Source organism: Coregonus lavaretus, assembly GCF_964263955.1.
Source record: "Coregonus lavaretus genome assembly, chromosome: 25".
Classification (NCBI taxonomy): Eukaryota; Metazoa; Chordata; class Actinopteri; order Salmoniformes; family Salmonidae; genus Coregonus; species Coregonus lavaretus.
In genome coordinates, this window is record NC_140012.1 from 40,399,707 (window position 1) to 40,534,975 (window position 135,269).

The following is a 135,269-nucleotide window of genomic DNA, read 5'->3' on the forward strand; positions in this document are numbered from 1 at the left end:
CAAGAAGGCTCAAGGTCATTGGCCACAGATAAAATGACATAAAATGACGTTATATCTACCATAGCTTTGATTGGACTGATCATGTAAACGTCATACTTTCACAATCTTAGCTACAAGCTAGACAAGCAGTCATCATCGTGAATCACGTCGACAATCTACTGGCAAATCCTTTTCAACCTTGTCATATGAAGATAAATTATAGATAAAACGTATCGGTGCTCATCAGCCATTGGACATAAACATTACACAACAAGTTGGAAATCGCAAATTCAACAATGAGTGGTTTGGAAGGAATCAATGGCTAACTGCAGGCGTAGCAAAGCAATCACTATTTTGCTTCCCCTGCCTGCTATTCAGTGGAGAGTGTGTATGGTCCAAGTCTGGGTTTAAGGATTTAAAACATCTGTCTGAAAGGGTCTCTTTTCCAAGCTTAAAAGGATAAACATTCACACGCAAGAAAAGGTTGAATACATTGGCCATGCTGTCAATCCAGCATGACTTCTGTCTGGTTCAAAACAACTGGAAACTTGGAACTGAGAAATCTCAGATTTCAGTGCATTCAACAACTGGGAACTCGGGGAAAAAACTAGCTCTGACTGGGAAAATACGTTTTGAATTGTCATCCAACTCGCAATTCCAAGTCTGGAACTCGGGCCTCTTTCTAAAGCTCTGACCTGAAGATCACCGACATTATGATTCGACCTTGTTTTTTTTCCAGAGTTCCCAGTTGTCTTGAAAGCACCATAAATGCAGAGAATGACAGACTTTGATGACAAAGTTTGCCCACTAGAAGGACCGCCTCACCAACTTCAAATGAGCACAGCACAACAACGGTGCGTCCAAAAATATGTATTGTACGCTGCTGCATAAATGATGTAATATTCCAGGGAGATATGTATTCAGTAGCTAAGAAAAAATGACTAAGTGTATGTTGTGTAGTAAGCTGTTAGTAGCCCATGTGTCTCACCCTATGAATTTGGTCCCTCTCCCACTCAGAATTTAGCCTACTGTTCTGACTTGGTGGTGCACATGTAGCCTATAGCCTGTTTTAGAGAAATGTCATCATCGAATATTGTAAGAGCTTTCATTGTCTGTTACTATGCCCCGGTTATTTATCCTACGGTTCTGACTTGGTGTACAGGGAGAATACTGTAAGAACGGTCCATGTTCTGAATTGTGTCGCTGTACATTTCAAATAGTTATATCAACTACTAGCTCATTAGCGACTTAATCGAAATTACGGTTAGCCTCTTATCCGCTCATCGTTCCCTTATGCCATAGTTTGTACATCTCAATTGTTATATTGCTTATCATTAGTATCTTATTCATCATTTTGGGCAATGTTGGAATGGTTTTATTGTTTTGATTACTTTGTGTATTATATAATGAGCTCATGTGCTTTTCTTCACGAGGAGGAGATACTATATAATGTTGTTGGGTCTTGTAACCATGGTTACCAGTGACAGTCTCTTCCCTTTCAAATATTTATTTTCAACAAAAAGTTCAGTAATAGACCCATGTAATTCCAGTTGATAATGTGATGGTTGTTTTGTTTGCGCAATGCGCTGTCTGTGCGTCGGTATATTGTCTATAAAAGTGGATCCTCGTGATTGTATTTTCCTTCCTTTTTAGACCACATAGCCCTAATAAAATAATAAAATGGTGTGTAGTGGCTTTGCTGGCATGCATCTAAAAAAATTGGTTGAGTTTGCCACACCAAAGATTGACATGCTAAAATCGCCACTGATCACCAGCAGTAGAACAATCCACAAGTCAAACAACTGTTAAGACATGTTGCTAGACTATTTTACACCAAAACGTTTTCATCATGGAGTTACTTTTAGGCTTCTAAATTGATACATTGTTGCAGACAGAGGTTACACGCAATTGTGTAAAGCCCAGCGATTACAGGCCGATTTGAATATAATTGTTCCACCCCTCCTTGCTTGTCGCCTGGTTTGTGAATATATTTCTTGCGGGTCTCAACAGCGCATGCTCCATGGTGAAGCGTTGTATTTCGTCCCGTCGGCAAATATAAAAAATTGAACATCATTTCCGATTTTGATAGTTGACTTTTGATGGTAGCTAAACTGTTACGGCAACATTGCTAGATTGTATTTACTTGCTCAAAATACACTGGCGTTGCAGATGAACATTTTTACGAATGAATGCGACAAACCAGGAAGTGATTTATATAATGCCCAGCGTGCATTTCGTTTGTGTGAAGAATGAATGAAATTACAAAAGCATCGACACTTGTCAAACTTCTCTATTTATTTGCATTGGTGAACTGTAATATCTGCGTTTGTTTTGTCAGCGGTATAGAGTTTAGCTTTATTTTATTTATTTAACCATGACTGTGAATAGTAATGCCGAGAACTGGGTAGGAACGGTGTCCATCATTCTGTAGTACACTCTGGTTTCTCTTCAGATCGCATAAATCTTTCGCCTTTTACTAAAGATTTCCGTGGGGAGGAACATTATGAGTATCAACCAATTTTTTGATGCCCGGCCTCACGGCTGGGCTTCCTACAATTGTTGAAAGTAAAATTCAAATTGTGTAGAGTTGTGTTATATTGGGTGGCGTATTCATTTGGAGACCTTCTAAACCTTGGCAGCATTTATATGTTGGGAGGAAAATAAGAGGGAGCGGTCAAATAGTTTTGTTTGGTGTTGTCAGTTGAAATCAGGGGCAACTTCATCCAATGTGGTTTGAAAAATGTGTTGTAGGTGGTGAATTATATCTCATTGTGTAGGCTATGAATAGTTACCTTTTTTGCGTGCGGCACTGGTAGTAGGCTACACTCGTTAGAAGCAATAGTGGACAGTGTGTCAATACGTGTTCTGTGATTCGGCTGAAGTTGGTTATGTAGTTAGCAGTGTGTATGTATCCTACCGGCATGTGTACGTTGTGCATGTGTAACATTAGCTTACCTGTGAGCAGGGTGAAGTGTGTGGGGCTGGTGATGGTGAGGTAGGGGTGTGTGACGTATGAGTATCAACTAATTTTTTGATGCCCGGCCTCACGGCTGGGCTTCCTACACGTGTTAGAAGTGAAATTCATATTGTAGGGAATTGTGACATCGGGTGGCCTATCTATGTAGATACCTTGCAGACCTTTGCAGCATTTACATGTTGCGAGAAAGTAGGCTGCCTTGACCCCGTCCCGGAACATTGTGTCCAGGTGAGTGGTGTCCCGGCCCATTGTGTCCAGGTGAGTGGTGTCCACGTCCCTGTCATAGTCCCAACGGAACCAATCGAACGATATTAGCAGCAGTTTGTTGATCCTGGAACGTCTGGAGGGGGGCCCACTGTGGGGAGAATTCACCCCAAGGAGGAGGCTTGAGCGGTATACCGTGGTATTTGGAAATAGCCGCTTGATGGTTTATTTTTTATTTTTTTATTTAAAATGTTTCAATGAATTCATATTTAAGCTATTTTTTTTAGTAAATACCTGCAGTCAACTTGTGCAATACGTCAGGAGATAAAGCAGATGGCGTTCTTCATTTCACCTGTCACATTATTTTACATTATGAAGCTTACCATAGTTCCCCAGAACAGTTGAGCCAGTCACATGTATGTTTGTAAATAGTGTAACGGTGTAATTAAGATGTTAAATTCCTGGATAAAATTGGTCTTTTGCCACCTCCTGGTAGATTAGTGTGTTTACATTGTCTAATACACTCAGTGATAAAGGTTCTGGGTAGTCCACAGCAGATTTATGGAGAATTGCTGTGGTTGAGTTGAGCATTTAATGGTCCCGGGATAGAAATGTATAAAGTTGACATTACATAATAAAATCCGCCTTTTACATAGTACATTAGCAATTTATGTTATTAGTAACTACTGTTGCTGGTTTGGCATCAAATAAGCCACTCTTTAAATGTTATTTGCCGAATCTCAGTTTTCCATGTGGGTTTAATGCTAGCTAAAGTTCCCTCTTTGAAGTTGGTAGCTAACTCGAAAATGCATCTTCTTTAGGAGTGCTATTTACATCCCGTCACTACTGATCATTCATCCATACTTTGTGTGTCCCATCATTTGCAGGTAATTTATGACAAATGTATAAAGTATATGTTTTATAAACTCATGCGTACCAGCCAGCGTGTTAGCCTGGTTTTGTTAGTTTAGGAAAATATGTGCTACATTCTAGGTGTATTATACTTCTTCGCCACAAGAGGGTGACATTGAGTAATTTTTCAGGTTAATTTAATATATTTTGATATACTGTACTAAAATGGATGATAGGTTATTCTGATGTTGTAAATATGAGATTACACATGGAAACAATGTATTTATTTTTATTATAATAAATTAGGAATGATTAGAAATGGTTAAATCCACTATACTATCACAATGACTTTGATAGACATTTAGATCGTTTTTTTTTGTTAGTATGTTATACAGCAGATTTATGGAGAATTGCTGTGGGAGTGCTACTGATCATTCATTCATCCATCCATTGCTCCTTCCTGTGTTGACTCACGGACTGGACCAGGAAGGTCTCAATAGCACAATGGGAGAAGGTCAGTCCAGCTGTGCATTGACAGGGGTGTCGTTTAATATTGAAAACCAACAGTTTTCTTCAATAGAGTGACCAGGGACGTGCAACTACAGTTTTCCATAACAGAAAATACATTAGTGCAACACATTTGGCAGGAAATATCTTTAACTTGCTAGTTATCAAAGTAAGTGGCTGAATGACAGTACAGAATGTCTTTACTTGAAGGTGTTTTTATACATCTGTTTTACCATTTAGAAATCAGTGCACTTTTCACTAAAATGAATATGTATGAAAATACCCTAAAATAAAAAGTGACATTCTCAACATTTGATCTCAAACCCAAAATGCTGGAGTATGGAGACAAATGAAAAGTTTTAGCTTCACTGTCCAAATAAATACATAGACTAGACGTAAAACGTAAATCCGGGACACTCAAATTAGTATATGTTAAGTTTGGTATGGTTACTTAAGAGAGAAGGTAACTTGAGGCAAAAATGAAAGGTGGGCGTATAATGCGAAGCTCTAGCAACCTGAAGGTTGAATGTTCGAATCCCATCACGGACATCTTTAGCATTTTAGCTAATTAACAACTTTGCAACTACTTAGCTACTACTTTTGAGCTATTTTGCAACTACTTAGCATGTTAGCTAACCCTTCCCCTAACCCTAACCCTTTAACCTAACTCCTAGCCACCTAGCTAACTTTAGGAATTTGTAACATATAAGTTTAGCAAATTCATAACTTATTGTACGTTTTGGAAATTCGTAAAATGTTGCACGAATTGCAATTTGTAACATATTGTACGAATGGTAGACATCCGCAAATTAATACATTCCATACGAAACGTAACATATCATACTAAATGGAGTGTCTCCCCAGAGATTGGAAAGCTGCCGCGGTCATCCCCCTCTTCAAAGGGGGTGACACTCTAGATCCAAACTGTTACAGACCCATATCCATCCTGCCCTGCCTTTCAAAAGTTTTTGAAAGCCAAGTCAACAAACAGATCACCGACCATTTCGAATCCCACCGTACCTTCTCCGCTATGCAATCCGGTTTCCGAGCTGGTCATGGGTGCACTTCAGCCATGCTCAAGATCCTAAACGATATTATAACCGCGATCGATAATAGACAGTACTGTGCAGCCGTTTTCATTGACCTGGCCAAGGCTTTCATTTACATTTACATTTTAGTCATTTAGCAGACGCTCTTATCCAGAGCGACTTACAGTTAGTGAATACATCTTTTTTTTATACTGCCCCCCCCTGGGAATCAAACCCACAACCCTGGCGTTGCAAACGCCATGCTCTATCAACTGAGCTACATCCCTGCCGGCCATTCCCTCCCCTACCCTGGACGACGCTGGGCCAATTGTGCGCCGCCCATGAGTCTCCCGGTCGCGGCCGGCTGCGACAGAGCCTGGATTCGAACCAGGATCTCTAGTGGCACAGTTAACACTGCGATGCAGTGCCTTAGACCACTGCGCCACTTTCGACTCTGTCAACCACCGCATTCTTATTGGCAGACTAAATAGCCTTGGTTTCTCAAATGACTGCCTCGTCTGGTTCACCAACTACTTCTCAGATAGAGTTCAATGTGTCAAATCGGAGGGCCTGTTGTCTGGACCTATGGCAGTCTCTATGGGGGTGCCACAGGGTTCAATTCTTGGGCTGACTCTTTTCTCTGTGTATATCAATGACGTCGCTCTTGCTGCTGGTGACTCTCAGATCCACCTCTACGCAGACAACACCATTTTGTATACATCTGGCCCTTCATTGGACACTGTATTAACAAACCTCCAAACGAGCTTCAATGCCATACAACACTCCTTCAGTAGCCTCCAACTGCTCTTAAACACTAGTAAAACTAAATGCATGCTCTTCAACCGAACGCTGCTTGCACCCGCCCACCCGACTAGAATCACTACTCTCAACGGGTCTGACCTAGAGTATGTGCACAACTACAAATATCTAGGTGTCTGGTTAGACTGTAAACTCTCCTTCCAGACTCACATTAAGAATCTCCAATCCAAAGTTAAATCTAGAATCGGTTTCCTATTTCGCAACAAAGCCTCCTTCACTCATGCTGCCAAACATGCCCTCGTAAAACTGACTATCCTACCGATCCTTGACTTCGGCGATGTCATTTACAAAATAGCCTCCAACACTCTACTCAGCAAATTGGATGTAGTCTATCACAGTGCCATCCGTTTTGTCTCCAAAGCCCCATATACTACCCACCACTGTGACCTGTACGCTCTTGTTGGCTGGTCCTCACTACATATTCGTCGCCAAACCCACTGGCTCCAGGCCATCTATAAATCACTGCTAGGCAAATCCCCGCCTTATCTTAGCTCATTGGTCACCATAGCAACACCCACCCGTAGTCTGCGCTCCAGCAGGTATATCTCACTGGTCATCCCCAAAGCCAACACCTCCTTTGGCCGCCATTCCTTCCAGTTCTCTGCTGCCAATGACTGGAACAAATTGCAAAAATCTCTGAAGCTGGAGACACTTATCTCCCTCACTAACTTTAAGCATCAGTTGTCAGAGCACCTTACCGATCACTGCACCTGTACACAGCCCATCTGAAATTAGCCCGCCCAACTACCTCGTCCCTATATTGTTATTTATTTTTGCTCATTTGTACCCCAGTATCTCTATTTGCACATCATCTCTTGCACATCTATCATTCCAGTGTTAATACTAATTGTAATTATTTTGCACTATAGCCTATTTATTGCCTTACCTCCATAACTTGCTACATTTGCACACACTGTATATATATGTATTTCTGTTGTATTTTTGACTTTGTTTTGTTTTACCCCATATGTAACTCTGTGTTGTTGTTTTTATCGCACTGCTTTGCTTTATCTTGGCCAGGTCGCAGTTGTAAATGAGAACTTGTTCTCAACTGGTTTACCTGGTTAAATAAAGGTTAAATAAAAATTTTAAAAAATGTACAGAATAATACGAAATGCGCTGAGACCAGGTTGGCACCCCTGGAGAGAGCGAGAGAGAATAAGTTAAATATGATTTACATGATAATTTTATCATTTAAATCTGTCATAACCGGTTTATAAGTGGAAACCAGTGTGATCTAAAGTTCATTTCAGGATTTAAAAGTTGAGATGCTTGAAATGTATGGTTTGCTGTGTCAACTGTGTATTCAAATGCCTTTTTGTGGTTGTGTATGTGTGTGTGTCATACAGGTTGGAAGGGATTGGCTAAATACTTCTAGTTTAGTAGCTGGTAATCTGTTTTTTGTTACATTGTAAAATGGGAGAGTGTTGATGCAAGTTATTTTCCTAAAGTAAATTTAGATTTTCGCTTTTGCATTCCTAAAATTCCTGTCTTTTTAATATTTTATATTCACCACCAACTGTGGTGCTTTACAGTTGGACTTGAAACACATTTACATCGCTATTGTGTTTTCAGATCTGTGAAGGAGAGGAGATGAATGAAGGAGAGGAGATGAATGAATAATAATAATATGCCATTTAGCAGACGCTTTTATCCAAAGCGACTTACAGTCATGCGTGCATACATTTGTGTATGGGTGGTTCCGGGGATCGAACCCACTACCTTGGCATTACAAGCGCCGTGCTCTACCAGCTGAGCTACAGAGGACCACAATAAGGAGAGGAGATGAATGAAGGAGAGGAGATGAATGAAGGAGAGGAGATGAATGAAGGAGAGGAGATGAATGAAGGAGAGGAGATGAATGAAGGAGAGGAGATGAATGAAGGAGAGGAGACGAATGAAGGAGAGGAGATGAATGAAGGAGAGGAGATGAATGAAGGAGAGGAGATGAAAGGCAGGGGATTGAGAGTAAGAGGTCTAAGGTGTTTCCAAATAGACATGCAGGTACAGCCACACCAGACGGAACAGAGTGAGACAGTAATCAATACATTAGCTGGATCTATCTCACTAGACCGGCCAGGACAGGAACTGTAGTTGAGCTGTAAAACTGAGTGTGACTAGAGTTCTGTAGCGCCCTCTGCTGTTTATGCGCTGTAACATCAACACAGTCACATCTAACTATATACACATGTATCTATTCTACACAGATATGATGGTATCTCCTATTTATTTCCTCCACTAATTGGGTGAAGTGTGTGTGTGCGTGTTTATGTGTGTACTTGTGTCTGTGTGTGACAGAGAAAGTGTGTGTGTGAGAAGACTTGTATATAAGGGAATATACATTTAGGTGACAGTTTATTATGTACACCACCCCATTCACAAAAATTGATTGCTCCTACAGACAGTGAGTCACGTGACCGTGGCTTGCTATATCAAGCAGGCAGACCGGTATCGAGAATGAATGGGCAAAACAAGTGACCTAAGCGACATTGAGCGTGGTATGATCGTCGGTGCCAGGCGCCGGTTCCAGTATCTGAGAAACGGCCGGCCTCCTGGGCTTTCCACGCACAACAGCGTCTAGGGGGAAAAACACATTCTGATTGGCTGGGCCTGGCTCCCCAGTGGGTGGGCCTGGCTACCAAGTGGATGGGCCTATGGCTGCACCACTGCCCAGTCAAGTGAAATCCATAGATTAGGGCCTATTGCATTTATTTCAATTGACTGATTTCCTTATATGAACTGTAACTCAGTAAAATCTTTGAAATTGTTGCATGTTGCGTTTATATTTTTGTTCAGTATAGTTTCAGCAGAGAGGAAGAGGCGAAGCAAGAGGGCTCACTCTCGCCAAAATTTGTCCAGTATATGCCCAATGCGTTTCAATGGGAATAATATGTAGACCTGCCTTCCCGCCTTTGCGACAGACTCCCATTGTTAGGGCGGAGACATGAGCATCTCGTCATTATATACAGATCTCTGGTTTCAGCCTCTTGCGAATTGGAAAGGAAAGTTGGCAGGTGCACAGTGCACTGGTAGGATGCTGTATTGCCCTAAAGTAAATTGATGTTTCGCCGAAATTATATAATTACCGTGTCTAAATAAAATACTTAAAATACTTCACCAGGGAGCATGACTAAAACACACAGGATTATTAGCTCTTTAAAAATGTTTTTCTGTGGATTGTTTCAAATCACAAGTGTGTTTGGAAAGCCCGCAATTTGGGTGGTGTGTGTGGCAATAGGTCTAGCTGATTGAGTTGCGGCTGTCAGTGAAAAGCGTCTAAAATAAGTGTGAAGTTAATGTTGCATCAAGAAGAAGGGGAGGGGGGTGTGGCGAAGATATGGTGCATCTTAGTGGTTAAGAGCGTTGTGCCAGTAACCGAAAGGTCGCTGGTTCTAATCCCCAAGCCGACTAGGTGAAAAATCTGTCGATGTGCCCTTGAGCAAGGCACTTAACCCTAATTGCTCCTGTAAGTCGCTCTGGATAAGAGCGTCTGCTAAATGACTAAACTGTAAAATCTCCAGAATGCATGGATATGTGGGTAAGTGCCCATTTGGCAATGTCTTATTTCTGATTGGCTTAACTCACCACGTACACCACTCTTCACCTCACACAAGTCAACCAAGTCTCTGTTTTTTTAACATCCATTGCGAATGATAGTTCCTCAGTATTTGGAAAATCTTTCCAACACTGCTGGTCTCGATAATCACAAGCCTCAGTGTGAAAGAGCAAAATATAATGATATGCAGAGGAAACATCATAAAAAACAGCTTTCCGTCCAGAGCTCACTGGTCAGGAAACTGACGGCCCGGAATAGGCTAGTTGATACAAGTTTGTTAGCGACATGGACAGGACCTTAATGTGCTTCTTCTTGAGCCACTCCTTTGTTGCCTTGGCCGTGTGTTTTGGGTCATTGTCATGCTGGAATACCCATCCACGACCCATTTTCAATGCCCTGGCTGAGGGAAGGAGGTTCTCACCCAAGAAGTGTGTTACCAATTGTTTTCTTGGTGACTATGGTCCCAGCTGCCTTGAGATCATTGACAAGATCCTCCCGTGTAGTTCTGGGCTGATTCCTCACCGTTCTCATGATCATTGCAACTCCACGAGGTGAGATCTTGCTGATCTTTCTGATTGAGAGGGGGTCAAATACTTATTTCCCTCATTAAAATGCAAATCAATTTATAAAATTTTTGACATGCGTTTCTTTCTGGATTTTTTTGTTGTTATTCTGTCTCCCACTGTTCAAATAAACCTACCATTAAAATTATAGACTGATCATGTCTTTGTCAGTGGGCAAACGTACAAAATCAGCAGAGGATCAAATACTTTTTTCCCTCACTGTATATACAGAGAGTACCAGTACCAGATCAATGTGGAGCTATATACAGAGAGTACCAGTACCAGATCAATGTGGAGCTATATACAGGGAGTACCAGTACCAGATCAATGTGGAGCTATATACAGGGAGGACCAGTACCAGATAAATGTGGAGCTATATACAGAGAGTACCAGTACCAGATCAATGTGGAGCTATATACAGAGAGTACCAGTACCAGATCAATGTGGAGCTATATACAGGGAGTACCAGTACCAGATCAATGTGGAGCTATATACAGGGAGTACCAGTACCAGATCAATGTGGAGCTATATACAGAGAGTACCAGTACCAGATCAATGTGGAGCTATATACAGAGAGTACCAGTACCAGATCAATGTGGAGCTATATACAGAGAATACCAGTACCAGATCAATGTGGAGCTCTATACAGAGAGTACCAGTACCAGATCAATGTGGAGCTATATACAGGGAGTACCAGTACCAGATCAATGTGGAGCTATATACAGAGAGTACCAGTACCAGATCAATGTGGAGCTATATACAGGGAGTACCAGTACCAGATCAATGTGGAGCTATATACAGAGAGTACCATACAGCCTCGGCCTGATTCTGCAACCATTTGGATCAGTAATGGTTCTATCCTCGACAGGTCCAGAAAGGTACAATAATCGGAAATGCAACCAAAACAAACAGCAAATGCATCAAACAATGTATTTTTGTCCCAAGCTTGATGTAGTCATTGCGTGCTGCGAATATGGGACCAAATACCTAACTTGTTACTACTTTGATACACATAGAAGTGAATTTGTCCCAATACCTTTGGTCCCCTAAAATGTGTGGACTATGTACAAAATGTGCTGTAATTTCTAAACAGTTCAACTGCTATGGATGAAAATACCCTCAAATTAAAGCTGACAGTCTGTATTTTAACCGCATAGTTGTTGTATCATTTAAAATCCAAAGTACTGGAGTACAGAGCCAAAACAAAACATTTGTCACTGTCCCAATACTTTAGGAGCTCACTCTATGTTGCCAAACGTTTTTTAAAAGCAATAATGCCCTCGAACCCGGGATTATCATGTGATAACTCCCGACTAAGGGCTGTTCTTAGGCCCAAGGCGAAACCGAGTTGTCACACGATAATCCCCAGGTTCTCATACCTTATTGCTTAAATAATCAATTAGAGGCATAAATATATTGGAAAGAAAGGGACTTCCATCTGTATATTAGAAGATGATACTGACTAATAGTGATTTGTAATGGAAAGGATGGAAGGGTGATGGAAAAAGTATCTCCATTTTGAAATCGATATAAAAAAAAGTTTTTTCCTATTTATATATTGCGGATGAATTTCAGCCTGGCTTCATCACTTTCAGAGCGATAAATTACGAAGGGGCTGCCATGGTCATCTGCTCTGAGATCAAAACAATAGGCTGCAACACTGAACATGTGAGTCAAAGTGTGTGTGTGTGTGCGTGCGTGCGTGCGTGTGTTTTTCTTATATATTGTGTGTGTCTTATGTCCTTCTCATTTGTGTCCTGTGTGTTTTTCATATTGTGTGTGTGTGTGTGTGTGTGTGTGTGTGTGTGTATTGGAGGAGGTGGACATTTCCCACAGTTAGCTCCTATACAGTGTGGAGACTTCTCTTCCTTTGACTGGGACGACCATGGATCCGACACAGGCTGGAGCTCATTAAAGGACATTACCGAGGCAGCTATTGCTCTTCTATCGTTAAAATAATTCTGGATTTTTGTTTATATAAAGGATATAATGGAACTCTAAATGCGGAATTGAAGATTACATTTTCAAGTTGAATATAATCTATGACCTATAGTAATCACCCAGGTTGGACAACTGATATACAACACATTTCACACAATCGTTTGTCTGCACTAAAATGGTGTGGTGTCTAGTCTATATCAATTCTGCTGTTTATTGGAAATACAAAAATAAACTAGACAATTAATTGATCATTTTAATTTCCGGATAAAACAGTAGATCAAGTCATAACATTTAAATAAAGCATTTCCTGATCTGTGACATAACATGAAATACTGAACTGCATAGATTTGATAAGAGTACAAAGAAATAATTATTGTGAGCTCAAACTGATTACAGTGGCAGTTTCATATTGGAATCCAGTCAGAATAAATAAACAATTAGATGAGATAAGCTTTGTGTTTTTCAGTTTGCAGACAGCATTAGACCAGACATTGCTGTTACATATTGGCAGGAGTGTTTAACTCACCATAATCTCTCGTGGACAAATTCTGCACATAAACCAAATAATCTGTGGTGACGGAATGAGATGCATAGGATAACGAGAATCAATAGTTACAATGTTTGGGTTTTCCTCAATGATAATTTGGACGTATCAGGATTGGGCGAAGGCGGTGCTTAAATTTCAGTGCTTTGGCTGAGAGTTTCCTTTTGCGATGGGTGGAGACTTCGCAAACCCGAACTCTCAATTTCTAACACATATGGACCCAGAACTAAATCACGCAGCTGACCAAATTACGCAAGATTTTAGTTCTGGATTAACCAAGATTAAACTCACCAAAATACTCTATAGCAACAATATATAAAGTGCAATGGTACTTACTTCAAACTGAGGATATCTAGATCCTATTGCCAGAGGTTTACATAAAGGTGCCTCCTCAGCGTCACCAGCCTTGACTGAGAGACAGTGGGAGAGAGAGGAGAGACAAGAAGAGCAGGAAGAGGGATGATTGGGCCAGAGTTGCCTCACTGGCAGGAGTAACGACAGCGGCAGTTGCGCTGACAGTTGTGCCGTTGGCAGTGTTGGTGCCGTTGACAGTGTTGGGGCCATTGGTGGGGGTCCTGGCTGTGACGGGTGAAGGGAATGTGTCCACAGTGGTCTGAAGAAAGCTCTGGAAGCGGGCGGTTTTGGTGAAGACCTGGATGTTGGAGGAGCGAGGACTCCGGCTCCATCGTGTTTTGCTGGAGCTGGTCTTGTTGCTGCTGTCGACAGTCAACACAGCAGCCTGGTACCACGCGTCACCCTGCTTACACATCAGAGGACCACCCCTTTCACCCTGTGGGGAAAGAGAAGAATGAATGAACACATGGGGGGGGAAGGTCAGCATTGTCATGTCAGATAGATAACCAGACTGGTTGCCTACCAAGCTACTTAACTGGAAGATCATTATGAAGCTTGGACTTTCCTCACTCGGTGGATGTAAATGTCATACCATCAGGTATGCTCTGCTGAGGCCAATTCTGGAGATGCCAAAGTCAAATAGATCACATCCCAACAGTTGCAGAGCTATCCGCAATAACTAGGACAGACAGAATGAAACCATCCTTGCTGTACACCAGTTGGCACCTCTGAGTCTACTTTTGAAACCCATTATTGTGCGTTTGCGTTGTTTGTCGGACCCATCTGTACCTGTTGAAGGTCCAAGGCAGCAGTGCAGATGTTATCAGAGGAGCCGGAGCTCTCACAATTCACCACAGTGGTCTGGGACTGCTGCAAGTTCTGTTCGGCTAAGGAACGAGACAGAAAAGAGAAAGAGAGAGGATGAAAATCACAAATTGACCAAACAGAAAGAACACATTTATTTATGTAACCAGGCAAGTTGACTGAGAAGACATTCTCATCTACAGCAATGACCAGGGGAATAGTTACAGGAGAGAGGATGAATGAGCCTATCGGAAGCTGGGGATGATTAGGTGGCCATGATGATCAGATTGGGAATTTAGCCAGGACACCAGGGTTAACACCCCTACGATAAGTGCCATGGGATCTTTAGTGACCACAGAGAGTCAGGACACTTTTTTAACGTCCCATCCGAAAGACCGCACCCTACACAGGGCAATGTCCCCAATCACTGCCCTGGGGCATTGGGATATTTTTTTTTACCAGAGGAAAGAGTGCCTCCTACTGGCCCTCCAACACCAATTCCAGCAGCATCTGGTCTCCCATCCGGGGACCAACCAGGACCAACCCTGCTTAGCTTTAGAGTCAAGGCAGCAGTGGGATGCAGGGTGGTATGCTGCTGGCAAATGCTGGACTTTGTCACAGAAGTCAACCTCCAGTTGTGTTAGTCTGTTCCAGTATTACACACTGACTCACCTCCACCCTGGCCCGTGCCCCAGCCAGCCACCCAGCACTGACTCACCTCCACCCTGGCCCGTGCCCCAGCCAGCCACCCAGCACTGACTCACCTCCACCCTGGCCCGTGCCCCAGCCAGCCACCCAGCACTGACTCACCTCCACCCTGGCCCGTGCCCCAGCCAGCCACCCAGCACCGAGTCCCTATGCTGACTCACCTCCACCCTGGCCCGTGCCCCAGCCAGCCACCCAGCACCGAGTCCCTATGCTGACTCACCTCCACCCTGGCCCGTGCCCCAGCCAGCCACCCAGCACCGAGTCCCTATGCTGAAGGTGTTGGTTCCCTGGTCCACACAGATAGGCTGGATGTAGTCAGACAACGTGGGTTGGCTGGCCAGTCGGAGGATTGCCACGTTGTTGGCCGTCAAGTTGCTCATGGTGATGTTGATGACGTTAAGGGTTACCTCGTTCGGGTTGGAGCCGCTCTGCTTCAGACGACCCATGATCACGGTCCACTGAGAGGCGTTGGACTGACTGGGAAGGGGGAATAGCGAAGATGGGGAACTTTAGCTTGGCATTACCGATACCTTCTATGTAATAGGTCCTTGGTTCAACTTGAGCGCCAAGGCACCAAGTGATGGAGATCTGACCATATTGCATGTGACCAACTCTCCCGTTTACATACAAGTGGAGTGTGTTACCTGGAGAAGCACCCAGCATCGCTCATGACATAGTGCTCTGCCACCAATGTGCCCCCGCATACGTGTGTTCCGTTTGTCTGTAGACTGGCTATCCAGGGCCAGGAGCCCGCTGAGGCCAAGCCCCCACCAGCAAGGGAGTTCAAAGAGGCACTGCCACACACCACCGCTGCAGAAACAGGGAGAGAAGAGCTACAGAGGTCAGGACTGTAACACTGTCTGAGGGAGACTGTTGTCTGAGTGTAGATTTAAAGAGAGGGATAAACACTAAAGTTTGGATGTGGTCAAATGGAGAGTCACAGATAAGTAGCCTATACGGTGGGGAAAAAAGTATTTAGTCAGCCACCAATGGTGCAAGTTCTCCCACTTAAAAAGATGAGAGAGGCCTGTAATATTCATCATAGGTACACGTCAACTATGACAGACGAATTGAGAGAAAAAAAATCCAGAAAATCACATTGTAGGATTTTTAATGAATTTATTTGCAAATTATGGTGGAAAATAAGTATTTGGTCACCTACAAACAAGCAAGATTTCTGGCTCTCACAGACCTGTAACTTCTTCTTTAAGAGGCTCCTCTGTCCTCCACTCGTTACCTGTATTAAATGGCACCTGTTTGAACTTGTTATCAGTATAAAAAGACACCTGTCCACAACCTCAAACAGTCACACTCCAAACTCCACTATGGCCAAGACCAAAGAGCTGTCAAAGGACACCAGAAACAAAATTGTAGACCTGCACCAGGCTGGGAAGACTGAATCTGCAATAGGTAAGCAGCTAGGTTTGAAGAAATCAACTGTGGGAGCAATTATTAGGAAATGGAAGACATACAAGACCACTGATAATCTCCCTCGATCTGGGGCTCCACGCAAGTTCTCACCCCGTGGGGTCAAAATGATCACAAGAACGGTGAGCAAAAATCCCAGAACCACACGGGGGGACCTAGTGAATGACCTGCAGAGAGCTGGGACCAAAGTAACAAAGCCTACCATCAGTAACACACTACGCCGCCAGGGACTCAAATCCTGCAGTGCGAGACGTGTCCCCCTGCTTAAGCCAGTACATGTCCAGGCCCATCTGAAGTTTGCTAGAGTGCATTTGGATGATCCAGAAGAGGATTGGGAGAATGTCATATGGTCAGATGAAACCAAAATATAACTTTTTGGTAAAAACTCAACTCGTCGTGTTTGGAGGACAAAGAATGCTGAGTTGCATCCAAAGAACACCATACCTACTGTGAAGCATGGGGGTGGAAACATCATGCTTTGGGGCTGTTTTTCTGCAAAGGGACCAGGACGACTGATCCGTGTAAAGGAAAGAATGAATGGCGCCATGTATCGTGAGATTTTGAGTGAAAACCTCCTTCCATCAGCAAGGGCATTGAAGATGAAACGTGGCTGGGTCTTTCAGCATGACAATGATCCCAAACACACCGTCCGGGCAACGAAGGAGTGGCTTCGTAAGAAGCATTTCAAGGTCCTGGAGTGGCCTAGCCAGTCTCCAGATCTCAACCCCATAGAAAATCTTTGGAGGGAGTTGAAAGTCCGTGTTGCCCAGCGACAGCCCCAAAACATCACTGCTCTAGAGGAGATCTGCATGAAGGAATGGGCCAAAATACCAGCAACAGTGTGTGAAAACCTTGTGAAGACTTACAGAAAATGTTTGACCTGTGTCATTGCCAATAAAGGGTATATAACAAAGTATTGAGAAACTTTTGTTATTGACCAAATACTTATTTTCCACCATAATTTGCAAATAAATTCATTAAAAACCCTACAATGTGATGTTCTGGATTTTTTTTTCTCATTTTGTCTGTCATAGTTGACGTGTACCTATGATGAAAATTACAGGCCTCTCATCTTTTTAAGTGGGAGAACTTGCACAATTGGTGGCTGACTAAATACTTTTTTTTCCCCACTGTAGCTATAACAGGAGTAACAGACGGCTGTGCCTCTAAGAGGAGGGACCAATTTGTTTGTGTCATAGACGGAAGTAAATCCACTTACGTTTAAGAGTGGTTTTAGGGGCAGTTGTGGTGGTAGTGGTGGTCGTAGGGGCAGTTGTGGTGGTAGTTGGGGCTGGTAGACCAGTACACGAGACACTGAGGTCAGAATCAGTCCCACTGGAGGTGAAGGTGACATAGCCTGGCTGGTCACTGGTGATCTGGGTGTTGATCCAGGTCTGGTACTGAGACACTCTAGCATACACTCCTGGGGCATTTGCCTGGGCACAGCCGTTGCCGAAACTCACAACGCCAGACTGGATCCAGCGAGTACCCTGTTTGCTCACCATCGGACCTCCTGAGTCCCCCTATGCATTGACAGATTTACACTCACTGAGATTAGATTTTCTTATGAAACATAATGGGTCCGTTTTTTCAGACACCGATTAAGACTAGTCTTGGACTAAAAAGCACTTTTAATGGAGAATCTCTATTGAAAGTGCTTTTCAATCTAGGACAAGGCTAGCTATAATCTGGATCTGAGCAACCAGACACAGATTACGAATGTGTCATTAGCCCACATTTTAATAAACAAACAAGATAACCAAGAGATTTTACCTGACAGGAATCCTTTCCTCCTGCTGATAGACCAGCACAGATCATGTTGTCAGTGATGGAGCCAACTCCATAGTTACAGTTACACTGCCTGTTCCCCACTACTGGCACACCCACCTCCTGTAGGGTCTGTGGTGAGGGCAGGGACACTGAGGAGAGACATCCACAAGACAAGATCAATCATATAATTCTGATCCATCATCAGCGGTACTTAAAGCAAGCTACAGCGCTCACCTCCACTGCTGATGTCGCCCCAGCCGGTGACCCAGCTAGTAGCTCCAGCATGGAAAGAGCTGTTTGGTGCAGCTAGGCAGACTGGCCGAATGAAGTTTGTAAAATCCACGGGGGAGGAGAGCTTCAGCAGACACACGTCGTTGCCACTGGAACTACTGATGTAGTTGGGGTGGCGGATGATCTGAGTGACCGTCCGGTTCACCTCGTTGGGGTTGGAGCCCTCCTGGCTCTGACGACCCACGTAGACCATCACATCTGATGAACTGGTACTGAGGGAATAAATATATAAAAAGGTAACAGTATTGTTGTAAAAGACTGGCTCAGTTGAATTTCGATTAGGTTTGGTGTTAGGGTTAAAGGTTTTCCCGCAATCCTGCAAATCCTTACCTGGGGAAGCAGTGAGCAGCAGTCAGCACCCACTCTTTGTTGATGAGGGATCCCCCACAAAAATGCTTGCCTAATCTCTGAAGACTGGCCTGCCATGGCCAACTCCCTGCAGGAGCATCCTGACCCCCCACGATCCTGGTGTTGAGAGGAGGTGTTCCGCACACTAACAGTGACAGAGAAGGATGGGTTGTTTGTTAAGGTCATTGTTGAATAGGTCACATTAATGTAACAGTAGATTATAAAGGTTTTAATCGTGTTTAGAGAACATCTGTAAGTGGTGAAAAGGACTTACCACTCAGCTGGGAATGACAGCCTGAAATACAAGACAGAAAGAAAACAAAATCCTCTTAATCCTTAACAAAGGTGTAATCTCTTACTCTCTGTATCCAAACCCTGGCATTTTCACTGGGTACACTTGGTTCTATCTTGAACCTAAAAGGGTTTCTTGGCCTGTCCCCATGGCAGAATCCTTTGAAGAACCCTTTTCGGTTGCAGGTAGAACCCTTTCCACAGAGGGTTCTACGTGGAACATGAGGGTTCTCTCTGGAACCTAAAAGTGTTCTTCAAAGGGTCTGCCATGGGGACAGCCAAAGAGCCCTTTTGGAGAAAAAAATAATCTAAGCATATATACTGTCCCATACTGATCAAAGAGTGAACATACTGACTGACGTCAGCATTCGTACCAATTGTCATAACACACCGATTGTCTTAAGCTTACCGTGTGCTTCCTAGCCAAAACAGTTTGTGCATATATTATGACATTTTGGTCTTTGGCAGTTTTTGTTTTGTCTTTTCGTGCACACAATTTTTTGTTGTTGAGGCAAGTTGAAGTTCGGTAGTTTGGATTTACTTTGGTAGAGTTGTCAACTAACGTGAATACAATGTAAAATCAAAAACATTTCACCAAGTCATTGGATTTTGGTTCAAAAAAAGAAATGAAATTCCCTTAATGTTGATGACTTTTTTTTTACATTGATCAATGTCATCACTTTGGATTTTGGGGTTGAAATGACGTGAAAACAATGTTGATTCAACCAGTTTTTGCCCAGTGGGAAGTGTTTGTTGTCATTCAATGAGAGACGACTAGTTTTCATGCACATTTTTTCACTTGAGAAATACCGTACCAAAAATGTCAAAATTAATGACCGATTTCTTGATTTATCTTAGGTTAATTCTGACTATTTTGAGGAAGTGTTTCTGGCTATGTTGTTGCAACGGTGGCTCAAGAGGAACAAACAACAGTAATATTGCAGGTTTTTTCTCGTTTTTCATGCGAAGGTTTTTAGGGAGTATGTGAGCACAGACGGTCGCTTCGCCTAGCCAAGTTCTGCTAGGAGCAAACCGAACGCCTTTAAGCCCACTTGCTAAGTTTAACATGTTTCCTTGTATGTGTATGGCATGTGCCCTTTAACCAAGACATACTTGTTAGATGAGGGTTTGTGCTTGAAAATGTATCATCACTGCCCCGTTGTTCAAAATATGTCATCACTGCCCATATTCCAGAATAATTGTCACTACTCGTTCACAGCAAGAGAGCAGAAGGTTTTTGAAAGATTTTGGAATGCTGGAAGAATGCTCGGACAGTAGTAGGACAAAAGACATCAGTCACAGGTTATTAAATAATAGGATACACTGTCTCTCACAAGGTCTCCCCCTCAGGAGACTAAAAAGATTTGGCATGGGTCCTCAGATCCTCAAAAAATTCTACAGCTGCACCATCGAGAGCATCCTGACTGGTTGCATCACCGCCTGGTATGGCAACTGCTTGGCCTCTGACCGCAAGGCACTACAGAGGGTAGTGCGTACGGCCCAGTACATCACTGGGGCAAAGCTCCCTGCCATCCAGGACCTCTATACCAGGCGGTGTCAGAGGAAGGCCCTCAAAATTGTCAAAGACTCCAGCCACCCTAGTCATAGACTGTTCTCTCTGCTACCGCACGGCAAGCGGTACCGGAGTGCCAAGTCTAGGTCCAAAAGACTTCTCAACAGCTTCTACCCCCAAGCCATAAGACTCCTGAACAGCTAATCATGGCTACCCGGACTATTTGCACTGCCCCCCCACCCCATCCTTTTTACGCTGCTGCTACTCTGTTAAGTAAGTATTTATGCATAGTCACTTTAACTCTACCCACATGTACATATTACCTCAACTACCTCAACTAGCCGGTGCCCCCGCACATTGACTCTGCAACGGTACCCCCCTGTATATATAGCCTCCCTACTGTCACTTTATTTTACTGTATATATAGCCTCCCTACTGTCACTTTATTTTACTTCTGCTCTTTTTTTCTCAACACTTTTTTTGTTGTTGTTTTATTCTTACTTTTTTGTTTAAAATAAATGCACTGTTGGTTAAGGGCTGTAAGTAAGCATTTCACTGTAATGTCTGCACCTGTTGTATTCGGCGCATGTGACCAATAAAATTTGATTTGATTTGATTTGATTTGACACGGCTCTGGATGCCACCTTAAGTGAAATAGGTAATGCAGCAAAGACAATGACGCCTATAACTGGCTTGCTTTTTTCTTCAATGTCATCAATGAGTATTTCTGCTTCACTCAATACTTTTGAAAACACAAAGCTGTACACCTTTAATAATAATAATAATAATAATAATAATAATAAATACATATTGTAGTTTTAAAATCGATAGAGTTCAGTTTATTGATTCAGTCCAAATGTCTTTATATACAAACTGAAAGAAACTTAGTAGCCAACTTCTTAAAACCCAGGTGAGTATAAATGAACAACGCTGTAGGATAAAGACAGAGATACATTGAGAATTGTACAACTTACCTTTTGACAGGAATGTGACCATCATGGTCACCACACAACGAGTCCTGAGGAAGGCCATGCTTTCTGATTGGTAACCTTGACTCAATCTTCCTTCTTAAGTACCCCTCTCTTCTGTTTTATTTTCTCAGCTCCTCCCTTCCAACACACCACATTACCTGTTAGACACACACGCGATGCGTCCCTTGCATACCTTTCCGTCTCAGTTTTTTTTTATCTCTGTCCAACTAATGCTGTAATCTATGGTTAGCCCAAGCCTAGCTCTTTGGTTTCATTATAGAGTTATGATGTCGGCACTATTTTTATCACACCATTGCAATTTAGAATAATTTTACAACTGTAATTTAGATGTAATTTTACAACGGTAATTTAGTTGTAATTTTACATCTGTAATTTAGTTGTAATTTTACAACTGTATCTGATAAATGTTATATGTAGATGTTAACAGTGCATACCAAGCTCTCTCTTCATTACCCGACAACAAAGCAGTGCATGAGATTGCGAAAGAGAGAAAACCGGTTCCTGTGCCTGGAATTCTTTATGATTATGAGACTAAAATCTGCACACCAAATACTTACTGTGAGTTTTCCATGCCTAGGAGCATTGACTAAGCTCACATATGTTGCACTTTATTAATGTATGGGATGAATGCGATAGGATGAATTTACTCATTGCCATGAAATGACTTATGTATCATTAACAGAGTATCTAAAGGGTGTTAATATGTTATTAATATGTTAATTATCTCAGGTAAAACATTTGATTAACAAATGTTTTTTCCACGAGGCCCAAGACAATGGTAGATGCTAAGTGGGATCCTTGGATCCTTGGGATGACCCTACCCTAAACCCTAATCCTAATCATAACCCTTACCTTAAAAAACCCTAAAGTCGATTAGCATAAAAACCTGTCAGTTTAAACTAGATATCTTTTTGCATTGGATGTGTCTCAATCCACCACAGCCACCTATGTCGCACTTCTGCATCTGCGGTGAAAGGTGACTAGAGCCTGAGCTAGATCGGTGTTTGTCAGACATTGAGACATCCTGAAAATCAGTCTTCTCACAAAATGATCTGTAGCGTCAGAACGGTTTGCACTATGACCCCCACAAGCATCTGGGACTAGTCTGAAGTCGGTACAGCCGATCTGCCACCTTCTGTCTGTAGCGTCTGAACAGTTTGGGCTACACACTAATATGACCCCTCTGTGGAAAGGAACACGTACAGGGCTTAGACTGTTATGGGTTAACCGTTTTAAATGTCAACTTCAATTGGGTGATGTCAGAGTTGGGTTGTCCCAAGCATACCACTTAACAAAAACCCGAAAGACAATAGGGTGTGAAACAGCAGTCAGTAAGAAGGATTTCTTTGTGTGGGTATTTTTCCACTGAAGATTTCCTGTAGCTCAGTTGGTAGAGCATGGCGCTTGCAACGCCAGGGTTGTGGGTTCGATTCCCACGGGGGGCCAGTATGAAAAATTTATGCACTAACTAACTGTAAGTCGCTCTGGATAAGAGCGTCTGCTAAATGACTAAAATGTAAATGTATCAAACACATCAAAGACATGGTGTTTCATACCGTTCCATTGACTCCATTCCATAATGTGATTTCTCTTCCTCTTGGGTTCTTCTGAAGGAAAAGGTGTGGCTGTTCTAAATAAATAAAGCTCTGTATCCTTATTCCTCCTTTTCACACCCCAGAGTTAATGATACTTGGCGGAAGCAGCTTTGGCAGCAATTACAGCTGTAAATCATTTTGAATAAGATTCTACCAATTCTGCAAAACACACATGAAGGTACCCATAAGCAATACTTTCTGATGAAAAAAACAAATGTGAAAAATTGGTGGATATAGTATTTTGGAAATAAACTCTTCAATTGTTCTCCTTTGAAGGTCAGTGGAGTGTCATCAGTGGACTGTCTACAAAAGCCCAGGTGGACAGCTGAGCAACTAAAAGCATGTCAGGGGTAACTTAATTTAACATGCAACATGGATCTTGGAGGTGGAATAAATATGGGCCATGTCCAGAATCCCTATTAGCCTACTGTTTAGTAGGCTTTTTGGGTAGAATAGAATATAACGTTTTATAGTATGTGAAGTATCGGAAATGTAGCTATAAATTCCAGAATGTCACACGCCTGACATTTCATCTAGTACGAATTCGCTGCACAAAGAACGCTGCAGCTGCAGCCCACCTGGTGTTCAAACTTCCCCTGTTCCTCTGCCCTCTGTACCGGCTCCCAGTCGAAGCGCGCATCCATTTCAAGACCCTGGTTCTTGCCCAAGGAGCAGCAAGGGGAACCACCCCTCCCTACCTTCAGGCTCTGCTCAAACCCTAAACCCTAAACCCCAACCCGAGCACTCCTCTCTGCTCATTCCAGTCAAAGCTTTTCTCTGTCCAGGCACCCCAATAGTGGAACAAGCTTCTCCCTAACGTCAGGACAGCTGATCCCTTCCCATCTTCCGAAAACCTACTTCTTCAAAGAGTACCTTGATTACCCCCACCCCACCCAGAATTGTCTTTTACACCTAAGAAATTCCATATTTGTCTGGGCTCAAGAATATCCTCACTGATATATTTTCATTGATGATACTGTACAGATAGCAAGAAAGCAGTTTATACTCTACATCTCTTAGGGGGGAATTCCTACCCGAGTTAAGCATGGCGTAAATGGAACGTACTTCCCTTTTTCTGCACTTTTCTCCCTACACGTATTCTGACCTTGAATTTAAGCATTTGAATAGAATGGTATTAAACCACTGTTCATTGGGGGTGGAGATCAAATAAATGAAGGTGTAGCAGAGGTGTGTCTACAGATACACCGTATTCTGACCTTGACTTCATTTCCTCATAATTCCACCATCTTTACACATGATGAAATGATGAATGAGGTAGAGCAGCCGGTGTTGTAGAACTCTCGTTCTTGTCTCTGTGTCTGATACATTTGTTTCTTCCCGAGACCAGCCGAGACTCATAATTATCAGCTTCCATTCAGTCAGAGCATAAAACCGCTTCGCCAGCCCAAATATATACACTCCTTTTTTGAAACATTAATACCTTAACAGCCTTTATATCTATTATAGACATGTTTGCGCAGGGGCAAGCCTACATGTATAGGCCTTCAGTGTGTGACAGGTTCGTGATTCTGAAAGGACAGCAACCGTATTACCAGCGCAGTCATGTAGAAGAGTCAGGCCCGGCGGCAGGATTAACTCGGCAAGGGGGCATCAGAAATGACTAAGGGGGCACAACTATTTTTGCTTGCTGATAACACAGGATGGATAATAATCAATAGTACAATTACACACAATGTATTTGCAGCCACGCATGGCTGTCTTGCCTCAAGAATACAGGCCACTGCACAGCTTTACAAACATGGAGAATTCATAACCTGGCTTGAGAAATTGCAAGTTATGACAACGCTACATGCACACTACCCATCAAAGAAATGCAAAACAGTTGCTAATTACTCTGGAGGAGGGGTAAACCTGTGTTTCTACATACCTGCCATTGCTCCCGTTGGTGTTTTTAGTGTTATGATTATGTGTGTGTCATTATGGCGTGTGTGTATTCAAATACATTTTTATCTAATTATATTTGTCACATGCGCCGAATACAACAGGTGTAGGTAGACCTTACAGTGAAATGCTCACTTACAAGCCCTCAACCAACAATGCAGTTTCAAGAAAAATAAGTGTTAAGTAAAAAATAACAATGCAAATAGTCCGGATAGCAATTTGATTAGCTGTTCAGGAGTCTTATGGCTTGGGGGTAGAAGCTGTTAAGAAGCCTTTTGGACCTAGACTTGGCGCTCCGATACTGCTTGCCGTGCGGTAGCAGAGAGAACAGTCTATGACTAGGGTGGCTGGAGTCTGACAATTTTTAGGGCCTTCCTCTGACACTGCCTGGTATAGAGGTCCTGGATGGCAGGAAGCTTGGCCCCGGTGATATACTGGGCCGTACGCACTACCCTCTGTAGTGCCTTGCGGTCGGAGGCTGAGCAGTTGCCATACCAGGCAGTGTACCAGGCCCCGTGTAGCTCAGTTGGTAGAGCATGGCGTTTGCAATGCCAGGGTTGTGGGTTCGATTCCCACGGGGGGCCAGTATGAAAAAAAAAATGGATGAACTCAGTCGTTCTGGATAAGAGCGTCTGCTAAAATGACCAAAAAAATGATGCAACCAGTCAGGATACTCTCGATGGTGCAGCTGTAGAACATTTTGAGGATCTGAGGACCCATGCCTAATCTTTTCAGTCTCCTGAGGGGGAAGAGGCTTTGTCGTGTCCTCTTCACAACTGTCTTGGTGTGTTTGGACTGTTAGAAATTGCGTAATTCAAATCTGGTATTGGAATAAGAATCAAGAGATCTTCAATCCAAGCTTAATTTATTATATGCAAAATGTATGTATGATAAGTATGAAGGTTCGTATATACGGGTCCACTGAAAAACCACGCAGGGCCGACAGAGAACTAGAATTATTGTTTACAAATTCTTTCTCAAATACTCTGACAGAAAGCCTCCACCTCTTCTGTTGGCCAACCAGAGCAAAGGACTGAGTGTGGTCCAGACTCCATTTCAGCCAATCCGTTCCATTTGTTGCCAGGCATAGTTGCTATGATAATAACCTGCGGAGTCAGCACCGAAAATACACAAATCCACTGTAGCCATGTTCAAGGACAGTTTCACAGACAACAAAGAGAGAGTGTTCTTATCAGCCTGTTATGTGAAACAATCGATATCAGTACAGTGCTCCTCATTAATGCATTCCTTCCAAGCTATTCATCACATACAGATCCAATTAAAAAATAAAACCCAACAATTCCCCCTTTTGACGCCCTCTAGGGTGTCACTCATTAAAATACAATACAAACAAAAATAAACACTTTTATTAATAGACAATTTGATAATAAAAGTCCTTCAGTCCTTCCATCGACACCCAACTTCGCAAACGGTTGGCCACAAGTCACCCAGGCACTTCAAACCTTCACATAAGGAAAGACAAACATTCTCAATGGTTAACTTGATTAATAAAGCATAAAACACAGGATTAATAGAACACAAAACATAAGATTATTAAAACATAAAACACCAACAGGGAAGTACATTTTGGCCCCCTTTAGACACCCTCTAGAGTGTCACTCCACCAAGCCTGGTAGGTCATATCCTTCATTCCTTAGGTCGGAGTCCGGGATTGGGCCGTATCTCACCATCTGTTTGTAAACCACCTTCTCCATCTCCTTTTCTCACCAACCCTCAGACACAGGAAATAAGACAACATCCACAAAGAACAAGTATACCCATAGAAGCTATAACTTCACCCAGAATAGTCACAACAATAGTTTTCCATTTACCAAATATGTTATCAAACCAACCGTTTATGGAGCTATCAATACCAGAGTTCTCAGCCAGTTCGTTCGCCAGCGTGGTGATGGTCACTCAAGCGCTTTGGTCACGGGCCCGTCCGGTGCTATATTGTTGGAGATGAAAGTACAGCACATATATCCAAACAGAACACAAACCCCGTCCCGCTCAGCCAAAAGCATATCTAAAGCTATTCTATTCTGCCATGTCATTAAGCTAGTTACCGCTGTCTGCTCAGCTAATCCCTTTATTGCATCACGAGTGTGGTTTATAAATCTTTTGCTGGTTATATTAAATATAATTGATCCAATCTACATTTTTATTAATTGTTGACCACCAGAAAATACTTGATTCAAACCCAGCTGCGATCTGATTCCTAGCTTTGAATTGTTCTGGAACCCCTCGGGGTACTCCTATCCCATCAATATATATATCCTTTCATCAAAGGATTCCTGGAGGAGGTCCTACTTTCTACGTGACAACTCACCAGTCTCTGACACGTTTGATTGTTTACATATGTAGTTGAGTTCACAATCAGTTATCACCACACATCCATCAGATGTCAGCACGGGTCTGGTTTTGGGTCCTAAAATCCTCTGGCTGCAACAAAGAGGAGAGATTAGTCATGGTCTCTTTAGTTGTGACATTCTCTGTGTGGGAGCAGGAGCTAAGAGGCCCTACCCTGTATCCTATCTTATTAGTCCTAGAAAAACAATAAGAATCCCCTGTGACTTCAAACTGAGGCAACCCAGGTCGGGATGACTTTGTTTATCGGGGGAAACAGATAGTGCAAGTTACCATAAGACTCTTTCACCACATTCCCAGGTGGCTTGCATGGAGGATAAACCTGACAGAGAGTCAAAGCCTGTCAAGGGGAACGGAGTAGTTGTTAACCTTGGTTTGGCTGTCCTACAGGCATAACAGTCCTCTTTAGACCGTATACTGAATCCATTCCAACCACAGGTTAAAATCTATTTACTCCATCTCCATCTGTACTACTTCCTTCAGGTCTATAGTTTGCACTGTCTCACTACCTCCCTCAGAGAGGTTTACTCTATAGGGTGCCCCAGTTGAAGAAGATATCTCACTTGTCAGGTCTGTAATCTGTTTTAGCATAATTCAGACTTTCAGACAGTACCTACCCTCATATGGGTCGCACTGCCATTTCTGATAATTCCCTACTTTCACAATACTCCACCTGTCCCTAAACTGTGTATGGAGATTGGTGATGTCCTTCCCTAAAGTCCCTAGTATTTCCCTTTTTCTACGTCTAGCTGTCTCCTATGCCTTTTCAACTTGTGTTAGGTTAACTACCACTTCTGGCTGAAACAGGAGGGTCCGTGTGTGTTAGGAATATGGCCCCCACAATCAGACAGCTACCTACCGTCGGGAGACCTGTGAATCCCCACCCTCGCCCTGAGAACATGTCAGACGCCAGAGGCCAACCCATTGCTTCACCTTCTACCGAACTCACACAGGGATGATCAGACAGGGTAAGGGAATCTTCGTTAAGGAGCCAACCCCCGAGCCCTAGTGGTGATCGGATCTTTCTCCTAACTCTGTGTTTGTTCGTCAGGTGTAGCTGGGTTTACCTTTTTGCAGTGAGTGACATGCACCCAAATGGATCTCTCAGCTATTCTGCTGGCAAAGGCAGTACTTGGTAGGGCCCTTCCCGCCAGGCCTGCTTCAGTCTCCTGGTTAGATAGAGTGGGTCACCTTGTCCTTTAGTTCACCTGTGGGGCACAAAACCTCTGACATACAGGTGTGGTTAATAAACTATCATACATGTTTTTTGTTTGTTTTTTTTAAGTATTTTGTCCTCTCCTTCGTATATATTTAATATTTTTAAAGTATTTTGTCCTCTCCTTCGTATATATTTAATATTTAATCCAACCATCCTCTCCTTCGTATATATTTAATATTTAATCCAACCATCCCCCTTTTGACACATGATTTGGCCATGTGTCAATATTACCACCTACCTAAACAATCACTTTAGTTAATATTGGTAATTCATTATCCAATTGCCATTCCTCCACTCTCTCTTCTGTTATTTTATGGTTCAAATCAAATATATTATTACCAAATTATAATCTTCTTCACAATTCTCACAGTACTATAAATTACCCTTAATTTAGTAAAATAAACTATCTTAAAGTCCTCCTCTCATGCCTTTAGAATTTACTAGTGTGGATGATTAATTAACACCAGAATGTTAAAACAGAGTTCAGAGGCAAGTGAAATCATTTAACGAACTGTTTAATCCCATAGTATACTAAACATTACCATTATTCTAAATATTTCATAAATGTTAGTTATTCATTAAGTGTTCATTAAGTCCTCATGACATTCATTCTCATAAGAAATCATATATACCCCAAACTCAGCCAAAACCTAAAAAACTCCAGAAAATTCACTGTGTGCTCCTCTAAGACCTATCACCCTTGACCTGCTGAAACCCCCCCAAAATTGAAACAACAAGGCTTTATAAACATCATACTAGGTGTGTTGTTTTTTGTTTGAAAAACCAATTTGAAAAACAACCACAAATAGCCAGGCCTTAATTTGGTAGCTCACTTTTATGACCTAAATACTGCCTAACTTCACTACTGCTCCCCTAGCCCTTGGCAACATTCCAACGAGATGAGCTAATCTCTTTCTCCTGGTTATCCCCAGTCTTAACCCATCAATAATTGTTTGTATCAATCTAATTCCTCATTTCCCGCTAAACCATTTCAGTTCGCTATTCAATTTATTTAATTGTTCTCTCTGATTATGCCCTAATTAATAAAACTACTACTTGCTATCGTTGATTAGCATACATTTAATGATGTTTCTACCATCTGAACTGTACTGTCTCTCACCCTCCCCTTGCTCCTACGGGGAGAGCGCATGGTAACCTTATAACATATTTCATAGACTTTTCTAGAATACTTCTATTTAAGCTATCTAATTCAACCTTTCACATTTCTCAATCCACATAGTAATGTAGGTATATAGCCCCACTGCGAAAGCTTTGTCTACTGTCCCTACCTGTGTTCGAACCAGGGACATCGCCAGTCACTCCACACCATCTACGATTCTCTCAAAGTAAATACTTTCACGTCGCACATCCAGCCACGTCATCACCCCCCGTCTAGCCAGCCCTTCCGTCTCAAACACCCTAGTAGCAAAAATAAAACACACTCTCTAACAGCGTTCTGCATTTACCTCAATCATCAGGTTTAAGAACTAACGTAACAACATTAACTATTCTCTATTGCTGTAGTAACGTCTTGTTTGGTTCAGTTTATTTATTACGGAGTGTCCATATTACTATAATAATATATAATCGAATTCCCCTCATGCATACAGATTTCACCTTATGCCATTGAAATGCCAAATAAACCATACTAGTTCAATGGAGCCCCCTATTGGCTCTCCCCTACCTATACATTACTTCTACAACCACTTTAGTTATGGTCCGATTACAAATTAAACCTTATCACATGATCAAACAACGCCACAACCTTAAACTCATATGGGGCGGCAGGCAGCTTAGTGATCAATAGTGCCGCGCCAACAACCGAGAGGTCGCCGGTTCCAATCCCCGAGCCGACCAGGCGAAAAATCTGCTGATGTGCCCTCGAGCAAGGCACTCAACCCCAATCGCTCCTGCAAGTCGCTCTGGACAAGAGCATCTGCCAAATCACCCAAAATGCAAATATTCTCTACTTTCTCACCCATCTCATCCCTCGTCAGAAACCCACAGGCACCTCTCAAATAATCACCCCGTGGTGTTCCCAGCCAACTCCCAGTCTTTCCTCGCTCCAAAAGCCACAGTTTCGCTCTCTCCAGCCCCTCCCCTCGCAACTCTCTCTCCGCCCGGTGGGAGCAGGCTCTTTCGAGGAGCTGTGTTAGTGTTTCCAATATTCTGTGGTTATTTAAAGTATTTTAGTCTATTTATTTAAATCAAATCATTCCCACCTAATTAGTTAAAGTTGGTGCATGTTTATATTGAAACGATAAACCAAATTATTTCAGTCTAATTGTTTAACCAATATTTTGCAGGGTCAAACATCAAACGCTACATCAAATAATCAACAAAAAAGCCTCAACCCAAGCACCTAAAACCAGTATTATGCTATGTCTAACACCAAACGGCACAGTTCAAACATATCAGCTCAACCGTTTCAGTTCAGTCACACAATTCATCACTTTAGCTTTATGTTCCCATTTAACATTTACATTTACATTTTAGTCATTTAGCAGACGCTCTTATCCAGAGCGACTTACAGGAGCAATTAGGGTTAAGTGCCTTGCTCAAGGGCACATTAACGTCATTTAGCAGACGCTCTTAGCCAGAGCGACTCACAAATTGGTGCGTTCACCCTATAGCCAGTGGGATAACCACTTTACAATTGGGGGGGGGGGGGGGGGGGGTAGAAGGATTCCTTTATCCTATCCCAGGTATTCCTTAAAGAGGTGGGGTTTCAAATGTCTCCGGAAGGTGGTGAGTGACTCCGCTGTCCTGGCGTCGTGAGGGAGCTTGTTCCACCATTGGGGTGCCAGAGCAGCGAACAGTTTTGACTGGGCTGAGCGGGAACTATGCTTCCGCAGAGGAAGGGGAGCCAGCAGGCCAGAGGTGGATGAGCGCAATGCCCTCGTTTGGGTGTAGGGACTGATCAGAGCCTGAAGGTACAGAGGTGCCGTTCCCCTCACTGCTCCATAGGCAAGCACCATGGTCTTGTAGCGGATGCGAGCTTCAACTGGAAGCCAGTGGAGTGTGCGGAGGAGGGGGGTGACGTGAGAGAACTTGGGAAGGTTGAACACCAGACGGGCTGCGGCATTCTGGATGAGTTGTAGGGGTTTAATGGCACAGGCAGGGAGGCCAGCCAACAGCGAGTTGCAGTAGTCCAGACGGGAGATGACAAGTGCCTGGATTAGGACCTGTGCCGCTTCCTGTGTAAGGCAGGGTCGTACTCTCCGAATGTTGTAGAGCATGAACCTGCAGGAGCGGGTCACCGCCTTGATGTTGGCGGAGAACGACAGGGTGTTGTCCAGGGTCACGCCTAGGCTCTTCGCACTCTGGGAGGAGGACACAGCGGAGTTGTCAACCGTGATGGCGAGATCATGGAACGGGCAGTCCTTCCCCGGGAGGAAGAGCAGCTCCGTCTTGCCAGGGTTCAGCTTGAGGTGGTGATCCGTCATCCATACTGATATGTCTGCCAGACATGCAGAGATGCGATTCGCCACCTGGTTATCAGAAGGGGGAAAGGAGAAGATTAGTTGTGTATCGTCAGCCACAAAATTAATTTTTTTCCCCAATTGTTTTAACGGGTTATATGGTTTAAGCAACCACAAACCCAACAGTTATCCCCAAATTATACAGTTTGGACAGCCACAGACGTTTTAATTCCCAATTAGTTTTCTATCAGGGTATACAGGTTAGTCATTCACACTCTCATGCATACGACAACACTCGCACTGTCTAACTTTTAAAGTACCTCCTATGAGCCTTAGTCATAGCGTCGCACTCCCATGGGTTTAACCATCACAATCATCAAACATTTGCATAGTATATTATGAAATCGAAATAGTATACTGTAATTGTTATTTATAGTACAATAGGGTTCACTTACATCAAACAGGTGCTTCACAAAATTAATTTGGATAAAGCCAATGTGCAAAACTTCAGTTATATTACAATAGGTGTTTTGCTTACCTTTATAGAAGCCCGGGCAATTTGTGAAACACGGTTCGATGACAGTGATGTCCAATAGGCTGGGTGAATTCCAGCGAAGTTCCGCCACCAGATCACAGTCGGAGGTCACCAATTGTTAGAAATTGCGTAATTCAAATCTGGTATTGGAATAAGAATCAAGAGATCTTTAATCCAAGCTTAATTTATTATATGCAAAATGTATGTATGATAAGTATGAAGGTTCGTATATACGGGTCCACTGAAAAACCACGCAGGGCCGACAGAGAACTAGAATTATTGTTTACAAATTCTTTCTCAAATACTCTGACAGAAAGCCTCCACCTCTTCTGTTGGCCAACCAGAGCAAAGGACTGAGTGTGGTCCAGACTCCATTTCAGCCAATCCGTTCCATTTGTTGCCAGGCATAGTTGCTATGATAATAACCTGCGGAGTCAGCACCGAAAATACACAAATCCACTGTAGCCATGTTCAAGGACAGTTTCACAGACAACAAAGAGAGTGTTCTTATCAACCTGTTATGTGAAACAATCCATATCAGTACAGTGATCCTCATTAATGCATTCCTTCCAAGCTATTCATCACATACAGATCCAATTAAAAAATAAAACCCAACAGGACCATGATAGTTTGTTGGTGATGTGGACACCAAGGAACTTGAAGCTCTCAACTTGCTCCACTACAGCCCCGTCGATGAGAATGGGGGCTTGCTCGGTCCTCTTCTTTTTCCTGTAGTCCACAATCATCTCCTTTGTCTTGAATTTATGAACACTTAGATATGGTAATTTTCAAGTTGCCGCTTGTCAGAAAATGTAAAAAAAAAAAAAAGTGTAATTGTTCCTGGGGGTGTATATTAACCGATTTTAATAAGATTTAATGTTGCTAAAATGCTGTCAGTTCCTCTTTAAATACAACAATGTTTCACACACAAGTTATTTTCAAAGAGATGGCTAACAACAGCAAGCGCGCTGCAATATAAAACACAGTTCCACTCATTTGAAACTTAACTTCTTGTTGAAAGTTATTCTTGAAAAGAGAGAAGCTAACAAATTAGCAACAACATCCTCTTTGATAACACCTGCTGCAGCCACTGCAAACTAGCCGACAACAAAGCTAGCTAGCTAGACTGTGGGAAAACTAATGCTCGCTATTGCACAGTGACCTGTTAATTTTCAAGAAGGCAGAAGTTTCCATACGTTTTTGTAAAAACAGTCCCTCTCATTAAGTCAAAATGTGATTGGTTGATTCCACTGTCACTCCACAATTTTGCCCTAATACAGCCAGATGCCTTTTTCCTAGCTTCTAATGGCCTATCCAATGGCTGACTTAGTTAACAAGATTTATCTCCCCAGAGACCAGCAAAGAAAAATCCTGATTGGATATTTATTTCTCTTCAGTGTTAACCCTTTCCTTTCCAACAAAAACTGAAGAGATTAAATCAGAACATAATTGAAAATAATAATATATAATTATAAATATTATATTACTATTTTATAAATCCTTAGCCCTTCCCTGAAGGAGTAGAAGGCCCATTGTTCCCCACTGTGTTTGGGTTAGTAATACTTTGTAGAGTGGCTCTATTTTCCCCCAGCATGCATTTTTTCACTATTCTGAATGTCTAAAGAATCCATATGTTGTTCTGAAATATGAACACAGAAATACTACTGGACATTTTGAACTCTTATTATGGTGGTGATTTGACAAAATAACAATCACGGTCTTGAATTGGACTCACATTTTTCTGGTCTCGGTCTTGACTCAGTCTCGGACCCCTTGTCCCCCTCCCAGTATCGGTCTTGACTCGATCTCGCCCCCCCCTCCGGTCTTGGTCTTGACTCAGACTCGATTTGCTCCAGTCTTGGTCTTGAATCAGTCTCGCTTTAGGTGGTCTGAAACACAACACTGTGAACAACATCTAATTATTCGTTCCCTTATTAGAATAATACCATTCTCCATGCACTGTAATTTACAAATTGATAAGAGCTATTCATAAGAGCTAGGTAAATGAGTAAACAGTTTGGATAAGGGAATTAGATCTATTTTACCTTATGATGGCCGGAAACAAATGTGAAACCAGTCATATGGCAGCAAACTGAAGCATATCAACATATCATCGTGGAATGCTCTGCCACCAGAGGTTAATTGTACTATATATAAGAATATGAGTACAGTGCCTTGACACCCCTTGATTTTTTCCACATTTTGTTGTGTTAAAAAGTGGGATTAAAATGGATTTAATTGTAATTTTTGGTCAACGATCTACACAAAATACTCTGTCAAAGTGGAAGAAAAATTACAACATTTGTAAAATAAAATATTCCATAAGTATTCAACACCCTGAGCTAATAATACATGTTAGAATCACCTTTGGTAGTGATTACAGCTGTGAGTTTTTCTGGGTAAGTCTCTAAGAGCTTTGCACACCTGGATTGTACAATATTTATACTTTAAAAAATATATATATTCTTCAAGTGCTGCCAAGTCGGTTGTTGATCATTGTTAGACAGCCATTTAAGTCTTGCCATACATTTTCAAGCCGATTTCAGTCAAAACTGTAACTAGGCCATTCAGGAACACTCAATGTCGTCTTGGTAAGCAACTCCAGGTAAGCCCCTGCATTAAACCGGCCCTGATTGAAGTAGGCCTTAATAAGCTACTGTAAGTGAAAAAAACATGTTTTTTGCCTGCCTTAGACAATGTTTCAGAATTCGCGGGCAGTCAATCATATTTAGGTTGGGGAAAAAAGTTGATGCAAAACATTGTTGAATTCAAATGTTCTGCTGACAGGTCCACAACAATAGCCATAGTTGTCTCTTTCAGAAACTAACAGTCCTTTTCCAGATACAGCATAAATTACTGCTAAAGATTGAAACATCCTGCCAACACAGTAAATAGACCGGTAGTTTATGTAAAACATTTGACAGTATGCTTAGGCTACAGTACCCTATTGCTGTGCTATAGGAGTGCGGCATCATTGCCTATTTAATCTCAGAGCCTATTGCAAGGCAGAATAGAAACCCAATAATTGATTGATAAACTAAATATTGAACAACAAGACAATCATTAGATCACTTGTTTTGGTACTGTAGCTTGTTTGTGGTCGCAGGTTAAGGAATGGCTGAAAAATTGCAACATTTACTTGGAGCTAACTCTGCAAATAGCACTGCTGGGTGATTTGAAAAGTCATAGTCAATTGACCAATAATATAATAATACTCTTAGCAAAAATGTTTATTTTTAATTTAGAAACTATGAGAATAGACAGGTTCAGAGCCTTTGTGAAACAGCACAGTAGAAAAATATGGCAAATTGAAATCCAAACTGGATGTTCTTCAGCTATAGATGAGAGGGTCTCTGAAGTATGTGACTAAAAACAAGTGTATATACAGTGAGGGAAAAAAGTATTTGATCCCCTGCTGATTTTGTACGTTTGCCGACTGACAAAGACATGATCAGTCTATAATTTTAATGGTAGGTTTATTTGAACAGTGAGAGACAGAATAACAACAAAAAAATCAAGAAAAACACATGTCAAAAATGTTATGAATTGATTTGGATTTTAATGAGGGAAATAAGTATTTGACCCCTCTGCAAAACATGACTTAGTACTTGGTGGCAAAACCCTTGTTGGCAATCACAGAGGTCAGACGTTTCTTGTAGTTGGCCACCAGGTTTGCACACATCTCAGGAGGGATTTTGTTCCACTCCTCTTTGCAGATCTTTTCCAAGTCATTAAGGTTTCGAGGCTGACGTTTGGCAACTTGAACCTTCAGCTCCCTCCACAGATTTGCTATGGGATTAAGGTCTGGAGACTGGTTAGGCCACTCCAGGACCTTAATGTGCTTCTTCTTGAGCCACTCCTTTGTTGCCTTGGCCGTGTGTTTTGGGTCATTGTCATGCTGGAATACTCATCCACGACCCATTTTCAATGCCCTGGCTGAGGGAAGGAGGTTCTCACCCAAGATTTGACTGTACATGGCCCCGTCCATCGTCCCTTTGATGCGGTGAATTTGTCCTGTCCCCTTAGCAGAAAAACACCCCCAAAGCATAATGTTTCCACCTCCATGTTTGACGGTGGGGATGGTGTTCTTGGGGTCATAGGCAGCATTCCTCCTCCTCCAAACACGGCGAGTTGAGTTAATGCCAAAGAGCTCGATTTTGGTCTCATCTGACCACAACACTTTCACCCTGAATCATTTAGGGTCACAACACTGAATCATTTAGATGTTCATTGGCAAACTTCAGATGGCCCTGTATATGTGCTTTCTTGAGCAGGGGGACCTTGCGGGCGCTGCAGGATTTCGGTCCTTCACGGCGTAGTGTGTTACCAATTGTTTTCTTGGTGACTATGGTCCCAGCTGCCTTGAGATCATTGACAAGATCCTCCCGTGTAGTTCTGGGCTGATTCCTCACCGTTCTCATGATCATTGCAACTCCACGAGGTGAGATCTTGCATGGAGGCCCAGGCCGAGAGAGATTGACAGTTATTTTGTGTTTCTTCCATTTGCGAATAATCGCACCAACTGTTGTCACCTTCTCACCAAGCTGCTTGGCGATGGTCTTGTAGCCCATTCCAGCCTTGTGTAGGTCTACAATCTTGTCCCTGACATCCTTGGAGAGCTCTTTGGTCTTGGCTATGGTGGAGAGTTTGGAATCTGATTGATTGATTGCTTCTGTGGACAGGTGTCTTTTATACAGGTAACAAGCTGAGATTAGGAGCACTCCCTTTAAGAGTACCTGTATAAAAGACACCTGGGAGCCAGAAATCTTTCTGATTGAGAGGGGGTCAAATACTTATTTCCCTCATTAAAATGCAAATCAATTTATAACATTTTTGACATGCGTTTTTCTGGATTTTTTTGTTGTTATTCTGTCTCTCACTGTTCAAATAAACCTACCATTAAAATTAAAGACTGATCATTTCTTTGTCAGTGGGCAAACGTACAAAATCCCTCACTGTAGTATGTATAAGCTGGAAGTAGAGCCTAAGTATTGTTGTCCATTAGTTTACTCCAATTAGGGGAGGAGTGATAGGGTTAGGGGAAAATGATAAAGGAAAATATATAAAAACACATACACATATACATATATATATATATATATATATATATATATATATATATATATATATATATTTTAAAATAATATACACACACAAAAAAAACTATATGGGGGATTGGAAATTATGCAGACAATTACATTGATATAAACCACAATCCATCTGCAATATTAAAGCTGATCTACCCCCCTAAATGTTTATATATAGATATACAGTACCAGTCAAAAGTTTGGACACACCTACTCATTCAAGGGTTTTTCTTTATTTTTTTTACTATTTTCTACATTGTAGAATAATAGTGAAGACATCAAAACTATGAAATAACACATATGGAATCATGTAGCGACCAAAAAAGTGTTAAACAAATCAAAATATATTTTATATTTGAGATTCTTCAAATAGCCACCCTTTGCCTTGACAGCTTTGCACACTCTTGGCATTCTCTCAACCAGCTTCACCTGGAATGCTTTTCCAACAGTCTTGAAGGAGTTCCCACATATGCTGAGCACTTGTTGGCTGCTTTTCCTTCACTCTGCCGTCCGACTCATCCCAAACCATCTCAATTGGTTTGAGGTCGGGGGATTGTGGAGGCCAGATCATCTGATTCAGCACTCCATCACTCTCCTTCTTGGTAAAATAGCCCTTACACAGCCTGGAGGTGTGTTGGGTCATTGTCCTGTTGAAAAACAAATGATAGTCCCACTAAGCCCAAAACAGATGGGATGGCGTATCGCTGCAGAATGCTGTGGTAGCCATGCTGTTTAAGTGTGCCTTGAATTCTAAATAAATCACAGACAGTGTCACCAGCAACACCTCCTCCTCCATGCTTTACGGTGGGAACCACACATGCGGAGATAATCCATTCACCCACACCTCGTCTCACAAAGACACAGCGGTTGGAACCAAAAATCTCCAATTTGGACTCCAGACCAAAGGACATCCTTTTAAGATACAACTATACAAAATATATTCACGTCACCAAATAATTTATTAAAACACTGTTTTGCAATGATGGTCGACAGTAGCCTCAACAGCACTCTGTAGGGTAGCACCATGGTGTAGCCAGAGGACAGCTAGCTTCTGTCCTCCTCTGGGTACATTAACTTCAATACATAACCTAGGAGGCTCATGGTTCTCACCCCCTTCCATAGACTTTTACAACTTCCGGAGAGATATCCTCCAACCTATCAGAGCTCTTGCAGCATGAACTGACATGTTGTCCACCCAATCAAAGGATCAGAGAATGAATCTAGTACTGAACAAATTCATTTATTCAAAATGGAGGTGAGCTATATTTCGTCATTTTTTTTCACTTTCATTTACTTAGCTAGCAAATGCAGCTAGCTAGTTTAAACTACTCAAACACCCGGCTCAAACAGAGGGATGCTATGTTAGCTAGCTGGCTATGACTATCCAACACTGGAACTCTTCCAACTGAAGGGTAAGCTTTTGGTTTTACTAATATATTGCCACCGGGGCCCGACGGTGTAACTGCTAAACTGTTTACTGGCTGTACACTGTCATCGTGGAAGCACTCTATACGTTTTACTGGGAGGTCTGGCCTATGGTCCTGGGACATTACAAGGTTATAGTAACCCAGCCACCCTGAGTGGCTTTTAGTAGACCAGGCAATTACACAAATGGTTTGTTACATCAATGTTTTTACCATACATTACACTATTGTAACACGCCCCCATTCACATCGACGGGGCTGTAGTGGAGCGGGTCGAGAGTTTGAAGCTCCTTGGTGTCCACATCACCAACAAACTATCATGGTCATGGTCAACATATGGCGCCAGAGAAGATGGCTGCCGTTTTACAGCGCTCTAACCAATTGTACTATTATGTGTGTTTTTTCACGTTATTTGTAATTTATTCTGTACATAATGTTTCTGCCACCGTCTCTTATGACCAAAAAGAGCTTCTGGATATCAGGACAGCGATTACTCACCTCGTATTGGACGAAGATTTTTTCTTCAACGAGTCGGATGCGAAGGATATTCTACAGACATCCGACAAGGCCCAAATCCCTGTCATTCGCATGAGAAAGAGACGGATATATCGTGAACGTAGGTCGGGGTGCCTTGTAAGGATCTGATGGCGAGCGAGTAAACTGCCTCTTCCATCAATCCTATTAGCCAATGTTCAATCATTTGAAAATAAATTGGACGACCTAAGATTATCCTACCAACGGGACATTAAAAACAGTAATATCTTATGTTTCACCAAGTCGTGACTGAATGACGACATGGATAACATACAGCTGGCGGGATATATGCTACATCGGCAGGATAGAACGGCTGACTCCGGTAAGACAAGGGGTGGCAGTCTGTGTATATTTGTAAACAACAGCTGGTGCAAAAAATCTAATACTAAGGAAGTCTCGAGGTTTTGCTTGCCTGAGGTAGAGTATATCATGATAAGATGTAGACTACACTATTTACCAAGAGAGTTTTCATCTATATTTTTCGTAGCTGTCTATTTACCACTACAAACCGATGCTGGCACTAAGATTGCACTCAATGAGCTGTATAAGACCTTAAGTAAACAGGAAAATGCTCATCCAGAGGCAGCGCCCTTGTGGCTGGGGACTTTAATGCAGGGAAACTTAAATCCGTTCTACCTAATTTCTACCAGCATGTTAAATGTGCAACCAGAGGAAAGAAAAATCTAGACCACCTTTACTCCAAATAGAGACGTGTACAAAGCTCTCCCTCGCCCTCCATTTGGCAAATCTGACCATAACTCTATCCTCCTGATTCCTGCTTATAAGCAAAAACTAATGCAGGAAGCACCAGTGACTCGGTTAATAAGGAAGTGGTCAGATGACGCAGATGCTAAGCTACAGGACTGTTTTGCTAGCACACACTGGAATATGTTCCGGGATTCTTCCGATAGCATTGAGGAGTACACCAGAGCTTAGGGAATTATTATGAAAGAGACAGAACAGAAGTAAAGAGAGGATATTGTAGCTGAAGTTAGTAGAGAGGAAGACTGAGTAGAGGGCCATGTCTCAGGGCTCCCTCCCTCCCTCCCTGGTTACCTCTACCAGGAGGCTGAAACTTGGCCGCAAGTGGATCTTCCAGCAAGACAATAATCCCAAGCACACATCAAAATCCACAAAGAAATTGTTAATTGATCACAAAATCAACATTTTGCAATGGCCATCTCGGTCTCCAGACTTGAACCCCATTTTGGTTTGAATTGAAGAGGGCAGTCCATAAGTGCAGACGAAGGATATTAAGGATCTGGAAAGATTCTGAGAAATGGTCCTCCCAATGTGATCCCTCCCAATGTGTTCTCCAATCTCAAAACATTTTAGAAAAAGGCTTAGTGCCGTTATCCTCGCAAGGGGAGGGTGCCGGAGTATTGAAAACAGGGGTGCCAATAATTTTGAAATATTAATAATAATTACTTGTTAAACAAAATCTCTTTCTCTGAGCAATTGTGTTAGTATAAAGCTATATACTTTTTTATTACTGGTATTTATTTAGTACAGCCATCTTTATCAAGGGTGCCAATAATTTTGGTCGTGACTGTCGTGTAAAAAATAAAAGCACAGCGCTCAGGGAATGGGCACCAGAAAAGAACAGAAGGAAAGTGATGTTATTAGTTGGCTACATTTTACTACAAGTGACAAGTCCACAGAATAAATAATACATCGACATTGCAGTTAGCCATGATAGCCTTTATAATAGAACGCTTGTGACCATACACGCACATCTAAATATTGCACTTGGGAAAAACCTCTTAAAGTGGCTAAGAATTCAATAAATGTAGTCCATCTCACTCCACACAAAACTCATAGAGTGAAACATAACAGTGCCGACGATAGTCCCCACTAGGGTTGCAAAATAAATTCCCAGAAATCCTGGTTGGAGGAATCCAATAAATTCCCAGAAATCCTGGTTGGAGGATTCTGGATTTCCCGATTATTCCCTCCCGATTCCAGGTTTCCGCTAACCGGGATTTCAGGAAAACCAGGGAATTTGAAAGTTCCTGGAATTTTGCAACCCTTGTCACCACTATAGTAGGCATTGATCAAGTGCACAAGGCTACATGTGTACAAGAATAATGTTCCCTCACTCACACAAAAGTGTTACAGTATGGTCAACACAACAAAGCACCATCTTTAAGCATGTAGTCAGTGGGGTATTCCAGAAAGCAGGATTATTAAATTAACCAATTTACTTGGATAAACAGGCACATATAACTTTTGTTTTTTTTGGTTGATTGAAAGCTTAATTTGTAAATTGGTTGTTGTTGTCAAGTCAATTATACCTGGTCAATTTCAAGTCAATATTTCTTAAAAGATGGAGTTATTTCCAGAGATTCTAGAACGTTAGCTGGCTAATTCATTGATCAAAGATAGCTGGCTAACACATTGAGACAGATTTCAGGAACAGCCCCCTGGTTCTTAACTGCCCAACATTGGTCTCTTGGAGTGTTCATCTCCCACAGACAATCAGACAAAAAATGCTGCCTGTGAACGTGGTGAGGTTTTACCATATTATCATAGTAATACCAGGAAGCACAGCACACTGATTTGACCAAAAATGCTCAGTAGCAAATGCCCTTCTTGAGAAAGCGAGGCAGGAAAGTAGAAAAAATGCTTTACAAATAAAACTATAGTTAAGGAATTTCAGAGGGAAACTTAACATAAACCCAGAGGGAAACTTAACATAAACCCAGAGGGAAACTTAACATAAACCCAGAGGGAAACTTAACATAAACCCAGAGAGAAACTTAACATAAACCCAGAGGGAAACTTAACATAAACCCAGCTGAGCTTTCCTATACCCACATACGTTTTCAGAACACTTTCTATGAAAAAATATTAACAGAAAAAATACATTCCATCAAATGAAGGTAAATGTTGGCAATCCAGGCCTCTGAGATGCTACTGTGACCTAGTTCTTTAAAGACATTCTATCAGTTTATACAGTGGGGGAAAAAAGTATTTAGTCAGCCACCAATTGTGCAAGTTCTCCCACTTAAAAAGATGAGAGAGGCCTGTAATTTTCATCATAGGTACACATCAACTATGACAGACAAATTGAGAAAAGAAAAACCAGAAAGTCACATTGTAGGATTTTTAATAAATTTATTTGCAAATTATGGTGGAAAATAAGTATTTGGTCACCTACAAACAAGCAATATTTCTGGCTCTCACAGACCTGTAACTTATTCTTTAAGAGGCTCCTCTGTCCTCCACTCGTTACCTGTATTAATGGCACCTGTTTGAACTTGTTATCAGTATAAAAGACACCTGTCCACAACCTCAAACAGTCACACTCCAAACTGCACTATGGCCAAGACCAAAGAGCTGTCAAAGGACACCAGAAACAAAATTGTAGACCTGCACCAGGCTGGGAAGACTGAATCTGCAATAGGTAAGCAGCTTGGTTTGAATAAATCAACTGTGGAAGCAATTATTAGGAAATGGAAGACATACAAGACCACTGATAATCTCCCTCGATCTGGGGCTCCACGCAAGATCTCACCCCGTGGGGTCAAAATGATCACAAGAACCACACGGGGGTACCTAGTGAATGACCTGCAGAGAGCTGGGACCAAAGTAACAAAGCCTACCATCAGTAACACACTACGCCGCCAGGGACTCAAATCCTGCAGTGCCAGACGTGTCCCCCAGTACATGTCCAGGCCCGTCTGAAGTTTGCTAGAGTGCATTTGGATGATCCAGAAAAGGATTGGGAGAATGTCATATGGTCAGATGAAACCAAAATATAACTTTTTGGTAAAAACTCAACTCGTCGTGTTTGGAGGACAAAGAATGCTGAGTTGCATCCAAAGAACACCATACCTACTGTGAAGCATGGGGGTGGAAACATCATGCTTTGGGGCTGTTTTTCTGCAAAGGGACCAGGACGACTGATCCGTGTAAAGGAAAGAATGAATGGGGCCATGTATCGTGAGATTTTGAGTGAAAACCTCCTTCCATCAGCAAGGGCATTGAAGATGAAACGTGGCTGGGTCTTTCAGCATGACAATGATCCCAAACACACTGCCCGGGCAACGAAGGAGTGGCTTCGTAAGAAGCATTTCAAGGTCCTGGAGTGGCCTAGCCAGTCTCCAGATCTCAACCCCATAAAAAATATTTGGAGGGAGTTGAAAGTCTGTGTTGCCCAGCGACAGCCCCAAAACATCACTGCTCTAGAGGAGATCTGCATGGAGGAATGGGCCAAAATACCAGCAACAGTGTGTGAAAACCTTGTGAAGACTTACAGAAAACGTTTGACCTGTGTCATTGCCAACAAAGGGTATATAACAAAGTATTGAGAAACTTTTGTTATTGACCAAATACTTATTTTCCACCATAATTTGCAAATAAATTCATTAAAAATCCTACAATGTGATTTTCTGGAATTTTTTTTCTCATTTTGTCTGTCATAGTTGACGTGTACCTATGATGAAAATTACAGGCCTCTCTCATCTTTTTATGTGGGAGAACTTGCACAATTGGTGGCTGACTAAATACTTTTTTTCCCCACTGTATGACAACACAAAAAGCATAATGATAACCTTAACACACACATGACATGATGCAAGAGACAAAGGAAGCTTTGAACAACCAGTTCAAGTAACTTGCTCCAATATTAATATCCAACAACCAAAACACCACATAACAAATGAAGGGAGGGGAGGGGGTTTAATATTTAGTTGAGAGAGTAGGGGTGGATTTAATATCTAGTTGGGAGGGAGGTGGGTTTACTATCTAGTTGAGAGGGAGGGAGGGGAGGTGGGTTTAATATCTAGTTGGGAGGGAGGGGAGGTGGGTTTAATATCTAGTTGGGAGGGAGGGAGGGGAGGTGGGTTTAATATCTAGTTGAGAGGGAGGGAGGGGAGGTGGGTTTAATATCTAGTTGGGAGGGAGGGGAGGTGGGTTTAATATCTAGTTGGGAGGGAGGGGAGGTGGGTTTAATATCTAGTGGGGAGGGAGGGGAGGTGGGTTTACTATCTAGTTGAGAGGGAGGGAGGGGAGGTGGGTTTAACATCTAGTTGGGAGGGAGGGAGGGGAGGTGGGTTTAATATCTAGTTGAGAGAGAGGGAGGGGAGGTGGATTTACTATCTAGTTGGGAGGGAGGGAGGGGAGGTGGATTTAATATCTAGTTGAGAGGGAGGGAGGGGAGGTGGATTTAATATCTAGTTGGGAGGGAGGGGAGGTGGGTTTAATATCTAGTTGAGAGGGAGGGAGGGGAGGTGGGTTTAACATCTAGTTGGGAGGGAGGGGAGGTGGGTTTAATATCTAGTTGGGAGGGAGGGAGGGGAGGTGGGTTTAATATCTAGTTGGGAGGGAGGGGAGGTGGGTTTACTATCTAGTTGAGAGGGAGGGAGGGGAGGTGGGTTTAACATCTAGTTGGGATTTTGTTGCCTTACAACCTGGAATTAAAATGGATTTTTGGGGGGTTTGTATAATTTGCTTTACACAACATGCCTACCACTTTGAAGATGCAAACAAACAAGAAATAAGACAAAAAAACAGAAAACAGAATATAGTGCACTACCTTTGACCAGGACCCTATGGGTGAATATAGTGCACTACTTTGACCAGGACCCTATGGGTGAATATAGTGCCCTTCCAGATGCAGCCAGAGACAAACAGAGTAACAGCAGCAGACCCTCAGTGAGGCGTGATCTTCTTCACACCCACCAGAGGGCGATGCATGGGAGGGCTGAAGCTCCAGCTCTGCTGGGTCGCTCCTTCTGCTACACAACAGCAATGGAAAAAGGCCTCTCCATCTCTCCGTACAGCTGTCTGTTGATCAGTCAGTAGTGTGTGTCTGTATTCAGGCGTCCACTTGTCCCACCACGGAACAAGCAACCTACACAACTTCAATCGCAAATATAGTCCACATCATGCTACAGATGCTAAAAGCACCTCAGTGTCGACGTGTTAGGTTAGGTGTGTGTGTGTGTGTGTGTGTGGTGCTTTGGTACTAATGGATCTAGATCCAGAACTGGACTGGTGTTATAAAACACAGTGGACCAAGTACTGTACTGACTCTCCCATGGATAACCTTGTGTACCAGACCCTTTCACTTAGGTTACCCCAGGGAGGGACAAGGTTACCCCCGGGGAGGGACAAGGTTACCCCGGGGAGGGACAAGGTTACCCCGGGGAGGGACAAGGTTACCCCGGGGAGGGACAAGGTTACCCCGGGGAGGGACAAGGTTACCCCGGGGAGGGACAAGGTTACCCCGGGGAGGGACAAGGTTACTCCGGGGAGGGACAAGGTTACCCCGGGGAGGGACAAGGTTACCCCAGGGAGGGACAAGGTTACCCCAGGGAGGGACAAGGTTACCCCAGGGAGGGATAAGGTTACCCCGGGGAGGGAAATGGATGGAAAGGATAAGGAATCAATAAATACTATATATCCATATATACCAACAACAAAAACAAATCTATCCTATTACAAAACAGGAGTAGGTATAAGTGGTATCAGCGAGGCATCAGAGAAGGAGAAGGAGGAAGAGTCAGGAACACACAACTCACACACCTCAGCCTCAAAGAGAGAAAAAAACCCAAAAAACATCCCACACACACATTTCCAGTGTGTGTGTAAGGCTTCTAGCCCTCCAGGGCAATGCCCATATGGGCGTCTGTCCGTCCTGTGACAACCATCTCATTAGTTTGGGTGGGTGGGTGTGTGTGTGAGCTGGTGAGGCGACGGGTAAGTGCACTACCAGGGTTGGCATAGACTGTGCCATAATAAAATGTTTCCAGCCACTTTAGCCTGGGGACGAGGTTAGTGCCATGTAGTCAGGGTGCCCCCCACCCAGTGGAGCTCAGAGCTGGTGCACAATGCTGTCTGCTTGGTTGACAGGCACAGGGCCGTCCTGGCGGAGGCGCTGCCACTGAAACGTGGTGCTGAGGGAACCCACTTCCTCTTCCTCTTTCTCCTGCTCCTTAGCAAACTCCATGAACACCTGAGAGAGGGGGAGGAAGAACGAAAGAAAGACAAGTACTCGCTCTGGATAAGAGCGTCTGCTAAATGACTACAATGTAAAATTATGTAAGATCACATGACATTCAAGGTAAGGTTCACAAGGGAGATCTTACCTGCTCTAAGGTAGATTGTGAAAAGTTGTACTCTTCAAAGTTGAAAGCTTGCTTAGCTGAAGGCAGAGGAGTAGAGGACATTAGAATACATTATTATGTATTTTTAATACATTGTAACTGATCAATGAAACACGAGGCAGGTGATCAGAGAGTGATCACACACATTTAACATTTTAGTCATTTAGCAGACGCTCTAATCCAGAGCGATTTACAGTAGGGAGTGCATACATGTTTTTACTTTTTCATACTGGTCCCCCGTGGGAATCGAACCCACAACCCTGACGTTGCAGGCGCCATGCCCTACCAACTGAGACACACACACGACTCACCACTCTCTAGCTGAGAGAAGGACTTGGCCAGAGACTTGACGTCCTCCATGGGGATCTTGTAAACCATCAGGATGGCAAAGCTGCAAGACAGAGACAGCTTTAGCATGTCATTACACACACACACACACACACCTCTGCTCTGACTCACCTCTCCTGTCTTGCAGCATGAGGGAAGATTCGTCGTATCTCCTTGTGGAGCAGCGCCACCTGCTGGAGCCCCGTCAGCTCCTCTCTCAGCTTCACCTCCAGGCTGTAGCCACGGCCATACTTCCCCTTCAGGTGCTGGATAGAACCAATACACCTGAGAGACAGAGGACACATCGTCATCACCACCAACATCATCGATCACAAATCAACTCCCCAATTAACCACCAGATCTCAGCACCACACAGAAAACACAAGCACATGAATTAAATCATCAACATGTATTGATCACATCTTTGGCAATGCTGCAGAAATCTCCTCTAAAGCAGTATCCACATCCATCGGATGTAGTGATCATAATTTAGTGGCCATATCTAGCAAAACCAAAGTTCCAAAGTCTGGGCCTAATATAGTGTATAAGAGGTCATACAAGAGGTTTTGTAGTGATTCCTATGTTGTTGATGTAAATAATATTTGCTGGTCTGTTATGTGTAATGAGGAGCAACCAGACGCTGCACTTGACACATTTATGAAATTGCTTATTCCAGTTACTAATAAGCATGCACCCATAAAGACAAATGACCGTAAAAACTGTTAAATTCCCGTGGATTGATGAGGAATTAAAAACATTTCTGGTTGAGAGGGACAAATCAAAAGGAATGGCAAATAAATCGTCAAACGTACTGTAAATTGAGAAATCATGTGACTAAATTAAACAAAAAGAAGAAGAAACTACTATGAAACAAAGACAGTAAAAAAGCTTTGCTGGTAGAGCACGGCGCTTGTAGCGCTAAGGTAGTGGGTTCGATCCCCGGGACCACCCATACACAAAAAAATGTTTATGCACGCATGACTGTAAGTCGCTTTGGATAAAAGCGTCTGCTAAATGGCATATTATTATTATAAATGACATTTTGGGCAAAAACGCAAACTCAGCTCCATCCTTCATTGAATCAGGTGACTCATTCATCACAAAACCCACTGATATTGCCAACTACTTTAATGATTTTGTTCATTGGCAAGATTAGCAAACTTAGGCACGACATGAAAACAACAAACTCTGAACCTACTCATCCATTAATAATTGACCAAATTATGAAAGACAAGCATTGTAATTTAGAATTCCGTAAAGTGTGTGGAAGAGGTGAAAAAATTATTGTTGTCTATCAACAATGACAAGCCACCTGGGTCTGACAACTTGGATGGAAAATTATTGAGGATGATAGCGGACTATATTGCCACTCCTATTTGTCATCTCTTCAATCTAAGCCTACAGGAAAGTGTGTGCCCTCAGGCCTGGAGGGAAGCAAAAGTCATTCCGCTACCCAACAATAGCAAAGCACCCTTTACTGGCTCAAACAGCCGACCAATCAGCCTGCTACCAACCCTTAGTAAACCTTTTGAAAAATGGTGTTTGACCAGATACAATGCTATTTCACAGTAAACAAATTAACAACTTACTTTCAGCATGCTTATAGGGAGGGGCACTCAACATGTAAAGTACTTACACAAATGACCAATGATTGGCTGAAAGAAATTGATAATTTCTGGTTCGAGAGTTAACTGTCTACCAGAACACAGAGGGTGTTCTTTAATGGAAGCCTCTCCAACATTTTCCAGGTAGAATCGGGCATTCCACAGGGCAGTTGTCTAGGCCCCTTACTTTTTTCAATCTTTACTAATGACCTGCCACTGGCACTGATTAAAGCCTATATCTATATATGCTGATGACTGAACATTATACACGTCAGCTACCACAGCGTGTGAAATCACTGCAACATTTAACAAAGAATTGCAGTCAATTTCAGAATAGGTGGCAAGTAATAAGCTAGTACTAAATATTTCAAAAACGAAAAGTATTTTATTTGGGACAAACCATTAACTAAACCCTAAACCTCAACTAAATATTGTAATGAATAATGTGAAAATTGAGCAAGTTGAGGAGACTAAACTGCTTGGCGTAACCCTGGATTGTAAACTGTCATGGTCAAAACATATTGACGCAATGGTAGCTAAGATGGGGAGAGGTCTGTCCGTAATAATGCAATGCTCTGCTCTTGACAAGAGTATCAACAAAACAAGTCCTACAGTATGTAGTGGTGTGGTGATGTTATGTGATGTACTGTTTTTATTTTGCTTTTTGTTTGTTTATTTTGTGATGTTACTTAATGTGACTGGGCCCCAGGAAGAATAGCTGCTGCCTTGGAAGAAGCTAATGGGATCTTTAATAAAGACAAAAAAATACAAATATCTAAACACTAAAATATACCTCAATACAGTATGACTAAAATACATACTTGTAACAGTTCTTACAACATACAGTGAGGGAAAAAAGTATTTGATCCCCTGCTGATTTTGTACGTTTGCCCACTAACAAAGACATGATCAGACTATAGTGAACAGTGTTTGTTCAGTCTGTCTCTCACTGTTTATTTGAACAGTGAGAGACAGAATAACAACAACAAAAATCCAGAAAAACGCATGTCAAAACTGTTATAAATTGATTTGCATTTTAATGAGGGAAATAAGTATTTGACCCCTCTGCAAAATATGAATTAGTACTTGGTGGCAAAACCCTTGTTGGCAATCACAGAGGTCAGACGTTTCTTGTAGTTGGCCACCAGGTTTTCACACATCTCAGGAGGGATTTTGTCCCACTCCTCTTTGCAGATCTTCTCCAAGTCATTAAGGTTTCGAGCATGACGTTTGGCAACTCAAACCTTCAGCTCCCTCCACAGATTTTCTATGGGATTAAGGTCTAGAGACTGGCTAGGCTCCTCCAGGACCTTAATGTGCTTCTTCTTGAGCCACTCCTTTGTTGCCTTGGCCGTGTGTTTTGGGTCATTGTCATGCTGGAATACCCATCCACGACCCATGTTCAATTCCCTGGCTGAGGGAAGGAGGTTCTCACCCAAGATTTGACGGTACATGGCCCCGTCCTTCGTCCCTTTGATGCGGTGAAGTTGTCCTGTCCCCTTAGCAGAAAAACATAGGGTCATAGGCAGCATTCCTCCTCCTCCAAACACAGCGAGTTGAGGTGATGCCAAAGAGCTCCAATTTGGTCTCATCTGACCACAACACTTTCACCCAGTTCTCCTCTGAATCATTCAGATGTTAATTGGCAAACTTCAGACGGGCCTGTATATGTGCTTTCTTGAGCAGGGGGACCTTGCGGGCGCTGCAGGATTTCAGTCCTTCACGGCGTAGTGTGTTACCAATTGTTTTCTTGGTGACTATGGTCCCAGCTGCCTTGAGATCATTGACAAGATCCTCCCGTGTAGTTCTGGGCTGATTCCTCACCTTTCTCATGATCATTGCAACTCCACGAGGTGAGATCTTGCATGGAGCCCCAGGCCGAGGGAGATTGACAGTTATTTTGTGTTTCTTCCATTTGCGAATAATCGCACCAACTGTTGTCACCTTCTCACCAAGCTGCTTGGCAATGGTCTTGTAGCCCATTCCAGCCTTGTGTAGGTCTACAATCTTGTCCCTGACATCCTTGGAGAGCTCTTTGGTCTTGGCCATGGTGGAGAGTTTGGAATCTGATTGATTGATTGCTTCTGTGGACAGGTGTCTTTTATACAGGTAACAAAATGAGATTAGGAGCATTCCCTTTAAGAGTGTGCTCCTAATCTCAGCTCGTTACCTGTATAAAAGACACCTGGGAGCCAGAAATCTTTCTGATTGAGAGGGGGTCAAATACTTATTTCCCTCATTAAAATGCAAATCAATTTATCACATTTTTGACATGCGTTTGTATGGATTTTTTTGTTGTTATTCTGTCTCTCACTGTTCAAATAAACCTACCATTAAAATTATAGACTGATAATTTCTTTGTCAGTGGGAAAACGTACAAAATCAGCAGGGGATCAAATACTTTTTTCCCTCACTGTAAGAATATATAAATAAGTTATTGCGACATAGATTATTAGCCAAAGCAATGTAATTACAACATAACACCTTTGCCCCAATGTCAGAGTTTCTGGACATCCCCCCCCCCCCATAGAATTGGATAGAGGGCACAACAAAAACAGTGTTGTGCACCCTCTATCCAACTCTATGTTCCCCCCATCTTCACCCCTACTCTGATACCCCAACACTCACCTGAGCTGCCCTGCCACCATGATGGCCACGCGGTCACACACCGCCTCAGCCTCCTCCATGTAGTGAGTGGTCAGGATGGCTCCGCGCTTGTGGTTCTTAAACGCTGCCCGGATAGCCCTCCTGGAGACAGGACACAACAGAGGAACAGAAGGACCATAGCCTTAGCACTTTACTGGTTACTTAACAGAGTAGAACAATAAAACCTAAAACTAAAAGAAAAACTGAAAACATTTTAGGCTGAAGTTGATATACATATACAGTGGCTTGCGAAAGTATTCACCCCCCCCCCTTGGCATTTTTCCTATTTTGCTGCCTTACAACCTGGAATTAAAATTGATTTTGGGGGGGTTTGTATCATTTGATTTACACAACATGCCTACCACTTTGAAGATGCATTTTTATTTATTTATTGTGAAACAAACAAGAAATAAGACAAAAAAACTGAAAACTTGAGCGTGCATAACTATTCACCCCCTCAAAGTCAATACTTTGTAGTGCCAGCTTTTGCAGCAATTACAACTGCAAGTCTCTTGTGGTATGTCTCTATAAGCTTGGCACATCTAGCCACTGGGATTTTTGACCATTCTTCAAGGCAAAACTGCCCCAGCTCCTTCAAGTTGGATGGGTTCTGCTGGTGTACAGCAATCTTTAAGTCATACCACAGATTCTCAATTGGATTGAGGTCTGGGCTTTGACTAGGCCATTCCAAGACATTTCAATATTTCCCTTTAAACCACTTGAGTCTTGCTTTAGCAGTATACTTAGGGTCATTGTCCTGCTGGAAGGTGAACCTCCGTCCCAGTCTCAAATCTCTGGAAGACTGAAAATGGTTTCCCTCAAGAATTTCCCTGTATTTAGCGCCATCCATCATTCCTTCAATTCTGACCAGTTTCCCAGTCCCTGCTGATGAAAAACATCCCCACAGCATGATCCTGCCACCATCATGCTTCCACCATGGAAGGGGTTCTCGGGGTGATGAGAGGTGTTGGGTTTGCGCCAGACATAGCGTTTTCCTTGATGGCCAAAAAGCTCAATTTTAGTCTCATCTGACCAGAGTACCTTCTTCCATATGTTTGGGGAGTCCCCCACATGCCTTTTGGCAAACACCAAACGTGTTTGCTTCTTTTTTTCTTTAAGCAATGGCTTTTTTCTGACCACTCTTCCGTAAAGCCCAGCTCTGTGGAGTGTACGGCTTAAAGTGGTCCTATGGACAGATACTCCAATCTCCGCTGTGGAGCTTTGCAGCTCCTTCAGGGTTATCTTTGGTCTCTTTGTTGCCTCTCTGATTAATGCCCTCCTTGCCTGGTCCGTGAGTTTTGGTGGGCGGCCCTCTCTTGGCAGGTTTGTTGTGGTGCCATATTCTTTCAATTTTTTAAATAATGGATTTAATAGTGCTCTGTGGGATGTTCAAAGTTTCTGATATTTTTTTATAACCCAACCCTGATCTGTACTTCTCCACAAGTTTGTCCCTGACCTGTTTGGAGAGCTCCTTGGTCTTCATGGTGCCGCTTGCTATGTGGTGCCCCTTGCTTAGTGGTGTTGCAGACTCTGGGACCTTTCAGAACAGGTGTATATATACACTGAGATCATGTGACAGATTGCACACAGGTGGACTTTATTTAACTAATTATGTGACTTCTGAAGGTAATTGGTTGCACCAGATCTTATTTAGGGGCTTCATAGCAAAGGGGGTGAATACATATGCACGCACCACTTTTCTGTTATTTATTTTGTATAATTTTCTGAAACAAGTTATTTTTTAAATTTCACTTCACCAATTTGGACTATTTTGTGTATGTCCATTACATGAAATCCAAATAAAAATCCATTTAAATTACAGGTGGTAATGCAACAATATAGGAAAAACGCCAAGGGGGATGAATACTTTTGCAAGGCACTGTACAAAGTACACAATACATTCTAGTTTCTGTTGATTGCAGTGTGATTTTGTTGTCAACATTTTTTTAGCCTTGTCCCACAAGACAACATTGTTTTGGTCCGATTGTCCCAGAGAGAGGAGCGGGTCTCACCACATGCGTTGTTTGGACTTGGGGTCCATCCCTGTAGAAGGCTCATCCAGCAGAACTATCTGCGGGTTCCCCAACATGCTGAGAGCAAAGCACAACTGAAACACACAAACAGGAAATACAGAAAAATACAGTCAACAAAGTGGGGCACATATATTATTAGGCTTCCAATTAAACAGGTAAGTGGGAATTAGTGAAAGCAAAGGGATTGAACAGTTGGGCTAGGCTGAAACACAGAACAATCGAGTCAACATCCGGTGCCACAGATGTACAAATGAAACAAGTGAGCAAAGTACAGAGTTAGGATTTGGTGAATGTTTAGGGCTAAGCTTGGTGGTTATTTTACTCTGCTAACACTCTATGACTGTTTGAGCTGACAGAGGACATTAAATGATGGATGGCACTGCTAGGCCCTAACTGAATCCCTGGACCAACCCCATTTAATCTCTCCAAATGTCTCTTAGACAGGCAGTTTAGAACTAAAAGTCTCCCTCCTCTCCACAGTGTTAGTTCAGGCGTGTAGAGTGCTGTGAGGTGTGTCTCTCTCTCTCTCACCTTCCTCTTGATCCCAGCTGACAGTTTCTTGGCCTGCTTGTGGAGGTGGTCCTTCAGCTCTAGAGCGTTCACCACACTGAGAGAAACACAGAGAGAGTTCACATTCCACAGGAGGCCACAACATATGGTAGTCTGGGTACCAGTCTCTTTAGCTAACATTCCACATCTGTCATTTGCCAATCTCATCTATATAAATAAAATACGTTATATTTCTGTGATCTCAAAGATTAATATGCAGCTGGATTTCCAGCAGAGTTGCTATTTGGCTGTTGGAAATTACTTATGTCACGTACGTTAAGAGACGGGTCGGACCAAGGTGCAGCGTGAAAGGCGTACATGTTTATTAACTAATAAACACACGACACAATAACCAAAATAACAAACTTAACCGTGACGGTCCAAAGGGCTAACACACAAGCCTAAACAGGAACACAACAAGATCCCACAACACAGGCAGGAAAACTGGCTGCCTAAGTATGATCCCCAATCAGAGACAACGAGCGACAGCTGCCTCTGATTGGGAACCACACCCGGCCAAACATAGAAATACATCCCTAGAATATTCACACCCTGACCAAACTAGCTAGAGTTCTATAGGCCAGGGCGTGACAGTACCCCCCCCCCCCCCCCCCTCCTAAAGGTGCGGACTCCAGCCACACAAACCTGACTGAATAGGGGAGGGTCCGGGTGGGCTTCCAGCCTCGGTGGCGGCTCCGGCTCCGGAGTGGAGCCGCTGACCGGAGCTGGCTTGGGCACCGGTGGGGCTGACTGCTCTGGCTCCGGAGTGGAGCTGCTGACCAGAGCTGGACTGGGCACCGGTGGAGCAGACCGCTCTGGCTCCGGAGTGGAGCAACCGACCGGAGCTGGATCAGGCACCAGTGGAGCGGACTGCTCTGGCTCCAGAGTGGAGCCGCTGACCGGAGCTGGATCAGGCACCGGTGGAGCGGACTGGGCCGTGCCATACTGGCGACACGCACCACTGGCTTGGTGCGAGGAGCAGGAACAGGCCGGGCCGGACTGGCGACGCGCACCCCTGTCTTGGTGCGAGGAGCAGGAACAGGCCGGGCCGGACTGGCGATGCGCACCACCATCTTGGTGCGAGGAGCAGGAACAGGCCGGGCCGGACTGGCGACGCGCACCACTGGCTTGGTGCGAGGAGCAGGAACAAGCCGGGCCGGACTGGGAACACGCACCACTGGCTTGGTGCGAGGAGCAGGAACAGTCCGGACCGGACTGGGAAAACGCACCACTGGCTTGGTGCAGGGAGCAGGACCAAGCCGGGCCGGACTGGGAACACGCACCACTGGCTTGGTGCGAGGAGCAGGAACAGTCCGGACCGGACTGGGAACACGCACCACTGGCTTGGTGCGAGGAGCAGGAACAGGCCGGGCCGGAAACACGCACCACTGGCTTGGTGCGAGGAGCAGGAACAGGCCGGGCCGGACTGGGAACACGCACCACTGGCTTGGTGCGGGGAGCAGGCACGGGGCGTACCGGACTGGGAACCGGCACTGGAGGTCTATGACTGTCTCTGTCCTTTACACTCCGCGCCCCGTCCTCCTCCAGTGAGGACTCCTCCTTGAGCCCCCACGAGTGCAGTGGTCGGGGCTCCTCTCTGTCGCTCCCCGACCACCCTTTTAGCCCCCCCAAATTTTTTTATTGGGGCTGTCTCTCCTTCTCCACCCTGATCCCTTTCAGGGCCTCCATCTTTCTTGCCAGATCCTCTCTTATCTCCCACCAAGTCCATCCTCTCTGCTCCTCCTGGGCACGCTGCTTGGTCCATTGGTGGTGGGATCTTCTGTCACGTACGTTAAGAGACGGGTTGGACCAAGGTGCAGCGTGAAAGGCGTACATATTTATTCACTAATAAACACACGACACAATAACCAAAATAACAACCTTAACCGTGACGGTCCAAAGGGCTAACACACAAGCCTAAACAGGAACACAACAAGATCCCACAACACAGGCAGGAAAACTGGCTGCCTAAGTATGATCCCCAATCAGAGACAACAAGCGACAGCTGCCTCTGATTGGGAACCACACCCGGCCAAACATAGAAATACAAACCTAGAATATTCACACCCTGACCAAACTAGCTAGAGTTCTATAGGCCAAGGCCTGACTACATAAATATTTTCCATGACAACATGTGGAGCCTCGAAAATAGAATTAGATTGATAATAAAGTAAAAAACAAACAACATTTAGCTGTTAGCTAGACACGCTGTTGCATCAAAGCTAAGACGTTTTGTGGTTGGAATTGCAGTAAGTATTTCATTTGAGAATTTAGACGTGAGCTTGCAACTTTTGACTAGTGGTGTAGAGTCTACTCCTTGCCCATCGACTCCCATTTCTGGGTGTCAAGTTTCGATTCCGCTAGAAATCTGCTTCTCGACTCCTAAGTTTCAGTATTTTTGCAACGGAGGAGACCGAGTTGGCTAGTTGCCATAGGCTACTTCCAAGAACACAAACTTTCGCTTCTTTCACAGCAAAGAAAGAGCGAGCTAGCGAGGGAGTACTTTGTTGAAGGACCTTTGGCAGCGATTACAGCCTCGAGTCTTCTTGGGTATGACGCTACAAGCTTGGCACACCTTTATTATTTGGGGAGTTTCTCCAATTCTTCTCTGCAGATCCTCTCAAGCTCTGTCAGGTTGGATGGGGAGCGTTGCTGCACAGCTATTTTCAGGTCTCTTCAGAGATGTTCGATTGGGTTCAAGTCCGGGCTCTGGCTGGGCCACTCAAGGACATTCAGAGACTTGTCCTGAAGCCACTCCTGCATTATCTCATTGTCCTGTTTGAAGGTGAACCTTTGCCCCAGTCTGGAGGTCCTGAGCGCTCTGGAGCAGGTTTCATCAAGGATATCTCTGTACTTTGCTCCGTTCATATTTGCCTTGATCCTGACTAGTTTCCCAGTCCCTGCCACTGAAAAACGTCCCCACAGCATGATGCTGCCACCACCATGCTTCACTGTAGGGATGGTGCCAGGTTTCCTCCAGACGTGACGCTTGGCATTCAGGCCAGAGTTCAATCTTGGTTTCATCAGACCAGAGGATCTTGTTTCTCATGGTCTGAGAGTCTTTAGGTGCCTTTTGGCAAACTCCAAGCGGGCTGTCATGTGCCTTTTACTGAGGAGTGGCTTCCATCTGGCCACTCTACCATAAAGGCCTGATTGGTGGAGTGTTGCAGAGATGATTGTCCTTCCGGAAGGTTCTCCCATCTCCATAGAGCAACTCTAGAGGTCTTTCAGAGTGACCATCGGGTTCTTGGTCACCTCCCTGACCAAGGCCCTTCTACCCCGACTGCTCAGTTTGGCCGGGCGGCCAGCTCTAGGAAGAGTCTTGGTGGTTCCAAACTTCTTCCATTTAAGAATGATTGAGGCCACTGTGTTCTTGGGGACCTTCAATGCTGCAGACATTTTTGGTACCCTTCCCCAGATCTGTGCCTCGACACAATCCTGTCTCGGAGCTCTACGGACAATTCCTTCGACCTCATGGCTTGGTTTTTGCTCTGACATGCACTGTCAGCTGTGGGACCTTATATAGACAGGTGAGTGCCTTTCCAAATCATGTCCAAACAATTGAATTTACCACAGGTGGACTCCAATCAAGTTGTAGAAACATCTCAAGGATGATCAATGGAAACAGGATGCACCAGAGCTCAATTTCGAGTCTCATAGCAAAGGGTTTTTTATTTTTAATACATTTTCATAAATGTATAGAAACCTGTTTTTGCTTTGTCATTATGGTGTATTGTGTGTAGATTGGTGTGTGTGTGTGTGTGTGCGGAGTCGTTTCAGTGTGTTTTGTGAGTCGAGGAAGAGTCAGAGTCTGAGTCAACACCAAAAATACTGGAGTTGTTTACCCCTACTTTTGAAAGACTGGTTTTCGTCTGGACAAAAAAAAAAACGGTTGCTTAGCAACCGGACACCAACGTGATGTGTGGAGAAAAAAAGTTCCAATATTTTCCTAACCTTTGATTGGAGGATACCTATGAGGTTATCGAATCAGGATCAAATCCTCTGATCTCCTAGAGCTCATTAATGATAGAATGTTAATATTTGACAAATGACAGGAGTAGCAAGGAGTGGAATGTTACCTAAAAGGACTGGTACCCAGGCTAAACATAAGGTACATAACAGAAAAATCAAAAGGGCCAAGTCTCAAAATGCTGATTAGATAGATAAGATAAACGTTAGATACATTTGTCATTTTGGGGATTAATCAATGCTTGGTTGTCGCCAGCACATCTCTGACTACAACATGTCACTACTAGGGGTGTAAAGGTACAGGTATTCCTAACGAACTGTTCGGTACGTGGACCTCGGTTCGGCCCAAACTGTGAACCCGAATGCATACATAAAAATAAAAAATATGTACAAAATAAATCTCTGCCTAAAGGCTATGCCTAAGTTGCGTTGTTGGCCTATGCCTCTTGAGTAAATCGGAGCTGAAAAAACATTTCAGGCCATTCTGTTAAAACAACTAGAGCCTAAACGCACGTTGTAATACAAATTCAAATCTTAATTGGTGCATTTCAGACTATCATTTTGTGAGGCGCAGCCGGGAACTAGTTCTGTATGAGTGTTGGGGTCGATAAACCAGAATTGGAGGATACTCCATCATCGTTTAAATCTCCAGTTTGGGAACATTTTTGGTAGATTACAACATCGATGGACAGAGAGTTGTGGATAAAACGTTAACAGTATGTCGCCACGTTCAACGAGAATAGCCTATGCAGCTGCCAACACCTCAAATATGTTGACACATTTACGTCGGCATCACCCCAGTACACCGGAGCAAGACGGAAACGCAAAGAAACAACACAACATTGCCTCCCTTCTGCATTCAAGCAGCCCTTGGCAGCTGATTCTGACCGGGCCAAAGAAATTACAAGAGTGATCGGTAGGCTGTTTATATCTTGGTCTTTGGTTTATAGCCGTGGATATGGCCCATTCCCGGTGGTTGAGAATAGGCGGTTTCAGCACCTTGTGAAAGTGCTCGAGCCCGTTACGAACTTCCCTCTTGCACCCAAGTTTTCAATGAATTGGCCAATGTACCCTGTGTTGCACTTACTTAACAGTGACATCCCATCACATTACCCAGGTGTGGGAGATGTACCGTGCTACAGACTCCCCCTTTATGAGAGTTACAGGTGCGCATCTGGCACTGAAGGAGGCAGTGTCATGCTGCGTTCGTAACCAAGATGGAAGTGGGAATTTACCACATACGACTGGGAAAAATCCACTTGAACGGCCCTCCAACTGGTAATTACTAGTGGTAAACTGACTATCATCCTGAGCTCTGACTTCTCCCACATGGTGACCTCTAACATCACCTACTAAGGAAATGGCCTCTATAACAGCATTTCCGGCAGTTAAATGCAACAAAACATTATTTGCTTTTTATCATCTATTATTGTGTTTTTTAAACTATAATTTGTTTACAAGCACGATAGCTGTACTTTTAGTTTATGGTTGACGCAGCTTGTTGGCCATTAACCAATCAGTGTTTCTCAACGAGTTCAAATCACCTGAATGCATCCAACTGGTATTTATGACTTCACAACTGGTAAATGCCCACCTCCCACATGGTTACAAACACAGCATCAGAGTGGAACCTTGAGAGGCCGAACATAACAATCCGGCAAGGAACACTGTGAATGTTGAACATTGTGAATGGCATTTCATTTCCCCGCTGTACCGAAACATGTCCCCAAAACTGCAATAGATACCGAACTGTTGGTTTGGTGAACTAACACCCCTCCCCTAGGCACTACCAGTTACTACCATAAGACCTTTCTCATAAGGGTACAGTAGGAGAGCGTTTTCTTTTCTATATATTAATTTTCCCCCCATTCTATATATCTTATGTTTTAAATCTATTTTAATGCATTAGTCTCTCATGTCCACTGTTATTTTATTATTGTTTTACTATTTTAAATTTGTCTCATTTAGAAAATATATTGTGTTTATCTTTCTCACTTTGTATTATTTGATTTATTAATCACCTGGAAATTCATCCTCCATAAGAAATGTGCTCTATAAATAAAGTTTGATTTGATTGTTGGGATAGCTACCGTTTGATGATGCCAGGGACATCCTGTCCGCGGAGGCCCTTGATGGCAGCGTAGATCTCCAGGTGTTCTTCTAGGGTGATGCGGGGCCAAAGGGGGCTGACCTGGGGACAGTACCCTATATGCTCTAGGGGGTTGTCCACTGGACGGAAATCTGTACTGTAGTCCCCCATTAACACCTGGGGAGACGAGCGCAACAGAGTTTCAGACTGAATCATATAGGGGAGACGAGAGCAACCGAGTTTCAGACTGAATCATATAGGGGAGACGAGAGCAACCGAGTTTCAGACTGAATCATATAGGGGAGACGAGAGCAACCGAGTTTCAGACTGAATCATATAGGGGAGACGAGAGCAACCGAGTTTCAGACTGAATCATATAGGGGAGACGAGAGCAACCGAGTTTCAAACTGAATAATATGACAGTGCTGAATAACAACATTAAACATAAACTTAGTCATAAAAACAGCAGCTCTTTGCTGTATTTGTTGAGTCTCTCTCTAGTCATGGTTTTAAAAGTTTTGAAATATCACAGTATCAACTTAACTGTGCGTTCGAGTCTTCTTTTTACAGTCTATGGCTCGAGGAAACTGTGCAGACACGGTGATCTGAGCTCTGATTGGCCAGCGGTAGGCCTATAGGTGCACTTGATTTGCTCTCTGGGCCTGCCGGGTAGGCGGAGTTCTACCTTCAGACACATGAAATGGTTCAACATGGGAACACTTTGCCTTCCCGGCACCAGGGCTGCTGAATCAAGTGCCCCTACCGCCAACAGCACAAAACAAATGTTATTTTTTTCAAACGCAAGGCTTTATTGTTTCGGTTTTTTACAGAAATGTTTGGTGATCGACTAGGAATGCCTTGGTGATCGACCAGTCGATTGTGATCGACCGGTCGGTGGCCACTGCCATTGAAGGTCACGAGGCAGAGAGGGTAAATGGTATGTACCTGTCCAGCGGTTGGGTCTGTGTCTCCAGACAACATATGCATGATAGTGCTCTTCCCTGCTCCGTTGGGCCCCAGAAGTCCAAGCACCTCACCTGAACACACACACACAGAGTTGCTACTGGTTAGCTGCCTGGTATGCCCATTATTCATCAAGACCAGCCTCAAGACCATTAAGCATTCAATTATTCAGCCATGGGTCTATTTAGTGTATAATGGTGTTCTTCCCTGCTCCGTTGGGCCTCAGTAGTCCAAGCACCTCACCTGGTATGACAACTTTTACAAAAACCCTCACATGCAGACCTTATGCCATATTCTCAAAACCATTGGATTCATAACTCTAGTAAAATACAGTGCTCAGTGATCAGAAATGGATCCTGTTAACTGTTTGACCAATGAAAAAGATCACCAAAATAAGGTGAAACGTAGTGAGCTGACCTTCCCGGACACAGAAGGAGACGTTCTTGATGGCTACTGTCCTCTTCTTCTTGAGAGATGGACATTTATACTGCTTCCTCAAGTTACTGACCACCACTACTGGTTTCTGACAGGGGGACACAGAGACTAAACAATTAGATTCCCTGATATATAGTCATTTCAAAGTAACTAAAACAACATTTTGAAATCCCATCCCAGAGATCGTAGTTGTCGTCCACATAGGGCTCCTGTGATTTCAAGGTGTGAATCCAAAATGGAGTTAACACACACACACACCTCGTGATTCTCTCTCTCTCACACACACACCTCCTCACAGCACTGGCAGGTGAGGGCCTCCTTCACCCGAGCCTTCTCCATCTGAACATCCTCATCCTCGTTGATCCCCTCCTCTGGGTTCCTCTCCACTTTAGCCTTGCTCTTGGAAGATATCCTGTGGGGAGGAAAGACAATGGTAACAGTAAGATTCAGGGACAATTAAATGCAGGTGCGGAACTTTGGTTTTAGACGTGGGTGGGACACAACCTGGCCGTCCTTTCGCCATAATCTTTGCATTCACACAGCCTCCCTGCACGCTCCGAGGTGTCTGTGTGGTCCTAAATCCAGCCCTCTAACACCTCTAAACAGCCTGCAGAGGCGTCCGCATGGTCCTAAAGCACTAAATTATAAAACTGGGGGGAGGGGGGTCAACTATAAAAATGTGTGTGTGTGGGACACCTTATTATTATAAGGTGTCCTACTGAGCTTTTGGGCTCTGCAACCTGCTCCCACCTGCAGAATTGGTCATTCTTCATGATCCTCCCTCCATAGTGGATCTCCAACCAGCGCAGTATGAAGAGTAGCAGGATGCATTGCAGATAGGGCTGAAGAGAAACACAGCAACACACCAGTCAATAAATCAACTGTTATTTATTTATAATGCCATTTATTCCACAGTTTATTCTTTTTCTATTGTGTGTGTGAGAGTTAGGATACATGGAGGGGAGTACTGGGTCGTTTGGTTCATCAGGCTGACCCCCAGTCTTCGCTTGAAGTTATTGAGGGAGGATGAGGTTTTGGCAATGTGAAGATAAGAATTCTGTATCTGATAGAGAATTGACTGTGAGGTGCAGCAGTGGGGAGGGTGAAGGTTATCGCAGTGTCTTGTGTTATATAGATGGATTTCAGAATTAACCTGGAAGAATCCATTGAAGGGTTTAGGTAAACTGTCAGGGAGGAATTAGTATTTGTAGATGAAAGTGCATAATTGGCGTACGCTAATGTCGTAAATAGACAAGATATTGAGATTCTTAAACAAAGGTGCAGATGGAGCCAGGTAATGTGACAAATACAATTATATTTTATCATTCCACATAACACGCTTCTCCTCCCTCCCTGTACCATCGAGGCTCCCCCCGCTACTGTCTTTCTGAACTGCCTCAACACCCTGGCCTATCAGCTGGGGAAGACATCACCAAGACCTGACAGAACCCTAGCCTATCAGCTGGGGAAGACATCACCAAGACCTGACAGAACCCTAGCCTATCAGCTGGGGAAGACATCACCAAGACCTGACAGAACCCTAGCCTATCAGCTGGGGAAGACATCACCAAGACCTGACAGAACCCTAGCCTATCAGCTGGGGAAGACATCACCAAGACCTGACAGAACCCTAGCCTATCAGCTGGGGAAGACATCACCAAGACCTGACAGAACCCTAGCCTATCAGCTGGGGAAGACATCACCAAGACCTGACAGAACCCTAGCCTATCAGCTGGGGAAGACATCACCAAGACCTGACAGAACCCTAGCCTATCAGCTGTGGAAGACATCACCAAGACCTGACAGAACCCTAGCCTATCAGCTGTGGAAGACATCACCAAGACCTGACAGAACCCTAACCTATCAGCTGTGGAAGACATCACCAAGACCTGACAGAACCCTAGCCTATCAGCTGGGGAAGACATCACCAAGACCTGACAGAACCCTAGCCTATCAGCTGGGGAAGACATCACCAAGACCTGACAGAACCCTAGCCTATCAGCTGGGGAAGACATCACCAAGACCTGACAGAACCCTAGCCTATCAGCTGTGGAAGACATCACCAAGACCTGACAGAACCCTAGCCTATCAGCTGGGGAAGACATCACCAAGACCTGACAGAACCCTAGCCTATCAGCTGGGGAAGACATCACCAAGACCTGACAGAACCCTAGCCTATCAGCTGGGGAAGACATCACCAAGACCTGACAGAACCCTAGCCTATCAGCTGGGGAAGACATCACCAAGACCTGACAGGACCCTAGCCTATCAGCTGGGGAAGACATCACCAAGACCTGACAGAACCCTAGCCTATCAGCTGGGGAAGACATCACCAAGACCTGACAGAACCCTAGCCTATCAGCTGTGGAAGACATCACCAAGACCTGACAGAACCCTAGCCTATCAGCTGGGGAAGACATCACCAAGACCTGACAGAACCCTAGCCTATCAGCTGGGGAAGACATCACCAAGTCAAGACCTGACAGAACCCTAGCCTATCAGCTGGGGAAGACATCACCAAGACCTGACAGAACCCTAGCCTATCAGCTGTGGAAGACATCACCAAGACCTGACAGAACCCTAGCCTATCAGCTGGGGAAGACATCACCAAGACCTGACAGAACCCTAACCTATCAGCTGGGGAAGACATCACCAAGTCAAGACCTGACAGAACCCTAGCCTATCAGCTGGGGAAGACATCACCAAGACCTGACAGAACCCTAGCCTATCAGCTGGGGAAGACATCACCAAGACCTGACAGAACCCTAGCCTATCAGCTGGGGAAGACATCACCAAGACCTGACAGAACCCTAGCCTATCAGCTGGGGAAGACATCACCAAGACCTGACAGAACCCTAGCCTATCAGCTGGGGAAGACATCACCAAGACCTGACAGAACCCTAGCCTATCAGCTGGGGAAGACATCACCAAGACCTGATAGAACCCTAGCCTATCAGCTGGGGAAGACATCACCAAGACCTGACAGAACCCTAGCCTATCAGCTGGGGAAGACATCACCAAGACCTGACAGAACCCTAGCCTATCAGCTGGGGAAGACATCACCAAGACCTGACAGAACCCTAGCCTATCAGCTGGGGAAGACATCACCAAGACCTGACAGAACCCTAGCCTATCAGCTGTGGAAGACATCACCAAGTCAAGACCTGACAGAACCCTAGCCTATCAGCTGGGGAAGACCTCACTTACAGATAGGACAGCAATGAGCAAGTTCTTCCAGAGCAAGTCCTCTTCATAGAGAGAGGGCAGGAAGGTGGCCTTGGTGATCGAGTTAAGGCAGCCCATTAAAGGGTAGAGAGGGTTGAAGAAACACAGGGTGTTGTGGAGGATCCTGGTCAGCCCGGGGTTGTCGTTCACAAAGGGCAGCTGGATGATGGAGGCAGACACCACACACAGCTGGGATCCAACAACACACACAGACCGACCGACACACACAGACACACAAATAAAAACATAGTATTATAGCTGCTCCCACATTGACACAATCATTCATCTACTTTCCCTTATCTGTTGGTTGTTTTTAAACCGATATAGAGGAACCTCCATAATAAAGACTACTCAAGGGGTTATGGTGACATTGTAAGAATGTGGCGTGAACTTTGGTAGAACGTGTGACAGGGAGTGGAGGGAAGGCTGTTGTTCTCACCATCATGGAGACCACAGAGAAGAAGTCACTGTTACTCTGGACGCCTGTGAACATGAAGGACACCACGTAGGTGAACAGGATCATAGCTGGACCAAAACCTATCAGACACAGGATCTAGAGAGAGACAGAGAGATAGACAGAGACAGAGAGAGATAAATATGGAGGAGAGTCAGTCTGAGGGAGTTTGTGTATGCGGTGCTTCTGTTTCTGTCTGACGGACCACTGCGGTGAGGTTGCTGGAGGTGAGCAGGTTGGCAGAATGGAAGGAGAAGAGGATGCTGGTCATAGTGGTCAGTATGAGGTAGTAGAAGGGGATGTCCACTGCAGCCTGACCACACCAGTACGCAGACGGGACCAGGCCAGAGATACGCAGAGTAGAACGACATTTTATCTACAACGGAGAAGAGAGAGGAGAAATCAAAACAGTCAAATGAATCCATAAAACAGTCAATTAATCAATAAAACAGTCAATGTGGAAAGCATATTCAACTAATGCTTTTTTATTTAGATCTTACAAAGGGGCGCTTGGACGTGCCTTTCAGTTTTACAAACCACAACTTATTTTTGTTCAATCAACAACGTGTTAATGTCTGAATCGGGAGATAAACTGAATGCTTGCTGACTGGCGAAAGAGCATTGGAGCAGTGCCAGACCATATCCATGGCATGTCTGCTCTTCAGTAAAATCGCCTGCTTACCTCTCTGTCTCGGGTGTGGTCCATGGCAAAGTAGGCAGGCATGCCCGCTGCTAGCATCCCCAGCATGATAGCCTCGATATAGACCAGAGCATAGGACGTGGTGAGGGGAATTTGCTGAGGAGAAGAACAGAGGGAAAGTCAAATCCTTACATCAAAATGCTTGCAGTATGATGCACACTCTTTTAGACACCTTACAACCATTTTTTTGGGGTCAATTTCGATAGAAAGATTAGATAGATACATCTAATTTATTGCTTGTGTATTTGTCTATAACAAGTTTAGATAGTCTTGACAAATGAAGCTACAATATATTCTATTGCTGTACTTACTACTGTTACGGACCCATCCCTGAGTTCATATAAGCATTAGTCTTATTGGATTTGACTTACATAGTCGAAGGGCTTGGTCCAGGTGTGGATGTGTTGTGTGTCGTTGAGACCTCGTAGGATGGCGTTACTGAGGACGTTGACTGTCATGGGCAGTGAGTGGACGGTAGTACTGTTGAACGCTACGCTGTATCTGAAACCCTGAAAGATAGAGGATAACCACACACTGTTGAACGCTAGATAACCACACACTGTTGAACGCTACGCTGTATCTTAAATGGATAAGGTGTCTGTTGTCAATGGTTCTCTGTCCGTACGTGTGTGTGTGTGTTTGTGTGTGTGTGTGTGAAGCTATACTAAACTGAAGCCCTATTACCAGACAGGAGAAGAGTCAATCAAAGACTTGGCATTTAAAGTGGCATCAGTTCCCTCTCTGTGTGGCTCTATGCCACAGACAGATAGACAGCCATGGTAAACAACAACCACTCCACTGAAGCACCCTGCCACCAATTAGGGCACTATGGCATAACAGCCCTCAGCCTTAGAGCACTCCATTTAGAACCATCAACATCATGCCCACACACACACACACAGAGAGAGAGAGAGAATGTCGCCCTTCTCCTGTATAAGAGGGGTTATTATTTTCACCTTGTTGGATCCGGTGACGTTGATGGCTGCGCTGTGAGGAGCACAGGACATGTAGTCTGTGTTCTGCATCATCTCCACCTTGATGTCCTGAGATTCCAGGTTACGGACCAAGTCGGAGATATCAGAGCCTGTGGAGTACCAGACCACAGAAAGTCACACACGTGTTTCTGTTGTGTTTCAAACCAGAGTGTTTCTAGTCTCCTATTCAGGCATTCATATTTTATGAACAAATGCTGCAAGGAACTCTCTACTGCTTGGGAAGAGATGGATAGAGAAACTATTTCAGAGCTGTAGTGATGGGAGGAAAACACAGTATTCAAGAGTATCAGTTCACAGTATAGAAGAGAGTATTGCTGTACCTGATGAGTTATGGACACTAGTAGGCTAGTGGTGTATTTCATGACTGACTGGCTGATTGGCTGGCTGGCTAACTGATGTATCTGATGAGTTCTGGACCAATAGGCTGGTGGTGTATTTCCTGACTGACTGGCGTACCTGATGAGTTCTGGACCAATAGGCTGGTGGTGTATTTCCTGACTGACTGGCGTACCTGATGAGTTCTGGACCAATAGGCTGGTGGTGTATTTCCGGGGGGCTTGGTTCGGTCTCAGCAGGTAGATGGGGGCGAACTGGCGTTCTGGAGCGTGGATCTGGATGTTCCCTGTTGCCAGAGACAACACCAGCACCGCAGCAAAGTAGACCAGGAACAATGTCAGACTGAAGAGAGGGGAGGGGGAGGAGAGAGAGAGAAAGAGTGGGGGGGGGGGGGGGGGGGGGGGAGAGGGGGAGGAGGAAGAGAGAGAAAGAGTGGGGGGGGGGGGGAGAGGGGGAGGAGGAAGAGAGAGAAAGAGTGGGGGGGAAAGGGGAGGAGAGAGAGGTAGGGGGAAGAGAAAGAGAGAAAGAGTGGGGGGGAAAGGGGAGGAGAGAGAGGTAGGGGGAAGAGAAAGAGAGAAAGAGTGGGGGGGAAAGGGGAGGAGAGAGAGGAGGGGGAAGAGAGAGAGAGAAATAGTGGGGGGGAAAGGGGAGGAGAGAGAGAAAGAGTGGGAGGAAAGGGGAGGAGAGAGGAGGGGGAAGAGAGAGAGAAAGAGTGGGGGGGAAAGGGGAGGAGAGAGGGGAGGGGGAAGAGAGAGAGAGAAAGAGTGGGGGGGAAAGGGGAGGAGAGAGGGGAGGGGGAAGAGAGAGAGAGAAAGAGTGGGGGGGAAAGGGGAGGAGAGAGAATGAGTGGGGGGAAAGGGGAGGAGAGAGAGGAGGGGGAAGAGAGAGAGAGAAATAGTGGGGGGAAAGGGGAGGAGAGAGAATGAGTGGGGGGAAAGGGGAGGAGAGAGAGGAGGGGGAAGAGAGAGAGAGAAAGAGTGGGGGGGAAAGGGGAGGAGAGAGAGGAGGGGGAAGAGAGAGAGAGAAAGAGTGGGGGGGAAAGGGGAGGAGAGAGGGGAGGGGGAAGAGAAAGAGAGAAAGAGTGGGGGGGAAAGGGGAGGAGAGAGAATGAGTGGGGGGATGGGAGGAAAGAGAGGGGGGAGAGATAAAGAGAGAGAGATAAAAAGGCAGAAGGAATTAGAGAGGGCGAGACAGACAACAATCGAACAGTCTCACAGACAAGACACATTGTTGAAAGGACAGTGCCAACACCACTATCAAATGGACCTGTGACCCAGACAGCCAGATAGTTTTGGACTTCACCCAGGCCAGTACAGAACAGTTCTAGGGTTGTGACAAATGGAAAAAATTGTATTGGCTTTCCATTAAAACGATAAGAAAAATGTATATCATTTCAGCTGCACTGCTGTCAGCAACGGTTTGGGTCTCACGGTGCGTACTTTTCAGATGGTTAAGCACTGCACCTGTACTACCATTACTGTACCTCAATGCTTTTCCTTCTCATTGAAACTTCTCAAAGTATTACCATACAGGACTTGGCTGCTGTCACTTGCCTTTCTCAGCCATTTTTCCAACTGTTAACGACGATGACGCAGTGGTGGAGAGTCGACTCCAAAATAATTGATTCCCACCGACTCCTTGCGCGTCTACTCCCATTTCTGAGGGTCAAAGATTTGATTCTGCTAGGAATCGACTCCTAAGATTTAGTATTTTTGGAACAGAGGAGACTGATTAGTTGCGGTTCTTCTGAGAACACAAAAACACTCGCATCTTTCATAGGGAGCTAGCGAGGGACGGAGAGAGAGGGGAGGGGCACATTATAGGGAGGTCGGCCACCAGGCAGACGGAGTCAGAACCGTGCACTAGGCCTATCTATCGACAATCAAAAGCTGTATCTTGCAATTTCTTGGCTTGCAATGTCTCGCAACTTCCGTAAAGCAGGGCCTATCATCAATGAATAGGCTTGGATATTCTACAGGCAACAGACCGAAGACTGAACACACACTGGCATCATTAGAGAAGAGCCAGAGCAGGCGAGCCAGCGCCAGGGAGAGAGAGGAGGGGGCAGGCCGAAAGAATGTCTTGGTAATCTGTATCTCGCAATGTCTTGTCTTGCATGCCTCACAAATTCACTAAAGTTCCCCTCTTCCTCTCTGGATTAATTTAAATTACACAACTTTCTATATAGCCTACCGTATAGTTAGGCTACAACACTGAAAATAATATGTTTGTGATAATCTCTCTCCCTCCTTCTCCCTCTCCCTCTCCATGTTGAGCATGTGGGGAGGGAACTGCTTACTTCCTTATTACCTTGCCTATAGCCTTACCTACAAGGGCACAGTGTAATGGGTTGTTATCAATAACTACATATTAGGTTAGGTAATAGAGAGGTAAGCAGTTCCCTCCCCAGACTCACGTGTAGACAAAGGCCTTCCTCTCTCTCTGCATGTTGAGCATGTGTAGCCAGGCCACGGTGCTGAACTGCTGCCTCCACAAAGCGGGACCCTGGACCGCCTCTGACTTGCTGTTGGAGAAGGTCAGTAGTCTTTGGTCAGTGTCGTCCAGAAAGGACTCGTCCCCCTCTTCCTCCACCTGCTCTTGGTTGAACACACTGTAGTCTGGAGATGGGAGGGGTAGAGAGAGAGAGAGGAAGTTGTTACCAGGCTGTAGTCTGGAGATGGGAGGGGTAGAGAGAGAGAGAGAGAGGAAGTTGTTACCAGGCTATAGTCTGGAGATGGGAGGGGTAGAGAGAGAGAGAGGAAGTTGTTACCAGGCTGTAGTCTGGAGATGGGAGGGGTAGAGAGAGAGAGAGAGGAAGTTGTTAACAGGCTGTAGTCTGGAGATGGGAGTGGTAGAGAGAGAGAGAGGAAGTTGTTACCAGGCTGTAGTCTGGAGATGGGAGGGGTAGAGAGAGAGAGAGAGGAAGTTGTTACCAGGCTACCAGGGATACCCCACCCTAAAACGGGGGTACACCAGTTCAGAAGAGATATGGAAGGGCTGACCGCCAGCTTTAAGCTGAATACAGGGGAACTAGAGAGGGCAGTCAGACAGATAGTGTTGAAGGACTGGGCGGCAGTAAGGGGAAACTGGGTTCCTAGAGATGGGAATGCGCAGGTCCTAGAGTGGGCAGATGGAGGGGCTTATGGAGATAAATTGGCACAACTCTGTGATAATCTGAGAGAATATTGTCACAGACATGCCGACTTGTCCAAAGTCCACGTGTGTAAGCAGGGAGACAGTGAGACTATTAGTCAATACCTAGAGAGACAGAGATGTGTTCAATGCAAACAGTGGATTTATTAAACAATAGGTTTATATTTTAATAAATTAATGCAACAGGTTTAAATCAGTAGATTACCGGAAGGTGGTTATGGGTTTGTTATTTATAGGTTTAGTGAATTTAATGAGACGTGGAGTTATCCGATGTGTTCTGAGAGGGGAGTTTTTTGTTTTTGTTTTTTCCCAGGATTGAGGGAAATCCCCTACAGTATATGTTAAGGGACAGTAGGAGACAACGTATCAAACATTTTTTTTAAATAGATGCCTGGAATAAAATATCACTGCTTACTTATATGAAGTAAGGGATTATATTGGCAAATTAGTGAAATATGACATTAAGAAGGGTGACAGGAACAATAGAAGGGGAAACAGATTTTCCTAAGGTGTTGATCAAATAAACGATAATGGATCATTTGATATGGGATCACATGGAGCAGATTTAGGTGTTCAATAATCATTGTGAGATTTAAAGAGGATATGATCTGAAGGGTAATCAATTAAACACAATCATTGTATACTCAAGGAATTTTGAGTGGTTTTATGGATTAGTTATGAGGAATTAGATTGATACAAACGATTATTGATGAGTTAGGACTGGGGATATCTGTATCATGTTTTGTGTGTACTTACCATCTTTAGATTACTGATGGCAATTGAAGGTTAACAAAATGTATAATTTCTCTTCCAGGAGAAAGAGATTGCTTATCTCATTGGAATGTTGCCCAGGGCTACGGGGAGCAGTTTAGTGGAGTTAGGCAGTATTTAGGTCATAAAAGGGAGCTACCAAATTAAGTGGGGCCTGGCTATTTTTGGTTGTTGTTTTTCAATTGGGTTTTTCAAATAAAAAACAACACACCTAGTATGATGTTTATAAAGGGTTGTTATTTTGATTTTAGGGGGTTTTCAACAGGTCAGAGGTGATAAGTCTTTCTGTTTTGACTGAGTTTAGGGTATATATGATTTCTTATGAGAATAAATGTATTGACGACTTAATGAACACTTGGGATAAGTAACATTTATGAAATATTTAGAATGATGGTAATGTTTAGTATACTACGGGATGGAACAGTTCGTTGAAAAATTTCAATTGCCTCTGAACTCTGTTTTGACTTTCTGGTGTTAATTAATCATCCACACTGGTAATTCTAAAGGCATGAGAGGAGGACTTTAAGATAGTTTATTTTACCAAGTTGAGTGTTAATTTATAATACTGTGAAAAGTGTGAAGAAGATTATAATTTGGTAATAATATATATGATTTGATCCATAAAATAACAGAAGAGAGAGAGAGCTTTCCCTGAATGAGGGATACCTGTTGCTAGTCAATTGTTATAATCTTGGATTACTTTTACAGGATAGAAGTAAGTTGAGGTATTATCAAATGTTGTCAGCAGGGTTAAAACACTTCTCTGGGCCCAGTCAGCTGTCAAAAGAGGAGGTTTCGATAGATAGAGATCTACTTATAGAGCGCTACAGTAGGGCCCCAATTAAGGAAGTTCACAGATGGGTGAAGCTAGGCGCAGTAAATAAGGAAGGAATATGGTTCAAAGACAGATTACCAATTCTCCCGGAATTACTGTTTAGATATGCTGCCATATTGACACACCGTTCTTGTGATCATTTTGACCCCACGGGGTGAGATCTTGCGTGGAGCCCCAGATCGAGGGAGATTATCAGTGGTCTTGTATGTCTTCCATTTCCTAATAATTGCTCCCACAGTTGATTTCTTCAAACCAAGCTGCTTACCTATTGCTGATTCAGTCTTCCCAGCCTGGTGCAGGTCTACAATTTTGTTTCTGGTGTCCTTTGACAGCTCTTTGGTCTTGGCCATAGTGGAGTTTGGAGTGTGACTGTTTGAGGTTGTGGACAGGTGTCTTTTATACTGATAACAAGTTCAAACAGGTGCCATTAATACAGGTAACGAGTGGAGGACAGAGGAGCCTCTTAAAGAAGAAGTTACAGGTCTGTGAGAGCCAGAAATCTTGCTTGTTTGTAGGTGACCAAATACTTATTTTCCACCATAATTTGCAAATAAATTCATTAAAAATCCTACAATGTGATTTTCTGGAGAATTTTTTTTTCTCAATTTGTCTGTCATAGTTCACGTGTACCTATGATGAAAATTACAGGCCTCTCTCATCTTTTTAAGTGGGAGAACTTGCGAAATTGGTGGCTGACTAAATACTTTTTTCCCCCACTGTATAAACTGATAGAATGTTTTTCCCCCACTGTGTGTGTGTGTGTGTGTGTGTGTGTGTGTGTGTGTGTGTATGTATATATATATATTAAAGTGTTTGGAAGACCTTACAGAATGCCACAGTTGGTAGGACCAGAACAGGCAGACATAGAACTAGAGAATACACTAGCAGAACACATGAGAAAATTGTTCGTTAACCGTACACGTATGTCTAAGAATTTGTGTCCTACAGGAGAATTAAAGGAGAAGGTGATTCATTGTATATAACCTGGAGACTGGGTGTGGATCCAATCGTTGAGGAAAAAGGATTGAAAGCAGTTACGCTGGGAGGGACCATACCAAGTCCTATTGGTAACTGCCTTCGCTATAAGAATAGCTGAGAGAGCCACTTGGGTCCACGTTACCCACTGCAAAAAGGTAGGCCCACATACCAACACCGTTGAACACACACAGAGTTAAAGAGAAGAACTGACCCACTAGGGTTCGGAGGTAAACTCTGTTAACGAAGAAACCCTACCCCGACCTTTCATCACTGTGGGGTGTTTATAGAGGTGTGGGTATGGGGAAGTACCAGGCAGGTGGGTCAGGGACAGGATTGGGATGGCGGTTTTGGGGATTTTGGGGGACTCTGAGCTGCATCATCATGTTAACCATATTATGGATTAATCCAGGTCAACCTAAACAGGGAAATGATGAACAAAATAATACCAAGGCACTGATTCGATCTCGTAGAAATACTGAAACCAAGAAAGACTATTGGGGGAATGATTATTTTTTTAATAGTTAAAGTCAGTTTAGGACAAGATGGGGGATTCAAGATACCATTCGACTTCTCCCATGAAGAGATAGGAGGTTTTGGGGGCTTTGGTAAGAAGGGGGCGTGTACAAGAAAGTTAGGTCCTAGAAGGTATGGTAAATACATTTACACTGGGGAACGCTCATGTCCTTGGGCAAGGGTGTTTAAACATACCTGGGAACATACTATGAGAATGGAATGGACGCAGCACACCGATGGGGAATTAAACAAAACCATGATAAATGTAAAACGGAACTGGTGATAACGGTAAAGTCAATTATGCAAGATGATAAGCAAGGAACTATTGGGTCTGTGTTGATGATGTCGGGGCAAATACATGTGTGAGGCTCATTTTTCAGGAGAGAAATGAATCTTCCACCCCCGAGACAGAACAGCAGGTAGATCTAATGTTATCACCAGAGGTACCAAAAAACGAGTTTAATACCCCTTGGAAGGCCCTCAAAAGGAATCCTAAATAGCACTAAACCAACAAGGGTATACTATTTCCTCTTGCAGGAAATTAACCAAGGAGAAGTAGAAGGAATTTCAAATGAGAACTTCTGGGTAAGGTGGATGAACTACACAGCTAGGGCGTTGGGTCAAACTAATTGTTATGCCTGTTCAACAGGTAGGCCAACCCTTGTAACTGCACCTATGCCTCAGACCATGTTCTCTTGTGTGATAGATTTGGGATCAAACCAAACCTCACCTAATTGTTCTGATATTAAAATAACCACTCTTAAAAAGGATAATACCAAGGCACCTCAATTCACCATGAACCCCAGAGATGATCAATGTTATAGACACCAAAGTAATGCGAATCACAGATCAAATTGGAGAAGGGTTTACAACAACGTTTTTCTGGTGGGTTACAATTGATAAAAATGTTGACTGGATTAATGACATCTACAAAGGTTCGTTAATTAGACAAGGGATGCAGTGAAGAGAATCTCAGGCCAACTATCCGCCACCTCACTCATGACCTGCAGAATAGTTTGGTTCTCGAAATGCTTTTAGCAGAGAAGGGCGGATTTGCAAGATGGTGGGAGGTCATTGTTGTATGTTTATCCCCAACAATACAGCCCCAGATGGTACAGTAACTAGAGCACTGGCAGGTCTCACTGCATTAAGCAAAGAATGGGCTGAGAACTGGGGGGTGAATACATCAATGACTGGTTGGTTTGATAACATGTTTGGTAAATGGAAAACTATTGTTGTAACTATTCTGGGTGCAGCTATAGCTTCTATGGGTATACTTGTTCTTTGTGGATGTTGTCTTATTCCCTGTGTCCGAGGGTTGGTGAGCAAGGCGTTGGAGAATGCAGTATCACAGCAGATGGTGAGATACGGCCCAATCCCGGACTCCGACCAACCGAATGAAGAATATGACCCACCAGGCTTGGTGGAGAACGACGACGATTCAGATAGTTTGAGACTGGATGTTTTCCTAGAACTATAAATCTCTAGTTTAAAAGTTATTGTAATGATATTTTGTGTATTAAAGTCTTCTTTTAAGTATGATGTACTAGTTAACCGATGTTGCAGGACGTGATGAAGCAAATGTTCTTCACTATAGGCTTAGACTGTTGTTTCCAGATAGTGGGTAAACAGGTTAGGTACCATTGCTAAAGAGTAACGTTACGCTTTTAATCATGGGGTAAACCTGATGAACCTGTATTGAATGAGACAATTTTTTATGTTTTTATATGCAAATCAAATTATATGCTTCAATGTGTGTGATTAATTTCTATAACAACATATATTTTGTGAGTATGTGTGTAATATTTAGTCAAAGGGTTGATTGATAGAATAATTATTAATGACTAATTATTACACCCTGAAACTGTGTGAAATGTGTTAGAATGTGTGAGTGTAGGACCAGTAAAGACTGACATTGAGCTACTATTTAGCAATGTGAGTAAGAGTTAGACCAGACAACAAAGGACAAGGAGAACTGTCTACAGACAACTGAGAAACCAAAATAACTGAGGAATTTAGGGAGGAGAGAAACTGTTAGGCTTGGAAGAGTGCATGTGTGTGTGTATTTGTGTGTGTGTGTGTGTGTGTGTGTGTACTGATGGTCAGGAGAGCAGTTTTAAAGTGGAAAACTACAGCCTGCCTAAAGAGGGGAGGGATTTTTGTATGACGTGTGAGTATAAAAGATGGACTCTGAAATTGTGATGGCAGAATTCTCAATGAATAAATCTCTGACTATGCAGACCGGGACTCTGTCCGTTTCTTAAATCCAAAAGACTTACAACCTTTTGGGAAACGCACAGAGACTCTGAAATAGTTTGTTAAATAATTCACATAACAGAGAGGAAGTTGTTACTAGGCTGTAGTCTGGAGATGGGAGGGGTATAGAGAGACAGGAAGTTGTTACTAGGCTAGTCAACAGGGTCATATTATTTAGGGCACACTGTAGAAAAACTGTTTGCAATGGAAAACGAAAACTAGTGTTTCTAATTGGAGAAGTTCAGGAAGTTCTCTCCCTGTTTCAGTCTGTTTGGTGCCTAATGAATATACGACCCAGGTATCACATACGTTAGAGAGGACAGGCTGCTCTGACCATCATAAAGGGTTACTATAGAAGGAGGAAAAGGAAGGAAGGAAGGAAGGAAGGAAGGAAGGAAGGAAGGAAGGAAGGAAGGAAGGAAAGAAAGAAGGCTCACCAGCCTGGTCCACCTCAGCCTCTGCCTCCAGACGCAGAAACACGTCCTCCAGCGTCGTCATGGACACCCCGTAGTTGATGATGCCCAGGTCTGGCCTGCAGTCTAGTTCTGAGAACAATCCTGAGAAAGAGAGTGAAGTCAAGGTACAGTAAGTACAGAACCACAGATCTAAAACTCTAACTGCTACACAAGAACCATAGAAATAGAATTCCTAGAAGGGGAACAGCCCCTCGTACCATAGCAATTTGACTGCCCCCTCATGGGTACACTTAGTAGAAATTATATGTCTATGATAGAAACCAACAATTGAGCCTCATTTCAGAGATTGGTTCCTGACCAGAAAATGTGTCCATGCTTTCGAAAGGGAGGGTGAAAGTCAGCTCCGCCTCTTGTTGCCGTGACAACTGTGCCTTGGGGACGTGGTGCTTGACCATTGAGGTGACACTATCCGCCTTGCACCCTTCACCAACAGACATTCTATAGGAAGGGAAAAAGTGTAATTCAGCTGTGGTATGCATGCATCAACCTTACAATTATCAGAAAACAACTTGTATAATATAAAGAAATGTGCTGGAGGGCTCAAATGGGCCAAAACTCTTTAGCTCTGGATACGTTTTATAGTGTGTTTTGAGTGAAAATTGGAGAGCTGTCTGCCGAACTAACCTGAGGTGGTATCCTACTCCACACTTGGTCTTGAGATACAGGGACGAACCAACACACTTGAGTTGGCCCTGAGAGATCACAGCTTTGCGGTCTGGATGAAGGGCACGGGAAAAGACCGAAATCGAGAAAGAGATTGAGAGGAATCGTGATAGAGAGTGAAAGATAATCGCTGTCAGTGTATTGAAGGATATAGAGAACCCTGCTACAGATGAACACATTGTGGGACATGGAGCAGAAAGAGATGGGTGTACCGGCCAGTATGTCTGCCTCATCCATGTAGTGCGTGCTGAGCACTGTGACTCTGCCTGCTCTGCGACTCTTCAGCAGAGACCACACCTGGTGTCTGGAACAGGGGTCCATACCAGCTGTTGGCTCATCCAGGAGCAGGATCTAAACATGCACATACACACACGCACGCACATACACACACGCACGCACACACACGCGCACACACACACACACACACGCGCACACACACACACACACACGAGTGAAACAGTGTGAGAGATTATTCAAATATGAAATTATCAAAACCGGAGCAACATTTGTCTTGTGACGATAGTCAGTCAATTCAAGTTTTACTGATCCAGCTACCTTGGGGTCTCCCAGGACGGCTATGCCCACAGACAGCTTCCTCTTCTGGCCTCCACTCAGGTTCTTAGCCTGGGCATCCATGATCTTCTCCAGATCTAGATCCTTCAGCACCTTGGTCACCTAACGGACAGATTGATCATATGGCAGAGACAAAAATCAGCTTCACACCTCACATACAACACTGAATATAGTAGCAATCTTGTGAGTTGAAGCTGAAATAGCTAAAGAAGCCCAATTCCCAAATCCATTCAGCAGGACACAGTGAATGATACACTCTCACTCGCACACTCACTCACCTCACTGTCAATGTCAGCGGGGAGAATCCCTTTAATGGCAGCGAATATCCTCAGGTGCTCTTCTACAGTCAGCACGTCAAAGATGATGTTGAACTGAGGGCAGATGCCCACCAGCTGCCTCATCTCTGCCCCCTCTGCAATCTCTGCCACTGGGGAGCCGTAGATAGAGGCGTGGCCGTCGGTCGGAGGGCAGATCCCACACAGGATGTTCATCAGAGTGGATTTCCCCGCTCCGCTGTGGCCCACGAGGGCTGTGATCTGACCCTCGTAGATGTCAAAGGTCAAGCCTGGATAGAAGGGAGGGGGGAAAGAGGGAAATTAACAACATAGAGTAAATAAACAATAAAAACGCACTATTTACATTAACGTTTTAGTCATTTAGCAGACGCTCTTATCCAGAGCGACTTACAGTAGTGTGTGCATACATTTTCATACTTTTTTGAATCAAACCCCTTAACCATTGCACTGCAAGCGCCATGCTCTACCATCTGAGCTACACGAGATCGTGTGGCTCAATTCAAAATATATAAAAGCGACACAAAAAAAAAAACATTAAAGTGCTATAAATCACACAGATAACATGCCCCTCCCCTTTGTATTCAGAAACATGTGATAATGAGGAATAGGCCTCACCCCTCAGAGCTTCCACGATGCTGTCCTTGTCTTTGTACACCTTGCAGATGTTGTTAATGCTGTCAGGGTGGGGATACACAGAGACAAGACGAGGGTCAACAACAACAGGTTTCAATCTGACCCGCAGTCTTTCTGGGTCAAAGCTAATGGAAGTGTCCAGGCTGGCAGCAGACCAAGCCGGTGGGTTCCTCTTCTACGTCAGGTTCACATCTATATCGATTCAGCTCGGTTGAGGTTTTCTTTTCCTCTGGTAACTAACTCTTACATGCTGACCAGACCGCCCGCGTTGCGCGCGCATGTGTTAAATTTACACATACAAGTTATTCAAATCATTACACTCACGCGTGTCAACGAGCATCTGCGTAGCCAGGCGCTAAAATAGAACTTGGTTCTATTTGAGACGCTCGACGCGCTGCAAGTCACGCCTCTCCCATCTACTCATTGGTTTTTACGAGCATATACCCACGTGGGTGATTGAAAGATGAACACGTTCTTCACTCCAGTCCAGTTGGTGGTAGTAATGCACCTTAAAGTTGGTTGCCAACCGCCATATAAATCTACAGAAGAAGAAAATGAACGAGGAGAGCTTAATCAAAGAAAACAAACAAAAAACTATCTGTGGATGAATTGTCGGAGTAGAGAACACGATTTTGTGTGACTCAAAATGGGTCAAAATTCTAAAAAGACCCAGCAAAAAAAAGGACCATATGCATTTCAGGTAAAATAACAACCCAATGTTTATCTCCCAGGACAAATTAGCTAGCAACAGCAAGCTAGCTAAATGTCCATTAATATTTCATATGTGTCCCCAAACTAATATAGTTGGTTCACAGTTGCTTTTGGTATTTTAACCTGCATGACATTTGTATTTGTATTTATTATGGATCCCCATTAGCTCCTGCCAAGGCACCAGCTACTCTTCCTGGGATCCGGCAAAATTAAGGCAGTTATAAAAATTTTAAAACATTTCAATACATTCATAACAGATTTCACAACACACTAAGTGTGTGCCCTCAGGCCCCTACTCCACTACCACATATCTACAACACAAAATCCATGTGTACGTGTGTGTATAGTGTGTATGTTATCATGTGTGTGTATGCATGTGTCTGTGCCTGTGTTTGTGTTGCTTCACAGTCCCCGCTGTTCCATAAGGTGTATTTTTATCTGTAAAAAAAATAAAAAATCTGATTCTACTGCTTGCATCAGTTACCTGATGTGGAATAGAGTTCCATGTAGTCATGGCTCTATGTAGTACTGTGCGCCTGCCATAGTCTGTTCTGGACTTGGGGACTGTGAAGAGACCTCTGGTGGCATGTCTTGTGTGGTATGCATGGGTGTCTGAGCTGTGTGCTAGCGTCTGGTGGGGCTAGACAAAAGCAACATACGCATGCGCGGAGACGGTTTGGTCATCATGTTAGAGCCTGTATTTCTGTCCTGGAAAGTCAATGGGTCCAGGCAGGTTTCTCCATAAGGTAACCGGATATATCAGCCCAATCCGGACCGGCCGCGTTGAGGCTACCACAGAGTCTATTTTCAAACCCACTTGTTACAGCGAGACACAAGCGTTCTCTTCCAGTCAGGGAAGGGAGCAATTATGATAAGAAATAAATACAATCTGCACAGCAACATTTCATATGAGGCACCATGAGAACTGACGTGAAGAGATAGTGGCTCTTATCTAACAGGGGCAGTGATGTACCCGATTCACACTCTGTCTGCTGCAGAGAGACGAGACAGCATGAGAAAACGAGTTTTGATCAGTCAGGGAAATAAGTGCTGAAAACATGTTGACTCACTATTTAAAAAGAAGAGGGAGAACAAGCTATAGGATGGAAAATACTGGTGTTATGGTGCAGCTACAGCCGACTAGCGCTACCTAGCAAAGATACATATTTTTATTATATTTTTTCTCTCCAAATTGATACTTGGAGTCAAAGTATCAATATAATATCATCCAAAATAATATCACAGTATGTAACTATACATTTTCCCCCCATCACTACCCATAGGGCAGGAGCCTATCTCCTGTTTCTGTAGCATGAGGCAGCTTGATGTACACTACCTAGACAGCACGCCTCCAGCAACTATGGTGGATGCGTAACCAGGCCAGCCCAGTACAGTTTGGTTTGGATCAGTAGTGTGGAACGGGTATAAAAGGGGAGGCTCTTACCAGATGGCTTCTTTCCCTCTGAACTCCAAAGACACCGGCTCCACAGACTCATCCAGACCTGGGGCCCCGTTCACCTCCGTCTCGTACACAGAGCGCATCTCGACGTAGCGCTTACTGCGCTTGGACCAATAGGACGGCTTCAGGAAGTAGACCAGGGACCGCCGCATGCCAAACTCACCTGGATAAGGAATATGGAAGGGTTACAGAATATAGTTTGAGATACAGAGACATTTCTTTCTTGAAAAAACGGATGCTCTCAATTAGACTAAGCTGGATGAAGAGGTTATTACATTTCTGTTTCCTTCCAAAAGAGAAGATAACAGGACAGGACAGAAGACAACAGGACAGGACATAACAGGAAGGGACATGAGACAGGAAGGGACAGGAGACAAACCAGAAGAGAACTGTACCGTACCAGGTAGGACCTGGTCCAAGTAGACAGCCAGCAGCAGGTAGAGTATACTGTCCAGGACCAGCATTAGGAGGGGGGCGTAGAGCGGATGGGGGCCGTTGGCCAGGGTAGAGAACACTGCTCCGTCGCCATGGGCCTCCAGGTAAACCACCTAGACACACAGAGAATAGAACATAATAGCTGTATTCCATGGGGGATGGTGTCTGTAGACATTTCCCACTTTGTCCTGGACAACCTTGACGATAAAATCTAGTCAATGTGGCTGTAGTGCTGGTATCCAGGTGATATTGACATTCATAATGGGTCGTGTTCCCAGAGTTGAAACAGAACACGTTTTTAACCCGTTTCACAACAGAAAATTAGCGCTTCTATTGGACAAGTCCAGGTAGTCGCTCCCTGTTTGGTGCTCATAAACACGACCCAGTAGTGCCATGGGCGTTGACTGTCTTGGTTACCTGTGCGATACCGATGGAGAATGCGCTGGGGGACAGCAGACAGAGAACCCAGACCAGCGGCTGGGGAAAGTCCTTCATCAGGACAGTAAACAGGGACAGGCAGCCGAACACCACAGTCAGCATGGAGCCCACCGTACTGGCAAACTTGGGCTTCTTAAACAGAGGGGTCAACATGAAGGAAAAGAAGATCTGGGGAAAGATAATAGGCTTTAAAAGGGGTAGTTCACATTTTATAGGTTTGACTTCGAATGGAAACGATAACAGTCTAGTAGGTAAGTCAAAAATACGCTTAATAAAAAAAAAAAAAATCCCTTTATTATGGCCTGTCAGCCAAAGCAAGTCAACCCAATGCAGCTTCATATCTATTGGTAGAGGGGAGTTTGGCATTTTGGCAATGTAGCCCTTTATCTACTTCCCCAGAGTCAGATGAACTCGTGGATGAAATGTTTCTCTCTGTGTGCAGTTTGAAGGAAATTGCTAACTAGCATTAGTGCAATGACTGGAAGCATGGTAGAAGATACCATAAGACTTCCAGTCAATGTGCTAACGCTAATTAGCATTGGCTAGCAAAACTACCTCTAACTTCCTTCATACTGGATACAGAGACATAAAAATGGTATCCATGAGTTCATCAGACTCTGGGGAAGTAGGTAAAGGGCTTCATTGCTAAAATCCCAAAGTATCCCTTTAAAGGTCAGTAATATCCTATAGTAACTGAAATGAGGAAGTCAATCTCAGGTCTAATCCATGACACACATGGCACATTAAAGGGAAATGTCATGTCATGAACCAACCAGGGCTCATCAGAGGTACTCACAGAGGAGATGCCGTAGAGGAAGATGAGGAGGAAGATGATGATGAAGTTACTGTTGGGGAAGAGGGCTGTGTAGGTAGCGATGATGGTCATGAGGATGGACATGGTGGTGACCAGAGCTGCATACAGCAGGCCCCACGATAGCCTGTTGAAACATCAACACACATCTTTGTAGAGAAAAACTGTAAGTCGCTCTGGATAAGAGCGTCTGCTAAATGACTAAAATGTAAATGTAAATATCATATCACCATAGTCCTTTCTTTATTAAGTTAAAAGCCTTTATAACATAGACAGCTAAATATTTCTTAAAAGACCTACACTACCAGTCAAAAGTTTAGACACACCTACTAATTCAAGGGTTTTTCTTTATAAAAAAAAAACCCATTGTAGAATAATAGTGAAGACATCAAAACTATGAAATAACACACATGGAATCATGTAGTAACCAAAAATGTGTTAAATAAATCAAAATATTTTATATTTGAGATTCTTCAAATAGCCACCCTTTGCCTTGATGACAGCTTCGCACACAATTGGCATTCTCTCAACCAGCTTCATGAGGTAGTCACCTGGAATGCATTTTAATTACCAGGTGTGCCTTCTTAAAAGTGCATTTGTGGAATTTATTTCCTTCTTAATGCGTTTGAGCCAATCAGTTGTGTTGTGACAAGGTAGGGGGGTATACATTTTTTTTACATTTTAGTCATTTAGCAGACGCTCTTATCCAGAGCGACTTACAGTTAGTGAGTGCATACATTTATTTTTTTCATACTGGTCCCCCGTGGGTAACGAACCCACAACCCTGGCATTGCAAACGCCATGCTCTACCAACTGAGCTACACGGGACCATGTATACAGAAGATAGCACTATTTGGTAAAAGACCAAATCCATATTATGTCAAGAACAGCTCAAATAAGCAAAGAGAAACGACAGTCCATCATTACTTTAAGACATGAAGGTCAGTCAATACGGAACATTTCAAGAACTTTGAAAGTTTCTTCAAGTGCAGTCGCAAAAACCATCAAGCGCTATGATGAAACTGGCTCTCATGAGGACTGCCACAGGACCCGGAGTTACCTCTGCTGCAGAGGATAAGTTCATTAGAGTTACCAGCCTCAGAAATTGCAGCCCAAATAAATGCTTCAAAGAGTTCAAGTAACAGACACATCTCAACATCAACTTTTCAGAGGGGACTGCGTGAATCAGGCCTTCATGGTCGAATTGCTGCAAAGAAACCACTACTAAAGGACACCAATAAGAAGAAGAGACCTGCTTGGGCCAAGAAACACGAGCAATGGACATTAGACCGGTGGAAATCTGTCCTTTGGTCTGATGAGTCCAAATTTGAGATTTTTGGTTCAAACCGCTGTGTCTTTGTGAGACGCGGTGTGGGTAAACGGATGATCTCCGCATGTGTAGTTCCCACCGTAAAGCATGGAATAGGAGGTGTTATGGTGTGGGGGTGCTTTGTTGGTGACACTGTCTGTGATTTATTTAGAATTCAAGGTACACTTAACCAGCATGGCTACCACAGCATTCTGCAGCGATATGCCATCCCATCTGGTTTGTGCTTAGTGGGACTATCATTTGTTTTTCAACAGGACAATGACCCAACACACCTCCAGGCTGTGTAAGGGCTATTTTACTAAGAAGGAGAGTGATGGAGTGCTGCATCAGATGAGCTGGCCTCCACAATCCCCCGACCTCAACCCAATTGACATGGTTTGGGATGAGTTGGAAGGCAGAGTGAAGGAAAAGCAGCCAACAAGTGCTCAGCATATGTGGGAACTCCAAGACTGTTGGAAAAGCATTCCAGATTAAGTTGGTTGAGAGAATGCCAAGAGTGTGCAAAGCTGTCATCAAGGCTATTCGAAGAATCTCAAATATAAAATATATTGGATTTGTTTAAGACTTTTTTTGGTTACTACATGATTCCATATGTGTTATTTCATAGTTTTGATGTCTTCACTATTATTCTACAATGTAAAAATAGTAAAAATAAAGAAAAACCCTTGCATGAGTAGGTGTGTCCAAACTTTTGACTGGTACTGTAGATGGTATGGTACCACTCAATCTGGTTTCATGAACTAATGGAAATTATTTATGGCAATATATTTAAAAATAAGATTAGTGCTTTTTGAGGTCGGTTCAGTTGTTTCGGTTTGATAAAAAAAAAAAAAAACACGATTTTATTATTTCAATCATTTTTTTAAACATTACATTCATTTTGCATTATTTGGGTTGAATGCTGTAACACAGAATAAAACAATTGATAAAAGTCCCATGATGGTAGTGACTGCCCATTACTGCTAATCACTTATTAACATTACTTTAATAAAATATTTCAGGTGTTGTGTTTATTAAATCTGTTCTATTTGACTATTATTTCATTCCAAGTCATCATCTCATCTCTATAGAGCTGCTGCCTATGCTGTCTGATAAAACTATTTTAGTAGTTCTTCAAAGTAAATAAGGCATACTTTTATGACTGCTGAATACCAACCATCAATCACTTAGATGATGTATTTTCAGGTAGAGATACCTCGCTTGATTGCGCATTCTTCTGTCTCTTACGTAGCAGGCGTAAAAGAAACAGACCGGACAAGTAGCCGCGCAATGGATTATGGTCATAGTAGTTAATTATCACATTTTCTGCGTTACAACTATGTATGCCTGTTGGAAACTACAACTCCCTAGTATCGCACAGTTCGGGCATGATCTGATTTATCTTTCGAGAAACTGCAGCGCACATCATTGAGCTCACAGAAAAACCCAGAACGAAATGGAATTCAAATAACTGAACCAACGTTGGTCAATTAGTTGTTTAAAAAACGGATAATAACTGACATTTTTGTTATTCGCTCGTGCATTAATATTTATATGTTAGTAGAGTTAATTAAATTGGTGCTTCATTCTCCTCCAGACACACACACACACACACACTCACACAGAGTTTCTCCTCACCAGAAGGCAGAGTCGTAGAGGCCCATCATGGTCATGGTGTCTTTGAGCCTGTGTTCCTTCTCTGTAGCCACGTTGACGATGAGGAAGGTGACGAAGGGTGTGAAGGCCAGCACCAGGTATATGGAGATGAGGGCGTGGGGGAACTTCTGGATCTCCACTGACCCTGGCTGGCCCATCATCACAACACGCAGCTGTGCCATCTCACTCCACACCGACTGCTTGGTCTGCATCTGAACACAGGCAGGCATCAAGGATGAATAGAGAACAGAAGGAAATGGTGTAGAATATAATTCCTATAGGTAAATCATTTGCTTTGCAACAAAGTTAAGGCATACAGTGCATTCGGAAAGTATTCAGAACCCTTGACATTTTCCACATTTTGTTACGTTACAGCCTTATTCTAAAATTGATTAAATAGAAAAGTGTCCTCAATCTGCACACAATACCCCATAATGACAAAACGAAAACAGGTTTTTAGAAGAAAAAATTCTACAAAGTACTGAGTAAAGGGTCTGAATATTTATGTAAATGTGATATTTAGTTAATTATTTATTTTTGCAAAAATCTCTAAAAAACTGTTTTTGCTTTGTCATTATGGCGTATTTTGTGTAGATTGATGAGGGGGAAAACTATTTAATCCATATTAGAATAAGGCAGTAACGTAATAAAATGTGGAAAAGGTCAAGGGGTCTGAATACTTTCTGAATGCACTGTATATGGCATACAGAAAGCGGACTAATTCAATTCATGGAAAAAACAGCCAATTCATTTCATTAACACGAAAAACAGCATTACTCCCTTTGCTGCAGAATACCGGAGATACAGGCTGCATCCCTTATGGGCCCTGGTCAAAAGTAGTGCACTAAATAGGGAATCATTTGGGACTCCGCCACAGGTTCAAGGATCGATCAACCAACCAGGAGGTCAAGTAAGGTTGAACTTGGGCTATACTATATGTGCCAACATTCCAATAGGATGTTGTTGTTTTTTTAAACCAAATATTGCGATTTCATACGCGATATACTGTAGATCAAAACACTTGTGGTGAACTGTAGTCATCATAGAAAAGCAGAAAGCAGCATCGTTCTTGTTTGGAACAATCGATTGACTACATTTGACCTAAAAAAAAAACAGCATGCAAACTTAAAGTGAATCTAACAGCGAGGAGGAGGAACTGCGCTGCTTGAGTGACAGGGGGCGGGGCTTGGTGTGGAAACAGCCGCAAGAGGAGAAAATAAATCTGAGTAAACTATAAAAACGGATGTTTCACGTTACATGATTGTTATGTTGCTGAAATGTGTTACATAATATTGCATGCGATTTGGATCTCTTGGGATACGGACATTGCACATGTCAATATTGCGATTTCGATGTGAATTCTATTAATTGTGCAGCCCTAGGTTGAACCTCCTGAGATCTCTTTCAACAACCTTTGACCTTTGTCCTCTCACCTGTATGATGGCAGCGTCGATGAGAGTCTGGAGGCGGGTGAAGCCAGAGTACCAGTAGTTAGCTGCTCTGCAGTTCACTGAGCTGGCAAAACAGCTGGCTGAGGGAGGGAGGGAGGAAAAACAGACAGACAGAGAGATAGAGAGACCGACAGAGAGCAAGACAGACATAAAGCAACAGACAGCGAGAAAGACAGACAGAGAGCAAGACAGACATAGAGCAAGACAGACAGAGAGCGAGACAGACAAACAGAGAGCGAGACAGACAAACAGAGAGCGAGACAGACAAACAGAGAGCGAGACAGACAAACAGAGAGCGAGACAGACAAACAGAGAGCGAGACAGACAAACAGAGAGCGAGACAGACAAACAGAGAGCGAGACAGACAAACAGAGAGCGAGACAGACAAACAGAGAGCGAGACAGACAAACAGAGAGCGAGACAGACAGACAGAGAGCGAGACAGACAGACAGAGAGCGAGACAGACAGACAGACGGACAGAGAGAGCGAGACAGACAGACAACGAGACGACAGACAGCGAGACAGAGAGAGCGAGACAGACAGACGGCAAGCGAGACAGACAGAGAGCGAGAAAGACAGAGAGCGAGCCAGACAGAGAGCGAGGCAGACAGCGAGACGGACAGTGAGAGAGAGCGAGACAGAGCGAGAGACAGATACAGACCGACTCTGTTATTGCCTTTATAACTCACATCTAGGAGTTTATAATCATCTTGCAGTAGGCAAACATCTAATTCCTAATTTCACTCCACAGCGAAAGGATTCATATTCTATTGAGGATAATGTGCTTGTACACAGAGGGTAATATTACTCTCTCTCACCAATGGACAAAAGGAAGGAATAGGCACAAATCTTGCTCATAAAACAAGATCTTTATTTCGCCTATACCAATATTAAAATAATCTCTTACCGATGGACTGAGTGTAGTCGCTGGGCATGGCCAGCTGGTTGTAAGGGAAGCGCAGCTTGTAAGAGGTGGGCGTGCTGCCCATGAAGACCACCCCAACGTAGCCTGACGGCTCATACAGACTGGCATTCTCCAGATCCTCTTCACTAGAGAACATCTCCAGACGGTCCTGCATGTCTACAATGAAGAAACCACAAGAATCAAGGCAGACGTAAATACACTGTCTGCAACCCAAATGGCACTCTATTCCCGTTATAGTGCAGTACTTTAGACCAGGGCCCATAGGGCACTGTTGAAAAGTAGTGCACTACACAGGGAATACGGTGCCGTTGGGATGCATGCACTTGTAAAGCCACCAAGACAGCAGGTCCCCATAACACTCAGTCCATTTAAACCAGGGATGGGCAACTTTGTTGGGGGTGGGGGCCACAAAAATTTATCACGAGGGGCCGCAGTGGGTCAGCGTACCCACACCCACACATGAAGTCAGAGCCGGCCCTAGCCGTTTGGGGGCCCTAAGCGAATTTCAATCCAGGCTCCAGTGAATACTTAACCTACAGCAATGCAATGTTTGTAAATCCATGACGAGACGGTGCAATCCACGCCTTGGTTTTGTTTACCTGGTCACGGTCTCCAAATGCTAACTTTTTAGCATTTGTGCCACATATCCAATGCAAGACAATATCCCTTATATTAGCATTTTTCGAGCTTCATGTCCATCCTCCTACTTACTCATTTCCTGGGCCACCTCCTCCATGATGTGATTGGTGGCATTGTTGACGGGGGTGTATCCCAGACCCTGGAGGAGGGGGTAGTCCTCCCTCTCCAGCTCCATGGTCCTGATACCTCCATAGTAGACATGTGGGTTCAGGGTGCTGATCAGAACCAGCAGGCCCAGCAGCAGCAGGGGCAGGATCAACTCCTGGAGCAGAAAACCCACCAATCAAATCAATCAATCAAATAAACAAACTCAGGGAAGGGCAATCAATCAATAAACCACTCACTAACTAAATTAATCAAGCAAAGTGATAAAGGGCATCAATCAAATCAAAACATTTATAAAGCCCTTTAATATCAGCACTTTACAGTAACCCGGCCTAGATAGCAATACACAAGACTGAGGTCAAATTAAAACGTGGATAGATATCAGCATGTCATTCTAACAGATATCACCATGTCATTGTAATAGATATCACCATGTCATTGTAATAGATATCACCATGTCATTCTAACAGATATCACCATGTCATTCTAATAGATATCACCATGTCATTCTAATCGATATCACCATGTCATTGTAATCGATATCACCATGTCATTGTAATCGATATCACCATGTCATCGTAATCGATATCACCATGTCATCGTAATCGATATCACCATGTCATTGTAATAGATATCACCATGTCATTGTAATAGATATCACCATGTCATTGTAATAGATATCACCATGTCATTCCTAATAGATATCACCATGTCATCGTAATCGATATCACCATGTCATCGTAATCGATATCACCATGTCATTGTAATAGATATCACCATGTCATTGTAATAGATATCACCATGTCATTGTAATAGATATCACCATGTCATTCTAATAGATATCACCATGTCATTGTAATAGATATCACCATGTCATTGTAATAAACAGCACAGTGACACTACCATAAATATCCTAACAACATCCCCATCCTACTACCATAAATATCCTAATAACATCACCATCCTACTACCATAAATATCCTTATAACATCCCCACCCCAAACTCCCTACTCCTCCCCCATAAGCACATAACCACTAGATGACCATGTTTGAGCGGATCAAATCTGTAATGCATTGTGATTGACTGACTGATCTACAATGAATAATGACTGAGTAGTTACTTATGATGAAAAGTGATTTGTAAATCAGTCAGTCGGCAGTCGCTTACACTGTCGGCTGCAATGTCGAACCAGCCCACTGTCTGCAGCTTGTCCAAGGTCTCAAACTCTCCCTCCCATCAAGGTTGATGACAAACAAGCATTGTTATTAAACAACCCTGAATTCTGACAGGCTGACCTTGGGGAGCAGTGAGATGCATTGAAACACTAAATTATGGGCCCCGTGTCGCTCAGTTGGTAGAGCATGGCGCTTGCAACGCCAGGGTTGTGGGTTCGTTTTCCATGGGGGGGCCAGTATGAAAAAAAAAAAAAAAAATGAAAGAGAAAAAAAAGTTGTATGCACTCACTAACTGTAAGTCGCTCTGGATAAGAGTGTCTGCTAAATGACTAAAATGTAAAAATTTGAGTGTTTGGCATGTCAAGCCCTAGGCTGGAGGTTGGCGTATCTTTCAAACAGCAACAGATAAAAAAAAGGTGTTAGCTGCTCCTATGACATGCCTAGTCCTATGCCTATTAGGTAAGTAAGTAGCCTGGCACCAGCCTTGGCTTTTGCGAGCCAGAACAGCTCATAGGAGCCTATATCCTGTTTCTGTAGCGAGGCAGCTTGATGTACCCCCCATCACAGGGCCTTAACCCCTATTGGGTCCATATAAAAACACTCTGTGAGACAGTTTCTTGGAGTAAAAAGCACACCATGTGAAGGGGGTATTAAGTAGTTTAAAAACAATTAATGACTTGCTTATTGTTAGTTTATAAATCTGTAATGAACAGTTATATCCACACAAAAAAAGGACACGTTTGATAAACACATCTTCGTCAAAGGAAAATCATTAGAGCTAAACTGGCATTGGTGCTCTGCTTCCAGACAGGCCTGGCACGGAGGCTTGGAGCATTACATAACATGCTTAATTTATTTGGTTGCGTATTAATAACTTCTAAAAGTATTGCAGCCAGCCCAAGATGGGTGATGACAGTCAACGAGCGGTTGGTGTGGCTGGAAGGATTAAAAAGCCTAGTCTATACTGTATACCGGGGTATTTGGAAATAGCCAAGGGATGGTTTTTCAATACAGTCAAAAGCGTTGAAAGTATTTCTTTGAAGTTTTTTAAATTAGCTAGCTCCTTGTGTTCAGTTCCGGTATTACCGAATGTCCTGGGATGGCACAAGAGCGGTATAAAGGTATGACAATCTAGATACTGCCCAAGCCTATCGACCACTTCATTTTGACAGCACAAGTACAGTGGGAGCTCTAAGTGTTAGTGTATGTCCCAAATGGCACCCTATTCCCAATATAGTGCACTACTTTTGACCAGGATTAATGGGGTTCTGGAAAAAAGTAGTGCACTACAAAGGAAACAGGATGCCATTTGGAACCTAGTTATTCACCACTAGCTGCCTTAAACAGCTACTTAATTTCCAGGAGGCCCCTCTCAAACACTAGCTACCCCTGGAGGAAAATATGAAAGAGACACACATTAATAATGCATTAGAGCAACTTAAATCAAAATGAAAAATGCATGGCCCTACAATGAAGGAAAACGCACAAAAAAAGAGGAAAGGTTTCATCTTTTTTTCCCCAATTCCAAATCAAAGATGGAATGGTCAAAGATGGAACGGTCGTGGAGACCTGCTGAGTTGCAAAGCAGAAGGCAGTCATATTTTCACTAGTCACAACAAGTTTACAGAAGCTTGTGGGCAGGTGTGGCGCATGCTAAAGCCAAAAGGCTCTGGAGGTCGGTAAAACAAGAGAAAGGATTTCTTAGTAAAAACTAAAAGGTGTTGTGTATAATACAATAATACTTTCGTATTAGCGTTCTCCTGGCAGCAGGAAATTATGCTGGCAGCACGGGTTAGATACAGATGAGTTGGCTAGTTAGCTAACGTTATACATCTAGCTACTTTTCTCCGACGCAAAACATAAAGGTCCTGGATTAAAGCTAGTCCTGGACTAAAAAACAGAATCAATGGGGAAACAATTGTAATTGCTTTTAGTCCTGGACTAGGTTTAATGTGTCCGGGAAACTGACCCAATGTGGTTCAAATCAGACAGACAAAACACAAGGTGCAGCAAATTACCAACCTGCAGGCTTTGTTGTTTAGTCCTCCATTTGATGAGTAGATTCTTGTAAAGCAGGCTTCTCGTTTGATGCCAGACTCCGGCATCTCTTCTGACTATGTTGGGCTGCATACTAACGTTACTAGCATGCTTCAATTGTCTGGAGCATGAATGAGGACGCTCTCCACTGCTGGGCGCAATAGCTGCAAAACAAGAGATAAAGCAACCTCCTTGTTGAGAGCAACTTTTTTTTAGATATCTCACCAACTACTAGATTGATAAATTGTTGGCATTCATTTGATGATGGAAGTAGCTAGCTTATTAACGCATGGGTCAATCGATTTAACTGGCTAGGCTAATTAGTTAGCTAACTAGGCATATTATATTCTACAACGTTCGTATAACACCTGGGTGTGTGTTTGACATGTAACATGAGAAAAAGCACAACCGAGCTGTGGCCAAGGATCGATAACCCGGTTATACATTAGCTAGCTACAGTTGATAGGGTCGCTAACGTTACCGACCGTTGATGTTAGTTAACTAGCAACGCTAGACGAGTGGACTGCATGACGTATAAGTGTTATATATAATAAATAATGTTAAATATTATGTAAAGTGGATAGATACAAATAGTAACACCTAGCTAGTCGTCTTTTAAATGGTTAGCTACTGTATGTAGCTACGATAGCTAGCTGAGAGCACAATCATGCTAGCTATTAATTAGCTAGCTAGCCGCTATCAAGAGTTTTCGCTACTTACGTGAAATACATTAAGACGTCTTTCATATAACGTGTTGCTTTGTGGCCCTTGTGCTCCAGGTTTAGGTGCGTTTTAAGTAAACAGTCCAAAGTAGCCCCACCACTGTGAAGCGGCCAAGAATAACTAAATACTTCAGGGTCACGGATTTTTTGGAATCCTTCAGAATAAAAGTCATATCCCGTATACTTTGTAAATGACTAATTAGGGCGAAAATGATTGAAACGTTTGTCGATATATTTTATACTGGTTATCATACAAAGGATAATTTTTATTTGTTCAAGCCTAGATGGTCAACAATGTTTTTTTTGTGTGTACTCCTATCATTTATTGCACCCATCTAAAATTATCTGTACATTGTGTTGCAGTAAAAGGCAACTTCAGCCCGCAATTCGAGGCGTTCCTGCATGTTTGCAAAAATTTCTAAAAACCTGTTTTCGCTTTGTCATTATGGGGTATTGTGTGTAGATTGATGAGGGGAAAATGAATTTAATCCATTTTAGAATAAGGCTGTAATGTAACAAAATGTGGAAAAAGTCAATGGGTCTGAATACTTTCCGAATGCACTGTACTTATTGCACCATACACAATTACCTGTACGTTGTAAAAGGGGGGGAGGGGTCAATTCTACTCAGGAGCACTTTTAGTTTCCAAATCCACAGAGTTTACACCCAGAGGAGCATTGTAAACATTTCTAAAAACGTAATTCCACTTTGACATTATGAAAAACAGATAGGATTTAAGGCAATAGGTCACTCTTTAAGAGTCACAGAATGAGCAGTGCCGCCTCTTGGCTTGTACACTCTTGTACAGCTAATCATGGCTACCCGGACTATTTGCACCCCCACCCCATCTTTTTACGCTGCTGCTTCTCTGTTAATTATTTATGCATAGTTACTTTAACTCTACCCACATGTACATATTACCTCAACTAGCCAGTGCCCCCGCACATTGACTCTGCACCGGTACCCCCCTGTATATAGCCTCTCTACTGTTATTTTACTTCTGCTCTTTTCTTACTCAACACTTTTTTATTAAAAAATAAATACATTGTTGGTTAAGGGCTGTAAGTAAGCATTTCACGGTAATGTCTACACCTGTTGTATTCGGCGCATGTGGCAAATAACATTTTATTTCAAACTAGAGGTGGTCTTTGACCACTCCCTCTATTTTCCTCCCAACATACTGTTTCAATGCTGCAAAGGTATCCAGCTGAGGCTTGCCAAATGTATAGACCACCCACTGTCACGCAATTATTTACTATTTAAACCATACTTTTTACAAGTGCAGGAATCCCAGCTTTGAGGACGGACACCAAACAATTAGTTCATGCTCACAGCGTTACTCTCCACGGAAATCTTTAGTTAAACGCGAAAGATTTATGCGATCTGAAGAAAAACCAGAGTGTACGACCTTAAACGGGGTTAAAACCGACCAGGTTCGCAGCACTATCAATCTCTATAACGGTTATGCCTAAATATTATTGTGCCCAATAATATATAGTGCGATCAGAGACGCATAAATAAGGTATTCACCACCATGTTCATGTCGCTTTGTATGTAAGTATTTTTGGTGAAATTACGGCAAATAATCAAATATAATTTCTATATACTGTATATATAGATACACGAAGTGGACGCTGGGTAATGTAGTATCCACTACTTCGGTCGTCACTAGTTACCGCAAAGTCATACACCCCGCCTATTTATACAATTTCGCTTCATAAAATCTAATTTTAAACCTAGCCCTAACCTTAACCACACTGCTAAATATATGACTAACCCTAACCTTAAATTAAGACCAAAACGCACATTTTTATTTTCAGAAATGTTTACAATATAGTACGCTTTGCCTTTGTGGCTGTGGTAACTAGTAGAAACCACTACTTCCTGTTTGTTTCCATTCGAAAAGATGCTTCATTCCGCCGTTAAACTACAGCATTGAAGTCTGGAATGACACATTACACAAATTACTAATATTTTTCCTTCTTCTTCTTCTTCTTCTTTGGTATTATGGCGGATCAGTGGTGCAGTGGTCTAAGGCATCGCAGTGCTAGCTGTGCCACTAGAGATCCTGGTTCGAATCCAGGCTCTGTCATAGCCGGCCGCGACCGGGAGACCAATGGGGCGGCGCGCAATTGGCCCAGCGTCGTCCAGGGTAGGGGAGGGAATGGCCGGCAGGGATGTAGCTCAGTTGATAGAGCATGGCGTTTGCAACGCCAGGGTTGTGGGTTCAATTCCCACAGGGGGTATGAAAAAATAAATAATGTATGCATTAACTGTAAGTCGCTCTGGATAAGAGCGTCTGCTAAATGACTAAAATGTAAAAATATAGATGTGGGATTCAGCGGTAGGGAGGGCTCCAGTCCTGCCTGTAGTAGCGGGGGTAGCCAGTGGGAGGCGCAGTTCACCACACTGGCACCTCTCCGTTTAGTTCCAGAACCTATTTGGCCGGATCCGGTACCCCTCGTGGCATGAAAAATAATTTTCACTTTTTACAATGTAAAAATTATAATAAAGGCAATCAAAGTTCAGTCGAGTTGACTCTTTGTTAATGATCCTGCCCCCACAAAAAAACGTTATGTGAAAAAGTAAATTTTCAGCCCGGGCCTAATATTCGAAGAGTTGATTTGAGTTGGGGCAGCCCGGGTTTATGGTTTGCGCAACATTGTAACCCATGTTTGAGACCAACGCTTGGCCGTGGCTGTGTGAGAAGCGCGCCAGTATCTCTCACATAACTAGAATGAGATTCACTTTCTATGATCTCTCTCCCTCTCTGCTCGGATAGACGCGCGCTTTCAACTCTCATCTCTCCAGCGTTGCACTTCATCATGTATTGCCTTATGAATCATAGCCGTGCGAAAGTTTCTGAAGGAACTGCAGCACCCCTGATGAATTGAAATACATTTGCCAAAGTTATAGAATTACTGCTGTCTGTTAAGAAATAAATGAAATCATTCAGAAGAGCCCTATACACCATGATAAGGCCTATAATTTAGCCACAGATGATCAATAGCTTCATAAAAAAAATTGGCTAGCTGTGGATTGTAGCCCAATAACAATGAATAGCCTACAGTCGGGAACGCACGGCAAATCTGTCTGTGAAAAAAACAGCATGCAGACGAAACAATTTCGCAATATTTCAAATGCAATCGAGGGAAAACACAGCTTGGAAAGCAAATGGCTCCTGCTGAAAAGTGAAGACTCTATGCTGTAGGCTACCAAAATATTTGATCAACTTCCAAATATTGTTTTACAAAGCGAGAGAGAAAGGCTTTTGCCACAAGCGCATCAACCATCACCAGCAAGTGAGCTGCATATCCTTGGGTGAGTCAGTGAAACTTTATAGCATTTTCAGGACTATAATTTCCTCCTCATATTGTAGCCTACAATATGTGTCTCCACACACCTAGGCCTAGGCTATTGATGGATTCAAGACAAGGTCGTTTTTATTGATCTCAGATTCTCAGTGTCAAAGTAGCCAGCCATTTCGATAATTTGTGTGGTATTAAAAAATATTCTGCCAAAGTCTCCAGTTATGTAAAATGATGTAGAATTGCATGAAATGCGTTTATAAAAGCAAAATTTTTCCCAATGTGTGCAACTTCTGTAAGTGCCTCTACTTTACTGTTCTTTGCCACTATGCAAATGCGATGATATGCATGCAACGCTTTATTATAAAGGGGATTTCCCCCCCCCTCATGTGTTCAGGTACCTCAGAACACCCCGGTCACCTCGCGCTCACTTTTTGTTCCGGCACCTCCAAATGTACAAATTAAGCACTACTCGCCAGTTAGCATTTTCTTACTCTGCTGCTCTGGCCTGGAGATGCTCCTGTTCAGCTGCTCTGGTCTCGTTATGCCCCTGTTTTGGAAGACGTACTGTAGCCCTACTGATCCACATTTGGCCAGAATGAAGAACCATATCGTCTCTGTGGAGGTGGCCCCCGCGGACTATCAACAACCGGGCTGATTTACCTGGAGGGGAAGAGATGAGGGCCTGGCTGAGTGCCAATACGTCATGATAAGTGTGCATGTGCATGTACATGCAGAACTGGATGACGTGTGAGAGGGAGAGAAGAAAGGAGTACGACTGCCCTTCTCATTGAAGGCACGAAAGTTCAAGGCCGACCGCGGTGCATTGTAAGCAGAAAACAGAATCCCCCCAGGCATTATATTGAATGGGAAATACCACTAAACTGGGTTTGTCTTTAAATCGGGATTGTAGCCTATTTTACATTGTTGGTGTTGAGCTACTGTATGGCGACTGCCATACTCTGCCATACCGAATTGACACCTGGTTCCTACGTGGACTAACATTTGCAGGTCACACACACACACACACACACACACACACACACACACACACATGAACAGTAAATGTCGGAACCCAATTTGCCGAGTCTCAGTTTGTCAGTAGTGAATCCTATAAGCCCTAATCAATATATTTTTTGGAGGGTTGATGAATGTGATGTTTTTTTAAATGTGGTTTGTGTGTAGCGTAGTTTTTGTTTACAGTAGAAGGAGAGCATCAGAAGGATGCATGCTGGGACATTCCTCCTGACCAAACGGAAGCTGTGACCCTGCATGCTCTTTATCTTCCACAGATGGAGGCTTGGCACAGTCTCTTTCTCTCTGGCGGATATAGCACCAACATGCACGCACACACACACACACACACACACACACACACACACACACACACACACACACACACACACACACACACACACACACAGTACAGTATAAATCGCACACACACACATCTAAGTATGGCTAACCCCTATTTAGGCTCCCAGGCTCTAGCCTTTCCTGTGGTTCTTTAATCGGGTACTTAATGAATCCATATTGTTCTTAATAATCACCATAATGACATTGATCCTATGTAATCAGTCTGTCATGAGCAGTGAATGGCAGAGTAACTGACTGGGTAGATATAAAATAATGGTAATTATTATTATTAAAAGCCAGGTTCACATCTCACACTGGGGGCTTATCTCTATGGCTCCTGAGATCAACCAACACAATGTAGACCACTACATTGTGTTGGTTGATCTCAGGAGCCATAGAGATAAGCCCCCAGTGTGAGATGTGAACCTGGATGCTAATAATAATAATTGCATTTACAGTATAAAGCTCCTTTTTAGATGCTCACAGCGCTAATCCAAACTTAATCTAAATAGACTGACAGGGTGGTAGGTTTGACATATAATGTGTTGCTTTGTGGCCCTTGTGCTCCAGTTTTAGGTGTATTTTATGTAAACAAACCAAATACAAGCAAGTTCCACTGTTTTATGTCGTACTTCCCCTCTGCCATCAAATGCGGGACAAAGTGTGTGACGTTGACCAATCAAGAGTCACTGAAGCTGGGCGTCTGTTCAGAAGGCTTCAACGTTACAGAACGTTCAGAACGTGTTGTCTGTCAGAAGAAGTATTCGTAAACAGGTCGATACTTTTAACAAGCATCAAATGCAGACAATGCAGGCAATTGTACCCAAAAAATAATCTACATTTTCAGTAACATCTGACCATACAAACAGAGCCATTTTGTTCACATAATATCAACAAAAAAAACATTCTAGATGGCGCCGATGCCTTTGCAATGAGAACAGGTGTGTGTGTGTGTGTGTGTGTGTGTGTGTGTGTGTGTGTGTGTGTGTGTGTGTGTGTGTGTGTGTGTGTGTGTGTGTGTGTGTGTGTGTGTGTGTGTGTGTGTGTGTGTGTGTGTGTGTGTGTGCATCAGGATGGTATTATATCTCTGAATTGGCAGGTCATGTGATGTGTCTCTGTATGTTGTGTCAGTCAACTACAGTGAGGGAGAAAAATGTATTTGATCCCCTGCTGATTTTGTACGTTTGCCCACTGATAAAGAAATGATCAATCTATAATTTTAATGGTAGGTTTATTTGAACAGTGAGAGACAGAATAACAACAACAAAATCCAGAAAAACGCATGTCAAAAATGTTATGAATTGATTTGCATTTTAATGAGGGAAATAAGTATTTGACCCCCTCTCAATCAGAAAGATTTCTGGCTCCCAGGTGTCTTTTATACAGGTAACGAGCTGAGATTAGGAGCACACTCTTAAAGGGAGTGCTCCTAATCTCAGCTTGTTACCTGTATAAAAGACACCTGTCCACAGAAGCAATCAATCAGATTCCAAACTCTCCACCATGGCCAAGACCAAAGAGCTCTCCAAGGATGTCAGGGACAAGATTGTAGACCTACACAAGGCTGGAATGGGCTACAAGACCATCGCCAAGCAGCTTGGTGAGAAGGTGACAACAGTTGGTGCGATTATTCGCAAATGGAAGAAACACAAAAGAACAGTCAATCTCCCTCGTCCTGGGGCTCCATGCAAGATCTCACCTCGTGGAGTTGCAATGATCATGAGAACGGTGAGGAATCAGCCCAGAACTATACGGGAGGATCTTGTCAATGATCTCAAGGCAGCTGGGTCCATAGTCACCAAGAAAACAATTGGTAACACACTACGCCGTGAAGAACTGAAATCCTGCAGCGCCGCAAGGTCCCCCTGCTCAAGAAAGCACATATACAGGCCCGTCTGAAGTTTGCCAATGAACATCTGAATGATTCAGAGGAGAACTGGGTGAAAGTGTTGTGGTCAGATGAGACCAAAATCGAGCTCTTTGGCATCAACTCAACTCGCCGTGTTTGGAGGAGGAGGAATGCTGCCTATGACCCCAAGAACACCATCCCCACCGTCAAACATGGAGGTGGAAACATTATGCTTTGGGGGTGTTTTTCTGCTAAGGGGAAAGGACAACTTCACCGCATCAAAGGGACGATGGACGGGGCCATGTACTGTCAAATCTTGGGTGAGAACCTCCTTCCCTCAGCCAGGGCATTGAAAATGGGTCGTGGATGGGTATTCCAGCATGACAATGACCCAAAACACACGGCCAAGGCAACAAAGGAGTGGCTCAAGAAGAAGCACATTAAGGTCCTGGAGTGGCCTAGCCAGTCTCCAGACCTTAATCCCATAGAAAATCTGTGGAGGGAGCTGAAGGTTCGAGTTGCCAAACGTCAGCCTCAAAACCTTAATGACTTGGAGAAGATCTGCAAAGATGAGTGGGACAAAATCCCTCCTGAGATGTGTGCAAACCTGGTGGCCAACTACAAGAAACGTCTGACCTCTGTGATTGCCAACAAGGGTTTTGCCACCAAGTACTAAGTCATGTTTTGCAGAGGGATCAAATACTTATTTCCCTCATTAAAATGCAAATCAACTTATATCATTTTTGACATGCGTTTTTCTGGATTTTTTTGTTGTTATTCTGTCTCTCACTGTTCAAATAAACCTACCTTAAAAATTATAGACTGATCATGTCTTTGTCAGTGGGCAAACGTACAAAATCAGCAGGGGATCAAATACTTTTTTCCCTCACTGTATAAAGTCTTCGTCGTCACTGTCCGTCCGTGGTTGTGGGAGAGAGATTTCCTGTGAGGGTGGTGGGATGTCTCTAAACTGGAGGTATGTCTGCAGTAGAGGGGGGAGAGGAAGCTGCTGCACCACATCTGTCTGCATTAAAACCACTGAACCCAACTCTTCCCTGACTCGCAGCCTGCAGAGGTGAGAGAGGGCAGACACTCTACACACACACACACACACACACACGCGCGCACACACACACACACACACACACACACACACACACACACACACACACACACACACACACACACACACACACACACACACACACACACACACACACACACACATAAACACACACACATAAACACACACACACACACACACACACACACACATAAACACACACACACACACACACACACACACACACACACACACACACATAAACACACACACACACACACACACACACACACACACACACACACACACACACACACACACATAAACACACACACACACACACACACACACACACACACACACACACACACACACACACACACACACACACACACACACACACACACCTTGTTTGGTTTGCCTATCTGTTCCATGGTTCTGTTTTGTTGATATTATGTAAATAAATAGTACACACAGTAGAACATGAGAGGTCAATGAGTGTTGATTTGATAGTACTGCTATCAGTGTCATTTCATTCACACTACAAACTTAACTGTTGAGGGAATGAACTGCAGTGCTTACATAGTAACTAACACGATATAGATGATGTAAATAAAACGTTATTCCATCGTCTCATATTATGTCGAATTTATTTTTGGGGTGTCACTTGATTGTGTCGTGACTGACATGTTCTCTCGACCCATGAACAGTGCATGTCAGAACCCAATTTGCCGAGTCTCAGTCTGTCAGTAGTGCACTTAACGTTCACATACCAGTACACCCCTAGAACAGAAGCGGTTCTTGAACGTCTCCAAAGTCTCTGATTGCGTCCAAAATGCCACCCTATTCTCTACACACTAAGAAGGTTCCTCAAGGGTTCTTTGGGAAGTGTAAGGGATGGTTAGAAATGTACTGAATGGGGACCTGGAGGAAAATGGGGGAGGGTCATGCTTGAGAAGGAGGACCGGAAGTCCACTTTGATAGCTTGCTACTACTACTGTATAATTGATTTGAATAAAAACAATATGTTTCTTGTCCATTATGTTTTTATCAGTTATTGACCTCACTGTAAGACAGATTCGAGTAACTTACATTGTGGTGCTGAAACTTGAAGCGGCAGCTGGAATTAGACAGCTCATGGTGCTAAAAGTAGGCAAATTCAAGTAGACATAATTAATTTAATCCATCTTCATTTTAATTTGACTTTAACAACAAGATGGCTTTGTGTTGGAGCCTATTTCTTCCTATTTAAGAAATATGAGGTAGGTCTACCTGTTTGACAGACGGAATTAGGCTATAGGCTGCTATATCCATAGATTTGTCAGCCAATTCTTCCACCCACCATACACTCTTTAAATATCCTACCTCAGTGTCAGTGAAGGGCTTTTAAGCTAAAACCAGGACTCGAATTGAGGGGGTATGAGAGGGTATGCAATAGGCCTACCTTTTATTTAAAAAGCATTGGCCTACCACTTGTTAGCTTAAAGACATCCTCCAGCAATTTCTGAACTTTTACTGTTGAGAATGGATATTCCAAGTATAAATACAGTAACGTAAACACACTAAATCAGGGGTGTCAAACTCATTCCAAGGAGGGCCTAGTGTCTACAGGTTTTTGTTTTTTCCTTTCAATTAAGACCTAGACAACCAGGTGTGGGGAGTTCCTTACTAATTAGTTACCGTAATTAATCGATCAAGGACAAGGGAGGAATGAAAACCCGCAGACACTCGGCCCTCTGTGGATGGAGTTTGACACCTGTGCACTAGAAATAGCTAAGTCGTTTTTTTTTGCGAACTTCAAGGAGTAGGGCATTCAAGGAGTTGATCTAAAGGGAATCCATGATGTCATCTTCTAAGGTCTCCAGTCATGTAAAATAAAATAGAATTGCATGACATTTTTATAAAAGGCCATTTTTTCTCAGACCCGCAAATACGATGATAGATTAATGCAATGCTTTTACTATAAAGGAGAACTTTCCACCTCTACTCCTGTCCACGGTGGTCTGTGAACTCACAACCTTCTGGCCTGCAGCCCTGTGTGCTGTCAAAATTCCTGTGTTGCCATGTAATGCTTACAGGTCAAAGAACAGTTTCTAAAACTGCATATCTAACTCTCTGGTCTGTCCTCGAAGTGAGGGTAAGTGGTAGGCATGTTCTCTGCTATCCACTTAATGTTTCAATTATTATTTTGGGTATAGGGGAGGGTCACTAGTTTTGTTTTTCAAGCGTTCAGGGAGGGTTTAGTTAAAATACATTTTTGCTGAAGGGAGGGCCATCCATCTTAATTCCAGAGAGGTTCGATTTTCTCGGGGTAACCCTTATTCACAGGAGGTTGGTGGCACCTTAATTGGGGAGGACAGGCTCGTGGTAATGGCTGGAGTGGAATGGTAGCAAACTCATTCTATTCACTCCTTTCCAGACATTATTATGAGCCGTCCTCCCCTCAGCAGCCTCTTTGAGTCATAGTTCCACATAGAACCATTAGGGAGTGTAAGTAATTTATAATAAGGGCCTAACGTATACTCCCTAATGTACACTCCTTAATGGTTCTATGTGGAACCATAATGACTCAAAGAACCCTTTGAGCCCTTCAATAGTTATTTCCAGTTCACAAAAGTTTTTTTGGGTCTTTTAGTGATAATTAAAATGTTGGGGCGGCGGCTCATTAGAATATTTTGGGGCGTAGTTTGCTCACAGCTCTTTTTTTATGCAACCGTATGGCCTTGCGTCAATTGAGAACTGTTGTCTAAATAAGTAGTTCTCAAACCTCTCCTCAGGAACCCTCAGCCATTCCAGATCTAGCACACCTGATTCAACATGTCAATTAACACAATATCAAATGGCTAAAGAGAAAAAAGTAACCCTGTATTGTTCTTCAAAAAAGTTACCTCTAGAACCTTTGAGATTGAGAAAGGTTATTTATAGAATCATTCTCCATAAAGGTTCTATAAAGAACCATAAAAAGGGGTTCTATATAGCACCAAAAATGGATGTAACGATAGTGGAACCCTTTTTGGTGCTATATAGAACCTTTTTTAAATAGGTCTTTACATAACCTTAGGAAATGGTTCTTTATAGCACCATAAAGGTTCTATTTAGAACCATATGAGCATGGATCTTTATAGAACCTTTAAAAAACGTTTTCATATAGCACAGAAAAGGGGTCTGCTATGGTTACAAGCCAAATAACCCCTATCTGGTACTGATTAGAACAATTTCTTTGTGTGTATTCAGGGAATGTTTTTGCCACTCAACGTCATTATTACATTCCTTGTGTGTCAACTAGCCTACCATGTTGATGTCCACTGCTTTTCCCAGTAACCTCTCTCTAGATAAGCCTCTCGTAACAAGCCTGTTTTCAATTACACAAACAAAACGAAATAAAGTTATTGTGCACAAAATAAAGTTACTGTGCACCTAAAAGGGTTCTTCGCTGTCCCCATAGGATAACCCTTTGAATAGTGCACCTGATTTGGTTCCAGGTAGAACCCTCTTGGTTCCAGGTAGAACCCCTTTGAGTTCCATGTAGAACCTTCTACAAAAAGGGTTCTACCTGGAACCAAAAAGGGTTATTCAAAGGGGTCAGCCGAATAACCGTTTTGGAACCTTTTTTTCTAAAGGTATGGTGTATGGCTAGATGTGAGGCAGTGTGTTTTCATTGTCTTTCCTCTGACCCAAACCCTCAATAACACCCTATTGTCCATATCAGGGCTCTCCAACACTGTTCCTGGAGAGCTACCGTCCTGTAGGTTTTCGCTCCAACCCTGTTCTAATAATTAGCTGGTCAATAAACTGAATCAGGTTAGTTACAACTGGGGTTGGAGCAAAAAGCTACAGGATGGTAGCTCTCCAGGATACAGGGTTGGAGAGCCCTTGCCTTTGTAGTGCATGTTTGACCAGAACCCTATGGGGCAGCAATCATCTGTCAAGCATTCATCTCTTCTTTAGAATGGAGAGATTTGATTGACAGAAATCACTGAGCCTTTAGAGCTCCCTCATTAAGGGATCTAGTCCGTCATCACGGCAAGTGTGTGTGTGTGTGTGTGTGTGTGTGTGTGTGTGTGTGTGTGTGTGTGTTGTTGTGACAGCAACTCCATCGATGTAATTTGCACGTGAGCAGAAATACGTTGTTTTAGTAGTTTGATACGGAAGACCTCTGTACCTACGGTATAATTACTATAATTGTAGCAGCATGAGGAGTATTGTTCTCTGACAATCTCTTGACTATTTTGTCTTCTTTTCAAGTCGGAAATGTAAACGTCAGTCCTGTTGAAATCCTTCTCACATCACGATATTATTATCATTAACGGTACCCAATCAAACCTTTTGTGCCTTCAGGTTAACCTTGGATTATCTAAACATGTACATTTACATCATTCAAACAATTGAAAAGTGAAATAAACAATCTGTCTCTCTCTCTCTCTCTCTCTCTCTGTCTCTCTCTGTCTCTCTCTCTCTCTCTCTCTCTCTCTCTCTCTCTCTCTCTCTCTCTCTCTCTCTCTCTCTCTCTCTCTCTCCCTAGCTCTCTCTCTCTCTCTCTCTCTCTCTGTCTCTCTCTCTCTCTCTCTCTCTACCCCCCCCCTCTCTCTAGTTTTGTTGTTATTTTTCTTTCATCCATCTAGGTCTCGATCTGTGCTCCTCCCTTTATTCCTCCCACTCTCCCTTACTACTCTGTCTCTCTCCCTCTCTCCCTCTCCCTCTCTCTCTCTCTCTCTCTCTCCCTCCCTCTCTCCCTCTCTCTCTCATCCTCTCTCTCTCCACTTGTTTTGAGGAGCCAGTTCTTCTGCAGGCAGCAGGCAGGCAGCAGTGTTCAGTGTTAGAGGAGAGTTGGAGGAGGACGACAGTCACACACTGACTGGCTGCAGGGATCTGAGGAAGACTAACTGGGATAAAACCAGGATCAACTAAGGCTGACGGTAGGATAAACGTGGACTAAACCAGGCTAAACCAGGTTAAATCAGGCTAAACCAGGCTAAATCAGGCTAAACCAGGCTAAAACCAGGTTATATCAGGCTAAACCAGGCTAAATCAGGCTAAACCAGGCTAAATCAGGCTAAATCAGGCTAAAACCAAATCAAAGCAGCAAGGATATTTTCCATACAGCCTGAGGGTTGTGGATCCATAACCATAGAAAAGGTAAGTGTTTTCATATTATCTAGACTGCTCCTTTTGTTGCATTGAATATGAACGTCAGGAATAAGGTGTAGATATCTATTACATTTTATACACACTGAATACACACATTCTGCTCAGATCCAGTTTCCATTGTTTTTGCCAATGGACATTGTCACATATTAAATGTGTTAACGAAGCCTGTCAAGACACACACACACACACACGCACACACAGCTTCTGTGGAGCCTTGACAAACGATTCCCAGATTTCGTACTAAAATGCCCTCTACCCCCGTTGGAATAGAGTTAACCATTCTAACACTCAGCAGGCTGCAGGGTCAGTGGTAAGAGCCCACTAAGCATTTGACGTCAGGTGATGTCTTTTGGACGTATTATTTTGGTCCTTGATTTCAAGGTCCACGGACGTTGATTTTTGGTCCGGTCCGAACCAAATCTAAACCAATCATAGACGTCCAGTCCGGACCCGGCCTTGATTTAACACAAACGTAGACGTCTATAATTGGTTCAGGTTTGGTCCGGTCCTGTATTGTACCCTACTTTACTCTAATGTACTCTACTGAACTAAACTGAACTCTACTCTACTGAACTAAACTGTACTCTACTCTACTGAACTAAACTGTACTCTACTCTACTCTACTGAACTAAACTGTACTCTACTCTACTGAACTAAACTGTACTCTACTCTACTGAACTAAACTGTACTCTACTATACTGAACTAAACTGTACTCTACTCTACTCTACTGAACTAAACTGTACTGTACTCTACTGAACTAAACTGTACTCTACTCTACTGAACTAAACTGTACTCTACTCTACTCTACTGAACTAAACTGTACTCTACTCTACTCTACTGAACTAAACTGTACTCTACTCTACTGAACTAAACTGTACTCTACTCTACTGAACTAAACTGTACTCTACTCTACTGAACTAAACTGTACTCTACTCTACTGAACTAAACTGTACTCTACTCTACTGAACTAAACTGTACTGTACTATACTGAACTAAACTGTACTCTACTCTACTGAACTAAACTGTACTCTACTCTACTGAACTAAACTGTACTCTACTCTACTGAACTAAACTGTACTCTACTATACTGAACTAAACTGTACTCTACTCTACTGAACTAAACTGTACTCTACTCTACTGAACTAAACTGTACTCTACTCTACTGAACTAAACTGTACTCTACTCTACTGAACTAAACTGTACTCTACTATACTGAACTAAACTGTACTCTACTCTAATGAATTAAACTCTCCTGTACTGTATTGTACCTACTGTACTGTGATATTCAAACTTCTGAAACATAGCCTATACGTCTATGATTAGTTTAGATTTGGATCTGGTCCACACTGACCAAATCTGTACTTGTTTGGTGCGGAGCTCATTAGAAAAATACCTAGCATGCTTTGCAAGTGTTTGTTTTTACATTTAAATGTTGGTCATTTAGCAGATGCTCTTATCCAGAGTGACTTACAGTCAGTGCATTCAACTAAGGTAGATAAACAACAACATATCACAGTCATACCAACAACAACAAAAATGATCTGTAACCGTTACTCAGAATGTTATTGTAGTTGAAGTCGTCTGTTGGTTTATTCTGTATGTTGGAGTACTTTGAAAATCTTTGCTGCCAGTTTTAAAGCTTTTGAACAAGCTAACATAAGTGGATGTGATAGATGAGAGCAATAATACATATTTTGTTGCAGTCTTCAGTTTGTGCCTCTTTCTTATTAAGAGGTCAGAAAAAATATTATGGTAATATAGTGCTTAGCACTATATTAGTGAATTTATTAAAAGTTCCTGGAATTTTGCAACCCTAATCCCGTGACAATGTAGTCAGAGATGAAAATACTTGGCTTGGTCCCTGAAAGTAGGGAACTACTTTCGACCAGGGCCCGTAGGGAATAGGGTGTGATTTGGGACGGATCCCTTGTCTCTCTGTTAGACAGAGAACAATGGGGATGGAATGAAGACAATATGACATTACAGCGATATAATCAGAGAACAGAAGCAGAGCGTTTGAGAGGGATAGGCATTGGAGTGTCCTGAGGAGGCAAAGCAGTGAAATGTGAAATGTGGGACAGGAATTCTTTGGGCATGCCATCACAAAGACTTCAGGCTGCTGCTGAACCTGCTGCTACTGCTCAACTCATGTCCTGCCATGGGAGAGAGGGAGTTAGAGAATGAGAGTGAGAGGGAGGAAGGGAGGGAGGGAGGGAGGGAGGGAGGGAGAGAGGGGGGAGGGAGAGAAGGGGAGAGAGCGAGGGAGGGAGAGAGGGAGGGAGGGAGAGAGGGAGGGAGGGAGAGAAGGGGAGAGAGCGAGGGAGAGAGGGACGGAGGGAGCGAAAGGGAGAGAGCGAGGGAGGGAGAGAGAGAGATAGAGAGGGAGGGAGGGAGAGAGGGAGGGAGGTAGAGAGGGGAGGGAGAGAAGGGGAGAGAGCGAGGGAGGGAGAGAGGGGGGAGGGAGAGAAGGGGAGAGAGCGAGGGAGGGAGAGAGAGAGAAGGAGAGGGAAAGAGAGCCCATAGGGAGAGAGGGAGGGACAGAGGAAAGAGAGAGAGAGCCCAGAGAGAGGGATTGAAGGAGAGGGAGAGCGAGGGAGAGAGAGAGAGAACCCAGAGAGAGGGATCGAAGGAGAGGGAGAGAGAGGGAGAGAGAGAGAGAGCCCAGAGAGAGAGAGGGTGTCAGAGAATACGAAAAGCAATGTCTAAACGTCATACTTCAACCTTACATAACAATGTTCTTCTACAGTAGTTCCCAAACCATACTTTTGCTGACGTCAAAAAGGCACTGCACTTGTTCACTTCTTGTCTGCATATTGTACCAGTGAGTACAGGTCTGTTTTTAGCCTTTTAGCCTAATAGGTCTGCGCCCCATATAGTACCCTATTACCTATTTAGAGCACTACCTTTGGCCAGGACCCATAGAGCTCAGTTCTAAACTAGTGCAATATATAGGGAATAGGGTGCCATTTGGAACGTACCCTAGGTGTTATGTTTAATTTGTCCTCCTCTGTCATGCTACAGGTGAAGATGCTCCTGGAATTCTATCATATACTGTGTGTGTGTGTGTGTGTGTGTGTGTTATTAGCTGTGTGTCTGTATTTGGTACCTTAAGTAAGGTCATCACGTTTCATACCGCTACTGATGGGCAGCAGGTTATTGAACACAACGACACAAATACAGGAAGTGAATAGGCCTGGGTAGAGGCTACGTCCCAAATGGCACCCTATTCTGTATTTAGTGCACTGCATAGGGCTCTGGTCAAAAGTAGTGCACTATGTAGGGAATAGGGTGCCATTTGGGACGTAGCCTCTACCCCTAACTACAGACGTAGGATCAGATTAACCTTTCATTTTAGGGTCAGATTAACAGATTAATTTGAACCTAAACTATCAGAGGGTAGAAAACATATCTGAGTTTGTATCAATGGAGCAACACAGAACTATTTCTAAGGGAATAGGCTTTGGGGGGGAAAGGTTAGGGTGCACAACATATAAGAGATATATGTAGCTACTCGTCTGTATTGTTGAACTCAGTCAACAAACAGACACACACAATTGTTGTTGTCCTCTGTACCTTCCATCAATATGCAGGACGACAGGCACCCACCCACACACACAAGTATGAAAGGCAATCAGTCACACGTGTGTGCACAGACACACACACAGTATAAACAACTTTCTCTCACTCAAAAGCTGAAGAAGTATTCATTTCATGGGAACAAAGGACTCTATCAACTGAGCTACATCCCTGCCGGCCATTCCCTCCCCTTTCCTGGACGACGCTGGGCCATTTGTGCGCCGCCCATGAGTCTCCTGGTCGCGGCCGAGCCTGGATTCGAACCAGGATCTCTAGTGGCACAGTTAGCACTGCGATGCAGTGCGATGCAGTGCCTTAGACCACTGCGCCACTCAGGAGACTTGAGACATGGATTGTGTATGTGTGCCATTCAGAGGGTGAATGGGCAAGACAAAAGATTTAAGTGCCTTTGAACGGGGTATGGTAGTAGGTGCCAGGTGCAGTGGTTTGAGTGTGACAAGAACTGCAATGCTGCTGTGTTTCCCGTGTATATCAAGAATGGTCCACCACACAAATAATAATTAACAGTGTTAAATCAACACTGAATGTGTGGAGTCTGTGAACCCATATAGACACCGGAACAGTGTTAAATGGGTGGCAGGTAGCTTAGTGGTTAAGAGCGTTGTGCCAGTAACCGAAAGGTTGCTGGTTCTAATCCCCGAGCCGACTAGGTGAAAAATCTGTCGATGTGCCCTTGAGCAAGGCACTTAACCCTAATTGCTCCTATAAGAGCGTCTGCTAAATGACTAATTATTTATTTATTATTTAAATTAAAACACTGCTTAGTGTAAAGCCTTATTCAAATATTTCACAGAGTGCCTTGTCTTTCGAGTAAATTGTAGAGTTACCACCCCTGATTGTATTTGTGGGCAAAAGGGGGCGCAACTCAATATTAGGAAGGTGTTCCTAATGTTTTGTACACTCAGTGCACAGTGTTTCACTGTTTGCCAAATGAAGGGTCCCAATGACTTCAGGATCCACCGGTGGGCTATAAAAGACTTATAGGGAGTGGAGAGTTCACATCAAAACCATTATCAAAGAGACTGTGGTGACAACAGTGGGACTTGGTGTGAATCAGAATAGAACAGGCTCTGGGGGACACACAAACACACACACGCATGCACGCACACACACACACACACACACACACGCACACACACACACACGCACACACACACACACACGCACACACACACGCACACACACACACACACACACACCGGCCCATGACCCAGTATCTGATGCAAGGTTCTCAGATGTTCTCCTCCAGAAGAGAACCACTGGATGTGTGTGTGCGCATGGGAAGGAACGTAACACACACCCACATACTGTACACACGCACATACACACACACACACACACACACAGCTGGTGCAAGAGTTGCCTGGAGATATGGGAAGCAAAAACACTGTGAAGGTCAGGGCTGTGGTTCGAGATGGACCATTTCTTTCACCGTTCCCTAAACTCGCCGGGGCGTGGACTGACGTAATACTGTAGTGTGTGTGTGTGTGTGTGTTTGTTGCATAAGGACAGTATGTGTGTGTGTTTATGTAGCCATTTGTACACTCAGTAGCATATGTGTTTTTGTGCGTAATGTGTACTCTATGTACAGCGTGTGTGTGCACGAATGTACAGTGTGTGTGTGTGTGTGTGTGTGTGCCACTGTAGTGTAAACATCTCTGGAGTGGATCTGGAGGAAAGAGAAGGGAGGGTTAGGAAGATATCAGACTTGGGATTGTAAACATGATAGGCCCCAACTAAAACAAAAAATTGAAGAATCGTCCTTTGTTCAAAATCACTTACAGTTGAAGTCGGAAGTTTACATACACTTAGGTTGGAGTCATTAAAACTCGTTTTTCAACCACTCCACAAATGTCTTGTTAACAAACTATAGTTTTGGCAAGACGGTTAGGACATCTACTCTGTGTATGACACAAGTCATTTTTTCAAACCACTGTTTACAGACAGATTATTTCACTTATAATTCACTGTATCACAATTCCAGTGGGTCAGAAGTTTACATACACTAAGTTCACTGTGCCTTTAAACAGCTTGGAAAATTCCAGAAAATTATGTCATGGCTTTAGAAGCTTCTGATAGGCTAATTGACATAATTTGAGTCAATTGGAGGTATTTCAAGGCCTACCTTCAAACTCAGTGCCTCTTTGCTTGACATCATGGGAAAATCAAAAGAAATCAGCCAAGACCTCAGAAAAAACATTGTAGACCACCACAAGTCTGGTTCATCCTTGTGAGCAATTTCCAAACGCCTGAAGGTACCACGTTCATCTGTACAAACAATAGTACTCAAGTATAAACACCATGGGACCACGCAGCTGTCATACCGCTCAGGAAGGAGACGCGTTCTGTCTCCTAGAGATGAATGTACTTTGGTGCAAAAAGTGCAAATCAATCCCAGAACAACAGCAAAGGACCTTGTGAAGATGCTGGAGGAAACAGGTACAAAAGTATCTATATCCATAGTAAAACAAGTCCTAAATTGACATAACCTGAAGGGCCGCTCAGCAAGGAAGAAGCCACTGCTCCAAAACCGCCATAAAAAAGCCAGACTACGGTTTGCAACTGCACATGGGGACAAAGATCGTACTTTTTGGAGAAATGTCCTCTGGTCTGATGAAACAAAAATAGAACTGTTTAGCCATAATGACCATCGTTATGTTTGGAGGAAAAAGGGGGTAGCTTGCAAGCCGAAGAACACCATCCCAACCGTGAAGCACGGGGGTGGCAGCATCATGCTGTGGGGGTGCTTTGCTGCAGGAGGGCCTGGTGCACTTCACAAAATAATTGACATCATGAGGAAGGAAAATTATGTGGATGTATTGAAGCAACATCTCAAGACATCAGTCAGGAAGTTAAAGCTTGGTCGCAAATGAGTCTTCCAAATGGACAATGACCCCAAGCATACTTCCAAAGTTGTGGCAAAATGGCTTAAGGACAACAAAGTCAAGGTATTGGAGTGGCCATCACAAAGCCATGACCTCAATCCTATAGGAAATTTGTGGGCAGAACTGAAAAAGCGTGTGCGAGCAAGGAGGCCTACAAACCTGACTCAGTTACACCAGCTCTGTCAGGAGGAATGGGCCAAAATTCACCTAACTTATTGTGGGAAGCTTGTGGAAGGCTACCCGAAACGTTTGACCCAAGTTAAACAATTTAAAGGCAATGCTACCAAATACTAACTGAGTGTATGTAAACTTCTGACCCACTGGGAATGTGATAAAAGAAATAAATGCTGAAATAAATAATTCTCTCTACTATTATTCTGACATTTCACATTCTTAAAATAAAGTGGTGATACTAGCTGACCTAAAACGGAATTGTTACTAGGATTAAATGTCAGGAATTGTGAAAAACTGAGTTTAAATGTACTGTATTTGGCTAAGGTGTATGTAAACTTCCGACTTCAACTGTATGTCTTATGAGAAAACAGAAAGTGCATTCTTTAGTATTTGAACACTGGTTTTGTTAGTTATCTGCTTGGAATATTACAAATGTATATTAATAACTTAAAAGGGGGACAAAAAGGGTGATAAAGTACCCTCAGTTTTCTGTAAATAGTCACAACCACTATTTCAAATAAACAATGATGAGTTAAATGGGTCAGAGTATACCAAACAAACACTTATCTACCATCTCTGTTAACATCAACTGGGAAGACCATCTTACTGTTGTGGAATTGGGCGCCATTTGGGATGGAACCTCTGTCTCCATTGGTTTCCCCCTTCCTCCTCCGTCTGTATTAGAGAGAGGAGAGAACTAATCAAAGAGCAGAGGGTAGAGGGTCTGCGTCCCATATGAAATCCTGTTCCATATATAATGTACTACTTTTAACCAGAGCCCTATGGGCCCCCGTCAAAAGTAGTGCACTACAAAGGGAATAGGGTACCATTTGGGACGCATCAAGTTGCATGAAGAATCAGCGGGTATAGTGTTAAGAGGTCAGAGTTTATAGGGTGTACACATGAGATTAACCAGGGGATTAGAGATTCAGCTGTGGCCACAATGCCTTTGAACTTCTCCAGATGCACCTGGCATCAGGGTTCTCACGCTCTCAGATGAGCAGATAAATTAATGCACACACACACTGATTATTCTCTTGATACTGTATATTCTCTCCTGTTTCATTGACTGGTGTCTTCTCTCTCTATCTCTCCCTCTCTCCCTCTCTCTCTCTCTCTCTCTCTCTCTCTCTCTCTCTCTCTCTCTCTCTCTCTCTCTCTCTCTCTCTCTCTCTCGTCCATACTTGTTAACAGTGACATTACTGTTTATTCATATTTTAGATTCTTTATTCCATTCTTAGTCTCTTGCCATATTAGACCTTCTCTGCCAGTACAGACAGTCCCTTCTCTTTCTGTTGATAGTCTATTCTCTTAATGCGTTCCAAATGGCACCCTATTCCCTTTATAGAGCCCTACATTTGTACTGCACTATATAGGGCATAGGGTGCCATTTGGGACGTAGTGTTTGTCTGGTTTACTGCCACATTGGTTCACAGACACCACAACACAGGCTTTTGCTCAATGGTCAATTGGTAGCGCTGTTTTATCTGGCCCCAGCCTGCGATTTGAGTTCAAAAGCACAGCTCTACTTACTGTGTTTTCCAAAGTAGATACTCGCTTTAAACGTCGATCACATTGCATCACAGGAAACTAAAACCAAACGCCAAAACAAGTTAATAACTGCTGTGATACTAGTGATTACCTTGATACGGAGAGAGGAGAGAGAGAGAGAGAGAGAGAGAGAGAGTGTGTGTGTGTGGTGATTATAGACTTTAGGGGGACACAATCTCCTAATTGGAGAAGAAAAACAATCAAGCCCTACCAGTACACTAAAAGGTAATGATCTACCCTGTGTTTCAATAGATTAATAAGTACTCTGATTATCCCCAGAGGAGATTTCATAGCAGCAGACAGAAAGACACAAATACTGTGAGAGACAGGAAAATGAAATACAAGCCAGGAGCCATAAAACGTATGACCTATAATTTGAGACAACCAGAATAGCATCAAATGGTTCATACAGGCCTTTTGGCCACCTACTGCTGCCTGCACACTAATAATAATAATAATAATATGCCATTTAGCAGACGCTTTTATCCAAAGCGACTTACTGCTGCCTGCTCACTACTCCTGGTCCTCATGTGAAAACAGCATCTCGTACATGATCAGTCAGCGGACTCTCTCTCATCCCATAGTCCTGATCTGAAGAGTAACGTAACAGTCCTCTCATACTTCTTCAGGGTGAGACAGAGCAGTGACCCTCAACTTGACCTTTGGCTTCAGGTCATCTTCAAACATATCTGATCATCAGGGGGCGGTCCAAGGGCGTTATGTTATCACTACCTTAAAGAAGTTCAAAGACCTTCAAATTCTCCAGCATAATTTCTCTTGAGTTAGTCTAGTCTAATGTGTGAAAAATGTGTTAGTCTAATGTTTGAAATTAGTTAGTCTAATGTGTGAAATTAGTTAGTCTAATGTGTGAAATGAATTTGTTTAAAAAAAAATGTTTTGTCTGTTGTTTTTTACAATCATTAACAGTTTTTTACTCTGAGAGTACAGTCTGTCTCAATCTCAAATGGCACCCTATTCCCTACATAGTGCACTACTTTCGTCCGGAGCCCTGGTGAAACATTGGCTAATTGGCTATATCCTAACAATTCATGATCTTAATTTCAAGTTAGGGTTAGGCATAAGGTTAGCAGTGTGGTTAAGGTTAGGGTTAAGGTTATGGTTAGGTGTAAAATCAGATTTTGAGGAAGAGACATTTTAGAAATAGGCTGGGTTTAGCCATAATTATGACTTTGTGGCTGTGGTAACTAGTGTTGACATTTCCTCACCCTATGAGCTCAATGACTTCCTGATCATGACTGCTGTCACTTCCTGTTTCCTGAAGATGAAAGTGCGCGGTGGGCGGCCGCCCTCTTCCCTGTGTGCGTGGGTGGTACTGCTCCTTTTGTTGGAGTCAGGTGAACCCTACCGGACCCCATACGACCAGGAACAAGGCCAGAACAGAGACAGGGACAGGGACAGAGAGAGGACAGACACCAGGACAGACACCAGGATGGACCCCAGGACGGACCCCAGGGCGGACTCCAGGCCAAACACCAGGATGGACCACAGGACGGACCCCAGGATGGACTCCAGGCCAGACACCAGGCCAGACACCAGGCCAGACACCAGGCCAGGCTCCAGGCCGGACACCAGGATGGACCCCAGGATGGACTCCAGGCCAGACACCAGGCCAGACACCAGGCCAGACACCAGGACAGACTCCAGGCCAGACACCAGGACAGACACCAGGGCAGACACCAGGATGGACTCCAGGCCAGACACCAGGATAGACTCCAGGCCAGACACCAGGACAGACACCAGGGCAGACTCCAGGACAGACACCAGGCCAGACACCAGGACAGACTCCAGGCCAGACATCAGGACAGAAACCAGGGCAGACACCAGGACAGACACCAGGACAGACTCCAGGCCAGACACCAGGACCGATTCCAGGCCAGACACCAGGACAGAAACCAGGGCAGATTCCAGGCCAGACACCAGGACAGACTCCAGGCCAGACACCAGGACAGACTCCAGGCCAGACACCAGGCCAGACACCAGGACAGACACCAGGCCAGACATCAGGACAGAAACCAGGGCAGACACCAGGACAGACACCAGGCCAGACACCAGGACAGACACCAGGCCAGACACCAGGACAGACACCAGGACAGACACCAGGGCAGACACCAGGCCAGACACCAGGACAGACACCAGGCCAGACTCCAGGCCAGACACCAGGACAGACACCAGGCCAGACACCAGGACATACTCCATGCCAGACACCATGCCAGACACCAGGCCAGACACCAGGGACTACCACAGAGATGCCAGGTACTACTGCTACACAACATACTACCTGATACTACCTCTCCAAGTGGCACCCTATTCCCTATATAGTGCACTACCCTTGACCAGGGTCCCTATATGGTGCGCTACGTTTGGCTCGGGTCAAAAGTAGTGCACAAATCTGGGAATAGGGTGTTATTTGGGATGTATCCATTGACATTGTTTTCTCTGGCCCCGGTAGTGAAGTGAGTGGTAAAGAGTGTCAGCGGTGCTGTGACCCTGGAGACGAGGTCCCTACTCAGTATGCCAACCCCCAGTACCCACAACACTGCCCACAGTACCAGGTGGTGCCACAGATCAACATCACCATCCTCAAAGGTAGGTGGTGCCACAGATCAACATCACCATCCTCAAAGGTAGGCGGTGCCACAGATCAACACCACCATCCTCAAAGGTAGGCGGTGCCACAGATCAACACCACCATCCTCAAAGGTAGGCGGTGCCACAGATCAACATCACCCTCTTCAAAGGTAGGCGGTGCCACAGATCAACATCACCATCCTCAAAGGTAGGCGGTGCCACAGATCAATATCACCATCCTCAAAGGTAGGCGGTGCCACAGATCAACATCACCATCCTCAAAGGTAGGCGGTATCACAGACACTACTACTTGCACACAAATGTAAGTTAAGTTACTAGGTAACTAGGTAACTAGGTAATAGGGTGTTAACAACTTCAAAGGAGTGGTCCAGTGTAGCAGAAAGCAGATCACATTTACATTTACATCATTTAGCAGACGCTCTTATCCAGATTCTAAGAAATTGGTTTATTTACCTTAAAGGCCCGAAGCTATGGCAAATGGGTCTGAAGTTAGCAAATGAAGCTCGCAACTAGAAACTGCATGCAAGGCTTTCGAGAGTCAGCGAGCCCCCCTATACCTTTCTAACTAGAATGATGTCTCTGCCAAGATCACATCAGGGTCAGGCTAAACCACAGGCATGCAGGGTCTGTGGAAAGCAGGGTGAGCTTGGGGACTCTCCACAAAGATGAGAGGGGACAAAGGTTTTGGGCGTGTGAGATAGGGAAGTGTTCCCCGGGGTTAGGAACAGTTGTGGTTGTAGTTGCTACTGGGTCTCAGCTTAAAAAATCTCAGTGTTAAAATCTCAGTGTTGAGGTAAAAAGTGTTGTGAGTGTTATAGCTGTGTTGATTCTAATGGGGGTTAACACCTTGTGGGATTTAAATTGACACCACATGCAGTGAATAAATGAAGTGTTATTTGAATCACAGTGGAATCAACTCCACATGGTGTTGTTGTTACTCAACTGTGGTGAGTTAATTTCTGTTAACTTCCTGAGCGAAAAAGAAGTAGGAGGGGCTACTGAGATGGTCCAGTTGATATGGTTTAAAGATAGTTTAAGAATGTTTGTTTAACAAGTCCTTCACCATAGCAGTTATTCTGAGTGCATGTTGTGGGTGACAAACTATTCCAGTGGTTGGATGTCCTCCCTCTGGTGTGAATTACTAGTGATATTATGTTTGATACTGGAGCTCTGAGGCATGTGTTGAAATCGCTAAGCAGTTTGCTTTGAAACAGTGTGCCAATGCTTCTATCACTTTGTCGGAAGCATGTGATCAATGATGTCCGATGCTTCATTTTGTCAAACCACCTGATTGATTTGGTATTGGTTGGGTAGGAGACAAAAAGGCTACCCTGCACACACGCTACAGCGTTTGGGACATCATCTATAATCATTTGGCTGCTCTAAATTATTTGGACCAGCAGGTGGCACTAGTGTACACTCTTTATCAAAGTCTCATATATCAAACCTATTTTTGACACAATTGGCTGGAAATGCTCAATGCTTCAGGAAGTTTCATTTCTCCATCACTAGAAATTACTAATCACTTTACGAACCAGCATATTGTGACTTGCAAGTGCCTCCTGCAGCTCAGTTGGTAGAGCATGGCGCTTGCAACGTCAGGGTTGTGGGTTCGACTCCCACGGGGGGCCAGTATGAAAAATGTATGCACTCACTAACTGTAAGTCGCTCTGGATAAGAGCATCTGCTAAATGACTAAAATGTAAATGATGTGGCCCAAGGGCCATGATTTTCAGACACTGAGGCAGTCATTTGGTGAAGGCTTTAGAACTGAAAGTTATTGAATGCAACAATCATGTCTCTGTCACTAACGGACACAATCATGGGTGGGTATCTCTCACATTCATTCGAAAAGCATGCTGGGAAATATGCAGTGTTTAAACAATTCTGGTCGAAAGTAGTGTTCTATGTATGGAATAGGGTGCTATTTGGGACTCAGACTGTGTTTAGGGGGATAATGATGAGGCGAATAAAGGCTTTGGGCCAAAACTAGTTTGGAAACCAGTTGGTTAGGAAAGGGGACAACAGCTGTGGGTATTTGTTTCTGACATATTGTATATCTTGGATGCTGAGAATTTGAAAACAGATGTGGTACTGTAACTGGAATGATGAATGATTTGCTAGCTATTGCTAAACAGCTGACCAATCGGTGTCAGACACAAACACAACAAATAGTTCAACAGACCATAAACACATTTCAAATCCTAATTGTCAGTTATTTGAGTACAGAAACCAAGGAAAACCATCTTGACCGTGACCTGACCTGAGGTCATTTCTATCATTTCTACTTCTTCCTTCTCTAGGTGAGAAGGGGGACAGCGGCCAGCGAGGACCCTACGGTAAATCCGGCAAGTCCGGCCAGTCCGGCCCCCGTGGGCCCAACGGTATCAAAGGGACCAAGGGGAGCGTAGGGATCCAGGGTGAACAATGCAAGGTCCAGTACGCTGCCTTCTCTGTGGGCCGCAAGAAGGCCATCCACTCCAACGACTATTACCAGACTTTAGTGTTCGACACCGAGCTCGTCAACCTCTACGGCCACTTCAACATGTTCACCGGCAAGTTCTACTGCTACGTGCCGGGGATCTATTACTTCAGCCTGAACGTGCACACGTGGAACCAGAAGGAGACGTACGTGCACGTGATGCATAACGAGAGGGAGGTGGTGATCCTGTACGCCCAGGCCAGTGACCGGAGCATCATGCAGAGCCAGAGTCTAATGCTACAGCTGGAGGGAGAGGACCAGGTGTGGGTCCGGCTGTTCAAAGGCGAGAGGGAGAACGCCATCTTTAGCGACGACTTTGATACCTACATCACCTTCAATGGACACCTCATCAAGCCCAAAAGCGAGGGGTAGGGGGAAGGGGACGGTTGGGTGTGTGTCCCAAATGGCACCCTATTCCCTATATAGTCCACTACATAGGGAATAGAATGCCACTTCGGACGCATACGAGAAGGAGACCACATCTGAAGAAGATTGGTTCACAGTTCGTAGAAGAATATCTCCCTCATTTTCTTATTGTGTCTTTTTTATGTGTGTTGTAATAACTGTATTTTAATCCAGATATTAAAAGAGATATTGACTTACTTTGAGAAGTCAACAAAGCTAAGTGTTAATTTGGTAAAAACATGTTGCACACACATCCTGATGAAGATTGATGATCGTTCTGAAGTTTTTTCAGGAAACAGCCAAACAGAATCAATTCAAGATGGCCTCTGTTGTGTTGTTGAGTTGAACAACCCATAGCCGAGCAGTATCGGTGCTGAGGGTGCTGCAGCACTCCCTGATAAATAAAAACATATAATATTAATATATATTCAAATATAAAAAAGATATGTATTTCTCCCACCAAATTAGTGCACTAGGCCTTTATTACTCCTGTATGAGAGGAGAGCAGAGCGAAGAAAAATACTCCTCAGGGTTGGGACGTCGCAAGGATCACGGATAGCACTAACCCTCAGGGTTGGGACGTCCCGAGGGTTCATGGATAGCACTAACCATGTTCAAAGTGCCTTGAGGGTGTGAAACATCGTCCTGCAGCCATTACATTCTTACATTACTGCTTTCACTTTTGGCCAGTAAATCTTAAAAAGTACACCAGGACTCCCGGCAACACTTAGAATGGATCCCAAATGGCACCCTATTCCCTATATAGTCTCATAAGGTTCTAGTAAAAGATAGTGCACTAAATAGGGAATTCCGGTATGGTGCTATTTGGGATGCAAACCCTTTATGAATTGTGATGCAAAGTATTATAATTCGTATCAACTTTGCCCTCAGATAAACCATATGTTGTTGTTTTTATCGCACTGCTTTGCTTTATCTTGGCCAGGTCGCAGTTGTAAATGAGAACTTGTTCTCAACTGGCTTACCTGGTTAAATAAAGGTGATCAAAAAAGAGCACTTCTCATAGCTTTCAGATGTAGAGATAGAGAATCTTTTTTTTAGTTAGACATAGATTGCATTTATATTACACTGTAAACACATCCATTTAAATTTCAATATCTTTATTGTCAATTTCAATTCAATAGATCTTTATTGTTCCCAGTGTAACAAAGTTATATACATACATATAATAAAACATGTCATGCAATAACCTGGACTAGATAAAGTATGACATAGCTGTACATTCATTCACATAACTGCATTCTTGTTGTTCGGTGACTGTGGACATTCAAAACATGTAAGCAAACTTTTTTAATGGTGCTGTTTAGATGATAGATGAGAAACAATCCATACAGTATATATTGTATTTTATTTTGCAAAGTGTTTGAAATATACTGATGTGCTTTTTTGTTGTTAAATATTGTAATTTCAAGTGTAACATCAGTGGTGAAAAAAAGATCTACCAAAATCATATCAAGTTCGACATAAAATGAAAGAAGGTTTTTAGAATGTCAAGGATGGTTTCCCAATATTCTGTTTATACGAGTTGACGTCCCTAGAGCTCACTATTGGCCTCCAAGGCCAGGGCCCCATTCCAAACCAAACCCTCACACCCAATCTCTTGGTCCTAGTTGGGCCTTGTCCCAAACCAAACCATCACACCAGATCCATGGGTCCTACTTGACTTCTCCTCATAGCTTTTGACTGAAAGGTCGTTGCAGGTCAAGTAATTTATACTGAACAAAAATATAAACGTAACATGCAACAATTTAAACTATTTTTCTGAGTTACAGTTCATGTAAGGAAATCAGTCAATTGAAATAAATGTATTAGGCCCTAATCTATGGATTTCACATGACTGGGCAGGGGCGCAGCCATGGGTGTGCCTGGGAGGTCATAGTCCCACCCACTGGGGAGCCAGGCCCACCCACTGGGGAGCCAGGTCCAGCCAATCAGAATGAGTTTTTCCCCACAAAAAGGCTTTATTATAGACAGAAATACTCAAGTTCATCAGCTGTCCGGGTGGCTGGTCTCAGACGATCCCGCAGGTGAAGAAGCCGGATGTGGAGGTTTTGGGCTGGCATGGTTACACATGGTCTGCGGTTGTGAAGCAGGTTGGACATACTGCCAAATTCTATAAAATGATGTTGGAGTAGGCTTATGGTAGATCAATGAACATTACATCTCTGGAAACAGCTCTGGTGGACATTCCTGCAGTCAGCATGCCAATTGCATGCTCCCTCAAAACTTGAGACATCTGTGGCATTGTTTTGTTTGACAAAACTGCACATTTTAGAGTGGCCTTTTATTGTCCCCAGCACAAGGTGCATCTGTGTAATGATCATGCTGTTTAATCAGCTTCTTGATATGCCTCACCTGTCAGGTGGATGGACTATCTTGACAAATGATACAATGCTCACTAACAGGGATGTAAACAAATTTGTGCAAAAAAATTGAGAGAAATATGCTTTTTGTGCAAATGGAACATTTCTGGGATGTTTTATTTCAGCTCATGAAAGATGGGACAAACACTTTACATGTTGCATTTATATTTTTGTTCAGTATAAGTGAAACTCCACTTATCCTTTAGGTCCAGGGGTTTTTCCCCAATCACACGTCCTGACTAGAAAAATATCTGGTTCCCAATGAGTTAGTTAACATATTTTTCTGGACAGGTAACAGGGTCCAGACAAAATCATCAAACCCTTTTTGATTAGCAGAAATGGAAGTAAAAAAGGGTGTGGAGAGGAAGAGGGCCAGATATCAGACCCCAGGAAATACTTAGCCAACACCAGAAATGCCAGAAATTACAGGAAACTATTTTAGTGCCTGCAGATGTACATATTTTATATACTGTCAGTGAAAGCTGTCTACTGTTTACTACTTTGTTTGAATTGAACCTTTATTCATTCAGGCGAGTCAGTTAAGAACAAATTCTTATTTACAATGACGGCGTGGCAGCCACTACATTATGGATTGTTTGAAAGTAGTTTTGATATATAAAGCTGAGAATGTAGATGGTCCATATTCATTGAAAATACAAATAAAGAATGCTCTGTTGTTTGGACAGAGTGGAATGTGCTGAGTAGATCAGAGCGCCCAGACCCAACCTAGAGACGGAGACAGCAAATATTATGCCTCTGTCTTTCTTACTGTATTTACTGCCCCCCCTCTCTCTCTCTCTCTCTCTCTCTCTCTCTCTCTTCTCTCTCTCTCTCTCTCTCTCTCTCTCTCTCTCTCTCTCTCTCTCTCTCTCTCTCTCTCTCTCTCTCTCTCTCTCTCTCTCTTCTCTCTCTCTCTCTCTCTCTCTCTCTCTCTCTCTTAGGCTTTTTGGGAATGTGAAATTTGTAGAATGTGAATGTAGAATTCTCTGCACACTGTTGAGGAAGACAATCGTCTTTTCAGACCCACGTGTTTGACAGCAGCTGATAATCAGAATAGAGGACGGGCTGTACCAAAATGAACGAATGGCGGGGAATAGTATTGATGAGTAGTATGTTGATATTTGTTTCTTACTGCATGCCTTTTTACTAAACAGTACGTTCTAAATAGTATGTAGTACATTCAGAGATTGGCAGTATTTCAAATCAAATCAAATCCAATTTTATTTGTCAAATACATGTGTTTAGCAGATGTTATAGCGGGTGTAGCGAAATGCTTGTAAGGGGGCCACAAAATGGTGAACTATTTACGTTACATTCAAGGAGGCTGGTGGGAGGAGCTATAGGAGGACGGGCTCATTGTAATGGCTGGAACGGAATAGATGGAACGGAGTCAAACACGTGGTTTCATATGTATGATACATTCCCTGTTTCAATTCCAGTCATTACCATGAGCCCATCTCCTATAGCTCCTCCCACCAGTCTCCAATGTGTTACATGTATTTTAAATATGTATTTGGACTGAACTACACTCCAATGTATTTTGTAACAAGATACTTTTGAGAGCTGTAATTTGTATTTTCAAAATACAAAATAAATAGTGTTCTATACCATTTTTTATAGCAGTTCACCATTTTGTGGCCCCCTTTCACCCTACATTGGTATCAGAAGTCTTATGGCACTATGATGTGATAAGAGCATCTGCTAAATTAACTAAATATAAATGGATATGTAAAAATGAACAATTGAAAAGTATTATAATTGTATTATTGGTATTATTATACTGAGTATTATTCTAATGAGCTCCGCCCCGAAACAAGGTTTTGTCTAGAAGGGATACAGCTTTTTTCTAATTTGACTTTTCGTAGCAGGTTTAGGAGAATTTACACAGCAGGTTAGGAGAATGATGCTAAGCTGTATCCTTTTTAGACATGACCCCGAAACTAGGCCAATAATAATACCCAGTGTGCTTGGCAGTTAGTTTTGGGATGTTCATTTTTACACATACATTTACATTTTGGTCATTTAGCAGACACTCTTATCCAGAGTGACTTCCAGTCAGTGAATTCAACTAAGGAAGATAAACAACAACATATCACAGTCATAGCAAGTAAAACGTTTCTGTAACCATTACTGAGAATGTCGTTGCTGTTCAGGCCGGTTGCTTGCAAATGTATTTCTGTATTTTAAAATAATTTTAATTAAATACATTTAAGAATACACATTTTTTGTAGTTTATTTTGATACATTGATATTTATGGTATTTTGTCATTGTATTTAGTAATTTCTGGCCATCCGTATGGTTTAAGCAAGCCAGATTTCGGACATGGCCGATGTCTTTTACAGGCTCCTGATTTTGCGGAGGTGTTCTGCTGCCTTCTATTGGCGGTGTTTGGTGAAGCAGCTCTGAGTTTAATACCAACCAATCCTCTGTCCTGGCTCAACCCCAGCACTCCTCCTGTCTACATACACCTGGTGCCCCCACCTCAGTATCTCTGGCCTCCAGACATTCAGCCACTAGGAAGAATGAGCTGCAACAGTAGTCTTAGGTTATTGGTTCACCTCCCTACTCCATTCTCACAATGATATTTCTCTCTCTCTCTCTCTCTCTCTCTCTCTCTCTCTCTCTCTCTCTCTCTCTCTCTCTCTCTCTCTCTCTCTCTCTCTCTCTCTCTCTCTCTCTCTCTCTCTCTCTCTCTCTCTCTCTCTCTCTCTCTCTCTCTCTGAAGATATGTGATGTGATTTATAAAGCTTTTACCCTCGGGGGTAGACTGAACAGAGTATAAATAAGCCATGAGAATAGATTAGTGTGTAGGGGTAATGAGCAGATGTCGGAGCCAGGGAATCTCCCCAGCGCAGCACAAATGCATAGAGAAAGATAGCTGCTAAAATGGCTGACACCAGACTCAGCAGTCTCTGGCCTGTTATTGACCACATCACTCACTGTCTACGGGTTTTGGTGGCTATGGAGTCGACCATTTTGTACTTTTCCTACCAGTAGATCTGAAGAGCTGTTAGCTTTAACTCACTGAATTAGCTCTAACATTTTTCTATTGGAGTAAAATGGTCCTGTGTTTACAGGTGAAGTGCTGAAGTTGTGGTCGGCAGATTCTCTGACAATGCAGTGCCACAAAGAATATTAGAAGAGACGTGTTTCTCTGACAGTGCTGAGTGGCATAAAGAATTAAAGAGACGTTTGTAAGAGATGAATGTACGAGAATGGTAGCGCTGGGTGTTTCAGCAGGTTTCAGTTGCTAGGGTTAGCAACCCTAACCCTCAACCACAACCCTAGCCCTAGCTTCATGTTCACATCCCGGTTCAATCGCTGGACAATTCTGTAAACGAGTGTAGGTGAGCGGTAATGCACTATGTGACCACATGGTGGCAGCATTGTTTATGTTTTCTTCATGTTGCGCTGAGCCGGTCAGGTATTCTGTATTTCTTCCATGAAGCCCAGTGTTGGCCAACTCAACTCTCCTCTCCAGATATCATTTTGAGAAATCGTTGACTTTGATATAATCATAAGCAATGCCATCAACTGGAAATAATTAGTTGTCCATATTTTTGTTAACAAACAATATATTGTACAGCAACAAAAGTCACGTTCAGAGATGTACAAAAATATATACAAAAACTGTATACATTGCCAGGAATCCTACACAAACAAATCATATTCATTAACAATCATAAAGCACATATTATATGGTTAATGTCTGACTACACGTGACGTATATAATAAAGGTCTGACTACACGTGAGCTAAGGGTCAATCAGAGATTAAGCAGTCTACTGGGATCAGGTAGAAGCTCACAGTCTTGAGTTAGGCCTAATTATATCATTAAACATTTTTTTTTGTTAATTAGCAGACACTCTTATCCAGAGCGACTTACAGTTAGTGAGTGCATACATTTTCATACTGGCCCCCCCGTGGGAAATGAACCCACAACCCTGGCGTTGCAAGCGCCATGTTCTACCAACTGAGCTACAGGGGACTACCTGCCTCCCTTAACTAAAGGCTTGTGTATTGACAAACAGTCATGAGTCTTAAAGCAAGAAAAACGGCAACACACACGCACGCTCATACATATGCACACACACGAACACAGGTGGTGACTATCAAAGCAACACCAGATCGAATGGAAATTTCATATAAAATCCAATGATTTAATACGTTTTTGTAGTCATACACTCTTTAGCGTGTTGTGTTTCTTACACAGGCCTGGAACGTAGAACAGGATGGATTTCAAGGTCTCTATGGCAGAAGGCCTATTGTGACTAGTGCAAACCAATCTGGCCCACCAACCAACCAGGCCGTTAAAATATATCACACACACACCTATGATCAAAATATATCTAATATATCTACATATGTGTAACACACACCTATGATCCAAAATAGCAACTATACACAACTGTCATGATCAGAAACATAGAGATCACTAGAATTCATGTTCTATACTGTATGCAATTTTATTTTTTATTTTTAATATATTTATATTATTTTAAAATAGATTTTCCTTTAATATTTTCCCCTAACCCTACCATCCCTCCCCTAATTGGAGTAAACTAATGGACAACAACACGGTAGGCTTTTACTTCCAGCTTATACATACTATATACATTTTACAGACACAGTATATTTTACAATAGTTATCTTTTGTTTGTCTTTAGTCCCATCCTTCAGCTACCCTCAGCCCCTCATATCTATCTCTGAAGACCATCCAGTTTTGATTTCTATTTGCCATATATCTTTTTTTTCAAATTCTCCAGTGTTAAATCAACACTGAAAGTGTTAAATTTAACACTGGTCCAGTATCTATATGGGTCCACACTTTTCAGTGTCATGAACAGCCAAAATCATGTCTTTCATGAAATTGGATGATATTTGGATGAAACCAGATCAAAGTATGATGACCAAAGTATGAAAAATGACTGCTGCTTCTACATTGATAAAGTTTCATAAAAAATGTACTGTCCCCTCCCCCATGTAAAACACTTGGAATCAGGAGGCGGGATTATTAAGGGGATAGGGTGACATCATCCTAACTCAAATTTGAATACACCAATGGTAACATGATATTCTCTTACCTAATTTAAATAGGTTCCGCCTTGTAACCAACATCGGAGAAGGCATGTTTGCATAGGGGCGTGGTTAATATACTGTAGCTAGATAGCTACTCTACTGGTGCCAACATTTGACTGTAGGGTGTCAGCAAATATTATTAAAGGTTTACACTGTTCATCTATGGCAAAGATACTTTCATCTGTGTCTGGTGTTAGCTAGTTACTGGCTAGCTAAGTCTTCAACCAGCATGGAACAAAAGGGGGGAGGTGTCGCTCAAAACTCTGACACAGTTGTCATGAACATTTACATCATTTAGCAGACTCTCTTATCCAGAGCAATTAGGGTTAAGTGCCTTGCTTAAGGGCACATTGACAGATTTCTCACCTAATTGGCTCAGGATTTGAACCAGCAACATTTCGGTTACTGGCCAAACACTCTTAACCGCTAGGCTATTTCTGGCTTTAATAAAGCTGTTTTGTGGGGGAAGACTTTCTACTGCTTCATGAAAAGGCCTATAGTTTAGCCAGAGAGGAGCAATAGCGGCTATAAAAAAATAATAATTACAAAATAATTTCCTTGATGTGGATTGTGTGTAGCACAATAACAAGGCATAGCCTACAGTCGGAACGAGTGGCTCATCTGTCAGTGAACAGCACGCAGACCAAACAGGCTTTTTGCAATATTTCAAATACCATCGTAGGACAACACAGGTTGGAAAGCAAATGGGACCTGCATTTGTGTGGTATAAAAAAATATTCTGACAGTCTACACACTGGATTAGTTCTAGCTGCTCAAACATTTTGAGGAAACCGATTACCTCAAAAAAATTGAGAAACTTATGGCTGAAGTCAGCAGTACTACCTTCATATGAGTAATACAAATGCAGTTTTTCTTTTGTAAGCTATGCTTATATTTAACACCCACTAAGCCACGCCTCCAATAATTTCCCAGTGTGCCTTGGCTCTTCAATTGAGTTGTAGAGTTACCACCCATGACTGTATTTGTTAGTGACAAATACAGTTATGGGTGGTTATCACACCCATCCCATTTCACCAAATGAGTTCCTAGGTGAATATTATCATTGTAATTAAACCATTACATACATATCATCAGGCCTTATACAGTTGCCTGTAACTGAGAGTGAATAAAATGATGCTGGCTTGCATCGGGCTATCCAACAGTTCACCCAGAACCTGCATTCATTATGACTGCCAGGGTTAAGAACAGATGGAGGAGACCACCTAAACCATTTAAACTGGAACAACCATTTCAGTAACGGGTGCAAAAAGTATATTGTTGGATTAGTTTACAATTGTTTTATTTAGCATAACATTTAACCAATCAATCACTGAATGTACATGCAAAAACACAGATATTAAAAACAATTCCAAAAAATCAACCTGCAGTAGAGCATGCTGGGGGAAAAAGTTCATTTTTGTATCATATCTTTAAAACATTTAGTTAGTGTGACTTCTCATTTAGTTTTGAGTCAGTACCACATAAACATTTCAAGTAATAATGACTTTTCATTGACTTTGAGTACAACTTACTAGAAGTATTTGAGTTAAAAATGCCTTGGGGTTTACAGTGCAGTCATGTAAAATTACTTAGAATTGCATGAAATGCGTTTATAAAAGGCCACATTTTTCCAGGATCCCAGGCCTTAAAAATGTTCCCCATGTGTGCAACTTCTGTAAGTGCCTGAACTCTACTGCTCTATGCCACTACTCAAATGCGATGATATGCATGCAATGCTTTATTATAATGGTGATTATTTTTCTCATGCATTCTGGTACCTCAGAGCTCCCCAGGTCACCCCCCTCTCACATGCTGAAATGACATTTTTGGATCTACCTATCAATTTTGAGATTTGTTGGCATTTTGGTCCACCTATACTAAAAAGTAAACATTAAAATGTAAAAATCTTGATGTATATTTTCTTTAGTTGATCATACTACCATCATCAACATTTAATGACCACTTAAAATGGACATACATCCATAATTCCAAAGCTCACTACATTGAATTACACATAATTTAAAAGCCCATTTCATAGAGAATATAACAAACTGAACTACATGTAGTAACTTACTTGGAAGAGATGGTGTTTGGGTCGAAACAGGTGTTTGGCGTTTGGTAGTCTAAATTCAGTGGGCTTGTCTTAAACTGCCATTTCCTGAAAGTCAGACTCTTCCCACAAGCCAACAAATTTTCCTCAGCTTCAAAGGCATCTACATTCACTGCATTTTGTGTGGTTATCCTTAGATATATTCTCTAGACATTCCCAGAGGCAATTGTTGATATTTTGTAAATTTTTTATTCTAGTTAACATTCTCTTTCTAAAGTTGCGCCAAAAATGCATTTCACGTAGGTCTTTAGTATTTTACAGATATAAAGATTTAAAACGTATTTATCCACAAACTGCTCTGAATAAGTCCGGTCCTATCAAAATGAAATAATTTTTTTTAGGCTGACTCAATCCAGTGTCCTGAAAAATGGATTTGCGGGATATGCCAACATGCGCATATTTAATGAGATGTTGCAAAAAAAAGTATTATATTTGTATCTACATTCAACTAGTAAAAGTTGGGCCTTTCGGTTACCGGTTCGAATCCCTGAGCTGACTAAGTGAAAAATCTGCTGCTGTGCCCTTGAGCAAGGCACTTAACCCTAATTGCTCCTGTAAGTCGCTCTGGATAAGAACGTCTGATAAATTACACAAATGCTTTCGCTAGGTTATTGAGTTATAACCCAGCTGGTCAGATCTGGAGGCTTTGCTTAGTAGGGGTGTGGCTCTCAGAAAGGTATTTTTGGCTACCTGTGGGAGTACCCCAAGTCCTGTTCAGGCAATCCCAACCATAAATTATAATTCATCTGCAGGCCCGCAACAGGTAACTGTAATTTATCTTGTTTTAGCCCACACCCTCATTCAAGACATAGGCCTGATGGGGCAGTGCCAGACAATCTGGTAGTTATACCAATTCAAACTAGCCCTATGGTATTTTCAAATAAGGGGTTACTAGCTGAGCATAGCAGGCATGTGTTACACACGTCATCTGATCTGAAATCAGCTGCGTCATTGGACTGATTCATGTAAATGCCAAAAAATTTGATATTGAAAATAGACTTTATTATAACTCCTCTCAAATCACTGTGGACATTCTGGTAATTTCTGAAAACTTGGTTAAACGATTCTGTGCTGGATACTCATGTGTCTCTGACTGGTTCTAATGTTTTTAGATCTGACAGAGTTGGCAGAGGTGGAGGTGTCTCCATATTTACAAAGGACAACTTCTGCATCTCTCACTACCTCTGTCCCTAAGCAATTTGAATGTCTTGTCCTAAATGTGTGCTTTAGTAATAATGCCCAACTTACTCTAGTGGGAAGTTATCGCCCTCCCCCTGCCTCAATGTGTGCTCTTAGCCGATTGTCTGACTTGCTATCAAACTATGCTAAATCTGAATGATTAATTTTGGGTGATCTTAATTTGGATTGGTTGATGCCAGCTTCTTTTAGGCTGAAAGATATCTGCATTGCGCTAGATCTAACTCAGCTGATAACTGAACCAACCCGCCCCAACTTTAAATATGCTGAAAAATTGACTCTTTTAGATATTATTTTGACAAATGCCCCTCATAAGTATACAGCCAATGGCATTTTTGCTAATGAGTTCAGTGAGCATTGTCCCATTGCCTGCATAAGCGATGCAAAGCTACCTAAATCTTGCCCTCGTATTATTACAAAGAGAAATTATAGGAATTTTAATGAGCAACAACTCTTGTCTGACCTGGGATCGTGTGGATGGGGGTTGTGTCAGATATCTCTGACTCGGGTCAGGCCCTAAATTGTTTTACTTCTTTGCTCAATTCTATTGCAGATAAGCATGTACCGTTCAAGAAACTAAGGGTAAAGCATAGAGCTAATCCCTGGTTCACACATGAACTATCAGAAAAACTTCAGGAGATAAATTTAGCTTGGGCTAAGGCTGACTGATTCTATGTCTGACTGGCAGTCTTTCAGATACTTGAGAAATAGATGTCTATCCCTGGTTAGAAAAGCAAAATTGACATACTTCTTGAACTGTGTATCTGAGAATGGTGGGAATTCTCAGATAGAGCTGCCTTCTGGAAGGTAGTCAAATGTCTGAAATAAAACTCCACGCCCTCATTACCCCAGCAGGTTATGACAGCCTCTGGTCCCATAACAGATAAGATAGAAATTTGTGGTGCTTTTAATAACCACTTTGCCTCAGCGGGCCACCTATTTGATAGAATAGCTTCTGAAAACTCTGATCCCGGTAGAGGGAGTCCTTTATTCACCTCCAGCCAGGTTGCAGAGAACGATACAGTCCTAGATACACATTCCTCATTTTCATTTTAACCATTTGATGTCTATGATGTACTAAGTTCCTTATTGAAGATGGATGTAAAACAATCCGCTGGGGCTGACTCACTTGATCCTTTTCTGCTGCAACTTTCTGTTCCAATTATTGCAGAATCATTCACCTATATATTTTTTATTTGACAATTGTTTCTGGGGTTATCCCTAAGATCTGGAAAACGGCACAAGTCCTCCCCCCATACACAAAGGAGGCGATCCTTCTGACTTGGATAACTACCGTCCAATTTCCAAGCTATCTTGCCTTGCCATAGTTTTAGAGTCCCTGACCAATTCTCAGCGTGTAACTTTTTAAACTTCTCCTTCTAATCTGGTTTTTAGATCTGGACATGTCACTGTTCCAGCAGCTGTGGGCTATATTGTTTAGACCATAAAAATCATTGTGCTGCCGTATTTATTGACCTGTCGAAGGCGCTAGATACAGTTGACCATTTCTTAATTGTTCAAAGGTCGTCTGAAATAGGCCTAGATCAGGCATCTTGCAATTGGTTCAAGAACTATCGAACAGACAGGACACAATGTGTGCTTACTGACGGTATCAAATGTAGTTTCCTCAATATTACTAATGGTGTGCCGCAGGGGTCGAATTTGGGCCCTGTTCTCTTCACTATTTATATAAATACTATTGGTCTATCTGTTAAAACCTGTAGCATTCATCTCTACGCGGATGATACAGTTATTTACTCCTGTGCCCCCTCAGAACAGCAGGCCATTCATGACCTTCAACATGGTTTTGACTCAATTCCAAAATCGCTTACTGATCTTAAACTAGTGCTAAATGCTAATACAACCAAATCCATGTTGTTCTCTAGGTCTCGTAATATTGACCCTGAGGACCTGCATATTTCCACATTAAAGGGAGCCCAAATTGAGCAAGTTCCCCATTATAAGTACTTGGGTATTTGGATTGACGATAAGCTCTCTTTTAAAACACACATTGAAAAACTGACAAAAAAGCGGAGAATTAATATTGGTTTCTTTTATAGAAATAAATCCTGCCTCACTTCGGAAAGTAGAGGGCAGATTGTTCAAGCATCGCTTCTCCCAGTTCTTGATTATGGTGATATAATCTACACGCATGTAGCAGCCTCTGTTTTAAAACCAGTCTATCACTCAGCACTGTGTTTTTATCACTGCATTTTGCATAGTTCTGTTGATTGGGAGTCTCTGACTACGAGAAGGGCCCAGCATTGGCTACTCTTTGTATATAAAGCGGTTCTTCAGAGAATCCATCACTACCTCAGCTCACGTATAAATTGGAGATCTAGCAATTTTCAGACCCGCTCTCTGGCTGGTTCTGGAGGTCCGTGGGTCTCCACTGAGCCGAGGGAAAATGCTTTTAGTTTTTAGCCTTCAGTCCACCTTGAAGCTGGTCTCCATTGGACAGTTTAGATACATTTTGAGGGATAATATGTGGTAGTTGTGTTTATTTTGATTAATCTTATTTATTGTATTGTGTTGATGTTGCTATTTTGCTTGATGTTGTATTGAATTGTGTGTTCATGTTCACAGGGCTCCCTTGAGAATGAGACCCTGGTCTCAATGGTGACCCCCCTGTCTAAATAAACATTTCTATATGTGCCTTCGGAAAGTATTCAGACCCCTTGACTTTTTCCAAATTTTTCTACGTTACAGCCTTATTAAAAAATGGATTAAATTAAAACAATTCGTCAGCAATCTACACACAATACCCCATAATAACGAAATGAAAACAGGTTTTTATAAACTTTGGCAAATTTATAAAAAAATAGAAAACAGAAATTTCTTCTTTACATAAGTATTCAGACCCTTTGCAATGAGACTCGAAATTGAGCTCAGGTGCATCCTGTTTCAATTGATCATCCTTGAGATGAGTATTCAACTTCATTGGAGTCCACCTGTGGTAAATTCTATTGATTGGACATGATTTGGAAAGGCACACACTTGTCTATATAAGGTCCCACAGTTGACAGTGCATGTCAGAGCAAAAACCAAGCCATGAGGTCCCCAAGAACACAGTGGCATCCATCATTCTTAAATGGAAGAAGTTTGGAACCACAAAGACTCTTTCTAGAGCTGGCCGCCCGGCCAAACAACCTTGGTCAGGGAGGTGACCATGAACCCGATGGTCACTCTGACAGAGCTCTAGAGTTCCTCTGTGGAGATGGGAGAACCTTCCAGAAGGATAACCATCTCTGTAGCACTCCACCAATCAGGCCTTTATGGTAGAGTGGCCAGACGGAAGCCACTCCTCAGTAAAATAATATGGCACATGACAGCCCATTTGGAGTTTGCCAAAAGGCGCCTAAAGACTCTCAGACCATGAGAAACAAGATTCTCTGGTCTGATGAATCCAAGATTGAACTCTTTTGCCTGAATGCCAAGCGTCACGTCTGGAAGAAACCTGGCACCATCCCTACGGTGAAGCATTGTGGTGGCAGCATCATGCTGTGGGGGTGTTTCTCAGCGGCAGGGACTGAGAGACTAGTCAGGATCGAGGCAAAGATGAACTGAGTAAAGTACAGAGAGATCCTTGATAAAAACCTGCTCCAGAGCGCCTAGGACCTCAGACTGGGGCGAAGGTTCACTTTCCAACAGGACAACGACCCTGAGCACACAGCCAAGACAACGCAGGAGTGGCTTCCGGACAAGTTTCTGAATATCCTTGAGTGGCCCAGCCAGAGCCCGGACTTCAAACCGATCTAACATCTCTGGAGAGACCTGAAAATAGCTGTGCAGCAACGCTCCCCATCCAACCTGACAGAGCTTGAGAGGATCTGCAGAGAAGAAAGGGGAGAAACTCCCCAAATACAGGTGTGCCAAGCTTGTAACTTCATACCCAAGAAGACTCTAGGCTGTAATCGCTGCCATAAGTGCTTCAACAAAGTACTGAGTAAAGGGTCTGAATACTGTAAATGTCATATTTCAGTTATAACCTGTTTTTGCTTTGTCATTCTGGGGTATTGTGTTTAGATTGATGAGTGAAAAAAACAATTTAATCAATTTTAGAATAAGGCTGTAACCTAACAAAATGTGGAAAAAGTCAAGGGGTCTGAACACTTTCCGAAGTCACTATGCTTGCTTGCAAGTTGATGTGTAACTTATATTGAAATTCAGCCAGAGTAGGGATAGCTAACCTTCTGAATGTTTAATCACCCACAATCTGCATTCAGAATGACTGACAGGGTTGAGAAAACTGAAATATGAGCCTACCTAAAGCATCTAAACTGGAACAACCACTTCAGTAACGGGTGCAATAAATCCAAGTAACATATTGGATTAGAAAATGTATGTATTTTATATTTGAGAACCATACCATTAATTAATCAATCAATGCAAAAACATAGATATTAAAACAAAAGAATTATTAAAAATCTATCTGCAATAGAGCATGCTGGGAAATCTGATAATGATGGGCTTGGTTTTGGTTAAACTCTGGTCATTAACACCAACACTGGGGTTATTTAACACCAATGACATTTAATTCAACACTTACAGAGTTACGTGTTACTTGAGTGTAGGTCCTCAAAATAAGGCCTTATGAAATACATATTGTATTGCATTAAATAACTAAATTGTAATCACATAGTTACTCAGGGGGCGGCAGGTAGCTTAGTGGGTAAGAGCGTTGTGCCAGTAACCGAAAGGTCGCTGGTTCTAATCCCCGAGCCGACTAGGCGAAAAATCTGTCGTTGTGATCTTGAGCAAGGCACTTAACCCTAATTGCTCCTGTAAGTCGCTCTGGATAAGAGCGTCTGCTAAATGACTAAAAAAAAAAAAAAAAAAAAAAAAAAAAAGGATCTCACTTGGGGAAGTACATAGGCCTGAAAATGGATGAATGCTACAACCATGTCTCTGTCGCTGAACAAATATAGTCATGGGTGGTAACTCTGCAATTCACTTGAAAGGCACTCTGGGAAATAAGGCTTTACACCAAGCAGTGTGTTAATTTAACATTTTGCAAAGTCTATATGGGTCCACATTTTCAGTGTTAATTTAACACTAGTGTTGATTTAACACTGGAGAATTTGCTCTGTAGGAAAGGGTTACTTTATAGCACCATACAGGTTCCACGTAGAATCTTAGGAGCATGGTTTTGTATAGCACCATAAAGGATCCGCTATGGTTACAAGCCAAACAACCCTTATCTGGTACTACATAGAACCTTTTGTTTTTAGTGTATAGGTAACCGCACGAGACTCACTGGTCACCACAACACTCCATCCCGACCCCGTCCCCCCCATCCCCCTCCATGCCAGTGACGTCTGCACAGGCAAAACATAACGACAGGCTGGTGAAGTACGGCGGGCTATCAAGGCGCCGGATACGAAGGATTCAATATGTGATGGCCACAAGCAATATACATATTTAATTCTGAGTTCACTTTGAATGCCCACAGTATATTTATTAGCAAATGCCAATATGTAGCCTAATAAATAACCTACCTCCCAAGGCTGGCGGTGCGACATTAATATTTTATATGAGATGTAGGCCCTACCTCAATGTATCACTGCATTTTTAAACATATGTTCTTGTGGGTTTAATTTTCATTATGTTGTATAAAAGATTGAACACCTGCTAGCCTATCGTTCAGATGAGGATGAGACGTCGCGGGACAAGCCCACTCTTTACGGGAGAGACGCTCTCTACTCTTCTATACCTGCAGAAAACCACAGATTTAGAAGGCGAGGTGAGAAAGAGAGAGATGGAAATGGGAGAGAGAGAGAGAGAGAGAGAGAGAGAGAGAGAGAGAGAGAGAGAGAGAGAGAGAGAGGGAGAGAGAGAGAGAGAGGGAGAGAGAGAGAAAGACACAGAGAGAGAGAAGAGAGAGAGAGAGAGAGAGAGAGAGAGAGAGAGAGAGAGAGAGAGAGAGAAAGACACAGAGAGAGAGAGAGAGAGAGAGAGAGAGAGAGAGAGACAGAGAGAGAGAGAGAGACAGAGAGAGAGAGAGAGAAAGACACATTGAGAGAAAAGACACTTCAGAATTGAAAAGGTCTGTCACGTTCCA

The 135,269-nt window shown here is 43.1% G+C and overlaps 3 protein-coding genes across 4 annotated transcripts; 1 reads left to right on the top strand and 2 right to left on the bottom strand.

The window, feature by feature from the left end:
* Positions 1–12,668: 12,668 nt before the first annotated feature.
* On the bottom strand, positions 12,669–17,781 carry LOC311101056 (transmembrane protease serine 9-like). The gene is made up of 5 exons (XM_084142092.1): positions 17,484–17,781; positions 15,481–15,646; positions 15,057–15,313; positions 14,114–14,211; positions 12,669–13,760 (listed from the first exon to the last, which is right to left on the bottom strand). Exons 1-5 carry the CDS (start codon positions 17,767–17,769, stop codon positions 13,368–13,370), a joined length of 1,200 nt encoding a protein of 399 aa, XP_083998218.1. The 5' UTR covers positions 17,770–17,781; the 3' UTR covers positions 12,669–13,367.
* A 27,436-nt stretch (positions 17,782–45,217) lies between these two features.
* On the bottom strand, positions 45,218–92,135 carry LOC311101052 (cholesterol transporter ABCA5-like). The gene is made up of 37 exons (XM_084142086.1): positions 92,011–92,135; positions 91,276–91,454; positions 88,045–88,234; positions 87,316–87,489; positions 86,391–86,488; positions 84,940–85,169; positions 81,978–82,119; positions 81,161–81,349; positions 80,709–80,856; positions 80,294–80,471; positions 78,121–78,179; positions 77,488–77,774; positions 77,192–77,311; positions 76,849–76,987; positions 76,598–76,688; positions 76,272–76,411; positions 75,935–76,054; positions 69,408–69,609; positions 67,167–67,333; positions 66,617–66,744; positions 66,032–66,169; positions 65,643–65,756; positions 65,166–65,336; positions 64,946–65,059; positions 64,489–64,695; positions 62,032–62,123; positions 61,570–61,693; positions 61,264–61,369; positions 60,829–60,920; positions 59,885–60,060; positions 53,808–53,883; positions 53,256–53,350; positions 51,226–51,345; positions 47,126–47,278; positions 46,978–47,057; positions 46,649–46,704; positions 45,218–46,515 (listed from the first exon to the last, which is right to left on the bottom strand). Exons 2-37 carry the CDS (start codon positions 91,381–91,383, stop codon positions 46,375–46,377), a joined length of 4,965 nt encoding a protein of 1,654 aa, XP_083998212.1. The 5' UTR covers positions 91,384–91,454; positions 92,011–92,135; the 3' UTR covers positions 45,218–46,374.
* Positions 92,136–104,395: 12,260 nt separating this feature from the next.
* LOC311101053 (uncharacterized protein) lies at positions 104,396–121,596 on the top strand. Of its 2 annotated transcripts, none has more exons than XM_084142087.1 (4): positions 104,396–104,724; positions 114,227–115,218; positions 115,415–115,551; positions 117,858–121,596. In XM_084142087.1, exons 2-4 carry the CDS (start codon positions 114,227–114,229, stop codon positions 118,406–118,408), a joined length of 1,680 nt encoding a protein of 559 aa, XP_083998213.1. In that variant the 5' UTR covers positions 104,396–104,724; the 3' UTR covers positions 118,409–121,596. The 2 variants fall into 2 exon arrangements, with proteins under 2 accessions (XP_083998213.1, XP_083998214.1); XM_084142088.1 differs by having other exon boundaries at positions 104,396–104,504.
* The last annotated feature ends 13,673 nt before the right edge of the window (positions 121,597–135,269 follow it).

What these genes read in the sequence shown, in the direction of transcription:
- LOC311101053 (XM_084142087.1), top strand. Translation starts at nt 114,227, where the DNA reads ATGAAAGTGCGCGGTGGGCGGCCGCCCTCTTCCCTGTGTGCGTGGGTG. An exon ending in GACTACCACAGAGATGCCAG is followed by an intron (nt 115,219 to 115,414) that starts GTACTACTGCTA and finishes TGGCCCCGGTAG; the next exon opens with TGAAGTGAGTGGTAAAGAGT. An exon ending in CAACATCACCATCCTCAAAG is followed by an intron (nt 115,552 to 117,857) that starts GTAGGTGGTGCC and finishes TTCCTTCTCTAG; the next exon opens with GTGAGAAGGGGGACAGCGGC.
- LOC311101056 (XM_084142092.1), bottom strand. Translation starts at nt 17,769, where the DNA reads ATGGTGAGCAAACAGGGTACTCGCTGGATCCAGTCTGGCGTTGTGAGT. An exon ending in GATGCTGGGTGCTTCTCCAG is followed by an intron (nt 15,314 to 15,480) that starts GTAACACACTCC and finishes CCCCCTTCCCAG; the next exon opens with TCAGTCCAACGCCTCTCAGT. An exon ending in CTGCCTTGGACCTTCAACAG is followed by an intron (nt 13,761 to 14,113) that starts GTACAGATGGGT and finishes CTTTCCCCACAG; the next exon opens with GGTGAAAGGGGTGGTCCTCT.
- LOC311101052 (XM_084142086.1), bottom strand. Translation starts at nt 91,383, where the DNA reads ATGCAGCCCAACATAGTCAGAAGAGATGCCGGAGTCTGGCATCAAACG. An exon ending in TGAGGCAGACATACTGGCCG is followed by an intron (nt 76,689 to 76,848) that starts GTACACCCATCT and finishes CCCTTCATCCAG; the next exon opens with ACCGCAAAGCTGTGATCTCT. An exon ending in TCTCTGTGGTCTCCATGATG is followed by an intron (nt 64,696 to 64,945) that starts GTGAGAACAACA and finishes GTTGGATCCCAG; the next exon opens with CTGTGTGTGGTGTCTGCCTC.